Source organism: Acomys minous, assembly GCF_964271855.1.
Source record: "Acomys minous genome assembly, chromosome: 16".
Taxonomy (NCBI): domain Eukaryota; kingdom Metazoa; phylum Chordata; class Mammalia; order Rodentia; family Muridae; genus Acomys; species Acomys minous.
The window spans coordinates 58557809-58665361 of record NC_140498.1 but is presented as its reverse complement, the minus strand read 5'-3'; the positions used below and the strand labels follow the sequence as shown (position 1 = coordinate 58665361).

The following is a 107553-nucleotide window of genomic DNA, read 5'->3' as shown; positions in this document are numbered from 1 at the left end:
CATGTATTTTTCATGTACGTTTTATGTTCGGAACCAGCTGCCACAATGAGTTACACACGTGGGTGAGCGCTGCCAAGGCACACCTCGGATTCACTACACATTTGGTTTGTAATCAATTTTTGTTTACCATGTATTCAAAACCTGTTTACTGCTGTCAGAGTCTATGTGGCTGTCTCACAGTCAGTTTCCCCCGTACGGAGTGGTGACCCCCTAGTTTACAAGGCTGGGCTCTCGAGGATCATGAAAGTTTGAAGAGCCGTAATGCAACACGTCTCTAACTCAGCGATCCATGGTAACCCTTCGGCTGTTTAGTGTCAGCATAGAGTTCAGCATGGATCCCTGAAGATGCTCTACAGTGAATTCTCCGATAGGCTCTAGGGTAAGAAGAGACACACATTTGGCAGAGGCTTAAAAGTATGTGCACTGGGCAATGTTTAGGTGCAATTAATGACTTCAGAAGTAGCTAGAGGGATGAACATCTGAAAACACCCTGAAGTAGAAGCCTGTGCCCCAATCCATGATCACTCTGCCCACAACAGTGTTGAGAGGTAGTCGGGCCTGCTAAGAGGTACCTGGTTTACTTGGCTCCATCATCATAAAGGAATCGGTGCAGTGCACTGTGGGAATGTGCACCTGGCGCCTCCCCAGTCTCACGGTGCTCTTCCTGCTTCCTACCGTGAGCGGAAGCTCAGTCTGTACTCCCTCCAGGAGCCAACAGACGCAGTCGCCCAACCCTAACTTCCTGGACTCCAGAAAAGCAAACCTGCAACTTCCAGGACACGGCCAAGGCTATGCAGAGAAACTCTATCTCAAAAAGCAAAACAAACAACCCGCAGACCTTTTCTGCGCCAAGTGCCCTCTCTCAGATAAGCTGCTACAGAGGCAGGGAACAGGCTGAGAGCCTAGTCACTACAGGCTAGGCAGAGCAGCTGGCTGCCCAGGTTAGCACACTGTGCCAACAAAGAGGCTGGATTGGAAGAACTGCTGCGGATGGCATGTCCTGTTTAGCTAGCCTATCGCCAAATCCCTAAGATGAGGTGAGTTTGGGAACGGCCACAGTTGGTACCCAATAAAACACAGCGCAACATTCCTAGCAAACACCTTGTGAATAAGACTGTCATTGGTCCCCATGTTCGCCATCCTCTCTCTGCTATTGGTGCTCAGGCTGCAGTCTGGTCTCTCGCTCAAGCCAGGACCACCCAGGCTTATTACTTCCTCTGGGGACGGGCAGCTGAAGGTCAGGGTTCAAAGCTGGGGTAAATTTGTATTTGTGCGCAGCACGACTTCTCTGGAGAGCATATTGCTCCTGCCTCGCCGTAATGGTTGTGAGAGGAATGCGGGCACAGTACTTAGCACAATGCTTTAGTGTGTTGTGGCTGCTTTGGGACCTGAGAGTTCGGTTATGAAACTGCCTGTAGGGTCTAGATAATGACTCTAACATTTTTGTGATTCCGGAAGCAAGAGTTACCTGGATTCTGCACAGATACGCAGGGAAGTTACACAGCTCAGACGGAGCTCTACTCAAGAGTCACTGGCAGGGCCGTATGTCCTGGCATGGCTGAACTCAGGGCCAAGAGCAGTTTTAACCTGCCCTGAGAAACCTGGACATATGAATGGGGCGACACCCCTATGCAGGAGGGGGCACCAGTGCAAAACTAAGTGAACAGGAAGGCAGACAGAATCAGGGCCAGGGAACTCTGGGAAGGAGGCTGTGCACATGAGGCAAGACAGGAATGTGCTAGAACATTTTCAAGGAGGCTGAAGTAGTTGGTCTGGAGAAAGGAAACAAACTGGGCTGTTTGGGGACATATTAGGTAAGGATGATATTCTCAGGTGTGAAGAAAGGTCACTGAGTGATTAAAAACCAGAAGTGGCTCTTCTTCTTCTTTTTTTTTTTTTTTAAGATTTATTTATTTATTATTATGTCTACAGTGCTCGCCTGCATGTACATCTGCAGACTAGAGGAGGGCATCAGATCACATTATAGATGGTTGTGAGGCACCATGTGGGTGCTGGGAATTGAACTCAGGACCTCTGGAGGAGCAGTCAGTGCTCTTAATCGTTGAGCCATCTCTCCAGCCCGAGGCGGCCCTTCTTACTGATTTGGCTAGTGTCTGTTTTGAGTCAGGGTCTTGTTCCAGTCCTGGCCAGCCTGGAACTTTCTTCATAGACTGACTACTAACAGTGCAGCCTCTAACGTCAAGCCCTGGCATCACAGGTGTGTACCACCACACCTGCTCTTCTTCCTCTCTGAGGAACCATCACCAGGCAGAAGAAATGGCAAGGGTAAGAGGCAAAGATCTGAGTCAGAAAGGTACATGACATAGAGAGGTCAGTGACCAGGGAAGACATTTTTTGGTTGTTGCTTTGTGTGTGTGTGTGTGTGTGTGTGTTTTAAAAAAAATTTGTTTATCATGTATACAGTGCACATCAGATCACATTATAGATGGTTGTGAGCCACCATGTGGTTGCTGGGAATTGAACTCAGGAACTCTGGAAGAGCAGTCGGTGCTCTTCACCTCTGAGCCATCTCTCCAACCCTGTTGCTTTGTTTTTTGAGACAGGGTTTCTCTGTGTACGCCTGGTTGTTCTAGAACTCACTCTGTAGACCAGGCTGGTCTTGAACCGGCAGAGATCCGCCTGAATTCAAGGCACGCACCACCATGCACAGCCCAGGAAGGCAGATTTTAAAAGGTTATTTTATTTGGCAGGTTTGGGGGAAGCGGATGAAGAACGTTTCATGCCTGAAGATGCGTATTCTTTGGCTCCGTCTTGCCACCTATACCTGAGGAAGTCCCATGTCCCATGTGTAGCCACCTCCCCACCCTGCTGGTGTGTGTGTGTGTGTGTGTGTGTGTGTGTGTGTGTGTGTGTGTGTGTGTGTGTGTGTGTGTGTGTGTGTGTTGTGGTCTTTCCCCCAGTCAGGCTGTATATGATATAGGGTAGTGTTCACTCTGATTTCCCACTCCTCCTTTCACACCCACACACAGACCCGTCCTCCTCTGGCACACAAGCTCCCACTCCCGTGCCAGAGCATCCGTGCTGGATCTTCACACCTGCGCTTCCACCGACACATCAGACTTCAGGTGTTTCCTACTCTTCACATATTTTCACCTCTCGACTTAAACATCACTTTGGCATCTCTCGATGATCCTTCTTAAGGCCGGCTTCCGAGGACATTTTCCTTAGCTTTTCACAATGTCTCATTGCTACTTGTACCTTGCTTCTTCCTGTCACCTGTCTCCTGCGGCTTCTGCAGGAAACTGGTTCTCTGCCACAGTCCAATGCACTGGGCTGAGGTTATATAGTGTAGATATGTAAGAAACGGAATAAACACCTTAAGTCCTTTCTACAGATGGCAGACTTCCTCACGTCTGCTGATCATGGTGCTTGTGCTCTGAAACGTTAATTTCCGGTATAGAACTATCATCTTTACCTGGCTTCCAGGGGTACTGCCTGGGCTCTCACAGAGCATCCACACATTGGCCAGCCCTCTTTGTATGGACTGACTACATTAATTTGTATGGTGATTCAACAAAGCCAGCCGGGCTTAGCGCACTTGTGTTTTGGAAACTATGCCCTGAGGCACGGAATGATCTTTTCCATGTCCCAGCTGCCTCAGTAGATGCTCATTATTCAAATCTCTGGTCAGTTATGGGTGTTGCAAATGACCACAGCATCTTTCATTTACCCTTTCACCTGGCCTAGCAGCATGCCTTGCATTTTAAACTTCCTGTTCTTTTTGTTCAATGCTAAGTGAAATTGTGTGGGTTTTTTTTAAGTAGTATCTCCATGACATTACACTTAGTCCTTTCTAGAAAACTGGTAAGAGGGAATTCTTTGTGCAGCAACTGTAGTTTTGTAAACAAAGCTGTTTTATAAGCCACCACCTCACTTTTCTGCTGCCCAAACAGCAACTCTTCAACCCTGAGCGCACAACTGCCTTTGTGTTTCCCACAGCTAGTGAGAATCAGGAGTTTCATTTTGAATACTACATTTGTTTAAATACGGTGCTTCTCAAGGACTCAACTCGTGGAGTTCTGGGAGGCAGGAATACGGAATTCAGGTTCTGTAACTGAACCGATATTTTATGCTGAAACAAAAAGCAGACAATGTAAAATCCAGAGTCAGGAAAGCAAGTGGTAGCACTGAAGAGCGTGAGCGATGCCAAAGCCAGGCAGGGTCTTCCTAGATGGCCAGTGTGCTAGAAGACGGTCACTGTATTTGAGAGAGTATTCTGCTGAACAGCTTCAGTGGTGGGTGTCATTTGACACCCAGAACAAATGGTGTTTTTTTGTTTGTTTGCTTGTTTTTGGTTTTTCGAGACAGGGTCTCTCTATGTTAGCCTTGGCTGTCCTAGACTCACTTTGTAGACCAGGCTGGCCTCGAACTCACAGCGATCCGCCTGCCTCCCGAGTGCTGGGATTAAAGGCATGCGACACCACGCCCGGCCCAGAACAAATGTCCTCCCCTCCCCCTCCCAACCTGAAACAGGAAGGCTTTACTCGGTTCACTGTTTATGGATGCAGTCTCTCACAGTGGACAGGCATGATGGTGGGAGCAGCTCCTGGCTGTGCTCTCTCTCTCTCTCACAAGTGCGCAAGGTGGTCGACTGCATTGTGTCGGCAGTGGAGAACTCAGGCCTCAATGCTGCTCCCCAGCGACCCACGCCCTCCATCTCGGCCTCGCATGTTAAAGGTTCCATTAACACCACCAATGCAGTATCACCAGCTAGAAGTCAAGACTGAGGGTGGCGGACAAGAACAGGGCAGTGTAAAAGATGCACCAGGGCAATGCTTAAGCCCTAAGAATTGTAAGGTGCCGTGGGGCTGGAGTACCAGGAGAGATTCCACAGAAGGGGCCGGGATAGGCAGGTACTTGCTGGGTAGTCTTTGCTTTTACCAACATGTTTTGGAGGGATATGAGCACAGAGTGGACATGATCCAAGAGGAGACTGGGGGGGGGGGGGAGGAAGCTCCTGGGTCCGCCTGGCCCTCTAGCAGGGTAGGCAGCAACGCTGGGGCACAGTTGAGCTTGAAGGCGGTGGACAGTCGAGACTGCTCTGGGGGGTAGTTGCACTCTGTAGCAATGGGCGAGGCAGGACATGCAAATCTGCACAGAACGCCTTGGGATCACCAGCCCAACAGAGTCACAACCTGGATGACAGTGTTTAGGAGCGACGTAGGCACAGATCTAAGAGGTCCTACTCTCTGGAAGCCCCATTCTATGGGAGACAAACAGACGAGCCAGCCAGGGGATACATTCTACACGGCGAATGGAGCTGAGGAGCGGGACAGAGAAGGTGGCAGGCACGGTCTGTGTGATTGGCCTCTGTAACAGACACAATGCCATACAGAAAGCAAGAAGTCAGGAAGCATGCAGGCAGATATGTCGCTCAGGTCCACAAGGCTGGACAGGCTTACTCTGGATGGTAGTGAAACTCGGGAAATGTGAGGGGAACACAGCCTCTGTGCGCTCTGACATCTGTGTAGAGTTTGTTATAATGGGTTTTGGCTCTGGAACTCTGAGGAAAAGGAAATGGGCTGTCAGTACAGCTTAAGCCCCTCTGTCAACTCACTTAAGCCTGCTGGTTGCTAAATCTCTTGCTCATTGTGGAGGTAAGTGGCCTAGGAGCAGTCTTTGTTTTTAAAGGTTTATTTTTGAGTGTTTTCCCTGAGTGAATGTAACATGTGTGCAGTACCCACAGATGCCAGAAGGGGGCATCTCAGACTGTGGTGAGATGGCTGTGATCTGACATGGGTGCTAGGCACCCATGAGCAGCCCACAGAATGGTCGCTCCTAATCTATTTCTCAGACTGATGTCTCAGAACTAGGGTGGTTGCTAAAAAGGAGTCTCATTCTCACACCCAGTCAAGTCCTACTGAATCAGCCTCAGAAACTAGACGGCTCTCGTGTCCCGCGAGCTCCTAGGCCATTTAGTAAAGGAGAGAAGCCAGGAAGTGGAAGGGACATAGGACGCAAGGCGAGAGGTAAGGCGGACAGAAGCCGAGCCACAAGCACTTATGCTGTGTGAGTGAACTGAGAAGGCGGCAAAGCGCCACTCCTAGCAATGCCCGGCTCTTACAGCCAGGCCTGTCAGCGCTGGGACACCTCAGTTCCTGAAGTGCTCTAAGATATCTCTACAGGGGTGGATTCAGATTTTGAGGAAAGACCTCTTAGCTCTAAAAAGTCTCTCTTCTTGAGATAAGAACGAAGGGTAGTGGGCTGGAACAGGGTCACCTGCAGAGCTGCCTGTCCTGTCTCCCTGTATGAGCAGCCTAAACAGCCTGACCAGAGTCCACACCTCAGCCGAAGTCACCAGCCCACAACACAGCCAGGACACAAATGTCACCAAATAAATGACTGAAGAGAGTTAAGCAGAGACACCTTTTAAAATGACAATAAAAGTCCATTGGTAAGTTTGAAAAATATAGCTGACTCCATACATTGATTTATGAAAAATAAATTTATTACATAACACCTTGTTTTTAACAATGTTCAATTTTTTTTATTCAGAATACTTGTGTCATTCATGTAAAATAGTTTGATACAGTACGTTGTATGTTATAGCTTTTTATTTTCCCCTCAAAAACTCTAAGGCTTTCCTACTCCTTCTCCTTTGCTGAAGTAAGGGCACCCTAAAAAATGTGCGAACAACTTTTTAAAAAGAAAGTTAACTGAACAAAATTTTAATAGCACTACACTAACCAGCTTTAAAATGAGGACAAAAGAATGTGAACGGGTGCCGTGCCTTTTTAAGGAGGTTACCTCTCGTGCTTTTTTCATCTGAAAGCATGCTCACAAATCAGCAACACCAATGAGAAAAATAAAACACTGTCTGTGACAATCATTTTTAGTTTGTTTGCTGAACCAAACAGGTTTATATCAATGACAACATATTTAATTACTATCAAATAGCAGCTTTAAGACCAGTCAAGTCATAGGTTGAAAATAAAAACAAACCTCTAAGTTGGAAATTAATCTTTGGGAGTTCTGAGACCTGTCAGTAGAAACTACGTGGTTCTTTTGTACTTTCAAAACAATCCAAGCAGTACTCTTGGTCATAAAACACTGATTTATGCAGAAGATGAATCAACCCACTGGTAAGACACTAAAAAGAAAGATGTACCAAAATAACCTTTGAACCTCTGTTATTCTGTTAACATGATCTGTGTTTCAAGTACCAGTTAAACCTTGCGTCTGTGTGTACTATTGGTCAGATAACGCTGTTACACTCAGTCACCACACACGAGGACAATGCTCGCCCTAGCACATTTTCACAGCTTCAACTGCTACAGACTGTCACTGAAAACTATGCTTGGTCAGTCTGAACCATGTCAAGTAAACTATGGAAGTAGCAAGCCCACAACACAACTGTGCTAGCACTTTCAAGTCTAACTCCAAACTTAGGTACAACCTGGCAGCTACCACCCCAACTGTGACCACTGGTGGAACTCGGCTACTGGACGTTGTTGTGAAGATGTGGTTGTACAGTACATTCTCGTGGCCCACACCAGGTTCCCGCAGGGTGCCGCAGCCAGCCCTGCAGCATGAGCAACAGTGCACTGACAGACTCCACACAGCTCAGTACCGATGTGTCTGATGGGAGTACTGTGGAGGCTGCTGGGAGGTAGCTGAGTATCCCATGCTGCTCTGGGGCTGTGATGTGCTTGGTCCAGGGTTGGGATAAGCAGCATGTGGATTGGAACGCTGGAAAGAAGACGAGGGACAAACGTAATTTAGAAGCATCTGGAAGTAGCTTGGCTCCATGTCAGCAAGGCTGACAGGACTGAAGTGTTGTTCCAAAGAAGTAAAAGATGTAGAAGTTTCTGCAAGGTACTAGTTTTAGAATTAGATAATAAAAACAAACAGTAACAAACCCCACAACTGGCACATACAAAATAAAACAGACCCAGAGCAAACCAAGCCCCCAAGCCTTCCAACATTAGCTTCCCTTTAGGAAGGTCAGAAATGCGGCATAAAAGGCGCTATTTACATGCTGGGGAGACATTATCCTGTTTTCTGACATGAGCACAAGGACCTTAGTGTGGACATCCAGAATGCATGTAAAAGCTGCCCGGCCCGGTGGCTATCTGTAATGCCAGCACTTGGGAGAAGAGGTGGGCTCTCCAGGGGAAGCTGGCTGGCTAGACTAGCTAACATCTGCAAGCTCCAGGCTCAGTATGAGACAGTGCCTCAGCAAATAAAAGAAGAAATAATTCAAGGAAGACACCTAATATAAACTTAGGGTGCACATGCGCGCGCACGCGCACACATACATACACACACACATCCCTACCTATAAACACATATACAAATACATATAAGCACAAAAGCCAGGAAAGAGTTAAGTCCTTACTGAGCTGCACCGCACCACATAAGGGCATTTACTGCTCTGTCGAGGACACCAAGAATGTCAATGCTGATGACAACAAAACAGAAACACTCAACGCTGACTGTGTGGTGCTTCCACAGGAGGCACCATGCTCAGAGCAGTCGAGAGGAGACGGGATCTTTTTGTGTACTTTATACAGAAATGAGGTCTCTCACTTGAAGCCAGAGCTCAGTGACTTGATAGGGTCCTGTCTATGCCTTTGAAACGATTGGATCAGGAACAGATGGGTCACCAAGCCACCAAGCACTTACATGGGTGCTGGGGTCTGAATGCTCCTGTTGGGGCTTCGCAGGCGGCGTTGTGCTCCAGCTCCTGCAGATGCTGTTACGCGCCCCAGGTCTCAAGTTACTGGTGGCCAAGCTTGGACTTTACTCCAAATCAGTCCAGAAACCTGATCCCTCCCAACTCTTCCCTGGCTGTAACAGTCCAAGCCGCCACATCTTTCCAGGCCTACCACACTTTGCAGCAGACCCTTTAGAGCCCCAGAACAGCAGCTAAGCGTGCAAGCACAGCAGTACCTGATAGTCAGAGGTCATGATGAGTCCACCTGAGGTAGTGGTAGGAGGGACGACGCGCACTTTCTTCAAGGGGGGGCCCTGTGCGTGGCCACTGTCCTGGTTCCCAGGGTGGCCGGTTCCATTCGTGTGGTTATTGCCCTGCTGCTGCTGCTGGTTCTTCTCAATTGGTTAAACAGAAAGCACAGTTCAACTCAGAAGGAGATCAAGAGCCGCGTCCCCGAGAGCTGGCACCGGCCCTACCGACTGTTTCAATACTTACTTTGTCTCCTTTGTCATCAGGTTCTTCTTCTGTTAAAAATTCTCGTTTGGGGTAAGGGATCTGACAACCGGCAAAAACACTATTCACAAGAGAGAAGAAGAGAGAGGTCTCACATGCTGCCTGGAATTCCCAGTGCTCACTTAGGTGGCTCACTCTCACTCTCTAAGAAGACTGGGCTTTGTCTCCATAGTTGCAGAGATATGAGCTTCTTTCTGCAAGTCTAATGCAAAAACTCTTTCAACCAGTGACCCTGCAACAAGTGTCAGAGGCCTTCACTATGCAGCCATAACTCACCCTCACCCAATGGGCAGCTCTCACTGTGTAAACATAACCCACCCTCACCCAATGGGCAGCTCTCACTATGCAGCCATAACCCACCCTCACCCAATGGGCAGCTCTCACTATGCAGCCATAACTCACCCTCACCCAATGGGCAGCTCTCACTGTGCAAACATAACCCACCCTCACCCAATGGGCAGCTCTCACTGTGTAAACATAACCCACCCTCACCCAATGGGCAGCTCTCACTATGCAGCCATAACCCACCCTCACCCAATGGGCAGCTCTCACTGTGCAAACATAACCCACCCTCACCCAATGGGCAGCTCTCACTATGCAGCCATAACCCACCCTCACCCAATGGGCAGCTCTCACTGTGTAACCATAACCCACCCTCACCCAATGGGCAGCTCTCACTGTGCAAACATAACCCACCCTCACCCAATGGGCAGCTCTCACTGTGCAACTAAAGTATCTACCACTGTTCAGTGCTTTCTCTTTCCTTTGGCAGCTAGGATAAAGATGGTAAAGAGAACACAGTTATTCACGACTGCAGGAGCCGGGTGAGTAGAAGGAGCCAGAGCAGAGTGAACCTACACTGAGCCCTGGACTACTGCTGAAGTCAATCAGTCTCAGCAGTGCTTCTTAATCACACGATCCAGATGACACACTAAAGCAGCAGACATCAGTTTCTTGAGGTCCCTCAGGCACCTCTTGGTAGTGTGACAAGCGAGAGCAAGTGTATGTAAAGATGCCAATACTCAGGAAGCCAGCAAAGCCACCACTTACTCTGACGTGGGAAGTGGGTCTTCTAGGAAGTAGGGGTCCTGCATGGCCTGCTCTGAGGTAATTCGCTTTATTGGGTCCATAGTGAGCAACTTCTGAAGCTGAAATCACAAGTCACAGAACATCAGGGCATGCTCCCACAGAAACGTTAGCGCACTGTGCTTCTAAACCAACACTACAATGTGAATGGCATTCATTCTCCCAAATTAACAGCAACAAGCCCTGTTTAGTAATGCAGTAGCATACACGACACTGGTTTCAGTATCATCTTATGGTGGCTGCACTACGTCGCCTGGCCCTCCCCAGGGCCTATCCCTTTATTATCCACACAATGTAAAATGACTATACTTGCATTTTCTTTTATTTTTTTCTTCCCTCTCCGGCCCCACCCACCCACCCCCGTGTGTGTGTGTGTGTGTGTGTGTGTGTGTGTGTGTGTGTGTGTGTGTGTGTGTGTGCGCGCGCGCGCGCGCCCCCGTGTTTGAGACAGGGTTTCTCTGTGTAGCCTTGGCTGTCCTGGACTCACTTTGTAGACCAGGCTGGCCTCAAACTCACAGAGCTTCCTCTGCCTCTGCCTCTGCCTCCTGAGTGCTGGGATTAAGGGCATGAGTCACCACTGCCCCACAGGTATGATTGTTTCTAATGTGATGTAAGAGATCCCTGAACAACAGCCTTGGTGTAAAGCACAACTGTTGAAAGGCTGAGAGCTGAGCCCTGCTCCCACAATCTGACAGAAAGCTGATCCCTCTTCCCATAGCCTGACAGAGAGCTGAGCCCTCCTCCCAGAGCTGGACAGAGAGCTGAGCCCTGCTCCCATAGCCTGACAGGCAGGGAGCTGAGCCCTGCTCCCACAGCCTGACAGATGGATGTGAACAGAAATCTACGGACTGCTGTTTCCAACAAGTTCCCAGTTGGTGTCTGTGTTGCTGGACTGGGTTGGTTTGAAAAGTAATAAACTAATAAACACAGAAATTTGGGGGTGATGACTAATAGAGGATAAGAGTCCATACAAATATCTTTAAAATGCAGGAATAGTAAGTTTCATTTAATTTAATGACTTTTCATCATTTAAGAGGAAGTATCTTGGGGGAGGGGGGATTCTTGGATTTTCTCTTTAAGGTAACATTTTCAGTGGGATTAAATCTGAACTTCTAGATAAGAATGTCTGAAATTAGCAATAATTCAGACAGCTCACCCCAATACAATCAGATAGAGGTAAAGTACAGCCTGGAAGTAGAGCACACACAGGACACACATGAGGTCCTGTGGCTAAAGCCCAGAATTATAATAAACCATTTTTAAAAATCAACATAGAAGCTACAAGGATGGTCTCAGGTTCTGCTAGTCTGACTGCAAGGAAGGCCTGGGCCTGGGCAGGCATGGCAATCCCAATACTCCTTCTGCCAGTATTTTATTAGCACCACAAAGTCTTAGATCGTGGAGGATTCAACTTAATGTCCCAATTTGAATCCTGTTGCAAATGCATTTGAATAAATCATTATCATATATTCTCCAGGATGTGGGTACATGGAAGGCTAATCGAGCCTTGCAAACTACCATCCAACAGCAGAGGGTGACAGAGACGCAGACAGGAGAGAAGGCATGAGCAGGAGCTGAGCGCTCTGCCGGGGGCTCGGCTGCATGCAGGGAAGGGGCCTCTCCAGAGGAATTCCCCCGAGACTACACAGGAATACAGTCTAGAAGAGGTGTGGGCCAAGTGAAATGCGTGCTTCCCTAAACGCCCTTTTATATACTGTGAACTTCTGTGAAGACATACACTGAGCAGCATCTCCAGTCACAGTGTCGCCCTGCTGGTGCACTGGCTCTTCTCACGTCCCGCCTGTGTCTGTTTATAGACAACCATGCCATCCCTCCCAAAAGTAGAGGCACACTGTCAGCAACAAGCAGGAGTCACACCAACCATGTAAGTAGATGACAGTACAAGACCAGTGCTACTATTGTTCAGGGGTGTCTGGCATGAATAAGGCTTTGGGGTACATTCCCTGGAAGTGCACGACAGGACCTGACGGGTGGTTCTGGGATGGCAGAGAGCTCTCTTGGTGCTCTTGTGTGACTGTTGGAGAGTCGCCCGAGGGAGCTAGGTGCCTACTGTCTCAGGCTCACTTACCAAGTGGAATGCTTTACTATCAGGTTTAACTTTATGCTTCTCCATATACTTGATAAGGCTGCAGTTGGTGTACCTGAAAGAGAACCACCATGTAACACCCACATTAGAACAGAGCCGAGCAGCGTTCAGCTGGTTCTATACTTCATTCAGTGTCCACACTAGTCTTTGGATGCTGCTGTTTCCTGAGATAGGGTTTCCTGTAGCTCAAGCTGGAGAACTCTAAGTAGCATGACCTTGAACTGCTGACCCTCCTGCTTTCACTGAGTGCAGGGATCACAGGTATGCACCACCACGCCCAGCTAGAATAATGACTTCATTTTTTATTTTCTCTTGAGATAGGGTGTCATGTACCCCCGAGTTGGTCTCAAACTCCCTATGCAGTAGACAGGCACACCAAGCCCAGTGGGGGCTGTGCAAGGTGCTGGGGATCAAACCCAGGGCTTCATGCATGCTAAGTGAGCCACATTCCCAGGCACGCCAGTCACTCCTGAGCGGGCACTGATGATGGAACTCAAGACAATCTCATGAACACGTCCTGGAGAGTATCTTCCCCCATGAATTATTTTAAATAACATTTGTGCCAAAGTAAGGTTAACTCAGCCTTACCAGTAAGGTTCAAATTCACTTGCTCTGTGTGAAAGTACTGGTCTCTGCCTACTCCTGACCTTGTAGCTACGTGAAGTCAAACACTTACTTCTTTCTCATTAAAACTTGCTTTCAATTCTATATACTTTAAATGGGTAGGTAGGCAAGCAGCCAACAGCAAGATTTGTGTTTTTATTTCTTTGGCCGCGGTACCTCCCACTAATGTCTGGCTTCCAGAAAGTAGTAAATATGGAAAGAAATGAGTTGGTTTTCCCTCATCTCCAAATCAGCTGCTAATGAGAGCCACCTCTCTGTCAATGTATTATCTTACAAAATGAGAAAGAACATCCGACAGCATTTACAAGTGAGGAAGCTCTTCAGTGACCGTAGGCGAGTGCTGTGGCATGCTGGACGTTCGATTTTGTTATGACTATTCTGGAAAGGTTACACAACAAACGGTCCATTTTCTTTCCAACTTACGTATTTCTTCTGAAATCTTTCATTAATGTTGAATGTTCGGGCATCTTTTTTATATCTTCCCAATCTTTATCTGTGAAATACATTGATAAATGTTTATGTTGCCTAGGCTCCTAGTCTCACAAATGCTAACAAAGGTTACCTCACTCTGAGGGCTTTCTAAGAGCCTGGCTCAGCTGCAGCTACACCCTGAGCTGTGAGGACAACCCATGGCCTCCCAGCTGGCTCTACACCTACTCAAGTGTTGGCCTACACTTGCTGTTCTGTTCCACTATAACTTGTTCTATCTAAAAGGAAATAGATCACAAATAAATATTTGTAATTAAAGAGTCCTATTTCTACTAGTAAACCCACCTATTTTTCCTCATTCATTAAATGTCTTGGTTCTATCAGCAAGCAGTATCTTTAACTGAGAAATCTATGATCTTTTCTATTCTGGCTCGTTAAATTTCTCTGGACCACAGTCCTTCTTTGACGCTTAAAGCGGCTCCTCCTCCCATTATCAAGGCAAATGGTGGGACAAGGCACAGACACGGGTGTCTTGGCTACTCCTACAATTATTGTTCAGTCATGTGAGCTATGGTGACAGGAACAACAGCTCCAGTTAGTGCAGCAGAAGTGTTGTGGACATGCGCTAGCTAAGCTACTCTGTGAGGCTGTCAGTAGTGTCTGATGTGTGCACAGAGCTGCACCCGGCAGCTGAGGACACTGGCCACATACCTATCTTCCACAGCCATCGACCGGTGAAAACCGAGTGTGCATGTGAGTGTTAAAGCACACCTTTCTCCTCAGCTCCTTACTGTTCTGGTTTCTCTGTTTTGCCCATTTCTCAAGCTCAAAGTCTCAAGGTAAGCATTCAGGGCCTCCTCAGCTGCACGCCTCGGCCCACCCTTACTGTCTTCACAGTTGCGCTCCTGTTACGTGCAGCTGCCCCCTCACGTCAGCTAGCCTACTCTGCTGAAGCACAGACCCTGTCTATGACTCAAGTGTCTATTATGGAGTCTTGCTTCCACTGTTGGCTTTCTTGGTTCTCGTTAACTGAGCATCTGAACTATTAAACCCGTGCCAAGAGTCATCTGGCTGTGCTCCTCATAGCTCCCAGGCCCTGCCATGTCTCCTTCCCATGGGCCTCAGAAACAGTGAAGGAGCTTGGATGTAGGAAGGAAGAAGTAACCCTGTAACCACTCAAACCATGTCTACTTAAGAGGGCAAGTGTGTGTGTGTGTGTGTGTGTGTGTGTGTGTGTGTGTGTGTGTGTGTGTGTGTTTTGAGACAGGGTTTCTCTGTGTAGCCCTGGCTGTCCTAGACATGCTTTGTAGACCTGGCTGGCCTCGAACTCAAGAGATCCACCTGCTGCTGCCTCTGGCATGCTGAAATTAAAGGTGTGTGCCACCACCCCAGCTCCCTGAAAATGTATTTTACTCAAGACAGTAACTGGGTCACAGTAACACCCCAACATGTAATGAGTAAATGAGGTCTTCCCCAACAGCGGGTGCGTCTGTGTGGATGCTCTCCACTTGCCGGTGAGTGACAACCACACAAGGGAAGGTGGGATGCCAAGCCCCATCTACCTCTACCTGTCTAAGCTGTGGTGACCCAGGGAGCAGCCCTAACAGGACCTAACTTCAGTCACGTGCTTGACTGGCCAACAGCATCTGGGTGCTTCCCACACAGTGCCCTATTCTGGAGGCTGGTGAGCCACTGCTCTGTGGTGTAACTGGACCTGGGGTACAGCGGGAGAGATGTTAACTCCACAGAGGGGAACACCCAGACATTTTATCTCTGCTGTAAAGCCCATGGCTATGACTTCCCTCACATCCTGGCTGCTTCAGCAAGACATTAGAAAGTTCTGAGGGGAGAGCGGGAGCGGAGGTGCTGTGACTCCACAGTGTGTGGCTGTGCACAGCGCTCTACATAACCATAATCTTCCGCTCTGTATTCAAGCAGCAGCTATGAAATGTCTGCCACAAAAACCTACTGCTTGTTTTAGTTTACCCTGGCAGGAATCCAGGTAACCCGGCTACCGCAAAGGTCTTATTATCTCAAATACCAAACAACAAAACAAAACGGCAAACCAAAAGGAAACAAGCAAACAAAAGCCTCATCAAATTCGGAAAACTCCTATTTTAATGCTGATATTTGAATTCTGTAAGTTTTGCTGTTTCTGTGATTCTTTGAAAAATGCAAGTCATAAAAATTAAGAATCATGTAATACAGGCTTTCATGAGCCAAAACCACAACCTTTGCAGAGAAGATACCAAACAACAGTGATTGAGAACAAACAACAAAAGCAAGGGTGTACCTGCAGGGAATCCCATTACATTGAATATTCTGTCCAGCTGGTCATGGTGATAAGGATTACTAGTTTTGATGTCCTCTTGTCGACAGTGAAATATTGGTTCTGACGTTAGTAGTTCTGCAAATATACACCCTATAGCCCAAATATCTTTAAAAGAAAAAGAAAAGAAAAACAAAAACAAAAACAGAAGAGAAAACAAAAAGGGAAAAGGAAAGGAAAAAAGAAAAAGGAGGAAAATAAAGTGCTTCTTTCCAAAAGAAAATGCATTTTTACTTTAATGGGGAGTGTTCTTTTTCTGTTTCTCGCACATTAATAACAATCTGCTAAATACCACAGGACACTGTCAGGACGCCCCCACCCACCAGGCTTTCACGCCTATGAAATATCACCCACCCAGTGACTTCATAGAAGCCTTTGTGTATTTTCTGGATCTGGGTGAGTTTTAAATGCTTCAAACTTTAGCATAACTACAGTCTGCGTATGGAACATGGGAACCACAAACAAATGAAACTAAAACAAAACAAACAGAAAATCCATGTAACCCTTGAAACTGGGCATTTGCCAGAATACAGGCACATTTTTCATAATAAATTAATTTTATCTTGCTTATTTACTTGCAAATTTTCAAAGCCTCTTACTGCCACCTATTAACTGCTAATGCTAACCAGAAAGACACGTATTCAAGTTCAATGATTTCTGCTTCAGCAGCAGCATCACTTTTGCAGTTAACTAGAACACAGGAGGTTAAAAACAATCTTCAAAATGAAAGCTAAAAAAATCAGTAACAATTATTTACAGTAGACAAATTGCAAAGTAAATTTCTTTCATTCACAGGACATAGGATCATTTTCATCCATAGCAAGCTTGTACTCAATAGAACTGTTAGCAGAAGCAAGAGGGGCCACCTTTATAATTAGTACAGCACTGTGCACATAGCAGACACTCAACAAGTGGTTTCTGAATGACCTACGCAAAACCTGGGACAAACGTGGAAATCCACAGGACAAATTACAAAAACCATTCTTATAGAGATTACTACTCAGGTATCTGGGAAACTATGGCTTAAGCAGGGAATGTGAAAAAAAAAGTATTAATTATGAGAATTTCTAAACGTCAACACTGATATGTACTTATCACAATTATAATTTTTTATATATTCATACATAAAATTCTCATTGCCTATGTAAATTATCACATTTACTTTTAGAGTGACAAGTTAATCTATTTACATAGAGATTCATAATTTGACAAGACAATCATTTTTTAAACCACATAACTGTTTTCATATCAGAAAACCAAGATGGTCAATACTGTCCATTTTCTTTCTTTTTGTTTTTATTTTTCGAGACAGGGTTTCTCTGTGTAGCCCTGGCTGTCCTGGACTCACTCTGTAGACCAGGCTGGCCTGGAACTCAGAGATCCCCTTGACTTTGCCTCCCAGGTTCTGGGGTTACAGGCGTGCGCAGCCACCACCACCCACTCAGTCAACACTACTACATGGGGATACGTTTCCTCCAGAAACAGGTGAAGGGAGCTATTGTGCTTTAGTATCAGAGGGCGCACAGGAACCCACCATGAGTGAATGTAATCTCTGACCATCTTAACCGCTGCATGGGCAGGCAAGCCAAGGACTTAAACAAATGGGTATCCAAATGCATATTCAAAACTCAACTCACAGGAAACACCCAAGACACTGCAACGATTGTCAGGCTAGCTAAGAACCTGAAGACTGGAGTAGTTTCTCGGGACAGCACGGAAGGCGTTGTCTTTGGAAGGAAAAGCAGAGTGACTGACTGAGCCAGCCCTGGTCACTTACAACTTCCATCTGTCTCTTTGTGAGGACGAACTTTCCACCTTTCACTTTTTATCACAATCTTGATTTAGTCGCCAATCACAAACTCTAGTCAGATAGATGATTTGCTACTCATTCCCTAAAACTTCCTCATTCTTTCCAGAAAGGTCTCTCTTTTCCTTGCTCATATGTTTCAAAATATGTCAAACTCATGCGTGGCCCCTCCCTGCCTGCCTAACTCACTCCTTCCCTGGGGAAAGGCCCCCACGTACTCAGTAGCCGTGTGCAGCTAGCCAGAGGTACAGCTAAACGGGAGGGAAGGACTTGTTAGGCTCTTTGCTCAGCAGAGCTGGTTCTGACGGAAGGAGAAGAGTGTCCTCCTTCTCCCTGCTTTATATATGCCCGCCTCCGTCAGCGGAGGGCGTAAAGCTCTCACGATAGCTCGAGTCAGAGTTCCCTCTCCTTCAGCTTCCTCCCTGCCACCAAGCACTCAAATGTTGGTCTCCTAGATGACACGCTCACTCGGCCATCATTCTCTCTCTGATTTCGTGATTTGGCTTCCACTGCTGTGCAGCTGCACACTGGAATCTTCCTGCAGTGGAGTACGGGGACGGGCTGTTCGCCACCATCTACGCCACATGTTTTTCCTGTGCACCCTCCAGTGTGACACATCTGCCGAGTGTCCGCAGCGCAGCCCCTTCTGAGTGACACTGTGGAGATGGACAAGGTCCTAAGCGTCCAGGGCTGTGACGCTGAGCTCCAGGGCAGGGAAGCTGCTCACACACGGGACTCTCAGCAGGAGCCGGCAAACGCTGTGGGGAATCTGAGCTTTCCAGGCCTTGAAGGCTACCCACAGAGGTAAGGGGCAGCGATGAGACTGTGACGTAGAAACTACAACTGAAGGGTTCCTCTTACACTACCTCACCCATATTTAAAAATACGGAAAATGGCAAGAGCATGACCTCTCAGATCCAAACAAGAGCAAAGAAAACCTTAAGGCAACACGCTGATTGAAACAAAGTGCTTTCCAGAAGGAATGGTGGCCCATAAGGTGTTCACGGACAGGGACCACCACTGCTGAGGAAACGGCACTGGACTTGACTCCGATCATTTGTAACCAAGTCAGTACCCTTGGTGACTTTCTATAATGCCACAGAACGTTTAGGGTTAATGGTGATGTAAGCATATGACTCTGGCTAAATTCTCATTTTCAGAAAAGAACACTGAGGGACTAGGTGGCTTGTCTAACTGAATGTACTCTCCAGGTGTCGCATTATGACCACAGTTCCTGTGTGGGCGACTGCTACGTGCTTTGCTAAAAACTGATGAAGTCAATGTGCAGCTATCTCTATTTTCCTCTCACAGATTATAAACTCTTAGGGACAAAAGTCCAGAACTTGATTTCATATTGAAGTATACACTGTAGCAATCTGTTCGTGGACAGATGAGGCGGAAGAAGAGAGACATACAAGGTTAAAGCTGTGCTCTCCCAAGTCAGAGTGGCTGTAAGCCGGCTGGACTGCAGACTACGAGGAACGGATAGCCTCAGGGCTCAGTGCACAGGCTAAGCTTGGTAGTCGCTTCATTACCCGTATGGTCTGCTAAGACCTTAACAAAGGTAACAATGCTTTGAAATACTAAATCCTTTGATAAGAAGGGATGACTATCATATTAATTGAGAAAAATCACCTTCAATTTGTTTAAGAGTATTTTAAAAATATGTGAATGTGTTTAGGTAACTGTACATAGTCAAAAACAATTAACAGCCTAAATAATTTTTTCAAAAAATTTTTTTCTCCAAGGCCAGGTTTCATTGTGTAGCCCTGGCTGTACTGGAAGTCTCTCTGTACACAGCTGCCTTGAATTCAGAGATCCTCCTGCCTCTGCCTCCTGAGTTGTGCACCAGCACGAACTGGCTCTTCTTCTGATTTGTTTAAAAAGATTTATTTATTACTTATATAGTATTCTGCCCACACATATGCTGCAGGCCAGAAGAGGGCACCAAATCTCATTATAGATGGTTGTGAGCCACCATGTAGTTGCTGGGATTTGAACTTAGGACCTTTGGAAGAACACACAGTGTTCTTAACCTCTGAGCCATTTCTCCAACCCCCCTTCTTCTGATTTTTAAAAAGTTAACATTTTGGAATAATTTTAGATTTATCCAAGACTCAGAGAGAGATTTTTTTTTTTATATCTGACTTATTGCTTTTCTATGAAATAAAATGTGCTCTCAAAGAAGGTAAGAACATCAGTGAACATAAAGCTTCTGCCAAGAAGCAAGCCTTGGTGGATTCAAGATTAGCTCAGAATGACAGCGAGCATCTTCCCTTTTCCAGCAGGAGATATGAGCAAAGCCTTAGCAAATAGAAACACACAGCTTTAGACAGACAGGTTCACCTGTCAACAGAGACTAGGTGCTAGCCGGCTGTGGTGAGCAACAGTGAGTGAGTTCTGTCTGGAGGAGTCCAGATACCACTTGGGGCACTGCAGACAAGGTGAGGCTGTGATGGGAGTAAGGGAGAAGGTTACCACAGACTGCGTGACCCAGGAAGCTCTCAGTGAGGAGACAGTATTTTGACTAAAGTCTGAATGCAAAGGAGAGAGTGGTGATGTAAAGATGTGTTCTACACAGATTGCGGCAAACACTTCAGGTCCATGGAAGGCAGATGAAACAGTGCAAAAAAGACCTGTGTCTACAGATGGTGCCTGAGCAGCAGGATGCCCTGTAGCGCTGTGTGGAGGTGTCAACCTGGGAAGGCCTGCTGTTTCGACAGCTCGCTGGCCTTTCTCCTTGTGCCCACCAGTGCCTCAGCTGTCTGATATCCAGCAACCGGGCCAAAAGCCAGGCCTCAGAACAGATTCACTCATCCAGGCATCTGTCCTCCCTGGGGATGACAGTGAGAGAGTTTCAAAGTACATCACCAACCTACATACCCGACAGCCCCACACAGAGTTCCTAGATGGCTTGCCACCTAAGTAACTAAGGGGCACCTGCAACACAGGTGAGAAATGAAGACACAGTGCAAAACAGAGCCTAGAGGGAAAACGTAGGTTCTTTCCTCAGGCTGCCAGGGAGATGGCTGCCATTCAGTCTGAGCATGCTTACTAAGAGCAGCCCACAGACTGCTGGGAGAAACTGGCAAGAGGAAGCTCCCTTGCTACTACAAGAACACTTGCCTACGTGTCAAGATGCCCAAACGGCCACGGAGGGCACCTACAGACAAGAAAGGTCAGGGTGCCTAGGTCACACTCTCCACGGAGGGCACCTACACAGACAAGAAAGGTCAGGGTGCCTAGGTCACGCTCTCCACCCGAGGGTAGATCCTGTCACGGGTGCCTCAAGAACATGTCGGCACCTGCAGTCTGTCCCTCGTCTGTCCGTGAGCTCCCCCGAAATGGACATGCAGACAGGCAAGACAGTGAGCTGCAGGGTGTGCAAGGCTTCAGGGCTCCTGGCACTCAGGAGATGCTCTGGAAGCTCTGAAAGTAGCACTTGATACCGCAGAGGCCATGGCTGGACAAGAAGCTCCCGTGGAAGCCAGGAAAGTGCCAGAAACAGCAGCACATGGAGAACACCAAGAGGCCCAGCACCACTCAGAGGCCCAAGAGCACACTCAGGAAGACAGCAACAGGATACGTCAAGGGGAAGCCAAAGGACCACATACCTTAAGAATTGTGATGAGTGTCCAGAAAACCGTGTAAAATGTAGATGTGAGAAATGGCATTTGTTCTCAGAAAGGGACAGCCCTAGGTAGCCCACAGTAGCCTGAGAAGACTGGCCTGCGTCTGCACTAGCCACACTGCTACCTAAAGGCAGAGATGACTTACCAGAGCACAGCTTGACACCTACACTCTAAACCACCAAAAGAATAAGATCTTTTCCAGAAATACTACAAAGTAGACAAATCACCTCCAAGATGCTCTTCCAAAGAAAGCCACAGGAGGAGAAAATAAGAGATATAATCATGAGATGCAGAAAGCACAGCAGCCTAGAACAGTAAAAAAGGAAAATGACAGGGGGTGGGTGTGGATGTAGAGCAGGCCTGGGTTACACACATCACAGAAGTGGCTGCAAGCCGCCCGTAAACAGAGCAAGTCAAAGGTTGTCAGTATGAAAGGAGGGCAAAGCACACCAAGCAGAGAAGTGCTTTACAGCAGCACTCAGCCAGTGAGACAAGGCAGCCATGGGAAGGAGCAGGTAAGGGTAAGGGAGGTGGGGGGGTACGTGCGTGCGTGCGTGCGTGCGTGCGTGCGTGCGTGCGTGCCTGCGTTTGTGTGTGCTGGCAGCCGGCAGAGGACCTGAGAAGGATGTCCGTGCTGTGACCCTGCTGACAGGGCTGCCACTGGAACAGGAGGAAGCAAGACTACCTCACTCCTAACCCTGACAAAGCTCTGACTCCCTAACTCTAGAAGTCAGCATTTCTTTTGGTGGCAGCAAGAACATTTGTATGAAGTTCCAGAACTTAAAATTTTTAGTTTTCTCTTTTGATATGAAATTAATGTTTTTACTCTAAACATTCTGAAACTCTTTTGTAAAGAAACACGTGCAATTCCATGCTCTTGGGTGCTAATGTGTACATATGGGTGCTGGAATTCTGGGATTTTATTTTCATAATTTGCTCTATTACTTGATTTAAACATGTACAAAAATAAGTCCCTTTCATGGAAAGAGTTTTAAAGTTCTGTAACTTTAATCAGCCCTACTCACCAATTGCTTTGGTATAATGTCGTGCTCCGAGGAGTAATTCTGGAGCTCGGTACCAGAATGTTACAACCACTGGATCCAAATCTGCTAAAGGCTTCAAAGGTGAATTAAATAATCGGGCAAAGCCCATGTCCGCTGTAAAAACAACAACAGAAGCACGTAAGTGGACAGACAGGCCGGATTTACATGTCCCTCACTTGCCAGTGCTACTGATCAAGCGTGTGTGCAGGTGTGAGGCAGCGCGAACGCGGAGAAGCTGGAAGTCAGGCCTTCAGAAGAAACTGTCACTCATGATGGGCTGTGTCTCCAGGTCTCAGGGTGAGGTGCTCCTCTGGCTGACTTCTCTGGGGTCAGGATAGGTTTGGACACCACGCTAGACTTCAGCACTCAGGCACTGCAGGGTGGGGCTTCCCATAATCAGCATCCACAAGCCTGCTCACTGCTGCCATCAGAGCTAACCCCACAGACTTAATACTATCTTCCTTATTTATTTGGCCAGAGTTTCACTAACCTAAAAACTCATGGCACTTTATAAGTTGGAAAAGGCTATTTTCCAGTCTTGTGCTTCTTCACAAGACAGAGGTTAAAAAAAAAAAAAAAAAGAAGAAAAATCACAAACCCAAGACAGCACTGAAGAGACTGACACCATGCTATAAACTACTTGGGTGTGGACTTTGCCCTGCTACTCTGTATGGCATCACATGCAGGGTCACTACACACAAAGGATGACCCAAATCTACCACCCACTGGGAGGGGTCAGGATCCATGGCCATCTGGGTAAGTGTAGCTCTAGTCTAACATTTTTCATGAGGTAGATTCTCCTTTAATTGACTTAATTATAGAGGGGAAAAGCCCAAATTCTGTCAAAGAATAAAAACTTTGAATGAGATTATCAAGTCCTTCCTTGCAGTGTGAATGCCTGCGGTGTGGTACCACTGCACGGCTAGACACAAGTGCAGCTCTAAAGAGAGCAAGAGGTGCTGTGCAATTCTTCTTAACCACGACATACTTGAAAATGCTGTGGCTAGGCCTGGCCTCATCTGCATGCCCTGAGCTGGCATCTGAGTCTGACAAGATCCATTCAGAAGCTCACCTAAGCCTACAAGCATCCGGGAGCCCCAAGATGAGCACTGACAAGGTCCGACTCAAGGACAGCCAACGGCTCAGAGTTCAAAGTGCATTACATGATCTCTCAACTAAGACTTTGCAGCAGTCTGTGCAATGAAAGAGCACTTAAAATGCTTATAAAAATGGAAAGTAAGCTTTGGGGGACTCATAAAGGACAACTGGGGGAGAAGAAGAGTTTCCCTGGGCTGGTGAGGCGGCACACAGCCACAGGTGCCTGCGCTTCAGCGGCTCTCAAGCTGCGGGGTGCAAGCCCTTTCACAGCGTCACCTAAGACCACTGGAAAACACAGGTATTTACATTGCAATTCACAACAGTAGCAAAATTACAGTTATGAAGTAGCAATGAAAGTAATTTTATGCATGCAGGTCACCATAGCATGAGAAACTGTATTAAAGGGTCACAGGGTTAGGAAGGCTAAGAACCACTGCTCTACTTATTGTCAAACATTGCAAGAGCAACTATTGTTAAATATGTTCTGTGTTCTTACAATTCTGTATCTTAATTACACTAATTTATAAACTAGCTACATGTCTTCTAGTTCCATCCCAAACAAAGTAAATATAAGTGACAAACACTGCACTGCTTAGCAAAATGACAAGGAAAGAAGCAACCAGTTAGGATAAACGTAGGCGTCCTTACAGACCCTGGAAAGGCCTGATGCAGAGGCAGCCCCGCACACTGAGCCTCAGTGCCACGAGTGCCTTAGCCCTCAGGCCAGGCCAGGGACAGGCCTGCACCTCGGCGCCCCTGCAGGTCAGCTCCTTGGCTGTTCGGGGTTGGAGGAAGCCTGTGTGGCTGCCTGAGAGCTGGGAGAAGGTTCCCCTTTGATGTCCATGACTATGAGTCTGTGCATATTGATACAGCAAACAGTGATACGGTTGCCGACAGCAATTTAAGAAGTATACTGAACTGTGACTTATCAAAGATGCAACATACCAATTTTTACTCTTCCTCGCTCAGGACCTTCACCCATAACTAAAATATTAGCAGGTTTCTGTGGAAACAAAAAAGTTTTTTTCAATAGGCAGTAGTACTTTTCCTTTAAACAGACAAATCTGCTAATAGAACAGAAATCTACTTAAAAATATTTTTCTCAAAAATTAAAGCTAAATGCAAGAAGCCATGGAAGAAACTGCATTTTATACAAGCAAAGCCGCACACTGGCCCTGTGCAGGCAGACAGCGGAGGCTCCTAACAGCAGGTCCTCACTGTGGAGCACTGGCCACTTCCAGTGCTGAGGATCTCTTGAGGCTTTTTTTTTGTTTTGGTTTGGTTTTTTTGTTTTTTTGTTTTTTTGTTTTTCGAGACAGAGTTTCTCTGTGTAGCCCTGGCTGTCCTGGACTCACTTTGTAGACCAGGCTGGCCTTGAACTCACAGCGATCCGCCGGCCTCTGCCTCCCGAGTGCTGGGATTAAAGGCGTGCGCCACCACACCTGGCTTCTCTCTTGAGTTTTTAAAGACAGACTCTCAAGACGAAGGCCTGACTGGCTCGGAACTCACTATGTAGACTTGAACTCCCAGAGATCTGCTGGTCTGTCTTCCCCTTTTTGTTTTGTTTTGCATTTGAGGTCTCACTCTCGTCCTGGCTGGCCTAGAACTTGCCGTGTGCACAGGCTGGCTTTGAACCTGTGGTGACTCTCGCCATGCCCTCCTGAGTGCTGGAATTCTGGCAAGAGCCACCAGATCTGACATGTTTTCAATTGTATACAATATTCTAAGAGCAATGTCCACAGCTCATACAATACAAAGTAGCAAATTCACTACAGGCAAAAATTCACCTGGTACTCTTTTTTTGGAAGTCGTAAGATACACACTTATGTTTAATATAAAGAAATCTAATATGGTCTTTTTCTAAAGTTAGCCCAGTGACATTAATTTTTCATTAAGAGCATTTTCAAGTTCTTTTATTTTTAAATAAAAGGGAAGATAACTTTAACAGGAGATTTTGCCAAAGTGGAACTTCAGTGCTAAACTCTAAAAACCACACCAGGTTGTCACCTACACCCTGTTAAATGTGGCACACAATCTCTTGGAAGAGAGGAAGGAAGGAGCACTTGGCTTCTCCTCGAACCGTATCCTGCTGCCCTTCCACCTACTGACACGGCTTCAGTGGTACCAAGCCGGATGCTGAAGAGAAATGAGACTAGATTAGAGTGCCTCTCTCAAATGTTAGTCTAAACAACTTTAATAATCAAACTAGGGATTCTTATGAAGCTGTTTAAAGTGGTTAAAGCAAGCACTTCACAGGCTTTACAGCCACCACTGCAGATGTTCCAAGGCAGTTCCTGCAGCGGACTGTTCTATTAACATCTGAAGGTTGAAACTGGATTTTTAAGAAACAAAAACTAAAGAAAAACAAAAAGCAAAAAACCAAAGTAGACACTGCTGCTGAAATGGCCAGGCTACGACACCAGGGGTTTTAAATTCCTAGTGTCTAAGACGAGGCCGAAAGCAGATGGCCGGAGGCAGGTGCAGAGCAGACCGACTGCCAACGCTCCGGCCCTTCCTAACGGTGTTTTCAACAGTCTTTGGCGGAGCTCTGCAATCAGCGTGCCTTGCTGTCAACACTGTCACCATCTTTCTTGTTACCCAACAAAGAAATTCTGAGACTTTCTACACTACCACACTCTTGCCCTGGGCAGCTGGTGAAGTGAAGCCAACGACATTTCTTGTGAGTTGTGTGCTCGATGTTGCCCAGGGGCTGGGCCGCTTTCCCCCCTTGCAGCAATCGACCCACCCTGTGTAGGTCTGTGTGCAGCGAGGCAGTGGCTCCATTCAGTGAGGGAAGGCCATCTCTAGACCACTGCTAGGCGGCCTTTCTAGAAGACAGATATGATTGTCTCTCTGTTGCTGAGATCTTCTCTCGTAGCACAGACACAAGGTTAGGAGAAACAACACGTGATGCTGCAACTGTGACTGGAACCAGGTGTGACTTACTGGTTGTAGACAGGATCTCATGTATCCTGGGCTGTCCTCAAACTCACTGTATAGCGAGGATATTATAACCCTGCCTTCCACCACACCACGTGGGTACGGAACTCAGGACGCTGTGCAAGCCGGGCAAGCATGCTACAAACTGAGTTACATTCCAACCCCAGAACTAGGTTTTTAAAAGGTTTCTGTGAATAAAGATTAGGAGAACGAAAGTGTTAAAGTACCATGAATCATTTCCTCAAAAACTCTTAGATAATTCTGTATTATTGATATTATAACATTCCTGAAGTGGCTGGAGAGATGGCTCTGCAGTTAAGAGCACTAGCCTGCAAGTGGGAAAACTGGGTGTTCCATATACTTTAACTCCACCCCAAGAGGGACAGAGACAGGAGGGTCGCTGGGGCTGGCTGCCTTCTATCTTATCTATCCAGGAGCAAGGCTCAGATTCACCTACACACTCGGCCCCAAAAGGAGAATGACCGACACCTGTCGCCCTCTGTGGCCTCCCTTGAGACCTCATATTGATTCTCTCCTCCCTCCCCCTCTCCACCTCTTACTGCAACTTTCCTCAGCTCCTCCCTGCACAAGGCCTGCCCCTGCGATAGCATACATCACACCTGCGAGCAGGTTTCTCCTATGTGCAGCCTAACTGCCCCCAAGCCTACATGTCCTCTGTTTTCTGGGTAGACTGTGACCTCTCTAATTGCTGTGTCAATCCCTCCCCAAGGGACTTTTCCTGTGTATTATCTGACAAATTTGATATTTCCTTCTTTTGCCCATTGACAGAACTAACAACAAAATATTCTAAATGTAAACAATTCAAACTGTAACATGACAGTTTAAGCTTCCTTTATTGCTCTTCCATCCACAACAAATCCTAGTTTTTTCAAAGACACAAGCAGACTAACTGCTTTGCTTTGATGGAGTTAGAGCATGTCTCTGACCAACCCTGAACAACTGTGTCCCTGTCTTGCAAAAATCACAACTATGCTCCTGTGACTTAAGAGAAACGGAAGACTTCTCCTTAAACACTTTCTTACCCACGCGCACATCGTCAAAGCCACAGGAGGGGGCCCTGGCCCGGCATCAAGCAAAGGGGATGCCTCTTTGGCTTCACACTAAGCTTCCTTTTATTCCTTTTATAAAATAAGTTCTCTCTACTGTGTGGCCCTGGCTTCTTGGAACTTTGTAGACCATGCTGGCCTTGAACTCAAGATCCACCTGCCTCTGCCTCCTAAGTGCCTGGTTAGTTTCTTTTATTCTAAACTTACTGGACTGATCAAGTTTTGAACCCGAGTCTGAGGTCAGCTAGGAATAGTTTGTTTTTTTGGTTTTTTGTTTGTTTGTTTGTTTTTGGCCAAGGTCTGCCTTGGTATTTGTTTGTAGCCAAACTCCTAGAATTAATTTTTTTAAATTAAGATTTTAGTTGATGTGTATGCATTCTCTTGCCTGTATGTATGCACATATCTGGTGCCCATAGGGGTGAGAAGAGAACCTTGCAAACTGGAGTTACACAAGGTTGTGAGTCACTATGTGAGCACTAAGAACCAGCCCCTGGTTCTGTCCAAGAGCAGCAGTGCTCTAAACCACTGAGCCATCTCTCCAGCCCCTAGTATTACAATTTTCTTTACTAGTTTACTCTACCTGTGTGTAATCTGAATCTAATCTTAGGGCTACAGGCCCACTTAACCATCATTTTGGTTTTCCTCCCTTTAGTTAGTCTCCCTTTGTTGCCCAGGCTGACCTTGAACTCCTGACCTCACGGGATTCTTAAGCCTGGCCTTTCAAGTAAAGGTGTGCACCTTGCAGAGTCCGTTATTTTTAAGTGTTGCAGACTCCATTCCAACATGCTCTGTGTGCTGTATGTGTGTACGCAGAGAGGACAGCCGTGTGGTAGGACTAGTCCTGCCGACCCTTCAGGGCTATTAGTACTGAGAAAGCCTCCCGAAGATCTGACAGGTCATTTTACTCCATTACTCAGCGTCATCTTAAGATAACAACAAAGTCTCCAATAAAACTAGTTTCTTCCCTTCCTCTGTGTCGGTAGTAGAATCTAGGAGTTTAGTTCTAACTCCAGGAGCTTACCTCTCAGTCTGAGCAGTACTAGATGAAATCCTCTCTGTGATAAACAGTTTTTCATAGGGTGCTGCGGTCAGCTTGAAAGATGTAGAACTGAAGCTGAAGAGATGGCTCAGCAGTTAAGAGCACTGGCTCCTCCTCCAGAGGTCCTGAGTTCAATTCCCAGCAACCACATGGTGGCTCACAGCCATCCGTAATGTGATCTGATGCCCTCTTTTGGCACACAGGCATAGATGTAGATAGAGCACGCATAAACATAAATAAGTAAATCAAGGAAGGAAGGAAGGGATAAAGGGAAGGAGGGAGGGAGGAGGGGGGAGGGAGGAGGGAGGAAAATGGATGCCGAACTTTGTCGCTGACATTCTGAGGGGGTCCAGATGTCTAAGATGTCTAAGCTATTCCTACATCCTGTCAGCATCTCCCGGTACAGCTAGCTATGCTATCACAGAACTAGCATCACTGCTGGTGGATAATGACAACACTATCGATGGACTATTATTTGAAGCTACAGTACCTTTCTCTTGAAAACACTAAAAACTATTTTTAATGAGAAGAACATGATTTCATTTTATGACTACATGGCTTTTCTGGGTTTTGCTGTGTGCCTCACCTCCCAAGCCCAGACCAGTACTTCCAAGAGCAGACACTTGTGCTGTCAACACACCATGCTTTTCTCACCATCACCGTCCTTGTCCCTGCACCTACGGCACACCTCCAGATCAGAACGCTTTCTATGGATCGTTAGCACATGCCCGCACATGTGTGCGCATGCTCATGCCTGACTCCCTTGCAGGTGAGAAGACTCTAGCTCCCTGGGTGGTGAGTAAAGCTCAGTGGTGGAACATGTGCTTACCAGGTGCAAGGCCATGGGCTTGACCCTCAGCACGACAGCAAGTGAAACCAGACACCAAGAGTGTGGCTAATCCTTCCTAAGGCTACACAGGTAAAGAGGCTGAGCTGAGATTCAAACAAACCTCAAACTCATACAACTAGTGCTTTATTTTTTCCCTCTGGTGACAGGGGGAAAAAATCGGTATTTTCTAATGCATCCTTCTCCTGTTTTCCTTAACTTCTTTTCTATGTCCTTGGTCCCCAGCTTTTACCTAGCTCTTTTGTCTCAGGTTTCTCCTCCTTTTCGCACTGATTTTACACAGATCAAAGACAAGTACAAAGTGACATATATGTATATATATGCACAATTTATATAAAAGATGAGTCATATACCAGTGTCTATGTGTCGGAGAGAAAACCAGACACCAGCATATGTAAGCAGGTAGTATGGTCTCAAAAGGCGTCACCAGGAACTACCCGACCAGGCAAGGATGGGGATGCTTGTACAGAAGATACTTTTCACCCTGTAGGCCTACAGCTCTGTGAAGCTGGGTTTGAAAAAAATAGGCAGTCTTTATTTCAAATTATATGCTTCTATAAAGAAGAAGCAGACCCGAGACAAACTAGTCTATCTTCTACATCCTCTACTTTTGTTATATTAAACATGCATGCTAAATGGTATTGGTTCAAATTACAAGCTTATCTGTAATTTAGAAAGACTGGAAACTTGGTACTGAGCGCATAGAACTGGGCGGCCAGGCAGCAACACACGCCCGTTAGTGGTTTATTCAGTGTCCCTGGTTCTGCATCTCATTGCACCCGATACACTTGTAGTTTAAGTCTAAAATCAGGTATGAGCTAAGCAGCGGTTGGCCTTTAATCCTAGCACGTGGGAGGCAGAGACAGGTAGATCTCTGTGAGCCTGAGTCCAGCCTGGGCTACAGAATGAGTTCTATGACACAACAACTCCTGCATATTGACACAAATGACAATCACAAAATTTTTCAAGTTTATAACCTTTTTTTAAAAGGAATTTTGCAATGTGACCAGCCTCTTGAGCTTGCTTCTGTAGGAACACTCACCTTTGCCCTCTATTTGATTACTTCTCACTGACAAAGTGAAAAAGATCTAATCAAAGATGTGCGTGGTTCTGAGACTTAAAATAGATTCAGGAACAGCAACAATGTCAGGTTGTGTGTGAGGGAATTTTAGATTTATCACTGCTTTGTGTGTGTGTGTGTGTGTGTGTGTGTGTGTGTGTGTACATGCTCTTGTAGTGCAGGCACACTGTGTGAGGTGTATGCTTGAAGACAACCCCGGGTGTCCTTTTTCTGGCACTGTCCTCCCTAATGTTTAGGACAGGCTCTCTCACCAGCACAGAACTCACTAAGATGCGGGAGCCTTGGCAACCCACCACCTCCACCTCCCCAGGGTAACAGGTCTGCACCTCACTGTTGCCTTTTTTATTTGCATGCTGGGGGATGGAGCTCGGGTCTTCATACCCTAAGACAGGCATGTTACCCTAGCCTGAGAAGACTTTAAAAACTACAGTGTATCTTTCAAGATTAGGTTTCCTTTTGTATGTCTTTGGAAATCTGGACTACAGTAACAATCTAGGGCTGACAAGTGCTAAAAGGTATACTGGTAGTTTTATTCCTTATGCTTTCTTAATAGCACAACTGAGAACACTTTTGTATCGTTTTCAACAGGGCAATTCAGAAAATTTTAATGGTGTTTTGTCTATAAATATTGTATTTCTCTTTTGTAATAAGAAAAACCTAAAACTCAAAAGAAAAAAGCCTGGGCGCATGCTCACCACTGCAGCATACGAGGTGAGACAGTTTATGTCAGAGGTATCTGAGTCCCAACAAACGCTTGTGTCTAATGCCAAGAACTACAGGAAACCCACACACACTGGTCTTGCTTTCAGAAACACTGATGCTAATCTACTTTGCTCAAAAACGGAAGCACTCACCTGAATTATTTAATAATGGAGTCCCACAGGTCTTATGAAAAGTGGAGAAAAGATGTGGGACTTACACTCAAACATTCCTCTACTTCATCCCTCAACATCAAGTCTGCTTAAAGAAACATGCAAGTCACACAGCCTCTCCTGAGATGATCCACATGCACAGCCCCACTGCGTGCAGCTCTAACTTGAGGAGAACATTACAATGACAGAATCAGCTCACTATGTATGTTCAATGTCAGCGTCAGCTACATGTAAAGCACTGAGCTAGAAACCGAAGTGCTCTTCACAATCAATCTGCAGACACGAACAGGAGGAAAACCCTTACCTGGTCATTTAAGCAAATCCTGTTAGGACAGGCACAATACTCATAATGGTAACTACAACCAACGCAAACCTCATATTAAGTTTGCATTCACTGGCTGTTAACATGTCTGTTTTACTCCTGTCTAGAACAATATAGAAGAAATCATGTTTTACCTGCTGCCTAATTAAACAAAGTAGAAGTTCATAGAGTAAATCCATGGAGTCCCAAACAAATTCCAACTAAAGTCTATGCCTAACAATTTCAACGCCTCACTCTTCTAAAAAGTTGTTTCAGGGAAATGTGTGGTATACTCCTGATAACCTCATCTGTCATAAAGGTCCCCAAGACCCACCAGTACTTTACATACATCAAAGCCCTTCCACATGAAGGCTGAGTAATAGTCCACTGTTTGTACATGCTACATTATTTTTATGTGCTCATCCATCAATGGACATTCATGTTGTGTCACCTCTTTACTACTGTGTATAATGGTTCTCAAGATTAAGAATCCATGGGGCTGAGGAAATAGCTTAGTTATAAGGACAGTTCAAATCTCAGAACCCCCATGGAAAACTGAGCAGGTGGTAGTTACATGCCAGTAATCCCAGCTCTAAGGTGGAAACAGATCCTTGGGCTATCCCCAGGCCCAGGCCGAGCCTTGGCCTCCATGAGTACCTGCACGCAGAGACACGTGTGCACGTATGCACACACACACAAACTCATGCACAGACACAGAGACACACACAGATGCAGAGACATAAGAAACATGCAGACGAGAGAGAGAGAGAGAGAGAGAGAGAGAGAGAGAGAGAGAGAGAGAGAGAAAGAGAGAGAGGGAGGGAGAGCGCTTTAAAAAGGCATTTATTGACCTTCTGAGACCCTTGGTGAGTTCTTCTGGGCATATACCCAGAAGTGGATATCATAGTAACTCCACATTTAACTGTGTGAGGAGCGGTCACTCATCATTTTACAGCCCAGAAGTACAAAAGGATAGTCATCCCTATTGACATCTGCAGGAGAGGTTCCTACGAGATCCTTTTCACAAAGTCCTGTGTTAAGTCCCAACCCCACACTCCTGTCACAGACTGCCTTGTGACAGGAGAGAAACATGGAAGGAACTAGTCCTAGTTACTCTTTAGCTAGAGCCTCTGGGAATTTGTCTGTATTGGAAGATTAGCGATTCAGCTTGGCTGGGCCACAGTGCCCAGGTGTTTGAGTCAAGATACTCCTGTGAATGTATTTCTGGATGGCACTAACATTTAAATCAATAAACACAAGCAAAACAGACAGCGCTCCTGCTACAGTTGTGAAATTAAAAGGTCTACGTGCTGAAGTCTCAGAACCACTTCTGGGAGGTGGAGGAAGCATCAGGGCATGAGGCCCATGGGAATCCTTGTCATGGCTCACCAGATGCTCACCCTTCATGGGCTCGGGAGCCCAGCCTCACCTCGAACCCCTTTGCTTCCTTTGCTCCATCTCTCGTTCCTCATCACCCCCATCTAACAGCCGACCAGAGGCCCAAAGCAAGGAAGGAGGCCTGCCCATGATGAACCAGAGCCCCAACCCTGTAAGCCAAGACCTATCTTCCCTCTCGCTAAGTTGATCGCGTCAACTATTTCATGACAGTGCTGCAAAGCCAGCGCCTCTCCTTCCCGTGAGAGAGCATCTAACCAAATGAAGTCTCTAATAGCAGGAAGACTGGCTGTGAGCAGCCAAGGATGCACCAGCACACGGGCTTCCCGGTCCTATTTGTATTCTAAATCTTCCTGGCTTGCAGCAGATCCTGCAGATTTGGGACAACTAGGCCTCTACAATGCATGAACCAATTTCCTGAAATAAACCACTCTCTCCACATCCTATACCAACACCACGTGTGCTCTGCTGCTCTGAGAAAGCCTAACACGGACAGGAGCAGCACAGCCAGGATTGTAATTACTACAAACATCCTCACTGCCAAGAGACAGGCAGCAGCAAAGAGTGAGCGAGCACCCAGCACGGGAAGGGACAGGGCACAAGTACAAGCTCCTTTGCTTTAGTTTCTACTTTGGGGACTTTAATGTTCTAATATGAAAAGGGTTGGTTTAGGTCCATAAAGTACTACACAGAATAAATACTATGTATGCTTCCCTCCCCTATCAGACCGTCTTCCTCGGAGCACATCCCAGAGGGAGTGCAGTTTAATACTAGAGCGCTCTGGCACGTGTAAGGCCCTGGCTTCCATTCCCATCATATGACAGGACACTAAGGAAACACACCCATGCAGATGCCCTCACCTCACCAGGAGCCCACACAGGGCTCCACACAAAGGACTCGTATTTCCTACCCAACAAGTCTGAGCGACTGTCCTTGCTATGTGGTGACTCTGTAACCCAGTGGTGACACTGTAACCATTCACTCACGACACGAGTCCTGACTGGGAAAGCACAGCGCTCACCTCTACCTTCAGCAAGAGAAGGGCTCCACTTTTATTTTTGAGATCAAATGCAGCCAGGATGGCGTCAAAATTGTGACCCTCCTGCCTCTGCCCCTTGGACACTGGGACCATAAGCATGTTCAAAGCAGTATCTGTATTAATAATAACTCTGATTTAATCAAACAGGAAGTTCAGTAGATCCTTGGCTACCATCAGAAAGGTGTTTTCAGGGCATGTGCATCATCAGTTATCCATCTTCCCATGTTGCTTCTGTGGCACAGCGAACATTCCACCAAGTAAACTCCACAGATTTGTGTTTCAGGCATCACTACCACCTTCTATTCACCTTACTTCGAAGGCACAGAGACTGTAATGCACTGTATTGGTTCTGGTAAGTGTTTCGTCTGAGTGTAATGAAGCCAAAAGCTGTGTGGCTTCTGAACAGAGTCTGAGAGTAAATACCTTAAATATCTTATTACCACATTTATCAGCACTAAATGTAGTTACTTTGAAAAATTACAAATTCCAAATTAAAACCAAAATATAACTTTTAGCTGACAGCAAGTGCTTGCACTTTCAATGGAGTCTTTCATTCAGAAAGCAAGGTGTGAGAGGTTGGCACCTGAACAGTGACCAGCCTGAAGGCAGCCTGGCAAGCTAAGCAGACCACAGCTCTAAGACCTGTGCAGGAGACACAGGGTGGCTTGATGCTAAAAAGAGCACTGGCACAGCCAACAGAGAGCATCAGAGACATGTCACTCCAAGTAAGGAAGCCAAAGAGGACTTTGAAAGAGTCTGCCATATGTAGAACATTCTGGACAGTGTGATGTGTCTAGCGGGATGATGCAGTGACTGGAGAGGCTGCACCAACACTTCTGAGCACTGCCAGCACACAGTGACATCATCATTAACTTCTGGTATTCATTGTTATTATGTGGGCAGCATCTACAGGTGATGGATTTTTGTTGCCTGTATTCAGGGGCTCTGGTCTCCTCAGCCATACGCTGACCCTAGCAGAACCTTCTGACAGAGCTACTCTTCACCAGCCCAAGTCACAGAGTGTGTTTACATATCACAAGAGTGTCACCAAAAGATGAAGGAGCAACTGGACCTCCCACTACTTCATTACTGTTTTGCGTTCATTCTACTGCAAGCAGTCAAGTAAAAATGTATTAAGAAAGCCAGCCCAAATTTGCCAAACAAATACGTACTGTTTAAATGCAAATTATTAAAAAACAAACAAGAACTAAACAAAATGTATAACTATTCCAGCACAGTTGGTTCTTTGAGAAAAATGTCCTTCCTCTGAATTTTCATTCTTTTGTAAGTCATGATGAAAACTGGTGATACAAAACAGAGAGAAGCCAGGTGTGGTGATGTACGCCTTTAATCTCAGCACTCGGGAGGCAGAGGCAGGAGGATTGTTATGAGTTCGAGGCCAGCCTGGTCTACAAAGTGAGTACAGCCAAGGCTAACACAGAGAAACCCGGTCTCCAAAAACCAAAAACAAAAGCAACAACAAAAACCAATCAACCAAACAAACAAACCAAAAAACCAAACCAGACAGAAAAAACAGGAATGTTTTTGTTAACTAGACTACTTCTGGAGACTGAAATGTATCTTCAACTTCATTAAAAAAAAAAAGAGAAAGGTATCTTACTTTTGTTCTGTCAGCCCACTGTTTATAAGTACAATATTTCCATTCTACTGCACAAGGAAAAGAACTCAAGCAAGCTTGTTACTGGTTCTAAAGGCTCTGTAGGTGTGAACGCCAGGACAAAATGACTCCTGTTCAAAGCTCCTGACAGGGCTACTGCAGGCTGCAGGAAGGCAGAAGCTGACTGCAATCCCTCACCCAAGACTGGACATGCCAGCTGCCCTGTGCCTGCAGTGGTGTAAAACAAAAGTGCTGCTGTAAGGCTGACTTCAGTTACCCCCTTTACAAAGAAAAGAGCTTTAAAAAACAAAAAACAGGGCTGGAGACATGGCTCAGAGGTTAAGAGCACTGACTGCTCCTCCAGAGGTGCTGAGTTTAATTCCCAGCAGCCACCTATCATGAGATCTGGTGCCCTCTTCTGGCCTTCAGGTGTACATGCAGCCAGAGCACTGTATACATAATAAATAAATCTTTAAAAAAACAAAAACAAAACAAAACAAAAACAAACAAACAAAAGCACAGCCTACTTATGCAAAAAGAAAGCAATCCAAGTAATCACCACCCCCCAGGGTTTCTCTGTGTAGCCCTGGCTGTCCTGGCCTCAAACTCACAGAGATCCATCTGCCTCTGCCTCCCGAGGACTGGCATTAAAAGTGTGTGCCACCACGCCTGGCAAGCCAAGTAATTTAAACCTATAAAGACTTAGTGGATATACACTATACTAGAAGGCTGGGGGAACAGCTCCGTGGGTGAAGTCCTGCTGCACACATGAGGACCTGATGCCCAGTGCCCACTCAAAGCCAAGTGTGGCTGTAACTCCACTGCAGGGAATGGTGCAGCAGCAGGGCCCAGGGCCTCCCATGCAGTCTAGTGGAGACAGCCAGCAGGAACTCCAGTAAGCAGCACTGTCTAAGCTAACAGGGAAAAAAGCAACAGAGGAGCCAGCTCACTGCCACCTCCTGTAAGTGCGCCCTCACAGCAGAAATGCAGGGCGCACCCAATCAACGGCATGAGGGCAGTCCACACATGAGACTGGGGCAAGCTCACACCCCACCCCTCCCCACCCCACGAGCTGTGGGCCTGGTCTCCTCCAGCATGGCTTTCTACAGACAAAAGGAAAGGCACCCACGACTACCACAGTCCATGGTTGAGCCCTGCTGTGGATCACTCACCAAATCCCTGTGCAACACCCAGTTGGCGTGAAGATAGTGAATCCCATCCAAGATCTGGTACAGCAGCGACTTCACCATTCCCCGAGGTAACTGAACTGGCTTCTTATTGGCTTTTGAAGCTCTGTGAAACTTAATTATATGCTGGAAGAAAGAGATACCACAAGAGGCTTTACAAAGAAGAGGGGAAGGCAGTGTGAGGTGCCCAGGGCCCCGACAACCCCGCAGGACAGCAGACCCACCAACATGCACAGTAAGCATGTCCCTTATAACCAAGGGCAAGCGCCACTTTTTTCTTTTTTACTTATACATTTTATTATACATATATAAAATAAACTATGCAAAGCAACAATCAGGAATTATATTAATGTTACATTCATAGTGTTTATATTTGGCAACCTTGAAGAAAACACTTTCCTATCTTGGTGAGTCTAAATTCTGAGTCAGTAAATCAGTATCTCTCCTATCTCAACTCCATCAACTTAAAACACCTTTCTAAACCTAAAAACATCTCAAACCCTAAATAACTAAGCTTAATTGTGAAACTAACCTATTTGGCCCTCAACTCCATCAGAGACTTGAAAAGGAAGAAAATTAATTATCTGAGTAAACAGGAAGTACAAGTGATACTTTTAAGGCCTGTGATGGCATCTCAGAAAATGAAAAGAGAGGCAGGGACAACAGTGCTCCTCATTTTAAAACATAATTAAAGTTAACTATATCTGGGGTACTACAGATATGTTTAACTGGAAGGAATTTCTAAGGACAGAACAATTTTTTTTATTCTATAAAGATTAAATAAAGGGGGGGGAGGGGTAAAAACAAAATCCTGACAGGCAGACACAGCACAGGTGTAGTAACACTTTCTGACTCTTGTGGGTTATAAAGAACAATCAGGGATATGTTTCAGTAAAACACACCCAACATACAGAAACTAAAGCAAGGACAACAAGCTGGCGTCAGCTCAAGCTGCGTATACTTAAGGATTCAGATGAGGAAAAGCCTGCCTGGTACCCTGCAAAGCTTTCTCTGTACAAGTGACTACACAACCAGAGAGAAAAAAAGTACAACTTTATAAATTGAAACACTTAGCAAATAAATGTGCACGAAACAGTTCCTTCCTTTCTAGTGTCTCAGGCTCTCCATGAGCTTCTCTGCTTTCTGTAGAACACCCTCACACTGGAGGGAAACCTCGGGCAGCCATGTCTCCTACACCGAGACACTCATCTCTAGCACGCGTTGCACAGCTCTCCATCACTGAGTCTTGTGGTTAAAAACAACAAGGACGACGAGAGTACAAGTGTGATGCGAACACTCAGGTCAAGGTCTGATCTCTTAGCTGATGTTATACGGAGCAGCACACGGGGAGGGAGTAACTAGCAACCTGTGAGCCAGGGAGCTCTGCTTCCCAAGGGGGAACGCAGCGAGGCATCTGCAGTGAGAAGGCAGCAGACTCACAGATGGCAGCTATCTGTATCTGGCTACCTTAGGGCTCTTCCCCGGCTTTTACCTTAGGTATTACTTAGTAATTTAGAGTGTGTATCATCTATCCTAAAATGTGACAGCAATCAAGTCTGTGATACTAAGAAGAAAATCCACTGGCTCTTCCAATGTAATAAAAATAGGTTTAGGTAGACTGCATTAAAGAACTGAAAGCATCAAGCTTCCCAGAATAGAAACCAAGTAGAGGAGGTCAGATAATTAAAGGGTGTTGCTTTAGATCTTGCTCTAAATATTATTCTGGTTTTTTCTTAAAAAACAAAACAACAACAAAAACCAAACCAAAACCAAAAAACTAGTATTTTAAAACTAAAAATAAACAAATAAAACTCTGTGGCATGAACCCCACATATTTGTATTTCAAGGCTATCACCTTGGCAAATCAAATACACAATGCACAGGCTATAAAACTCACCAATGCTTAAGTGATTTTCAAAACAACTTTTTTTCGTTATACATGGTTGTGAGCTGAGAATTGAACTCAGGACCTCTGGAAGAGCAGCCAGTGCTCTTAACCTCTGAGCCACCTCTCCAGCCCCTTCCAAACAACCCTTAATTACAACTTTTGCTGCCTTCTGTCAGCCAATCCGCATATAATATTTCAATTAAAATAGGAAAAAGTAAAGTTTTAGGTTTTAGGGAACTAAACTGTCCTGTTTTTCAAGTCATATTAAAAATATTCAATTGCCTTCACTAAGAACAGTAAAATGATGATAAAGGCAATGATAAATTATTTATGCATATTATATGCAACACAGCTTATATGTAAAACTAAATATTATAAGCAGCCTGTTGGAGTCATACCAAATACACTACCTTGCACGTCATCAGACAGTGCCCTCCTGCACTGTGTGTGTGACCCACTGAATTCAACTAAGGTTAGCTGCATGCACAATGTTTTTCTTTTGTCTACTTAAGACAAGATGCATTTATGTCCTTATCAATGTAATATGTCTTTCACAGTATGGACTAACCCAGTAAATTATAATCACTCATTTGAGAAATCTTTTACTATAGAATTTGTGTCCCAATATGTAAAAGTGCCGTAAGGCAGACAAACCTAAAACCAAAGCCACAAGATACATTGCAGTCTATGTTGACATTCATCACGTTTTATAGCTGGGCTCTCATCAGCAGTGATCGTTTCCTAGGCAAAAATATGGCAATTCTAATAGTAAAACATTCTTGCCAGTGAGAAGGAAATACACTAAGCACCAACTGTGACTGACTAAGAAATCGTAGTCAGTGTCTCACTCTTAGCTCACACAACAGCTCAGAGCTTCAGGAGTATTAGGAGACTCCCCAACACAAAGGCCGGGGGAACAGTGACTGACCTGTCGACCCTTGTATAGCACGCTCACCCAGGAAGTGCTACTTCATTTTAAACCTTTATGGCAAAAAGAGATGACCGTTTAAAACAACAGTCTAGTCAGGAAAGAACCTTCTGGAGGTGTCCATGCTACTCCTACTTCTTTACCATCAAAGGTCAGAAGAAGTACAGCCAGGATCTCCCTAGTTCGAAACCCAAAATGCTTCAAAATCCAGAACTTTCTGAGAGCTGACAGGATTCCACACAGTGAAAGTGTTTCACATACGAGACTGTTAATAAACACTATAGGAAATCTCCTTCAGGCTGTATGTGTGAGGTAAACAGGAAACTAAAACCTAAGTCAATTTCAGGCTTAGATCTGAGGTCAGTCTCCAAGATGATCTCACTAAATATGTGCAAACAGGTGCCCCCATATCTGAAAAATCAAAACTCCGAAGCACTTGGCTTCCTAGCACTCTGGGAAGGTAACAAAGCAAAAGCGTCCATGTTGGCCACACAGCGACCACTACTCTGTGCGGTGATGTCTAGTGCGGTGGAAACTGTCAGTCACTCGCTGTCTCCCAGCAATGCACCTTACCCAGAGGTCATGTTCAGCATAGTCAAAGAGAAGCCATACTTTCCGATCAGCATGAGACAGAAACACCTTCTGAAGAGAGATGACGTTTGGGTGCTTAAGCTCTCGCAGTAACTACAAAACAAAGGAGATCCATTCAAAAATTAACACAAAAGTAATACGAACAAACAGCCAAAACAACTACAACAACAAACCCACCACCACCACCACCATCAAATTAGGTGCGGAAGCACACAGCATGTCCTGTTACCACCATGCAGGCATTTCTACCTGGCTGCTAGGAAGGTCTCAGGTTACAAATGCTGAAACAGAAAGATTGCTTGGGCAACAAAGCAGGGCTCCATCTCAGACATCACCCAACCACCCTCGCAAGCTGCAATGTGAAGCCAACACAAAGCCAATGCTACTGATAGGAGCATTCAGTAAATATCCACGTAACAATTGCTACACAGGTGCTTTATGACACCAAAACCTACAGGGAAAAAGGTTCTGAAAAGGGAGTCACAGTCAATCTTTCATTTGTTGCTCGAACGCTGATTTTAACTTTTTATCAAAATTATAATTTTAGCCATTTTAAAATCCACAAATTGGTGATATTAAATATAAAGTTGCAGAGCCACCACTATTTAAATTTTTTTCAACATTGCAGAACAATCCATCTATCAATGACTCAACTCTACCACCTATCCTTAAGACTCTCTGTGCTCTTCTCGTCTGTGTTGACAGGCATGGACCTGTAATCCCCGGGCTGAGGAGCTGGCTAGAAGAAGGACAGACAGCTTTGGGTACCACTCCTGAGAGGCCATCCACATGAAAGCACCTGTGTCTTTGTCTGCTACATGTGAAAGAAGTGGGTGCCAGGTCCCCTGGAGCTGGAGTTACAAGCCACCTGAGGTCAGGACCTCTAGAAGAGCAAGTGCTTAACCACTGACCATCTTCCCAGCCCTTTCCTTTCTTCTTTTTACTTCTCCCTCCCGCCCCCCCCCCACACCCTTCCTTCTTGAGGCAGGATCGCTCATTGGCCTGGAATTTGCACCCCTTCCCCCCCCCCCCCATACTGGGATTACAAGCACCAACATAGACCACCATGCCTAGCTTTTCTTGTAGGTTCTAGGGATCACACATGGGACCCTGTAAGTTCTTTATCTACCCAGCCTCACACTTACCCTTTCCTGCCTGGCACATTCACTCAGTTTTATCTTCAAGGTCCATCCCATGTTGTAGCATGTATTTTCCCCCTTTCTATAGGTGAAAGCATTCCACTGTGTAGCGATGTTCCTCATCTCACTATAGACTTACATGCTGACAAAGCCACCCTAAGTTAAAAGTGTCATCGTCAAGAACACACTTATTAAGGCAGCCATGGCAGGCACACCAGTGTTTCCAGAGCTGGTCAGAGGGGCAGCTGGATCCCAGGGACTGAACTGGCCTTTCGTGGACCTTAATTTTTTCATTTTTGAAGAACTAGTTAATCTTCACAAAATAAAGGGATGAATGTAGGCATACCAGCTTTCTTCATAGAAACCACTCATTTTTCCAATTTTACCAGTGGGGGAATTTTTTTTTAATTTCCTGAGTATATGTGTGAATATATATCATTCACCATAAACCTTGTTACATATCGTATTTAATTTAAAGTTGTACAGTACAAGAAAATAGTAATAATAGTTAAAAACATGCCATGTTAATATATGCTACTCAGTAGTGAGGAAGGAACTAGGTAAGAAAACTTTTAATGTTTCCACAATGACAGAGCTTTTTTTGTTTTGTTGTTTATTTTATTTTATTTTTGTTTTGTTTTTTGTTTTTCCAGGACAGGGTTTCTCTGTATAGCCTTGGCTGTCCTGGACTCACTCTGTAGACAAGGCTGGCCTTGAACTCACAGGATCCACCTGCCTCTGCCTCCCGAGTGCTGGGATTGGAAGTGTGCTACCATACCCCAACAATAGTGCTTTCTTAAAGAATTATAAATTTGTGAGTGCACATGCATGTGCATGTGGGGTACGTATGTGTGCACTAGCCAGAGGACAACCTCTAGCGCCATTCTTCGGTATGATGCCCATCTCTTCTGACACATGGTCTCTCACTGGCTTGAAGCTCACCAATCACGCTAAGCCGGACAGCAGACAGGGCCCAGGGAATATCCTGTCTTTACTTCCTGAGCGCTGGGAGGACAAGCATGCCCTGCTACGACCATGGCAGGTATTTCGACTTGGACCCCAAGGTCTGAACAAAGGTCTTCATGACTGCAAGGCAAGTGTGCTACCAACTAAAGCATCTCCCAAATCTGAGATTGTATCCACACATCAACGATTCCTAAAAGCAAAACCGAGTTCTAAATGCATACCTTAAGTATGGTGATAATTAAACTGAAGCATCTTTCATTAAGCCATGTTTTAGGCACTGAGGAAAACGGAGACACGGGACTGGAGCAGGGGTAGGGGGTGGGGTGGGTGGAAGGGTGGCGGGGGGGGGGGGGGTGCTGTGAAAGCAGCGCTCAGATGGCCCGGCCATCTCTCAGACACCTGGGACCACCGGCAGGCTCCATACCTGCTGCACAGGTGGCCGCAACACTAAGCCCAAGAGATTCCAGCCCATAGGAACATTTGGAAAGGAATGTGATAAAGAGCAAAATGAGAGGGAAATAAAGTCCTGGTTTTGAAAGAACCTCAAGGTGCCCTCCTCCCCGGCTATGGCTGCTTCCTGGGGAGCGCTGCGGCCCGTCGAGGCCACGCTGAGGTGCCACAGTGCAGCCCGGGCGGGGTGGCAGCAGATGAACATGAACAACAGGAATCCTCCAAGAATTTTTTTTTGTAATAAATATTATTAAAGAGCCAAACCGTGTAAGCAAGTTAAAAACAGGAGGAGTGAGAGAGAGCACTGGAGGGTTAGGGGAGGCAGCGGCCAGGGAACCAAGATGGGCTCCGTTTCCTTCCTAGCCTGTCACATGGCACCAGCACATCTTCTGCACTCAGGTCACTCCTCTCTCCACCTCTTCACTTATTTTTAATTAAATTCCAGATATTATAGCATTTCACCAAAAAGTATTTCAGTATGTACCTCTAAAAGTCTTTTTCTCTCAGGGAAATGAAAATAAATTGCAATCATCAACGATAACAAAGCCAGAAAAGCCTCATCAAGTAAGCTCATTTCTAAATAATTAATGGATTAAAAAATTAAACTGAAATATTTTGTACTATAATAAAATAAATAAAAAGAAACCCCACAAACTTTTGGCATGAAAGTAAAACACAGGCTGGAGAAATTTACAACTGTAAACACTTACAGTGGGCAAGGATAGCTTCCAAGCCGACGAACAAGGCTCCATTTAGCAAAATGGACAAGCACAAGCCCCAAGCAGAAGACTAGAGATAAGAGGAGACGGGAGGCAAGCGCTCATGGGGCAAAAGCAAGATGTGACCAGGAAAATACCAACTGTGTGCTGGTATCGAAAAAAACATTATTTTTATAATTAAAGTTATAGCAACATGACTGAAACACGTGGAAGAGAGGAAAGTCAGCACCCGTCAAACTCAGATGTAAAAATCCCGGATGACGTAGGTGTCTGTCAAACCCACTAACGTATCGAACACCAGCTATCTCAGGAAACTAATTCTAGGAAATTAATGTAATCTGTCAATTTAACAGAGGAAAACGACATGGTGACTTAGGTGTAGACAGAAGAAAGCTTGTGAAGAAACAGTGTGACAGTGAAGAACTCCTCTGGAAGGCTGTTTTCAGAGGACAGCAGCGATTAGAGCCCAGACCTGACATCACCAGCAAGGGAGAAACTGCAAACACCTCCCTCCAGATGGCTGAGAGGGGAAGGCCTGACTCCCGGCCTCGCGCAGCTCTGCGAGAGCCTGGCCTGCGCTTCAGGATGGCAAAGGGGAAGCAGGAAGCAAGAAGATGAAAGAAAGAAACTATCCTCCTACAAAGCCTCAAGGAGCCACCAAAAATCCCTCAGGATATACAACTTAAATATAATGAAGAATTCTATTTTAGAATATAGCAGAAAAGGCTATATTCTATATATAGAGAGAGACATTTGAAACAATTCCATTTTACTAGGCAGTGGTGCACACCTGTGATCCCAACACTTCAGGGAGGCAGAGGCAGGCAGATCTCTGAGTTCGAGGCCAGCCTGGTCTACAAAGTGAGTCCAGGGCAACAAGGCTACACAGAGAGATCCTGTCTTGAAAAAAACAAAACAAAAAGACACACTTAAAAACCTATTTCATGTTTTTAAAATTCATTCATAAAGGATGAAATTTACAGAGGTATGCTGTCTTTACACTAAAATCTGTAAAAATAAAATATTGAAAGAAAACTTACAATGTGCAAAGTATGCCTTTCTATTAACTTTAAAATCACAATTATTAGCCGGGCGTTGGTGGCGCACGCCTTTAATCCCAGCACTCGGGAGGCAGAGGCAGGCGGATCGCTGTGAGTTCGAGGTCAGCCTGGTCTACAAAGTGAGTCCAGGACAGCCAAGGCTACACAGAGAAACCCTGTCTCGAAAAACCAAAAAATAAATAAATAAATAAATAAAATAAAATAAAATCACAATTATTGACCAGGTGGTGGTGGCGCACACTTTAATCCCAGCACTCGGGAGGCAGAGGCAAGAGGATCTCTGTGACTTTGAGGCCAGCCTGGTCTACAAAGTGAGTCCAGGACAGCCAAGGCCACACAGAGAAACCCTGTCTCAGAAAAAAAAAATCATAATTATTAAAATAGAATTTTTTCAATCAATTTATGACTCATTGATCCAAATCCTAATTCTAGAAGGCATTCTTTTGAGACAGGGTTTCTCTGTGAAGCCTTGGCTTGGCTGTCCTTGAACTCACTCTGTAGACCAGGCTGGCCTTGAACTCATAGAGATCCACCTGCCTCTGCCTCCCAAGTGCTGGGATTAAAGGTGTGCCCCCCCACTCCCCTCCCCCACCCCCTCCCCCACCCCATGCAGCACTCTTTAAAAATTCAAATTGACTAGCTAACTAAAAAAATAAATAAATAAACAAAAGACACATAATACCACAAAGGGCCTTAAACAGCCGGAGGTCAAGCTAGTAGTGACTTTCCCATGCACGGCAGTAAGTCTGCAAATCTGGTAGGAGTGGCCGACTGAACTTCAGCGGTACAGACAGCAGACTATACCTACAGTCCTTGAGCCTGTGGGTGGATGAAGAGGTTACCCCAAACAGAGAAAACAGCCATGAACGGAAACAGTTGTAAATAGACAGCATTATAACTAAATCTTCCTGCTCAAGGTAAAAGTAGAATACCTTGATAGGTAAATTAAGTGAACACTTTGCTATTTCTTTATGTGTAAATGCATTTAAAGTTATTGAGATAGAGGTAAAGGTGAGTGATCACCTTTGATCCAAAATCCAGTCAAGTTTATCTATAAAAACATTTTGTAGTTAGGCATGGGGATATAAAGTCCTAACATTCGGGAGGCAGAATTTTGAGGTTAGCACTGTTTGGAGCTTGGATATGGTTCTTGCCATTTCTAGGTCCCTTGCTGGAGTGCTGAGGGCTGTCCCGGGGGTCTGTGGCCACTGGAGCCCCTTTGTGCTCTGTGGTGATGTGGCATCGTATGCTATTGGGAAAAGCCCTTTGGGCTGGTCTGCACCATCATTTACTGCCATCCACAGTGGCAGGATGTAGAGGGAAGGAGTAACCAAAACTAAGAATGTAAAAGTCACAGAGACACCTATTCATTTTTAGTTTTATTAAGGAATATAATTTAAAAGCAGGTGTGGTGGCGCACGCCTTTTATCCCAGCACTGGGGAGGCAGAGGCAGGCGACTGCTGTGAGTTCGAGGCCAGCCTGGTCTACAAAGCAACAAGGGGTGGGGGAGGAGGTATAATTTAAAGTCTTTAGCATTTGACTACATCCTTTGGACTCTGGATAGGCAATTAAAGGTCAAATTAAATAGTCCCAAACTAATCTTTTGAATAATTTGAAATGTTATGTTTATGACACTCAAGATGTATTTCTTAAAATATATAAGTGTGTGAAAATTAGATTGTTACTGTAATAAAATACTACTCACGGATATATATATATATTTATTTCTAAAAAGTCAATTTAATGGATCAACCACATTTGAGTGGATTAAGCTCCTCCCAGCGCCAGGCGTGGCAGCCCATCCAAAATCATTCAGGCTGTTGCCACTGTTCTAACTAAATGGCTAGGCCGGCAGCTGCAGGTAGTTCTCGCACGTCCTCCAGCCCTTGCCAGCTCCCAAGCACTCTGTCTGCTTTCCTTACCCTTCTATCATGATACCAGGCTCACTAACATGTACTGTTAAGGTTTATGACTCTCTTTCGCCAGCAGAATAAAATACTCAAATCTGAAGACCCAAATTTGTGAATCTTCACTTTTCCTACTTTAATGTCCTGTCAGCAAATGGCTGTCCTTTGAAGACACATTACCACGAGCCTGTTAGATGAGTATGGCTGTATGGATTGGTGCTTCTAAACTGTACACACCATATTTATATACAGACAGGAGGACTAAAGCAGCAACAGAGGCCGAGCCTGCGGTACACACCATGAAGGTCGGAGCACACCTAGTGCTGCTGCCAAGCCTGCGGTACACACCATGAAGGTCGGAGCACACCTAGTGCTGTTGCCGAGCCTGCGGTACACACCATGAAGGTCGGAGCACACCTGGTGCTGTTACCGAGCCTGCGGTACACACCATGAAGGTCGGAGCACACCTAGTGCTGCTGCCGAGCCTGCGGTACACACCATGAAGGTCGGAGCACACCTGGTGCTGTTACCGAGCCTGCGGTACACACCATGAAGGTCGGAGCACACCTATGGAAGTTGGTCTTCTCATTTCGCCACACAGGTTTGGGGACTGAACTCAGGTCTAGAGCCACCTCAACAGCTCAGAGCCACCGTTTATAAATGTAGAAACTCAAGGATGCAATGTTTAGACATGCATAATTATTAACAATGTATTAGCATAAGAATACTCCCTTAGAGTAAGGGGACTCTAGTTACAATATAGAAAGCTGTGCTTTCAAAAGAAAATGAACAGAATCTCATCTGTAAGTGGCATACATAAAGACACTAATAACTGATTGTCATTGACCAGAATGAAATAACAACATGAGATCCAAGAATTAGCGACATTTATCCCAAGTAAATAAATGTATACATTACAAGAACTACATGCCACCTTCACTCCTCCTTTTTTAAAAAAAGGCACTTTCTGTAAACACTTATAATGAGAAGGATTGATTGGCCTTCGGCGCCGGTGCTGACGCCCACAGCAGAGACCCGCACAGCCGGCACTCCTGAGTCAGCTGCTACGGCAGGAACAAGAACTTCACTTACTGCTATTTCTCTGCATGCCGACATGGAGATTCCAGTTCCTTCTATTTGTTTTAAAGCATAGTCTTTATCGTCCTTCCTGTAAAAACAAAGTCATTTTAGTATACAGGTATCTCTATGTTTGTATGCACTTAATAAAGTACTATATAAAAACAAAATTGAAGCTGGCCATGGTGGTGCACTTTTCATTCCAGTAGCAGGCGGATCGCTGTGAGTTCAAGGCCAGCCTGGTCTACAAAGTAAGTCCAGGGCTGCCAAGTCTACACAGAGAAGCTCTGTCTCGAAAAACCAAAAATAAATAAATAAAGCAAATGAGTGTGTTTAATACCAGTGTCAGACAGGAAAACCATCAAGTATAGGCAGGTCAAGGTGATTATCTGAGGAGGGTGTAACACCACTAGAATGTGCAGCCTTGTTCGGGACTCCACGCTCCTTTTTTTGGGGGGAGGGAGGGTTTGAGACAGGGTTTCTCTGTTGTCTTGGTTGTCCTGAACTTGCTTTGTAGACCAGACTGGCCTCGAACTCACAGTGATCCACCTGCTTCTGCCTCCCGAGTGCTGGGATTAAAAGTGTGCACCACCACCGCCCGGCAACTCCAAGTTCTTGTGGAGGACACTGAGTCCATGGTGCTCTGGACTGTAGGAACAAGCTTTCTTCTAACTATGAAATAAAGTTTGGTTTCTATGCTGGCTAGGCTTTACGTCAATTTGACACACAAACGAGTTATCTGAGCCGAGGGAACCTTAACTTCAAACATGCCTCCATAAGATCATGCTGTAAAGCATTTTCTTCATTAGTGACTGACGGAGGTGGGCCCGCCCATTGTGGGTCTTGGGTTCTATAAGAAAGCAGGCTGAGCAAATCATGGAGAGTGAGCGAGTAAGCAGCACCCTCCATGGCCTCTGCGTCACTCCTGCCTTCAGGTTCCTGCTCTGTTTTGAGTTCCTGTCCTGACTTCCATCGATGATGAACAGCAACATTAAGTATAAGCCAGATAAACCGTTTCTTCCCAGCTTGCTTGATGGTAATGGTGCTTTGTTCCAGGAATAGGAACCCGACTAAGGCAGTTTCTAAAACCAGTTCAGATGTCACTGCATCAGAGAAGGTGAGTCACTAGTGAACAAAATGATTGTAATTTAAAACACAAAACGCTATCATCATATTCTGATAATGAACTCAGGTCACACTCGGGTACCTTCCAGAGACATCCTCTTAGCACCTATTTCTACACACATGTATCAAGAACTACACTAAGAACTGGGGCTACACCAAGGGTTTCTCCTTCAGAGTTTCCACGTATCCACTCTTACGTAACTGGTGTACTGTAACACAATGCGAGTGCTACCACAGCTCAAGCATAAATCCGAGACGTACTTACTCCAGGGTTACTGAGAGGGGAATATCTTTGATGACTTTCATGATTTTTGTTAAACTGAAGGCAAGGTCACACCGTAACAGAAAATGCAGAGGGGAGCACAGTGAGGGGCTGACTGAGTCAATCAGCCCCTTGTAAAGCCAGTTAAGGTTGCTTAACGCTTTATTCTTTTAAGTTATGACTATTTCCCATGGGGACACTGCGACATGGTAACTTTACAATGGACTTCACAGTGAAAGCTGCACAGGTTCCATCGTGTAAAGAAGAGATTAAGGATAACTGTACTTTAACCCAAGTCCACCAGACACAATTATGGATATCAGGGTATCCACTGATTAAATGGTAAACACTACACTCTGCTCGGGCCAAGGCAGAAAGACTAACATTCCTGACTTGAGCCCTCCAAGGACGAACAGCACGGAAACACTAAACTCAGCCAAAGACTCGTTCGTTTACCTTGACATCTTGCTCTACCTTCACCTTGGCTGCGGTGACGAATTCCATGACCAATAGCAACTTACAGGGAAGAAGAGGTTTATTCCTGCTTCAAGGACACGGCAGAAACGCCAGCAGGGATTTGGAGCAGAGACCATGGAGAATCACGCGTGCTGCTCACTCACAGGCTCATGTTTAGCTGGCTTCTCTTTTCTATGTACGCGTGCATGTGTGAGAATGCGCACACATACACAGGTGCCCACGGAGGCCACAGGGTGCCATGAGTGCTGGGAACTGAACTCAGGTCCTCTGTTAGAGCAGCAGTGCTGAGCCTTGTCTTCAGAGCCTCTCTAGCCCTCCTCAGCCCAGGGCCACCTGTCAGGGAATGGCACCACCGTGCGGAGGGCTGGGCCCTCCTATGTGGCATTAGGACAGCCTTGCAGACTTGGCCATGTATCAAGCTCATCCAGGCGATCCCTCAACTGAGACTGCCTGAAACCGGATCTGACTTAGCAGCCATGGCTGGCCTGGGAACTCAAACTCAGAAATCCACCTGCCTCTGCCACCTGAGTGCTGAGATTAAAGGTGTATGCCAGCAAGCCCCACTATCCACGCTTTTTTAAAGTAAATGGTACACAGCAGAGTAAAAAGGTTTACTCACGGGTTTCAATACTGCTATGACGCAAGCAGTCAGGAAACGCTAGTATAGTGTTCTAAGTACAGCTCACCTTGAACAACATGGGTTTCAGCTCTTCAGGCCTATTAATATGCAAGTTTCTTAATATTTATAAAAATGTCAAAAATTGCAAATGAACTATGTAGCCTAGAAACATTACAAAAATTAAGAAAATGTTAGGTACACCACGAATGCATAAAAAATATGTACAAAATAGCCTGTCATTTACCACTATAAAATATGTATATATATATTACAAAAAAGGTAAAATTTATATAAGTCCTGGACTAATTCTAAACTGTGTGAGATCAAAAACTGAGGGCTTTCCTCAGATGTGGTCTAGACTGAAGTTCTGTGTAGCAATCTAGAGACCCATCAACTTCAAGGACACTAGGAACACTCCATGCACATGCATGCACCACTCCACACACAGCTCTCAACACCCTCTCCATCCTGAACAGGGCGGGCTGTTGCTTGACAGAGATACATGGAAAGAGGCTGGGACCAACCGTAGTACTCAGCCCCAGCTAGGAAGATACAGGAAGCATGTGATAAAGAAAGGTGACCTGACGATGATGACCTACATGTCCCTTAATGCTAATGCCTAAAGACTGAAACACCAAGGAACAACCTTGTAGAGACTGGATGACAACACTAGGAAACCACCAGTGGCCACCAACCAACTGCTTAGCGGCCCTGCTAACAGCCTCAGGACATGTCCACCACAATCCCCCACTTCCCCACCCTCCAGGACTTAACAGAGTGGCATCATCAAGTAGCTGGGTAATTTACTGTGGAAGGGAGATCCATGGTGCAAACCAAACCACCATGGGAAATGTCCCTCTAGTGTCCTCTCCATAAAGTCTCCCTATTCAGCAAGCAGACCACACCTAATTTGGACACTGTTTATGGATATGTCCTTATTTAAATCAAGTCTGACTTTCCGAACCCAACGGGAGCATGGAGGTAAAAGCACAACTCTCACCTCAAAAAAGGGAAGAGACAGTTTATTCTGGAGCCAAAGACAAGTGACTGTGTCCTGGGAACACATACTCACCTTACCTATGTGTTGGTCCAACTCCAAATCAGTTCCATGAAGTTTTATACGACAAAACAAAGTAAACCATACATCAAGGCACTTTAAAAATACATTATTGTTGCTGATGTAGTGGCACACTCCTTTAACCCCAGCACTCGCACTCGGGAGGCAGAGGCAGGTGGATCTCTGTGAGTTCAAGGCCAGCCTGGTCTACAAAGTGAGTCCAGGACAGCCAGGGCTACACAGAGAAACCCTGTCTCAAAAAACCATAAATAAAAAAATAAAGTTGGGAACATGACTGCAAAGCTGGGGAATCTATGCTGTCTCAAGACATTCTTAGGTTGGGAGAAGCGAGGATCTGTGAGGTGGACCATAAATAGCTGGGGGCAGAGGGCTAAAGGCAGCCTAAGATAACTTCTGCTTTTGTCTTGTAATGTTGCAGCCTCTCCATGCCATGAAGTTCCATTAAGTCAGTATTTGTAGTTACAGCTTCTTTTCTGCAACTCTGCCCCAAGGGAAGACGGTCTACTGACGATTGCAGATTTGTTAAGAGTGAATCCAAACACCTGCCCAGAGTTCTGGAAGCAGAAGCTCACAGGAAGATGACAGAGACAACGGGAAGGGGCAGAGCGGGGAGGCCGACTCACTCAGGATCTGGACTGCAAACAGATGCACCTCTGCCTCTGCAGCCCCGTTATCTTGCAGAGCCCAAGCCCAACACTTTTGTTTGTGTCTGTAGAGACAGGCTTCCTTGTTGTCCACACTGAACTAGAAGTGTTGGGCCCGGGCTGGCCTCAGTCTCAGAACACCTCTGGCCCTAGGCTGAGATCACAGGCTACAAGCCACCAACCTGAGCTGCACACGTTACCTCATCTGTACCACCTCCTGAAGGCTGAAGGCTGCATGCATTTCCTGATGCTCCTCTTTGATGAGCTCTCCCTTCAGGAAGGGAGCAGTTCCTTAGGGCAGCCCTGCCCCAAGCACCCTCCATGTTTTCAGTAAGCCCTGGAGCAGATCAATTCTCGTGGCACTACTCCAGTGGGTGGTACTGTCTGAAAATAGGAATAAGCAAGCCCTCACTCTACATTTTCCTACCTTAGCTCAGAGAAGACACAAGGCAACCTGAGGAGGCGTAAGCCCCAGTGCATGTAACTAAGAGGTAAGAGCAGAGAGTCACTGAGTAGCAGAGGCAGAAGCTTGCCGTCTCCCAGTCCCATAGTGGGTGAGTACTAAAGGGTTTAACTAAATCCTCCATACCCAAGCCTTTCCTGAGGACAGACTTCCAATTTAAAATGACGATTCAGCACCTTCCTTCTCTGAACTTACCTAATTATCATAAAACTTTCCAGCTACTCATACATGAGATCTGACCTTGGTAAAAGTTCTGGCGTTACTTCACGGGAATCAGAGACCAAAAGTCTCATGACACAGGGATCAATAACCACCACCCACTTCTGAGAAAGTCAGAATACACAGAGACTTCTATTGACTTGGTTTCGAGGTCTTATTCTGTTACATGTGTGTATACTCATACGCCACATGAGTGAGGTGCCAGCAGATAGATCCCATGGAGGTGGTTACAGGCAGCTCTGTCTGACGTGAGTTCTGGAAGCTGAACTCAGGTCCTCTGCAAGAACAGTAAACACTCTTAACCACTGAGGCATCTCTACAGTCTGGTTGAAAGGTTTCTAAACTCCAAGGTTATTTGCACTGTACAATATTTTTTACTCATTGAAGAAAACACACTCAGCAAGGAGCCTCCTTCATATAACAGCCTATAACTTTATCTCTCCTGTATTTCCATTAGTACTATAATGTGTCATAGGGCAGCAAAGGTGATGGTTGATTTTCACATCAAATCGCCACAATCAGCACGCTCTAAGGTGGAGCTGTCCTGCCTTAACTGATATGGAAAGACCCACCCCAGGTGTGGGCAGCACCTTCTGAGAACAGCACGCATAAAGAAGGGCCGTGGCAGAAGATAAAATGCCTTTTTTGAGCCTGGCCCTCCCTGTCATAGAGTTGATCTACACCGTTGCTGCTGCTGATACCTTTACTAATTTCAAAACTTTTCAGGCTTCTGTTCCGTGGCTCTCCAAGAACCCTTTGAGGCTAAGACCGGGACTACTCAGGTACCCTAGCTTTATGGCTTGGGCCAACTATTGGGCTGTCAGTGTTCCCAGTGAGAGACAGCTACTACAGGACAACTCTAACCACTGAGACACAAAGCCTCAAGGACCAACACAGTACTGGAGTCTTGGCATTGGCATCAGGTATGAGATAGCTGATGTTAGTATTGTAGCATAAGCTAATATAATAAAATCTGCATTTTTTTCACCCTATCAGTTTTGTTCCTCAACAGCAGTGGTTTTCAACCTTCCTAATGCTGAGACCCTTTAATAAAGTTACTCATGTTGTGGTGAACCCCCAACCATAAAGTTATTTCTGTTGCAATTTCATAACTAATTTCACTACTGATCTGAATCATAATGTAAATATCTGTGTTTTATGACGGCTGTGGACAGGCCAGTCAATGCCCCACGCCACCAGCCTCAAAGGTTGAGAAGTGCTGCTCCAGAGAATGAACGCTACTACAGCAAACTAGTGTTCAAGAACTAAATTCAGCCCGTGGTCCCTTAATATTCTGCCCACAAGCTATATGTTTTTATATATTTCAAACAACGGCTTAAAATATACCCATCTATCCTTCCCACATTCCACAGAAGAGAGACTGCCTGTTACCATCAGATCTAAACGTTTGCGCTCTGGCTTCCTTCAAGGGAAGTCTGTTGATCCATGCTAACTCGTCCACTTCCTAAAAAGGGAGAAACTAGTGCAGATAAGCTATGCCCTACATAGACACCAGGCACACGAGGACATTCTCACTGAGCTGGTTGCTGATGGGTCATAATTTAGTAAGAAGGCCAAGTCATTAGCTCAGTGGCAAAGCACTTGTCTAGGACACCAGAGTCTGGTCCCCAGCGTTACAGAGACAGCTTCTGGTGATCTCAGGATGGGTTCTCTGGTACCAGTGGTTTAGAAGTTGAATCTGGAAACGTGTGAAGATTACACACTCTGGTATGGAGACAGACAGACGACTCCATTTACAATACTACCAGGAAACTCTTCACTAAGTGTGCCGAACATGTGAAGGTCCAGGCCTCGGTTTTCACAAGCATAATCCATGATCAGGATCGTACAGGTCACTCTGACAAGGTCTGTTGCAAGGCTACCCAATGCTTTCATGTAACTATTTCCCCACTGCACTGCCACCCCACCCCCACCTGCCCTGTGTGTGCTTAGTGTGTTCTGGCTACTGCTTTTCTTTATTCTTTGGTTAGACTTGAGTTTTTCATTGCTGGAAATCTACAGCTCCAACCGGAAGTTGTAAAAAAACAAAATGAAGAACCCACTGGCCTACTGGCTGCTAGGGGGTGGGGCTGGGGTGGAAGAGCAGAGATAGAGGCTTTGGGACGGGCCTGTGGGACCTTGTCCACACGAAAAACTCAGGAAGGAGGAGTCCTTACTCAGCTCTGTGTTCCTAGCCTGAAAGGTGCTCCCACCCGGTCATTGCATACAGCACCGCCAATAGTCAGCAAAAGTGGAAAGAGTTAGTAAAGCCTGAAGAGGGCCGTGAACCCCTGCAGTATAAAGATCAAGACTTTCTGGGGCTCTGTCACACCCCAACAAAGAGTCAGGACAGAGCAGCCACCTGAGGAGTGTTGTCTGCATTTATAGACGCCATGCTGAACCAGAAGGCCTGGCCAAATTCTGTAGAGCAAGAATGCAAGCTGCTAGTCCAGTACTGTTATCACTGGCACTGCTCTGCTCTGTGTTCCACAGTAAAACACTGGGGCCTGGAGAGCCCGAGGAAGGGTAGCAGTTTATTTAATTCACACTTCATCTGGTCATAGCTTCTGGCTGCCAGTCTGAGGCAAAACAGAGCATTATGGGAAGGAAGCAGAAGTTGTCTTTGTGTTCTAATCTCTTCCCTGGTTTCATAAAGCCTCCTGTATTTTGTGGTGGGCATTTATCTCCAAGGTCCCAGTTCTTAAACATATTCAGGTGAGTTTCCACCTTTTTAAATTCACCACCATGACCTTGGGGATGATTTCAAAGAACATACAGGCCCTAGTGCACACATTTTCCCTTTAGGGGCTACCCAGCTGCTTTCGTAATACACCTGGTTTTCCATGGAGCTAAACTCAACTGTAAAGTGTTTTTATAAATGAGAAACCTGTTGGTCATAGAAATGTGACTCTTATCTTCACCAAGGTAGTATCTATGAATTCTTTGGGGCAGCTAGCTTTGTAACATACTACACAAACACAGCCCTCAGCTGAGGACTCAAGGGTAACGAGTGTATATTCAGAGGTAATTTAGTACTCTTTTGGGTTTTTCTGTTTTTCAAGACAGGGTTTCTCTTCTAGTCCTGGCTGCCCTGGACTCACTGTGTAGATCAGGCTGGCCTGGTACTCACAGAGACCCCAGCGATCCCCCAGCCTCTGCCTCTGAGTGCTGGGACTAAAGACGTGCGCCACCACGCCCGGCCTTCACACTCAGTACTGATACTGAAAAGCCTCAGCAGCTGCTCCTGCTACTCTACACGGCTCTGCCATGACGGTCTGCCACCTCAGTCTAAACACACCCAGTGGATCTTAGGAAAGCAACTAATACAATGTGTATCTGTTACCTTCATGCACTTATGTTCCTCTGTGTTAGAGAATATTTGATCCCACTGTGAACTCTAAGATTGTGAACTGTAAAACCCTGTTTCTTTCCCTCTCTCTTTCCTTCTTCCTTTCTTGGTTTTTCCAGACAGAGTTTCTCTGTGTAACAGCCCTGGCTATCCTGGAACTCACAGAGATCCACCTACCTCTACCTCCCAAGTGCTGAGATTAAAAGCGTGCGTCCTAGCACTGGGCTAAAATCCTGTTTCTTGTTTGGTGTGGTTGAGCCCTAGCAAACACCTTTAATCCAAGAGTTTTCTGTACAGGGATTTAATAGCTAGCCCTAGGTCAAGGGGTGGAGCAAGAAACGAGCTGACAGGGAGGGGTCAGAGTAAGAGGAACTTTGAGAGAAGGGTATTTAATACAGCGTGGATAAGAAGGGGGTTTTTGAGCTTTGAACTAGCAAGCTCTTTGGCTTTGAGGTTTTTTGTTTTTTGTTTTGTTTTGTTTGGCTTTTCCTCCTGGGCTATGAGTTGAGCTTGTGAGTTTTTTGGACTTTTTCCTTTGAGACCTGAGCTGAATAGGAAGGTCAGCTGGGTGCTTTCTCTGCCTCTCTGACCTAGCAGATTTTCACCCAAGAATCCGGCTCCCAAGTCTTTATTAGTAATACCGAACAATTTGGGATTTGTTTTCATTAAAGCATTATGTATATGATACCAAAGTGGGTTATAAAAACTCATATAAATTGAAATTGTTAAAGTAGCCCAAATTCCTTATAGATCATAGAGGAAGAGGGTGGGGGAGTCCTCAGCTCCCGCAGCCCTGCAGGCTGTGCTGACCACCTGTCCTAACACGCTAATTAAAACAAAGCAAAAGTCAAGTGATAGAGAGAAACAAAGGGAAGAGTTTTAATGAAAGCAGCTGCGCTGAGGGAGTGAGCAGACAGGTCAGACACCCCTGAGTCCATCTTATTATAAGGAGCCAGACTTTGGATTTGACTTAAAACTGGGACAGAAGGAGAGAGACAAACTCCCGAGCAGACTTAGCCAAGGTGTGGTCTCCCTTTACCATTCTCTCAGTTTTGGTCCACAGATGGTCCAAGCAAGTCCCCACTGCCTGAAGGGACAGACTGGCTCCTGCTGGAAGACTATTCCTGCAAGGGACTCTGCCCTCATGGGTAAATGCAAGTGGATGGATAAACAAATAAAGGAATAAATGTGGAACAGAATACATTACAGGTCTGGGCTCATCAATGTTCAAAGGCAAAACTTCTACCTAGAGATTTGGCAGAACGTCTTGTACTTATTCTGTATTTATAGCTCGCTAAGGCCAAATTGGTTCTAAATATAATGATGGTTCCTAACATCTTATTATAAAACTTTCTGAGTGGGTAGGACCACACACAAGTCACGCCCAGACATACAACAGACAAAAGAAAAGATAATTTAAAAGTTTTTTTTTAAATCCATATGTGAAGATGCGAAGGACTGTTGGGAAGCATTTCCTGCATCCCGCTGGCCACAAAGCGTTTAGCGTAATCACAGCTGTGAGACGCTGGCGTGGCAGGAGAGAAGAAGGGGAATACAGCTGAAGAGCTTTTCCTACAGCTCAGCTCCTTTGTCTTCTCAAGTGTTAGGTGTTGTCATGAGGAAGACTTGGCCCTTCCAGTGGACAGCGCGGGCTGCAGGTGGTGCCCTTCTCAGTGGCCCTCAGCGCATCGCACTGACCTGCTGAACATACTTGTCAGATGTGATAATGCTGAGATTCGGAATCTGGCTCAGATGAGCAGCGGACACCACGCAGCCCTGGTAGTTGTGTATAATCCACCGCCTCCATGATGCGCTCCACCATCAGGGACCCTCTCCTCTGTGACGTTTCTTCCCCCAGCACGGCACTGGGCCAGATGAGTTGCTGCTGTTGTTGGCTGTCTATGCTGGTCATGACCCACTTTAGACTCAAATAAGAAAATCAGTTGAAATTGTTTTTATCTAATGTCAGGTCCATCATATAAAAGAAATATAAGCACTGAATAATAAGCCATTAGCAAAAAAACAAAGAAACACATTCAAGGGATGTATAAGATAATCACATTTATTAAAAATGTATTCCAGAATCAAAGAACAAATTTAACAATACAAAATCTGCAATTAGTTTTGCACAAGCCAAATAAGTAAGCATACTGACTACCTTGGACTCAAGTCAGGAACTCAGACATCTAAACACCAAAGTCCACAGACAGAGGTAGCACTCACAAAAGCAGAGCAGAAACCCAATAATCCATCCACCAAAGAACAGGAGAGTGAGCAAAATGTAGCACACACTACCCTAAGAAGGGCCTCAAAAGCATCACACAGGCTTTACAGTACAAGAAGCAGTCAGTCAAGACACCACCGTGCACTGTTTATATGAAGTCGTCGAGAATAAGCAATTCCAAAAACGGAGAGTAGACTGGGGGTCACCTAGCTCTAGGACTGGGGCAAACAGGAGTAGCTCAGCCCACGGTTTCCTTTTTTGGAGTGGAGAGGAGCGGAAGAGGCAAAACAGTAAAGTTAGATCTTAGTGATGGCTGCAGTTTAATGACTGCATGAAAAGTCATCAAACCAGGTACCTTAGGGGGACTACTGAATGAAGTCTCAATAAAGCCCCAGTGAGGCCCCACGAGTAATATATCAATACATAGCTTCTTTGCAGGTGACATTTCGCCACGAAAGTAACTAGGATTTGGCTACTTAGTACTACATGACAAAATCAAAACTATGTTTTAGACACTTAATGGTAAACTAGCAGCCTAGGTTATGTTGCATTCCAAAGGGTGTCATCCATAATTGTAGCATATCTTTCATTAAAGAAAACTACAAGTGGTTGTGGTACACTCTACCGTGAGACTGGCAAGCAGTTCACTTGGGCTTCCTTAGGATGTGGTGGCGCTGATCCATGAAGCTTGTAAGAGCATCCAGCTGACGCTGTAGAACTGAAAGCCTCATCCAAAGGGCAGTATCAAGAGATAAGAGGTGAGGCTTAGATGTCCATCATCAAGCAAACAGGTAAACAAAGTCCACAGCAAAATGTTGTCAGTTGTAGGAATGAATTTATGACATCTGCAGTAAAATGGGTGGATGCAACTAGAGACTGAACGAGTCAGATTCAGAAAGACAAATGCCCAAGCATCTGCTGCCTCCTATGTAGGAAGTACTGAGGGGACAAGGGGGGCCCGTGAGGGAAGAGGTCTAAAGGGAGAGGACAGGGGAACAGGAAAGTAATGCAATATATGCCGTGAAAGTAGAAGGCAGGCCTCTCTGCAGAGAACTGTGAGGGGACTCGCCAGGAGAGGAGGCACCAGAGAGGACATCAGTAGAGCCAAATAGGTACAAATGATAATTACATATGTATCAAGAGGTTATAGCAAAACCCATTACTGTTTGTTAACCAAAAGCTTAATAAAAACCATCAGAAGTACCTTAGAAACCTCACAGTCGCTGCCTATCAATCAGCAATGATAGCTTCTGCATTAGAAGGGGCTCCGGTCCCCATTCTCCGGAGGCCAGAAAGGCCAGCGCCAAACACAACTACAGAAGGCAAGAAAGACGAAGCTACGAGCAATATGAACCAGAAAGGTCAAGCCAAATGGAGAGACCAAGGGAGAGCATGAGCAGGGAGGTAACCATGGACACAGATCGAGAGCAGGGCCACAGCCCAGCAACAGGAGCCAGGAAACTAAGACCAGCACTAAATAGAGTGGATAGAGGAGGAGCACTGAGGAGGAGCAACAGGATGACGTCAGAATCAGAAGTGAGGAAAGCAAATACAAACTAAGATGTGAAAATAATATCAACATGGTTCCTCCCACCCCACCCCCCTTTTCTGACACAGGGTTTCTCTGTGTAGCCTTGGCTGTCCTGGACTCACTTTGTAGACCAGGCTGGCCACGAACTCAGAGAGATCCACCTGCCTCTGCCTCGTGAGTGCTGGGATTAAAGGCATGCGCCACCATGCCAGGCTTCAACATGGTTCTTTATCTCAAATATAAACTAAAACATACAGATCCACACTCGTGTGGTGATGTGAAACCAGTACAAAATCCGCACAAGAATCACTGCAACACTTCTGACTTCACAACTTAACAATGTGGTCATAACACAAAAAGTATTCTGCACACATCCACTTTCTGAAGTGCTTATGTTTGGGGTTCTGATGTGACTGCAACTGTGCCAAGTTTCCAGAGGACACAGACTGCACCTCTACGGCCGGAGTGCTTGCCTGGCATGCACTAAATCCCGGTTCCATCACCAGTAATACAGACCTTGTCATGGTGACAATTCCAACAATAGTCAGGGTGTTTAGAGGACTAGAAGTTCAAGGTCACCAGACTCTGCAGAAGTGTAGACTAAGGTAAGAGAAGTCTAACTTTGTGGATATAAACAAGAGACATGTTTTCTTGATGGATGTAATCTCTATAGCCTGCCAAAAATATCACCCATGACAACAACCTTCCGGGCTGCTCTGGAGACCTGCAGAGTCCCACCTCTACATCCAAGTGAGCTATGTGCAGAGAGAGGTGAGGAGATACACTCAGTACTGTTTTCAGAGCTAAAAAAAAAATGAAACCTCAAATGCTCCAGGATGAGTCCCGTACATTAACATTATATCTGTGAAACAGAATGAGCTGGTGATGTGTGTTCCACAGGCTCACAGACATTTAAGCCCATCTATCAACAAGCCAAGCCAAGCCATGCAATACCATTACACAAATGCATGCACTACCTGTCTAAAAAGAAGAAAATATTAAACTTTCAGGTCTACCACTGCATATATGCTCCTATATGCAAGCACACAAGGAGCTACAGGGAATGGTGAGAGTAAAATTGGAGTGAAAACCGAAGACAGAGGGAATAGGGGCTGCTAGATTTCCCTGGGTATCTTTCTGTGTGTTTAAGTATTTTATTAAAGGAATACATTTTAAAAATCCAATTGTATTCAATAATAAAAAACACTATTCAAGGTATATAGCCTTTGATCTGAAATCCCACCTCAACAATTTGACACTGTAATGGGTAATTGACACCAACTGGCAACTGAAAAAGTTAAATTCTGAAGACCACTTAAATGTCTATCATCAGAGAAAAAGTTAACTAGACATATGTTTAAATGCATACATAGCAATATTCTGCAATAATAAAATGATTGAGAATATACACTATGGAAATAAATGATTTTTAAAGATTTACCCCTTTATTTACATTATGTATGAATTTGTGTTGTATGTTCTGAGTGCACATGCATGTCCCAGCATGTGCAAGGAGCTCAGGGGGTAAACAGGAGTCAGTTCTCTTTACCAGCTGAGCCACCTCATCAGCTCAAGGAAATAATTTTAATGTGTAGATTTTACTAATCTACACACACACACACACACACACACACACACACACGGGTGGGGGAGAGGAGAATGTTAGTTAGCTAATATGGAAAGAGAACCAAAATTAACTGTTCAATGGCAGAATTATGAATTTGGTTTCTTTCTGTATTTCTGGGCATTATCCGTCTTAGAAATGGGGGAGGGGGAAAAAGGTTATTTTATTTGAAAAATGAGGTTGATTTTAAACCGTATGTAATAAATATACATAAGTAAATGGAACCTACATGTTTAGCCTTAGTAATAGAACCCCAACTGGAAGTAGTTATGCTTTTCATTGCTTGGCTCTGGATTCTATGACTTTTCCTAGGAAATTCTATTCACCACAGATCATACAGAAAGGGCAACAACTGACAAAAGGCACAACCCCACCCAAGTCCAGTGCAGCAAACCAGTGAGTTTAACTGGGGTTACCACAGGGGCACAGGCAACTTACATTCTGGAGTGTTAGTCTGCTTTGAGAAAGGGTCTAAGTCCTGAACTGACTACGTACACTAGGCTGGCCTCTGCCTCCTGAATGGATGGAATTAAAGGCATGTGCCCACAGCAATTTTAATTTATAGTTCCTCAGGGAGGGGAGGGTCTCATGAGTTCCCTAGCCTAGTCCACAAGGGAAAGGTCTTGTGTAGGCTCTGATTAAGGCTGCAATGGGAGACCTCAGGCCTGGAAGGAACAGTTCTACAGTTGCTGTGTTTTTTCTGTTCTGCACAATGTCCCCTGGGCCTTGGAAAGGTGACACAGATGCATCACAACCTTCTACTATTAGGGCTGTATGTTGGGCCGCTATGCCATACTAACAGTCACTTATTCTTGGCACTCTGACCTCTGGCCACTTTACCTCTCTCCACACTGGATGGGTTCATGCTACATGGCCTGGCCCACAACCAAGGAGAAATGGGGACATGCTCTCAGCCGCTGTACCTGCCTCTAGAGCCAGCTCCCTGGCACAGTACCCAACACCCCAACACCTCTCCACGACCACACCCGGCTGCTGATCTAGGAAGACATTTCCACTCCTAGCACAGTTCCTGAAGGCAGAAAATGTTCACAGCACACTCCACCCTGCCCATCCTTAGAAGAACAATCTCCCCTGCACACTGCTCTAGCTCCGTATCCATCTACTAGCACACCAAATGCTCCTGGGCCACTCAAAACCAAGGAGACCAATTAAATGCTGTGACTGAATAGTGCCCAAACCTTGGCCCATGCCACCGAGGGAATGGGTGGGGCAGTCCCCAAGCCAGCAGATCTTCCACCTCAGCAGCAGAGTGGAGATCATACACGTCTTCCCTTTGGTGAACTTCCCAAAGCCCCAAGCACAGCACTGGGCTGGCTGTTCATTTTCCCTATGAACTCCAGCTACTCACAAGTCTTGTGTGATCCAAGCAGGACCTTTTGCCTCCTTTCTTTTGCTCCTCTCTGCTGGACAGCTTTAGCAGTTACTGAGCCAATGCACATGCCAGGCTGAGTCACTCAACTTCTCCAGAGCCTCACCTACCTTGTAAAGATCATGACCCACCATGGGTCGCACCAAAGTCTCAAAAGCCCCCTTATGTGTACCAAGGTCCCTGCTCAATTAGCTTCCTTCTTAACTCTCGGGTGAATAGGGTCTTCTTACTGGGCACTACATACTGCCTCTCTCACGCTCGGTTCCACACTACCATTTTACCTCATTTCTTTCTCTTCACTGTTTAAATATTCCCAATGAGGCAAGAGAGAAACACAGAGGACTTACAACATCATGAGGGGAAGAACCCTGTCATCCCAGAGTCGGATTAAAGGCTCTTGCCAGCAAGACAGCAAATATTCCAGCACAAATTGAGATTGCTTTCATATGTAGATATTTTTTGTTAAAACAGCAGTGAGCCAGGCTAAGTGTATGTGAGCACGGGTAAGTCTTGTCCCTTTCCCCAGATACTGCTGTAACTATAAAGCTATGCCTCTTCCCGGCCCCCGGGGGCTAGATTTTTACCTTGTTGACTGGCATTGTATCAGGTGTCCCTCAGGAACGACTCAGTAAAGACAGTGCCTTTAAGCACCACCATGATCCTATACATGATCATTGTAAAAAGAATGAGCTGCACCCCCCACCCCCCGAGAAAAGCCCTATCCACATCTGAGTATGCTCACCTCACTTTCCTCAACACCCTTTTCTCCTAATCCTCTTTCCTAAACCCATATGAAATAGCTTTAAGACAATATCCAACCTTTCCTCATGCTGGCTAACCAGGCCCACCCTACTTATGCTAAGCACTTCCGTAGACTTCATGTACTTAGCCATCTAGGATATCCCCATGCTCATCAAGAGGCCTGACACAGAGGCAAACAACTGCACCACCCAGATATCCCCAATTCTCCATCTTCACATGCATGTCTTAACACTCACAACAGAAGCCAGTCCTGCAGGAAGAAGGGACATCACTCCATTCCACATGGAGAAGGGACACCATTCTATACCACGTGGAGAAGGAACGCCATTCTATACCACGTGGAGAAGGGACATCATATACCACGTAGAGAAGGGACACCATTCTATATCACGTGGAGAAGGGACACCATTCTACACCACGTGGAGAAGGGACATCATATACCACGTGGAGAAGGGACACCATATACCACGTAGAGAAGGGACACCATTCTATATCACGTGGAGAAGGGACACCATTCTACACCATGTGGAGAAGGGACATCATATACCACGTGGAGAAGGGACACGACATACCACGTAGAGAAGGGACACCATTCTATATCACGTGGAGAAGGGACACCATTCTACACCATGTGGAGAAGGGACATCATATACCACGTGGAGAAGGGACACCATTCTACACCACGTGGAGAAAGGACATCATATACCACGTGGAGAAGGGACACCATATACCACGTAGAGAAGGGACACCATTCTACACCACGTGGAGAAGGGACACCATTCTATACCATGTGGAGAAGGGACATCATATACCACGTGGAGAAGGGACACCACATACCACGTAGAGAAGGGACGCCATTCTATACCACGTAGAGAAGGGACGCCATTCTATACCACGTAGAGAAGGGACGCCATTCTATACCACGTAGAGAAGGGACGCCATTCTATACCACAGAGAAAGGATGCCATTCTATATCACGTGGAGAAGGGACATCATATACCACATGGAGAAAGGACGCCATTCTACACCACATAGAGAAAGGATGCCATTCTACATCACGTGGAGAAGGGACACTATATTCCATGTGGAAAAGGGACGCCATTCTACACCACATAGAGAAAGGATGCCATTCTACACCCCTCAGATGCTCAGTCCTCACACATCTTAGCATTGGTTGCATGTCTCATCTCAGAAAGCAGAAAAGCAGTGTCCCTTCCAATTTCACCTTGCTTTCTACCCAGGCCCCCGGAAGCCCAAGTATTGCATGGCTTCTCCTGAGAAGTCTAACTCCGCTTACTCCAGACAGAAAGCAACAACAAATCAAAGCAATTATCCTACCCAAGTCTAGTTTGGTAAACGAATAGGTTTAATTCGGGTCACTTTCAGGCACACAGAGCAATTTCCCTGTGGTGTAGCACTCAAGAGTCCACCCCAGGGAGAAGAGAGGCTCCTGGGCCTTCAGAGTCCTCCCCACCCCACCCCATCCAGTGGGACCTCCAGAGCCCCATGTCATCAGAACCCCCAGATTTTAAGCAAGTCGTGTCCAGAGGACACCACCATAAAGGTATCAAGACATCCTTGACAATAAGATGTAGGGTACTATTTAAACTTCCCTGTCACTTTAGGAGAGCCTTTAATTTGTTTAAAATACCTTAGCCCAGACAACTCGTTCTCCCCTTGCCCTCTAGTTAAAAAGGGTTCTGATCCGAGTGTACCTGTCACTCCTGAACACACGCTCACTCTGAGAACTGTGACTCTACAATGTCTTCTATGTACAGTCAATAAGCTGTCTGCCTCACAACTCCTACTATGCAATCCAGAGTCCTTGGATACTTTGTTCTTTAGACTCAGTTTCTTGGCCTCAAGGGTAGACATTTTCTTCTCAACAGTTCTTGGTGAGTGCAGTTTGGCTCTTTTTCCTAAGCAATTCCACTATCACTCAAGACTACTACCTCAAGTATTTGGTAATTCCAAAGTCCATGTCCAGATCCCTTTTGAGGCACTAAATGCATCTGTCTAACAGACATTTCCTCTTGGATGTTTGACAGGCACGTAAACTGAACATACTAAGATTCCCTCATTACCGTTCCCCACAAGCTTGATGCTTTTTCTGTTTTCGCTCTCCATGTCCATGGCAATTACCCACAACCTTGTCCTTGACTCACCCCAATCTCCCCCCCCCCCCGCCCTTTTTTGGGTTTTTTGAGACAAGGCCTCTCTGTGTAGCCTTGGCTGTCCTGGACTCGCTTTGTAGACCAGGCTGGCCTCGAACTCACAGTGATCCACCTGCCTCTGCCTCCCGAGCGCTGGGATTAAAGGCGTGCGCCACTACCGCATGGGGACTCATCCCAATCTTTCCACCACAGCTAATAAGTCAACTAGCGCTACTAGTTCTCCTCCCCACTCCCTAACCCGTGCCACCATCTCCCCACACCTGGATTGTTACAATTTCTTAAGCACAGCTCCCTACAGTCGTCTTGATTGTGTTGCCAAACCATCTATGTCTGTACCCTGGCGATCACTCTCTGCCCTCAAATGGTCCCCATTGCCCCAAAAGAAAGTACAAAGTTCAGAACACAATTTTCAAAATACACTTATGTCGTCAACAACAAAAATAACAATTCATTTATTTTTATTTTATGTGCACTGGCATTTGGCCTGCAAGTATGTCTGGGGCGGGGGGTGGGGGGGCAGAGTTGGATCCACGGGAACTTGAGTTACAGAGTGCTGGGTACTGAACCAGGGTCCTCTGGCCCTGGTTTCCAGCCCCTCCAAGTTTTTTTTTTTTATGCCCATCTTCCCATCTCTCACTCCTGTGTATGATCTGTTGTGAACCTATCCGCTACTTCACCTCACCAAGCCTTTCCCTCATACTTCCGCACATGCTACTCAGTAGCTGCAAAGGTGGGAGCGTTAGCCTTCTCATAACTCATGAGATCCCAAAGCTACCTCAAAGAACCATGTACAACTTGATTAGCTAGCACACACTGCTGTGCTCCCTTTGAACTAGACTGCAACTCCTCCCATGTAAACAAGTTCTGGGGCACACACCTACAACCCCAGCACTTGGGGCACCCGGCTGGATGACTGGGAGGCTCTGGACAATTGAAAAGGCAGCCTGAGCTGTGTGGCGAGACCTTATCAAAAAGCAAAGAGGCGGCCAGGCAGCGGTGGCACACACCTTTAATCTGGAACTCATGAAGCAAAGGCAGGCAGCCTGGCCTACGGAGTGAGTTCTAGGGCAGCCAGGGAGGTTACATGGAGAAACTGTCTTTAAAAACTAAAAAGAGCTGGGTATGGTGACACACACCTTTAATCTCAGCACTTGGGAGGCAGAGGCAGGCAGATCGCTGTGAGTTCGAGGCCAGCCTGGTCTACAAAGAGTCCAGGACAGTCAAAGCTACACAGAGAGACCTTGTCTTGAAAAGTAAACAAACAAACAAACAACAAAAAAGAGGGGGAGATGGAGGAGGGACACAGACAGAGGAGAGGAGAGGGAGGGGAGAGGAGAGGAGAGGAAGAGGGAGAGGAGAGGAGAGCAGAGAATGTTGTTAGCTAGAAAGGAACTGGAAGAAAAGGAAGGAGTGAGGGAAATAATTTTGGGGCCACAACTGGTGCCACCCAGCTAGCTATGCTGTAATTTTCCAGTTGATGCCACCTGCCCACTCCACGCTAGCCACTGACGATACACTAGCATAACTGCTAATTACCGCCCTAGTCACACCTGGATGCCGTCCTCACGCCCTCAGAGCAGACAGCGTTCCTCCATGGCAACCTGGGAGATTACTTTTTTGCAGCCTTGTGCTACTGTACGTGCCTGCACTCCTCCCAAGCCTGTGCATTTCCTAAAGAACTAATTCACCTGTCTCCGACACATGACTAGAACCTAGTGAATAATCACTACCAAAAACATCACAGGAGCCAACTTTACAGAAAGACCCACAGCTAAAGAGAAACTACAATGAAATGCCAAATAATTAACTGATGTGATTTCACACTTAAATTAACGGTCAGTGAGGAAAAGAAGCTCTGTGCTTCATTAGCTAGCTTGTACTCAGGTAGACATTCAATTTTTGGAAACCGAGTCATCCATTAGGACACTAGGTCAAGCCACTGCAGTGGAAACAAGCACTAGCAAATGTATCCCTCCTGCGGCTTGAAATCTCCACGATTCCCTGGCTTTTCTCGGAGCAGAAGCCTTCAACCGTAAAGACGCTCCACTCACTACTCCCTATGCTCCTTCAACATTCACACAGCCTATGAATTCAGGTGTATGTGCAACAGCTGGTGGGGGCCGCAGAGTTCCTCTTTATAATAGTTAACTCAAGGGCTATATTGAACTCACAGACTTTAGGGAAATGGGTAACTGGTTACTAGTTAACCTAAATCAATCATACAAAGGAAAATAACCCACAAACTCAATACCAACATGGGTTCAGAAATCAATTCTCTCCCCCTTAATTTCTTAAGTATGGCTCAATTCTCATGGAAGCAGACTCATTTGTAAAGTGTATTTCAAAAAGCACTTAAGTTCCCAGTAGTCCGCTTCAAAGAACTTGAACAACCCACCTGGATTCTAAAGCTTGTCTTTGTTTTTGCTTTTTTCCAGCTCTGTTCAGGGTGGTGATACAGCCAGCCCAGCAACCTTTGCTTCTCATGTTATTTTTAAAAGGCACTGTATTTCTACTCTCCTATAATATACCTCAAGAACTTAACTGCAGTAACATTCCACAACTGCTAAGTATGAGTTTCAGGTGTGTACACACACACACACACACACACACACACACACACACACACACGGAAGTACTCACTGGATACCCCAAAGGACGCACCAGCACTCAATGCAGTTATACACTGAAGCAGCTATGTAATAAGCTAACGCAGGACAACTGTATCTTCTTGGGCAATGAGTGAGAGATGCTGGAGTTTCACATAAAGACAGAATAGGATGTCTAAGGCTACATGTTAGAGCCATTTCAGCCACGAGGGTGAAGTTCTGGCCTGAGAACTCATGATCTGAACTGAGAAACGCTTCTGTGACAGACGGTGGTGTGAACACTGCCCTAGACAAACCTAATGCAGCCTTGCAGACAAAACAGAAGACACCAGTCCTAAACAAGTTAATACAGACATGACAGACCGTGGTGTGAACACTGCCCTAGACAAACCAAATGCAGCCTTGCAGACAAAAATATAAGACACCAGCCCTAAACAAGTTAATACAGACACTTAAAGCCAGTGTGGAGCTGCTTTGGATGACTCAGAAATTCCAATGCCAGGTTTATGCAGAAGAGAACTGAAAACACATCCAGAAGCTCATACATGAGTTTATAATAGCATTATTCATAACAGCCCCAAAGTAGAAACAATTCAAATGTCCAAATGATGGATGCGATCTGCTTGGCGAGCACTCACCTGCTCAACCATCCCACCGACCAGTTTGCGACTCCTGCTAACTAACTGCCTTCAAGAATCCTGAGAACCACTGACACCAAGATGGATTCAAATATTAAGGTCAAAACAGCAGGCTGTGGGCCAGAGGGATGAGCCGGTTCCGCGGCCAGGAGCGCATACTTCTGCAGGAGTCAGCGCATTCCCAGCATACGGTGGCTCACAACCACCTGTAACTCCAGATGCTCTCCTGACCTCCATGGCACAGCACTCACGTCCACACACCCACTCATTCACATCATTTTAAAAACAGTAAGATTAAGTGACAATAAGTAAATGCCATCAGTTAGACATATCAGACACTTCTTGGGGTGACAAAACAGTAACTTCTAAGTAACAAGGAGACGGCCAACACCTATCTCGGATGGAACGAAGGAAAGGACTATAGTATATTTAATTCCTAGCAAGAGCTAAGGACAGAGAAAAAGCAAAGCAATAACTAGAGTTGGAGTCAATAATAAAAGGGCACCCACTCCCCATCGAGAAATTCCACGACTTCCTAAACCTTTGACTGGAAAAAGAATCTCTCTCACTCCCCTGCCCCCAACCTGCAGTCACTGCTGTTTCCACAAAAATTTAGATCCAACCCGCTGTGGAGGCAAAGCCAAAGCGGAACAAGCTGTTACCAGAGAGAGCCACAGGCAAAGCTGGGCTCTCGCTGTGTGTCAGCTCGGCGTGGAGGGCAAATTCCTGAATCAGACACCTGCATCAGACACTGCCTAGAGCGCATGGCCAACAGTACTCCAACAGACCTGCGACAAACACAGATGAGCTGCTTGGAACATGCGAGAACTACACCCCCACTGACGTCACAGCCAGTGGGAGAAAAGAACATCGGTCGGGCCTGAACTACTCCACACACAGCAAGAGCACACAAGAAAGTAAGTCAGAAAAGCGTGGCACGGAAAAGCCCACACCTGCAGGGCGCTGCAGGAAACAATAAAGGGCACGCTTTTCCTATTCCCCTCAAAATGACCTTCTGACGAGCCCTTCTCATCTTCCAAGAGTCAGTCAAGTACTGCTGACTGGGAGAGTTTCCCCATAAAATGCCAAAGTCATTCGGAGCCTCCTCCCCTGCATTACAGTAACATCATGGTGCCTATTAAATTGCTGCAATTTTGACAAGTTTCTTTTCCCAGTAGACACTTCCTCAGACAGTGGCACACAGAAAGGCCCCAGACACCTGCTGACTGGGTCAGTGACTCAAAGTAAAGCTCACATGAGCAAGTGTCAACCCTACAACTAAGAAGTAAACAAATGAGAGGAAAATAAAAGAAGAACATGGATTCTAAGCATCAAACTTGAGAATGACCTAAAGCGGAAACTGAAAATGTCGCTCAATGCCACATCGTAAGACATTCTCCGTAAATACCATGCTTCTCCCCTCTAGACACATTTTCAGAGTTTATAAGGAACACTCATTAACAAACATCCAAACTATCCAAACAACCAAAATGCAATAAGCATTGAATCCGGAGATCCTTGTGCTGCTGTTCTCTCTTGGGAACTGCCCAATTTTTCTTTTGACAGTTGATGAAAACCAATTTTTTTTATAAAAGATTTATTTGTTTATTAAGTATACAGTGTTTTGCCTGCATGTGCATGGGCACAGCAGAAGAGGGCATTAGAGTTCATTATAATGGTTGTGAGCCACCATGTGGCTGCTGGGAATGGAACTCAGGACCTCTGTAAGAGCAGTCAGTGCTCTTAACTGCTGAGCCATCTCTCCAGCCCAAAATTGCAAGAGATTCTTTTCTTTCTTTCTTTCTTTTTCTTTTTCCTTTTTTTTTTTTTTTTTGGAGGCAGGGTTTCTCTATGTAGCCTTGGCTGTCCTGGACTCACTTTGTAGACCAGGCTGGCCTCGAACTAACAGAGATCCGCCTACCTCTGCCTCCCGAGTGCTGGGATTATAGGCGTGCGCCACCATGCTGGGCTCCAATGTTAAAGCCTAAATAGGCTGATGAGATGGTTCAGTGTTTAAGGGTGCTTGTTGCTCTAGCAGAGAACCTGGGTTTGATTCCCAGTACTCACAATCAAGCACAGAAGGCTCAAGTAGGAGGATTGCTTAAGTTTGAGACCAGCCTGAGCTATAGGGTGAGTTCCAAGTCAGCTTGTGCCACACGAACCAGCAGACCCAACGGTATCTGAGGTGTCAGCGGCAGACAGGTAAGGATGCTGTCTGGAGGCTTCATGTTAGTCACAGGAACATAGGTTAAGGGCTCCAGAGTATACATATGGTGAGGACACTCGTAGGTCCTAAATGACAGTGGCTACGCTTAGCCACGTCTTCACAGGACAAATCTGCATAATGTTCAATAGCTTTTTTAGTTTTCTCAACAGTTAACTGAACGGAATAGGATTGTTCTTATAAAATTAAACAGATACATATAGAGTGCTCCAGCCAGAACCTAGGGCTTAATTATCCAACAATTTAGCGACTATCATTGCCTTATCAGTTAATTCCTGAGGTTTGCACAGAAATGACTCAAAGTTTACTGCTTCTGTTTCTCCCTCCCTCCTGCTCTCTCCCTCTTATTTCTTTCGCTTACTGAACATGACCGTAAGAGATGAAGAACACTTCTGTGGGACCAGGCATGATGCCCAAGTCCCAGCACAAGAAGCAGAGGCAAGCGGAGCTCTATGAATTCAAGGCTAGCCTGGTCTATGATCTACAGTCCTATAAACTGAAACTGTCTTTAAAAAAAAAGAAAGAAAGAAAGAAAGAAAGAAAATCGAAAAGAAAAAGGAAAGAATACTTTTGTGGGGTTTTCCCCAGAAAACTCTTACTCCAAGCTTATTTTTCTAATTTATGTGAGCATGGGTGCATAGCTCAGGGTATTGCTAACCTAAAACTGTTGACTTTCCCGCTCTAGCCAGCACTTCAGGCATGCAGCACCACTTCAGACAAATTAACTTTTTTAACACAAATGTCCAGTGACTATATTGAGAATTAAAATCTTAAAAACAAATTCTATGTCTTACATTTTTTCCCCATCTTTTCAAACTTATGTTTGGTTGTCTTACTCTTTAAAAAGAAATCCAACAGACTTAGAAAATGCCCCCCACACTCACCCTTCCTCCCAGGCCGTCCCACACCCTCTGCCTCCTACAGAGTAGTCTTTTAATGTTCAAAGAACATTTAAGAATAAACTAAAGTCGCTGGTAGTGGTAGCACACGCCTTTAATCCTAGCAGTTGGGAGGCAGAAGCAGGCTAATCTCTCATGAGTTCGAGGGCAGTCTGGTCTACTGGTCTACAGAATGAGTCCAGGACAGCCAGGGCTACAGAGTGAAACTCTGTCTTGAAAAACCAAAAAGAATTAATTCCAAGGTGTACTATGTGCACTTAAACTCTATTAATAAAAACCTGAAATTAGCACGGTTATAAAAGGCCCTTTATCTTTGTATAGTCATGCTTAAAAACTGAGTATTTCACCATCTCCTGCATTCCTTACAGTGCTAATTTTTTTTAATCTGGCATGTGCTATAGAAAAGTAGTGTTACTAATTCATTATGCCCAAATATCATGCTATTTCCTAAATTTTAACAATTTAGCAAGTCAATTCCTCTAGTATTAAATTATTTTCCCTCATATTCTGTTTACTGGACAGCTGAAAGAAACCTTTTCATGTATTCATTTTAACAGCCAAATATGTCCAAGCAAAGGTATCTCCATTATTTGATTTTATTGTAGGGCTTAGGATTCTCTCTAAGTGTTGCTACCTGTGTAAGTTCCTTGAGGACTATGGCATCTCAGTGGCAGAATATACAATTTAATTTGAAAGTAAATCAATACCAAAAGCAACTGACTTGATCATCTTGTTATAAAAGATTAAAATAGCCACAAATTGTATTATACCAAGTCTAAAAACCGGTAAAATTATGCTTCACTGACAGAAGATCAAAGAACCTCATAAATACAATGTAGCACTTTACTAGCCTGGCCTTATAAACAAGCCAAACTGAAAAATAGTCCCTGTGGAAAACAAAACCATCCCAATTCTAAAACTCTCTTGACATTTGATTCACTACAAACAATAATTTAAAGTTCATCACAATAAACAGAACCATTAAATGTTGCTGGAAAGCAAACCCAAAGGATTACAGCCTAAAACACAATGCGCCCCTAAATGCAAATGTCCACCGGCAACGCCGGAACAGCTAAGGAATGAACCCTCACTGACAGCAGCTATTTTAAGCCCGGCCACCAAGCAGTAAGAGGTGTTCACAGTACCTTCCTCCATACACATTACATACTTAAAAACAAACGAAGAAAAAACATGATCAAACACATTTCCATATTTCATCAGCTTAAACTGGCAACTTGTGAAGCCAGAATGGGGTTATTTAAATCACCTGCACTTTTAAAAATAAACCACACTCCGGTGAAATGTGTCTTGGGAGTGAAAATTTTATGACCACATCCCAAACTAGGTAATACTGAGGGCTGGAAGATGCTTTAACCCTTTTGATAATTATTAAGCAGCAAATTGATTCAGATTTATTTAAATGATTCATTAATAAAATGTTGATGATACAAACCTAGTTAGACAAGATTTAAGGAGGGCTCTGGATGTCACTGCTTTACACACTCTGCTAAGCAGTGCTTTTAAACCCACATGGCTCCCAGAGCCTCCAGTTTCCCGTCCCCACCTTCTGCCCATAGGTGCACGCTTTCACTGTCGCACAAAAGCACTGGAATACACTATGAACTAGAAAGGTATTCCAGTAAAGTGAAGTGTTTGATAAACAGATACTTCCTTCTCCATTATCCAGACTATGAGAAGTATTTATAAATTAAGTTCCCTCGAAAAGAACTCACTGCAGCTTTAGTGGTTTCACTTTGTAGAGCTAATGCAGTTCTGAATATGCACTCCTGTGAATACAAAAAAAAAAAAAGTCATTTTCTGAACCGCCAAGTAGCAACCAGCCAAACAAGGGCTGCTCCAGGAAAGCTGTTTCTAATAACCCCCTGCCAAAAAAAACCTGTATAATGAGATGTGACAATCTTTCCGATAATTTCCTACTGTCAAAGGCAGAGATAATATCTACTTGTACAATAGGAAAACGAGAAATTAATAAATATTTTCTCCCAAACTAAGAATTACTTGTCCTTTTGTCAATATTACAATGCAGTCATCTACTGACAAAGGAAAAAAATGAGTGCCTTCACTTTACTGTTAAGAAGCAAAATTGGGAGCATTTCCAGTCATGGGTTTAATTTGTTTCTATGAGAGAATGTTTAAAGCTGAAAGAATAAAGTTCACTGACAGCTGATGAACGCTGGTTTAAGAGATAGCCCCCATGTGTCACTTCTTTTTTTTCCCCATACCATCCACTCTGCACCAAATCCCCATTGTTCCGCATAAAAAGTCACAGTTAACGATACCTGAACAACAGCTGCTACATTTACGCTACATACAGATGATCCTCCAAGGCACTCTCCATAACCGCCTTTACTCGCTGCCTCCTTTCTCCCAATCAAAACCAAATTTGGTCATCAACTGATCACAATTGATAAGGGAAACAAGATCACAATTTCTCTTCCAGACTGATGGGTATCACTCCAGGGGCGGAGGAGCTAGTCCCCTCAAAAGGTTACCGTGATAAATCGACCAAAGAAAAATCATACATATTTAAGCAGGCATTTTATAATGATGGAGGAAAAAAAAAAAAACCCAGCCTGAACTATCCTGAAATCCACACACACACACACACAAAAAGGTACACGACTTCTCCCTCTTGCACGCAGGCTTTCTTGTGGGTCTGGATTCCCGGGACACCACTTCCTCCCCCCGAGCAGGCTGGCCAGGACGGAGGAGGCAGTCTCGGAGGAAGTGTGGACCCCGGCCGGCCACCTGCCTCCCCAGCCAGCCTCGAGGACACCCACACTCACCCATCTTTCCTCTTCGCCTTGTAGACGTGCCCGTAAGTGCCTCGACCAACTTTGCAGCCCTCGTATTCAAACAGGTCCTCGACCCGCTCCCGCTCGCTGCTCAGCTTCACTTTAAAGTCATAGTCCATTGTCACAGCCTCCCGGGTCGGGGTGCCGGGGCGCGGGGCCGAGGCCCGCCGTGGGCACCGGGCCGCGCGGCAGCAGCCGCAGCAGCCCCCGAGCTACAGCTGCCGGCCGCAGCACCGGCCCGCCTCACGCGGCGACGGCAGGGGGGCCCCGCGCGGGCGCCCGGGACATCCAGGGGAGCGCCGGGCGGTCCCCGCGGGCGCGCGGCTGCAGGGACGCGCTGGCGGGGGTGGGGAGGGAGGGGGGGGCGGGGAGCGGCGTCCGCCCTTGTCCCCGCGCTCCCGGGGCGCCGGCTCGGGATGGCCGCGCGCGTGCCGCTGCGGGTGCGGCGCGGGGCGGCCACGGCCGGCTCCGCTGCTCGCCCACGCGCGTCCGCGCCTCGCCGTCGTCCACACGCGCTCACGCGCACTCAGGCTGCCATCTGCCCGACACCCCAGCGACGCCACACACACAACAGCCGGCAGCTCCTCCGAGCGAGGAGGAGGAGGAGGAGGAGGAGGAGGAGGAGGAGGACGAGGAGGAGGGGGAAGGAGGAGGAGAGTGGGGGGGGTGAGGGCGCGGAACACGGCAGCCGCTGTCGTAAAAGCGTCGCGAAGCCTCGCGCTGCCCCCGCCCCCACCTGTGAGCGGCTGGGGAGGTGGCAGCCGCCTCTCCTGACGCCGGCACGCTAGAGCGCCTCGCTCAGCCGCCGCGCGAGCTTGCTGACAGACTCACCACGTGGACCAACCCGGTCGGCGGCGCGGCCAGAAACGACAAGGCTCATTTGCACCGGTGGCTGCAGTGCCGCCTCCACCGCGAGTGCAGAGCGTTGCATGATGGGATTGGTAGTCCATCACGCAACGAGTTTCGGCTGCGTGGAGATTATTTTCCCCCAAAGCCATATCTCTGCAGGCTGACTTAGCCCATATAAGCTTAGCATTAAACACTCGTAACTGAGAGGCTTGTTTTGGAGTCAAATTACTGTTCCCTCCACCCCTAAGCCCTCAGGTTTTTTTTTCTATTATAGCCTCTACCTATCTCTAAATACCACAATAAACTACGTAGTTGTATTTATGGTTTCTCTTCTTTCATCTGACTGCATATTTCATGAAGTTCTCGGGGCTTGCAGGTGCCGGGCAAGTAGCATTATACTTCCAGCCATTTTTCCAAGTTATTTTCGCATCAGTGAATACTGAGCTCCGCTGACACAAAAAATACAATTATCACCTTGAAGAGAATAAGATTTTACTCTAGAGCCAAATATGGGTGATCACGGCTAAGAGACACAGATTTTAAGTTACCACGAATTCCAACTCGATAACAATTTAATTACGTTTTTATACCAAGAGAACAAACTTAGTGAAGGAGGCTGAGGAGCCGGCTAGACTGATAAAAACGCTTGCCACATGGCATAGTTTGATTTCTGTTGCTGTGATAAAACGCCATGTCCACATACAACATGAGGAGGAAAGGGGTTCTATAAACTTCCAGGTAACTGTCATCAAGAAGCCAAGTCACCTTTGCTTTGAAAAAAATGTCTGTAAGTCATACACGTTTATGTGTGCCTGTAATACTAAAGCTAGGGAGCAGCAAAATGACCAGTTAGTTTTGCTGATGTGATTTGCTCAAAGTTCCATGAAAGACATCAACCTCTAACCTCCAGACACAGGCATTCATACATACGTGCATACACAAGAATGCTTACACACACACACAAAGAGAGAGAGACAGACAGACAGACAGACAGACAGAGACAGAGACAGGCAGATACATCGGTGGAAACATCACATAGGCTGATGGTAGAAGAAGCAAGCCCGTGCCGGCTATGGGCCTTAAATGCGCTATAATGGCAACTCTTAGCTTTTGGGTTAGTGGGATAATGGTCTGTTTATGTGCTCTTGGGAAATTTAACTATTAAGTAGCTGTTAGGTCACAAACATAGCCTCTTAGGTGGCTGAAATAGGCCAAGATCATTTGTCTTCCACTCTGTAGCGTCCCAGCTTTCTACAGTTGTGGAAGTGTTTTGTTTTTCTTTTCATTTGTTTTTATGTACATTGGTGTCTTGTCTGCATGTGTGTCTGTGTGAGGGTGAGCTGCCATGTAGGTGCTTCTGGGGTTTGAACCCAGGGGTCCTCAAGAAGAGCAGTCAGTGCTCTTAACCTCTGAGCCATGTCTCCAGCTTTCCCTAGTCGTGGAAAGTCGAGACAGGCTTTCTCCGTGTAGCCCTGGCTGCCTTAGACTCGCTTCGTAGACCAGGCTGGCCTCGAACTCACAATGATATGCCTGCCTCTGCCTCCCCAGTGCTGGGATGAAGGGCTTGAGCCACCACACCGCCCAGTTTAATCAATCTCTCCAGTAAAATGTTTTGAAGTGCAGATTTATTTTCTGGGAACTTCAGTTTACAGCTCCCTCTATTGGCCAAGCATCAGATCTTTGTGACTATGGAGGTCAAATGTGTGATGTGGCGCACTGTGAGGGAGGCTCCTCCCTGAGACGGTAAAAATGAGAATGAGTAGGCAAGCCAGGGCTCAGAAACAGAAGCAGTCGGTAAAGCCCGTTAAGGAAAAGCAAAAAGACCTGAGTCCAATCAAAGCACATCTGTGAGTTATAAGGATCCAGGCTTGATTTCTTCCTCTTCCCCCACCCACTCCCTGCCCCCATCCCCACATCTGACACAACACGTGAACTACAATAGGGGCGTTATATGTACAACTGAAACAAGCCAGAAGGGCACCAGTGAGATGGCTCAGTGGTTAGTGGCATTTACTGCTCTTACACAGCACCCAGGTTTAGTTCCCAGCACCCACATGATATGTCACAACTGCTTACACCCTTCTGGCTTCTATGTGCACAGACAAACACTGTATACTTATATATGTGCAGGCAAAGCACTCACATAAAAAATGAAAAAAAAAATTTTTTTTGGTTTGTTTTTTTGTTTTTGTTTTTGTTTTTGTTTTTAAGACAGGGTTTCTCTGTATAGTCTTGGCCGTCCTGGACTCACTTTGTAGACCAGGTTGGCCTTGAACTCAGAGATTTGCCTGCCTCTGCCAGTACTAAAGGTGTGTGCCACCTCGCCCAGTGGAAAAAAAATCTTTTTAAACAATAATCAAGACTACAGTATGGCTCAAAGAAGTAAATGTGACAGAGAGGAAATGAGGCATTTTCACCAGCCACAACTCATAATTTTAAACTAGATGGAGTTTACAGCAATTTTCACTCCATGAAATGTTTCGTTTGAGGTTTAGAATTTTTTTTAAAAGTATTATCTTGTTTTGTTTTGTTTAGTTTTTCAAGATAGTGTTTCTCTGTGTAGCCTTGGCAGTCCTGGACTCACTTCGTAGACCAGGCTGGCCTCGAACCCACAACAATCCGCCTGCCTCTGCCTCCAGAGTACTGGGATTAAAGGCATGTGCCACCATGCCTGGCTTAAATTATTTTTAATTGACAAAGTCGCTCTAATTGTTCTTTTCCTGGGACCTCACTGAGGGAAGGCTCTGTAGCTAATTATGACTCGCCAGTGATCGTGTTTACATGCTCCCTGTAATTAGTGTATGGCTCACACCAGTGGAGAAGGCTGACACAAATCTTACTTAACTTTCAGAGGATGCTTCATTCGTAAGGAGGCCATAGATGTTTTCCAAAAGATAGATCCCAAGTTTACACGCATCAGGGTGTCTCAGGCAAAGAAAGTAGACGTTTTAGAAACTACAGACCAAAGACCAGAGGCCCAGCGAGAATTTGGTACACCCGGTCATATTTAATGCACAGTTGTATTTGTCTATTCAAGTGAGTTTTACAATTGTTCTGTAAGTTAGTGTGAATGCCCCATTATTTTCAGAGGCTATTTCCTACTTCTAAGGCAATAGCTAGCCAACTCGTGAAGGGCTTCTGCCCTTGGGGAAACATGCAGACAGCATTTGGATAAGATCTAAACTGGTTCGGTGGCTCTTTCAGCAAAAAAATAAAAGAACACATAAAAATATTGCTCTCTAAGTCAGCTTTTCTGTAAGTGTTACTAGGAATTGATCAATGTTTTTAAGAAAACCTTGTTGTAATTAGAGAACCAGGAACCAGTTTTATATCAGGATACTCAATTTTGACCTTTAAAAAAAATTTTTTTTCCCAAGATACGATCTCACTATTTTATGTTTTATGGGTGTTTTGCCTGCTTGTATGTCTGTGTGCCGCATGCGTGCCTGGTGCCCATTGAGGCCAGATGAGAGCATCTGATCCCCCCCCAAAAACTGGAGTTACAGATGGGGGTGAGTCACCATGTGGGTGCTGGGAATTGAGCGTGGGCTCTCTGGAAAGGCAGCCTGAGTCCTCACATGCTGAGCCATCTCTCCAGACCTAGGCAGTACTTTTTAGTGGAACAGAGACAAAAGTTGGTACCTTTATACCTTCCAGGTATAGTAAAGGCCTAGACAAAGGGATAGGAATAAAGGGAAAACTTGTTAGGTAGGAATACGTGGATGTGGGTGATAGTTACCTGTGGCTGTTAACTTGTCATTGTCTATAATGCAATATTCTAGGCTTTAGAGTCACCGAGGAGACAAGCCTGTCTGTGGGAGATGGTCCAAGTGAGGTTACCTGAGGAGCAAAGACCCCTCCTACATGTGGGAAGCACATTCCATAAGGTGGAACCTGGGACGGCACGAGAAGGAGAAACCTGGGTGAGTATAACCTTTTATCTCCCTCTTCTTTGCTTTCTCCTTTCAATGAGGTCTCCTTATATAGTCCTGGCTGGCCTGGGAACCCATGATATAGACCAGGTTGGCCTTGAACTCACCGAGACTTCCCTGCCTCTACCTTTGGGAGAGCTGGGGTTAAAGGTGTGAGCCACCATACATAGCTCCTTCTCCTTCTGACTGCAGACTAATGTGACCAGCTACCTCAAGCTCCGGCCACCACAACTTTCCCACCTTGCTAGACTGTACCCAGGTGCTGTGAATTGAACTAAAGCATCAAGGTGTCTGATTCCAACAGACCAATAACTGCTGCAGGAGACTGGTACCTCACATGGAGGTGGTGGTGTGACCGTGCAGCTTCCTAGGCCTTTACCACTGGTTGGCAGAAGGAGTGTGGGAGAGTTTGGGGCTGTGGGCTAGAAGAGACCTGGAATATGGAATCAGAGTTAAAAAGGTCATCCTGCTGGAAATGTGGAAGGCATGAGCTCCAGCCTGTGAGGCATCAGAGGGGAACAGGAGCTGTCGGGAACTGGGACAGGGATCGGCCACTGACATTGCAGCTAAGGATCTGGCTGCATTCTGTCAGTGCCCTGGGAACATGAGTGACGCTGAAGCCAGAGGTGTATACACACACACGCACATACACACACACACACATACACACACACACATACACACACACATACACACACACACACATACACACACACACACATACACACACACATACACACACACATACACACACACACACACACATACACACACACACATACACACATACACACACACACACACACACACGCACATACACACACACACGCACATACACACACACACATACACACACACACACACATACACACATACACACACACATACACACGCACATACACACACACACATACACACACATACACATACACACACATACACACACACACACACACACGAGAGAGAGAGAGAGAGAGAGAGAGAGAGAGAGAGAGAGAGAGAGTTATTCAGTAGAGACTAGTCTTTAGAAACACCTTCTTCTTCTTCTTCTTCTTCTTCTTCTTCTTCTTCTTCTTCTTCTTCTTTTTCTTCTTCTTCTTCTTCCAGTTTTTAAAGACAGGATCTCCCTGTATAATAGCCCTGGCTCTCCTGGACTCACTCTGTAGACCAGGCTGGCCTTGAACTCATGAAGAGCCACCTGCCTCTGTCTCCCCCAGTGCTGGGATTACAGGTGTGAACCCCCTAGTGAAATTTCCTGTTGATTTTTTTTTGGGGGGGGGTGTTCTCTGTGTAGCCCTAGCTGTCCTGGACTCACTTTGTAGACCAGGCTGGCCTTGAACTCACAGAGACCCGCCTGCCTCTGCCTCCCAAGTGCTAGAATTAAAGGTGTGTGCCACCACTGCCCAGCTCCTATTGCTATTTAATAACTCCTTTTAACTTCAATGTAGTGAATTCATCATTTGTTAAATACCAAGTTCTTCATCACTTTTCTTTCTTTCTTTTCTTTTCTTCTTCTTCTTCTTCTTCTTTTTTTTTTTTTTCCAATGTATACAATGTTCTGCCTGCAGGCCAAAAGAGGGAAACAGATCTCATTATAGATGGCTGTGAGCCAACATGTGGTTTCTAGGAATTGAACTCAGGACCTTTGGCAGAGCAGCCAGTGTTCGTACCCTCTGAGCCATCTCTCCAGCCCCTCATCACTTCTTTCCTACAGATTTTTTTAAACTTATATCAAAGTAGGCTGCCTATTCATGATTTTCAAGTTCTCTTGTCTAGCGTCCTCTTGTTCTCTCTCTCTCTCTCTCTCTCTCTCTCTCTCTCTCTCGTCTCTGTCTCCCCAGTGTACACACAAACAATTTACGATCAAATGTTTTCCGTGAAGAGAAGCATAAAGCCAAGTTATCTTTAGATTTCCCCATTCTCCAAATACATATAAGTTAAACTAACACAATTATCAAACAAAAAACCAGCTGGAGCACCACATGGCAGCTTTTCTCCAAGCATTTCCTCCTTCCGTGAATCAGACATGGGAGCCGTGGCAGAAAGCAAACGAACGAACCAAATGTCCTGAAAGCAAACAAACTGAGCAGCCAGATGACTTAAAACAAACAAAATGCTCCCTAAGCAAACTAAGAAAATAATAAAGTAGCCAACCAAATATGATCTTTACAACCAGCTCAGAATAAACCAAACCAAAGGAGCCCCAAGCCCCAGAGACAACTCACTAGCATTCAGCTGAGAAGTCAGCACCAGACAGTTGGCACAAGTGGCCCATCCTGGCACCCACCCAGTGACTCCTCCAATGAAAGTGGATGATCCTGGGGGCTCCACACTCAGCCACCAAAACTCCTTAATGCAAAAAAAAAAAAAAAAAAAAAAAAAAACAGCTCTTGCCTCAGAAAAAAATAAGAGATCGTTTTGTCCCGGAGGCAAGCATGAGTGATCACAGCTTGGAAGACAAATATAAGGTTACTCCAAATACCATGCTCCATGACGGTAACAGAATCATGATGTCTTTATAGTAACAGAACAAATAAAATCAAGATACTTTAAAAAATACCTTGGTGGATAACCCGGGCATGGTGGTGCATGTCTTTAATCTCAGCACTTGGGAGGCAGAGACAGGTGGATCCCTGAGTTTGAGGCCAGCCTGGTCTATAAAGCCAGTTCCAGGACAGCCAGGGCTGTGACACAGAGAAACCCTGCCTGTAGAGGACGTAAGTTCCTTGGTGGAAACAGGCAGGTAGATTACAGAAAACCAGGGAGGTGTCTGCTGCGGGGCACAGATGTTGTCTGCACACACTATTCAGCTGTGAGTTGGTGGACGCTAGGGTACTTTCTGTACATTCCAAACGACCTGACCTCCTAGTCACAAAAGTCACAACGATTTTAGGTCACAACACAAAAAACGGCAACAAGCGGCTGCTGGAGATCAGGGGAGATATCCCAGTAGCACAATCATGGAAGTTTTAATCAGTCAGTCTGCCTTGTAGAATGTTTACCACAGGTGCAGCCCCTCCCCCCCACCCCCCACCCCCCACCCCCCACCCCCTGCCCAGTGGGCGGAACTTCAGTTCACAAGACCTATTTCCAGTATTAGAAAGAAATGACGGGGACTTCAATGTAAGACGGAAGACTACAGAATTGGCTTTATGTGTGCCTGTGAAGGACAAACTCAGAATAAGGAAAAAAAAATGACTATATCCTAAATTGAAATATATAAGGAAAGCTTTAGAAATGTAGGATGCCAAAGGATCCTGAAAAAGACAAAACAGCAACGGGCTACACAGAGACGTGAGCCTATCACTGCCTCAGCCGTGTAGCTCCCTAATGAAGTTGGGGGTGGGACTCCAAAGCTGCTCCAAGAAGGTAAGAGCCAAGTCAGTCAGTCTGCTCCTCGAAACAATGACAGAAAAGGGAAAAATAAGCTGGGCAGTGGTGGCGCATGACTTTAATCCCAGCACTTGGGAGGCAGAGGCACGCGGATCGCTGTGAGTTCGAGGCCAGCCTGGTCTACAAAGTGAGTCCAGGACAGCCAAGGCTACACAGAGAAACCTTGTCTTGAAAAACCAAGAAAAAAGAAAGGTAAAGGAGGGGGGGATAGACCCTTTTGGATCAATATTAAAAGGGAGGGAAATAAATCACCATGCAGGGGACCCTAAAACCAAATAAAAACTCAACGCACTTTAAAGCTGGTGGTCTCCCCAATTGGGAGTACTTTTCTACAGGAGAAAGAACTCTTCAACACTTGCCAATAAACCTCCCTTTAATTTTTGCCTTTCTCCCTCTTTTAATTATTTAACTGATGGAGAAAAAGAACCTACCTGGTAGCCAGTACCACCTTCTACACTAGCAAACATTAAGGCAATCGCCCCCAGACATGGTAGCATATTCTTGGGCAAAGGCAGGAAGCTCATCAGCTAAAGGCCTGCCTGGGCTATATGAGACCACGTCTCAAAACGCAACAAATTCATGCAACAACGAAAGAAAGGAGGCAATAACGAAAAGAGAGGAAGCTGGGCGTGGTGGCGCACGCCTTTAATTCCAGTACTCGGGAGGCAGAGGCAGGCGGATCGCTGTGAGTTCGAGGCCAGCCTAGTCTACAAAGCGAGTCCAGGACAGCCAAGGCTACACAGAGAAACCCTGTCTCAAAAACCAAAAAAACAAAACAAAAAACAAACAAAAAAAAAAACAAAAAACTAAAAAAAAACTAAAAAAAACCAAAAGCAAAACAAAACAAAAAGAAGAGAGGAAAGAATTACGCGTCATAGGAGTAACGCTCGTATTAATCCGTGATTAAGCCATTTGGCTGATGGGGGTGTCAGGAAAGGGCCCTACCAGGACCACAAGGTTAGGTAAGTTTGGTGTCACGTAACGAAAATAAGGAAACAGAGAGGGCAGAGGTGACAACAATGGTTAATAATGGGATTTTGAAATGCTTTCCCATTACAAGCACATTTCGTTTCCTTGTTCCAGTGAACTAACACAAGTGAAATGCTCAAACTGGGTAGTTACACCGGGCGGTGAAGAGCGAAGAACAGTTTGGGCAGGTCTGCTTTCCGCCAGACTTCGTCAAAGGGGCTCTGAGTAGGAAAAGAGGAGCGGGCATTTCCAAAGCTTGGAGTGGGAGCCACCGAGGGCGCTGTGAGCTTAGCCTGCAGCCCGAGGCAGCTGACCCTGCGCACTGCAGCAGCGGAACTCCGGCGCCTCGGCTCCGGCTTCCGGCGGGCGCCGTTTACAGACGCACCGGCGAGCCTCCGCGCGACGGTGGCGTGCCTTAGTTCTCCTATGCCCGTGAGATAAGGCCCGACACCGGACGGTCTTCTCTCCTGGGTTTCTCTCCGGCGGGTCGGCCCCAAGCAGCGGCAGAGATTCTGAGCTTCACGCCTCAGCGGAAGATTAGAGGGCGTAGCGGCCCTGGAAGGCTCGGTGGCAGAGCCTTCCGCCTCCTCACCTCCAGGGAGAGGACAACCGCGGGTCACCCCGCTGGAGGTGGGGGTCGTGGGGGGGGGGCGCAGGGGAGGGGACGCTGTTTGGTAAACGGGGAAGGGTCATCTCGTTGGTCTCGGTAGTACTTCCGGGAGACTCCTCGGAAAGCAGGACGTGCTAGGGGGGTGGCGGGGTGGGGGGTGGGGGTGAAGGGGCGAGCTTACCTTTATCCGATTGGATAACTGCTTTGAGCTTTTCCAGTTGCTCATTGGCCCAAAAGCCAATCTAGGTCGCAGGGGCAGCGGCACTTGAGGCTAGATTGAAGGGAGATTGGTTGGGTTCCTGAGTCCAGTTTGTATACCGGAGTGGGGCTTCCTCCTTCCCCCACCCCGGGACCTCCATTACCACGGTAAGGAAAAGAACCCGTTGCGGGATGGTGGGGGGGTGGGGGTGGGGGGCGGTGGACAAGAAAGTGAAGGTTTAGAAGTGAACTAATTTCCTCCCCTAACCCAGCTACGCCCTGATGGGAACGTGATAGGAAGGCCTTTGAGAAAGGAGGAGGCGCAGTCCTTGGAGCAGTGACACTGTAGGAGGAGAGGCCTTCTGGGAGGTTTTTGTTATCTGATTGTATAGGAGGCTCGAATTTCCTAGATAAGCTTATACTACTAGAAGCTTCTGGAGAATTTAGCTTGAGCTTTGCAGAGGAGGAGTTGGGAGCCCAGCAGCAGCTGTTCCTGGGCTTTCAGAGAGGCTGTTTACTGAATAATTCAATTTTTCTTTTTATTAATTCAGATGAGCAGCTCTCAAAAAAAGGCACAAACAACAGAAGAATGGACACAGTCTCATATGTTAAAACAATGTTAAAAGGAAAATAAGGTATTCATTTTGAATAATTTCTAAGAAGCTTGGCTAGTTTTTTTTTTTTTTTTGTCAGATTTATGCTCTTTTTTCCCTTTGAGACAGGGTTTCTCTGTGTAGCCTTAACAGTCCTAGACTCACTTTATAGACCAGGCTGGCCTCGAACTCACAGAGATCCGCCTGCCTTTGCCTCCCGAGTGCTGGGATTTAAGGGCATGCACCACCACACTGGCCAATTTCTACTTTTCAAAACATGTATTTTTAAAAAAATCATGTTATAACGGGGTGTGGTGGCGCACGCCTTTAATCCCAGCATTTAGGAGGCAGAGGCAGGCAGATCTCTGAGTTTGAGGCCAGCCTGGTCTACAAAAGCTTGTCCAGGATAGCCAAGGCGTCACAGAGAAACCCTGTCTCAAAAAACCTAAAGAAAAACAAAAGCAAAAACAAACCTGTTAGGCTGTGGCCGCTACATATGCTTCTTGCCAATTGTGGTCCTGATTACTTGTAAGTGGAAAACCTTTCATTTTTGATGCTATTAATTTTTTCTTTCTTTTGTGTCTTTTTGTTTTTGTTTTCGAGACAAGGTGTGTGTCTGTGTGTCTGCAGTCCTGGCTGTCCTAGAACTCACTCTGTCTGTAGACCAGGCTGGACTGGTCTTTCTTCTGAGTGCTGGGAATGAAGGCATGTGCTGTCACACCTAGCTAGCTTTGCATTGTAAAATTAGTTTGTTGTTTTGATTTTTTAGTTTTACATTGGGTTTTTTTTGTTTGTTTGTTTTATTTGGGTCTTTTCGAGACAGGGTTTCTTTGTAGACCAGGCTGGCCTTGAACTCATTATTCCCCTGCTTCTGGGTCCTGGGCCACCACCTGCCTGGGCTAGTTTATTTATTTACATTTTAAAGGTCAGATACATACCTGTCAGATTTTACAGTGAAGACCTCAGACATGAACAGCTAATAGGACAAGGCTGCTACTTTACCTAATGCTTAAGAAGTCATCACTGAGCCAGGCACAGTTCACACAGCTGTCGTATCTGAGTATCAAATTGGTGATCTTTTAAAATTTTTTCTATGTCTCTCAAAAGGCCTTCATCTTGTTAAAATTTTCGGCTTGAATTTTGCATGTTCTTTACTTCCTATCCAACGGGCTCCTGTTCCAACCAGGGCAGTTAGCACGTTTGGAGATGATGCTGTACTGAACTCCTCCCAGGACGGATCGTTACTATATATGACCACTGTCATCTCACTGCCCTTCTTAATTTTGACCACTGTGTCTGTTGAAGACTCAGAGTTGATCTCTCTAAGACTGTGAAAACCAACAGGAGACAATACGCCATGCATGGCTCTGAGGCTTGAGAGAGCGCAGGAGAGCTCCGACTGTCTGTATCAGGCCCTGTTCTTCAGCCTGCAGTGCTCAGTCCCAGGAGTTTCTGACTGGGGGGTCTACAGTAAGTGCTGGCCTCGAGAGTAGATTTCCTACCTTGATCACTCTATCAGGGAAGGCAACACTGCTTCCTAAGTCTTAGAGTATCAGTTCAGTAAGTCTATAAAGGCACTTACGAATCATAATTGAAGAGATTCTTAGTGGCCTACATAGTGAGTTCCAGGCCAGACGGGGCTTCATAGTAGGAGCTTATCTCAGTAAACAAAAAGCCGACTGTGTTGGCACACACCTTTAATCCCAGCACTCGGGAGGATCTCTCTGAGTTACTGGCCAGCCTGGTCTACAGAGAGAGTTCCAGGACAGCCAGGGCTACACAGAGAAACTCTGTCTCACAAAACAAAAATGAAAAACGGCTCAGCTATGCTAGTCCATGACTACTGCATTGAGTTTGTATGTGTTTTTTTAAGTCTCAGCATGAATCCGTCTAGACCTACGTTGGGTGGTAGTGGAGAAGAAGTCTCATTTCAAGAGAATGAGAGAAGATGGCAGCAAGAGCGGCTCCACAGAGAAGAAGCCTATTATCAGTTTATTAACGAGCTCAATGATGAAGATTACCGGCTAATGAGAGACCATAATCTTTTAGGCACCCCTGGTAAGAAATAGACACAGAGGGTTGGTTTGTTTTTCTTCTGTTATTGAAAGGGGGGATTTCAAAGAAAAGAGACTATCTTATCTCCCTTTGTGAGTCTAAGAATTAGTCAGTATAACAAGATCACTGCCTTCTGTGTTTCACAAATACGTGCGAACACTAGATATGTGGCCATACACAGAGGCCTACCTTAAAAAGCTAATGTAGGGGCTGGAGAGATGGCTCAGAGCTTGAGGGCACTGGCTGTTCTTCCAAGGGTCCTGAGTTCGATTCCCAGCAACCACATAGTGGCTCACAACCATCTGTGGTGAGATTTGGTGCCCTCTTCTGCCAGACAGAACATTGTGTACATAATAAATAAATAAATCTTAAAAAGAAAAAAAAAAGCTACCGTATATATGCATTAAATGTTCACATGTACAGTTCTCACCACCCTCCACTGCCATGGCCATGGGCTTTGAACCTAGGGATGTTTTGTGCGTGCTAGGCAAGCGTTCTGCTGCACTCTAGCTCTACTTCTCCTTCATGACATTTGTACAAATAAAATGTTATTTTGAAACTTAATTCTTAACTTAGTAAGGTGTAACATTCAGTGAGATAATGACCACCAAAAGTCCAGTGTAGTCTATACATTCATTTCCATGTGTGCATGCGCAAATATGTGTGTGTGTGTGTGCGCGCGCGTCTGTATATTTCCATGTTGGTGGCTCATATAATAAAATATTGGGGCACAAGCACTAAGATTTGAACATTTCCTAAAATTACTTTCTTTCTGATTTTCTTTTTGACTCTTTTTTTCTAATGCACATAAAGCTTATCCTTTTCTTGTTGTTGTTTTTAAATTTCCTTATATTTTTCTGTGTGTCTGTGGGCATGTGTGTGGAGGAGGAGATGTGTATGTGAGCACACGTGTCTGAGGAGGCCAGAAGAGGCTGACAAAACCCAGCAGGCCCTTGGGTCTTCTGGAGCTGGCATTGAGAGTGGTTGTGAGCTACTCCATGTGGATGCCGGGAACTGCTGAGCTGTCTTTCCAGCCCTAGCTTATAGGTTCTTACTGAGAGGTTTGTCTGTTTGTTTTTTGTTTAGTTTTTTTTTTTAAACCAAAATATTCTAGTTTCAATCTCAATTTTAATGAAATATTAATAAATGAGCTATAACCACATTGATGTGTATTTGTATCAAATATTATTAACTTCAGTTTATAGAGTGTGAAAATAACCGGGATTGTCTTCTGTGGGTTAAGATTTTTCAAAATGACTATTTACCACGCGCGTGCATGCACGTGTGTGTGTAAGTGTGTGTAAAGGTGAGTGTGTAGATGCTAGAGATCAACCATTAGGAATCTTTCTCTACTTCCACTATGTAAGTCAAGTTGGCAGTAAGTAAGTGGTTTACCCACTGAGCTATCTCACTGGCCCCCAGTTGCTAAAGTTTTGTATTTCATAATTTCTGGGAAAACTTGGTAATTTAAATTTTTTCAATGAGTGCTCTTTGATTGTTTCAGGAGAAATGACATCAGAGGAACTGCAGCAGCGCTTAGATAGAGCGAAGGAACAACTGGCGTCCCCGCCTGGCTCGGAGGGTGGGACAAGTGATGGAGGTACTGTGGCCTGACTCTGAGCGGCAGGCTTGCTCCTGCAGTAGAAGTGAACAGTCTTCTCTGTTGGCCGCGCTCTGCCAGTTGAATGGGACCTTCATTTGGATAACGAGTGCTGCTAAGAGCAGTCTGGTTAGGGACTAACGGGCAGAAGAATATACTGAGAAATGTTTCTCATACATAGTTTGTCTTCAGGAAGTTTATGTGAACAAAATATACATTGGCCCTTCCTCCAGCCTCCCTGAGACAGACCAGGGCCTGTGTGTGCTTGATAAGTGTTCTGCGTTGAGCTCCCTCCCCCAGCCAGATAGCATTCTTTTTAACCTTAGCACATACATACTACGTCTTTTTCTATTGATGTGACTTAAGAGACTGACCGTTAGGAAACTGGTTGCTGTTTTGTTGGCTTGCTTGTTACTTTATCAAGCAAACATGAAATCATATCTTGCAATAAGCAAGGTACTAATGAAAACCAATTCCAACTAAAGGAATTACAGACTTGAAGGCAAGCCCAACTTCCGGGCCCCTGTTTTGCTTCTACCTCTTCCCCCGGAGACATCCCTTAGTAATTTTGTTAGCCGTCAGCTGCCTGGGCTTCTTTTGCTTTACCTCCATAGGGACTGTGGTCGTTTCCAGCTTCACACAGATGCAGCTAACTTAAATTCAGAAAGTGAGATTTTGTAAGAAGTCACCTCCCCAAGCCTTCTGTCCCTTGTGTTCACCCCTCTGCTTACATTTTACCTCCTTTAGGCTCTTTCTCTCCTCTCCCTCCCAACTGCTCCTTTCCTGTCGCTTGGCTCTTAGGAACGAGAGGAAGTGTGGATCTACATCAGAGAGATCGGAGGCTCGGGAGTATGATTTACCTAGTTCTCTGGATAAATAGATTTTTTACTTCCTTCAAGTTTAGGACAGAGGCTTTCATTTCTTTTTTTATTTTGGTGTTTTGTTTTTGAGACGGGGTTTCTCTTATAGCCCTGGCTGTCCTGGACTTGCTTTGTAGACCAGGTTGTCATAGAAACTCATAGCAATCTGCCTGCCTCTGCCTCCCAAGTGCTGAGATTACAGATGTGCGCCACTGCCACCTGCCTATGAAGAAGGTTTATAAATTCTGTGTTTAGAACTGAGTGAGCCTAAGACCCCTGAGTTCATAAAATAAAAGCAGGAGGAGAAGTAAGAGAAATGGTGGGAAGCTGGATTATCCCTTCAGTTACAAACACGCTCGGCCATTAAGGCAGCTCGGGGGTTTCGGATGTAGGAAAGCTTTCAAGAATTCAGATGTATAGCGAACCCATGACAAATAACACCTTGGCTGGCCATGGTGCTTGCACGCCTGTCATCCCAGCACTCGGGAGGCAGAGGCAGGTAGATCTGTGAGATTGACGCCAGCCTGGTCTATAAAAGCGAGTCCAGGACAGCCAGGGCTACACAGAGAAACCCTGTCTTGAAAAGCCAAAATAAAAAAGAGTAGCAGTTACAATGTAAGGTTAGTAAAATATGGTTCCTTCAGGCTCCTGGCATGTCAGTCAGGTCTGAGGAAGGAGAAAACCTTTGGCCTCTGCCATGACTATTCTGTGTTCCCACTTACTGTTCCGTGTTCAGATGAAGACATTTTAGGAAAAAAAAATGTGTTGCTGCTTTCCTACCTTCATCAAATTTGGGTGGTGCTGTTAGAGTGGCTCCCTCCATGGTGGTTAGTGTCCCACTGGAAATACTCAGCAGCTGGGAAGTTGACAACGGCCTGAGGCGCGCATCCCTTCAACCTGCTGTGCAGGTCCAAAGGGACCAGATTGCCTTAGAGCAGAACATAACCATCGTCAGTACTGTTTGTGTCTTAGCTCTCCTTTTGTGTGTCTTGCTTTGCTGTCAGAACAAACCTGGCTTCATGAGGAGGGCTTGGGAGTCTCAGTTCCTCTCTGCCCGTGGAGCACGCTGACTAGAACTGGCCTTAGTTCTCCTTCAAAGGTCTAGTAGAATCTGTATTGCGTTCCCCTGGCCCTGGGTGTATGGGTTGGTTTGTTGGTTTCGTTTTAAATTTTGTTTAATTTTAGTTGACTTTTAATTACTACTTCCAGCTTATTTCTAGTTATACATCAGTTCAAATTATTTGTTTTATCTTGGTTTCTTTGTGACCCGTTCATTGCTCAGCATTGTGTTTAGTCTCCGTGAGTTTTGTGCTTTGTGCATTTTTCTTTCTCTTAGTATCTGGCTTTATGTTGTGCTGATTCAGAGCATGGCCTGTTACTTCAGCGTCTCCACAGTCACTAGGCTTGCTCTGTGTCCTCCTATGGGCTCTACGTACAGAGTACCACAATACACTGAGAGGAGAATGTGTCCTTTAAGGCTTGGTGGAATGTTCCATAGACGCCTGTTGGGTCCATTTGGTTTACGTTGTTAGCTCCAGTGTCTGTCTGTCCTGTCTGGACGACCTGCTTGTAGATAGCAGCGCATTATTGAGGCTCCCCGTTATTACCGCCTTGGGTTAATCTGCACCTTTACACTTAGCAGTCTGTTTTATGAGGTTGGGTACATGAGTGTTTGGTGTGTGTGTTTGTAGTTAGGTGGTAGATGAAAGAGTGTGGTATGACCCTTGTTCTCTCACCTGCCTAGTTTGGGTTTGAAATCTATTTGGCCAAGTCTTAAACTAGCTGCACACCTGCTTTTTCCTTCTTCAACTGCTTGCAGTCCTTTCCCACCCTTTCTCCCTAAGGGCATGTCTAGTTCTCGGGGTTAGGCATGGTTCTTGGAGGCAGCGTAAAGGTGGATCTTGTTTCCTATCCTAGTCTAGTCTCATTGGTGACCTGAGATCCATCCAGCTTTATTACTGGGAGATTATGTTAATTTTTGTCCTCTGGTGAATTTTGATGTTAAACATCTTTTGATTAATTATCCTGGTGTCATTTATTTATCTCTTGTGTCCTGTGCAATGTGTGTGTCCTTCTCTTCAAACTGAAATATTCCTTCCAGTGTCCTGTGCAGCCCTGGCTTAGTGGCCACAAATTGGTTTACTTTTTTTATTATGGGACATTTTTCTTCATTTATAGAAGAGTTTTTGCTGGGTATAATATTCTGGCATGTATGGCCTTTCAAAACATGGGTAATGCCTTCCCAAGACCTACTGGCTTGAGTGGTGTCTACCCAGTAGCCGGCTGTTACTGTGATGGCCCTGATCTTTTGCAGCGCCAATACCCTGTTCTCTGCTGTGTCACTTCTCTTCTGGCCTGGTCCTTTAAGGATATCTCTCATGATTTGGGAAATTTTTTCCTGTGATTTTATTGAAAATGTTTTCTATTCTTTTGATTTGGAATTTTCTTTCTTTATGCCCTAAACTAAAGATTCAGTTTTTTTTCATGGTGTCTAAAGATCGTACATGTTCTGTCCACTCTTCTTCTCCTCCTCCTCCTCTTCTTCTTCTTCTTCTTCTTCTTCTTCTTCCTTTTCTCATTTTCTTGGAGTGACCCAATTCCTCTACCCTGCCTTCAAGTCCTGATGTTGCTGTCTTTTCCAGGTGATCTATTCTGCTTGTGAGGCTTTGCACTGAGCTTTTCATTTCCAGCTTCATTCAGATGAGATTTTTCTGCATTTTTCAGGTTCTGTTTTCATGGTGTCTTTGTTTCATTTAGTTATGTGTGTGTGTCTTTTGGGGGCTTTTCCTTTATTCCTGCTCTCATCAAGTTCATTCTGTGTCCTTGCCCTCTTTAGATTCTTCTCTTTTCTTTTTCTTTTTGGTTTTTCGAGACAGGGTTTCTCTGTGTAGCCTTGGCTATCCTAGACTCACTTTGTAGACCAGCCTGGCCTCGAACTCACAGAGATCCATCTGTCTCTGCCTCCCGAGTGCTGGGGTTATAGGCGTGTGCCACCACGCCCGGCTCCTCTTCAGATTCTTTGAGCTCTTAGATTGTGTTTAATTCCTCTTTTGACTTCTGTGCCTGAGATTTTGTCTTAAGTGGTCCTCCTTGGGACCATTTCGCTGATGGAATTGCTAGGGTTTTTTGGAACAGACATAGTCTTGGTTTTTCTTACACAGTTTGCTTTTGCAGTGAGCGCTGGACATCTGGCGTTAGGTTGTTAGATGTGTCTTTCGCTGTGTGTTTTCAGTACCCAAGGCCGGAATCCCATGTAGGTCTGAGTACCCAGGGGAGATCTGAGGTAGTGGAGCAGAAGGGCAGAGGCTCCTCAGTTAATCTACCCTGGGCCAGCACCATGGATGGCGGTGGCTAGTGAGGCTCTCAGAGCAGGAGAGGTGGTAGAGCCAGGTTGAGGGGAGAAGTTGCCTTATCCAGTTGGGGCTACAGAATAGGATAGCTGACCAAGGGGAGAGGTTGCTTTATGGAGTTCCCCACAAGTCTGGGCTGGACCTGTGGACAAGGTCAGCTGGTAAAGGCTACTGAGTCTAGAAAGTAGACTTTTTCTTTAAATGTGTGTGTGTGTGTGTGTGCACACGCACGCGCACACATGCGCACCCGATTTGTGAAAGGCAGTTCTTTCACCATGTGGGTCCTGGGGACATCATTTACGCTTGGCAGCATGTGCCCTTACCCACTGAGCCAAAGCATATACCCAGTATTTTAATTTCTGTAGTGTGTATATATTTCTAGAAAGTTTTTTTTTCATTTTTCATTCATTAAGGTAATGTAGATACTGTTTAATTCATCACCACTGTCTCTGCAGTGCTTTAATAAAGTTCTCAAGTCTTAGCATTATAGAAATTTACCTTAAGTTAATTTGACTTATTTTCCAGACTCTGCAAACCTTAGGGAAAATCCAGATGAAGATTCTCTGCTACGATGGCTGAACACTTTTCGGCGCACTGGAAATGTGACTCGAAGTGGACAGAACGGGAACCAAAGTTGGAGGGCTGTGAGTCGAACAAACCCAGATAGTGGAGAGTTTGGGTTTAGCCTGGAGATCCACATAAATCCTGACAACAGAGGATCTGAAACTCACGGGGAGGGTCAGACGGACATTCCTTTGTCGGGTGTCAGCAGAGCTCATAGGCAGCAAAGGTCACCTAGCCCTGTGGCTAGGCGAACGAGAAGCCAAACCTCCGTGAGTCCCAATGGCAGTGTCTCCCGCGGTCCAAGGGGTAGGCGTGGTGCAAGGGGGCAGGGCTCTGCACAAGGCCGGTTCTCAGAACTGGGAAGGTTGAGAAATGGAGTCGGAGCATCACTTGGCATTCCCAGAGTTAGTGCCCCTCGCACTGGTGCCATCAACACCCGTATAAACCAGTCAGATGGAAATAACCTCAGGCAGAGCACACGGCAGCGGTTTGGAGCGGCACACATTTGGGAAAACGGGGCTAGAAGTAATGTTACAGTGAGGAACACAAACCAAAGACTAGAGCCAATAAGATTACGTCCGGCTTTAAGCGGTAGAAGCCGGTCCCCAGTTCAGAGACAGAATGCTACTGTTCATCATAATCCCCAAAGGCAGAGTAGACCGCTACAGCAAGCTGGTAGAAGCAGGTCTGGTAGGCAGAGAGGGGTAACTCGGGTCATCTTAGAACAAGGTCCAGAGCGCAGAGGTACTGACTATGCCCCACTGTCTAACTCGAGGCTTGTGTCAAGAATAACCGTAGAAGAAGGAGACGCCAGCAGGTCCTCAGCGGCCACCCAGCGCCATCCGGCAATCACACTAGACCTGCAAGTCAGGAGGATCCGTCCTGGAGAAACTAGAGACAGGGATAGCATTGCAAATAGAACCCGATCCAGGGCAGGGCTGGTGGAGAGTACAGTTGAAAGCAACAGTGGGGGCTTTCACAGAACTATATCTCACTTAGAGCGGTCAGGTGTCCGCACCTATGTGAGTACCATAACAGTTCCTCTTCGGAGGATTTCTGAGAATGAGGTGGTTGAGCCATCCTCTGTGGCCCTTCGGTCAATTTTAAGGCAGATCATGACTGGGTTTGGAGAGCTGAGTTCTCTAATGGAGGGGGAGCCTGAGTCAGAGAACCAGAGACGTGGTCAGCGTTTACCAGAGCTCTACCTAGAGCTGGACAACGTAGCTGCAGCTAATGACAGCGGTCAGCAGGGTAGCGGTTCCTCACAAGCCAGGCGGGCCCGAGAAGACACTGCTGAAACGCGGGGTGGCCGTGAGCCTGCCGCAGCCCAGGCCCGCAACAGTAGCAGCAGAAGCAGAAGGCAGTTAGGAAGGGCAGACAACGTGGTGGAGGCTGGGACGTTACCCATTCTGCGCCTTGCTCATTTCTTCTTACTGAATGAAGGTGATGATGATCCAATTCGTGGTTTAACCAAAGAGCAGATTGACAATCTTTCTACACGGAGCTATGAGCAAAGTGGAGTTGACAGTGAGTTAGGTAAAGTGTGTAGTGTATGCATCAGTGACTATGTGGCTGGGAACAAGCTCCGGCAGCTGCCGTGTCTGCACGAGTTTCACATTCACTGTATTGACCGCTGGCTGTCAGAGAACTGCACCTGTCCTGTCTGTCGGCGGCCAGTCTTAGAATTTGGGGCTGTAAACAATGGCTGAAATGCTGAGCTCTGGTCAGTGCTGTCTGTATGTTACTGGAGCCTCATAGTCAAACACGTTTCTTGAGTTACTTGTGATGAGGTAACCAAGATGAAAAACCTATCAGATTATAGTTTGCACTATTTTTTGTGTGCTTTTTTAAAAACTTGTTACAAAGAGGTTGTTTATATAAAATTTAAAACGCAGATGTTAAATTATCCAAAAGTAAAGAATAGTTAATATTGCTAGAACCAAATAACCGTTAAAATGTTTTTATTTTGGTAATTTTGTCATGCTAAGCACTTTTGTACCTGCACAACTGAGTATGTTAGGAATCTTGACTGTTTCTCTGAATACTGCAGTAGGCTTTGCTGGGATTTTTCAGTTTCAGCTCAGTGCTGTGTTTAGGCGCTACAGTCTAAGTCTTTGGTGACAGGCTGAACGTCTGCTAGATAGACTTACTTGAAATGGTAACTCGTAGCACACTGTATGTGTGGGTGCAGGTATGTAACTATGGTGAACATATCCAGGCTAAAAACTACAAGTTTGAGACTTCAACTTCGGGGCTTAGACGGCATACTGGCACAGTGTCAGCACTGGCTAGACCATCTCGAAGAGGAAGTGAATTACGAGACAGTTGTAAGTGGAGGCTGTTTACTGAAGCGTGTCTGACAATCTGACTTACTAGAACGAGCGATATATAATAATGAACTCGGTATTTCCTTATTCATAAGTGGAATGTGGGAAATTTTATGACAGATAGTTTAAGTTTGTCTTTCTGTGACTTTTTTTAGAAGTACAAACACTTCTTGGGGTTAGGTAGGGTTTACAGCATGCTTGATTTCTCAAATTTAGTTTTAAAATATAAAATACTTTAAAGTCTATTAAGTAGTGAAATGCATAGAAAGTATGTTAGTTTGGATGCCAAAAAGCTCCAAATAAAATGAAAGCCTTTAAAGAACACAGAGTTTATATAAGCATAAAGTGTGCATTAAAGTCTATTTCTACCTGGAAACGTTAAAGACTGTGTGAACTCATTTCCCTCTGCTGTTCCTCTGTGGCTTACTCACCTCCAGATACTTAGTCCATGCTAGGTGGCAGGTGCGGTGGCAGAGTTCGCTAGGTGACAAGCAGACCAACTCCCTGTCTTCATGGAAAAGACATTTGCTCGTAGAAGGAACACATCAGTTTTTACTCGATGTTTACTTATGAATATATGACACAGGTTTCATTGTGTGTGTGGTGTACCACTTGGGCAAACCGCAAGAAAATGCGTCCTGGGAGGTTTAGAAATGCCTCCATGTTCAGCTTTTCTCCTTAGTCAGTGGTTATGTCCACTGCAGACGGTTAGTTGTATGCCCAACAATAAATAACAGGGCACACTCACCAAAGGGAAAGATCCCCGTAGAAGTTAGGACTTTGGGTTAAATAACTTCTGCAGGCTCGTGGGCATGGGTCCAGGAGGGTTGATCTGGACCTGGTTTGAAGGCCTTTATGTATCACACTAATGAAGGAATTTTCATTTCATTGTGTAGCTGCTAGATGACATTAGCCCTTGATTTTAATGACAAGTGTCAGAGTAACAGAATGGAGAGACATGGAGCCAAAGAAACCAGAAAGCCAGCACTATTTGGGCTGTGGAGATATCAGTAAAGCACTCTCAAGGAGGCCATGAGGGCCAGAGTGGAGTCCCTAGCACCCGTAAAAAAAGCTGGGCGTGGTGGTGCGTGCCTTTGTACTCCTAGGGCTGTGGGGACAGAGACAGACAGATGTCAGGGAGAGATCCTACCTCAAAGTAAAGCAGAGAGCAGCTAAGGAATATACTTACTAAGTTGACCTCTGGCCTCCACATCATGGGCATGAATGACACACAGAACCATAAAATCCAAACCAAAATACCATCATTTTGTCAGTTTTCTGGCTGATGACAGTACAACTAGGAAGAAAGCATTTCTTCTTTTCCAGAAAGACATTATTTGGTGTCTGAGGTGAGAACCAGTCACCAGCTGAGTGGAGGAAGGAGCGCTGCCACACCAGATACAGGGATGCCAGTTTAGATGCCTCCGTGGACAGCCTCAGCGTTCACTCATACAGTCAGTGTGTCCTTTCTGTGGGCAGAATCCAACATCTGCAGCTTATACGGAATGTTGCAAGTTTTACCTCCTCTATCCCAATTATTTTTGGAAAATTAGAAGAACAAACAGGGAGAGTAGTGGTAAAAAGAAAGAAGTTGGGCATGGTGGCGCACGCCTCTAATCCCAGCACTCGGGAGGCAGAGGCAGGCGGATCTCTGAGTTCAAGGCCAGCCTGGTCTGCAGAGTCCAGGACAGCCAAGGCTACACAGAAATGCAGTCTTGGAAAAAAACATACGTACATACACACATACATACATACACACACATACATACATACATACATACATACATACATACAGTGGCAGGCACTTACAGAAACAAAACAACAAAAACCCTGGTATTTTGTTGGGCATAATTTTTGAAACAAGATCTCCCTGTGGATTTGTCTTCACAATCCACCTATATCAGCTTCCCAAGTGCCGGAACTGCTGGTATATACCCTCCCCCCCCCCACCCCCCACCCCCCACCCCCCCAGTCACCAACTCGACTTGAGTCAGTTTCAGGATGTGATGATTTTAACAGCATAGGCACTTGAAAGCACATCAGGATCACACCAAGGGGAAGTGATCAAAAAGCAGGCAACAGAGTCCATGGCAGAGACAGCCCCTGCTCCTCTTACTAATTGGAAACCTGAGCTGCCCATCAGCTGCATAGGTCCAGTCCATGCATGGTCCTTGTTTGGTGCTTCAGAGTACACAAGCCCCTCTGGGCCCTGGTTTGTTGACTTTGTTGGTCTTGTGGACAGACTCCACACACCCCTCCCCCGCACAGGGTCTCTCTATGTAGTCTTGGCTGTCCTGGACTTGCTTTGTAGGTCAAGTAGATGAGATTGGCCTTGAACTTGCTCACCTGCCTGTCTCCCCTGGTGCTGAGATTACAGCATTGCCACTGTGCCTGGCATAGACTTTGTATATGCCCTTAGTAGAAACAAAGGATACAGTTGATGTTTACAAGATAAACAGAGTACACAGGATTGATGTCTAAGCCTAATTGTTAAGCCAAGCTTCTATGTGCTTGGCTGATTTTTGGGATGCAGATACTCGGGTGTCCTGCGAGCTTCGCTGCCTGAGGGAGTGCCTTTGTGTCTCTGAACCGAAAGGCCCACAGTGCCCCAGGAGCCATGGACTCTGACCTGAAAAACCCTTGACAAATGGCTCTGAAGGTACTAGACCAAGCCAACTTCATGACTTTCTGCGCACACTAAGACAAATATTTAACATGAATCCATAATCCAAACATCCAAAGCTTCCATTTCCTTTTAAAGATATTTAATTTTTTATTTTTGTGTATATGAGTGTTTTGCCTGTGTGTGTGTGTGTGTATGTGTGTGTGTGTGTACCTGGTGTTCATGGAGGCCAGAGGAGGGCACTGGACTCCCTAGAACTGGAGTAACAGTCATAAGGGGCACATGACCAAAAAGGCCTCCACCCTCAGGAAGAGTGTCAGTCGAAACTAGTTGATCTAAGTCTTTGGACTCTAGACTCGTTCTCATAGAGAAAGAAAATTAATAGTAGTGGTGGTGGTAGTAAAAAATTAAATAAATAATAATAAAAACATCTTTTCTATTTTGATTAGGAATACAACCATGAGAAAATAATACTTAACATCTGTAAGTGATTTTTGTTTGTTTGTTTGTTTGTTTGTTCATTTGTTTGGTGTGGCAGGGTATTCTTGTCCTAGAACTCAGTATGTAGACAAGGCTAGCCTCATACTCACAGAGATCCACCTGCCTCTGCCTTTCAAGTGCTGGAATTAAAGGGACATACCACCCACACCCAGCTGATTTGGGCTTCATAAGTAACATAAGAACCTGCTTAAAGATAAATGTCTAGAGAGCAGATGACGTCGTTGGGTGGGTTACCAACTGCAGTGAATGTTGGCCTATGCAACATCTAGAAACAGGAGAGAGAGGACAAGCATCCTGTGTCCTAAGAGACATTGCCTGAACCGTTAGAGAGAGCACTCTCTCTGCATCACATCTGAAGAGAATTGTATTAGTCAGGGTTCTCTAGGGTGACAGGACTTACAGAATGAACATCTCTCTGTATGTGTGTGTGCCTATATATTCATTATACATATATAATAGATTCATAAAATTTAGATTTGTAAAACCTTATTAGGTTTAATAAAGGTTTATTAAAGGTAACTTAAAGGCTGTGGCTCAGCTAATCCAACAGTGGCTGCCTGTGAACAGAAAGTCCAAAACCTAGTACTTGCTCAGTCTACAAGGTTGGACAGCTCAGCTGGTCTCCAGTAGACACTAGGATCCCAAAGAAGCAGGCTCTAATGACAGTGGAGGAGTGGACTTGCCAGCAAGGCCAGCACAAGCAGACAGCAAAGGCTTTCGTCTTCGATGGCTTCCAGCAGAAGGTGTCTCTAGAGCCAGAGTAAAGGCAGGCCTTTTCCCAGCCCAGAAGATCTGAATTAACGGTGTGTTTCTCTCCCTCAAAGACCTGAATTAGAAGTGGATCTTCCTACTTGAAATTAAGCAGAAATATCTCACAGGTGTGCCCTCCATTTTTAGATCTTAGTTAATGCAAGATGTAGTGGAGCTGGCAACCAAGAACAGCCATCACAGTAGTAACGGTGGTAAGTGCTGAGTTTATTTGTTGACAAATTTTCAAGGAAGGGTGCTGGCAGTGTGTTTCTTTCCTATTGGACAATGGGAAACTTCTCTCATATTGACTCATGCAGCTTCTACCTGATACCCTCCCTGAAACGTAAATTCTCCTCTACCTCAAGCCCAACCTTCTATGTTTCGAGTAGCAAAACGCAGAGAACAGGGCACAAATGACATGTCACAGCATGATACATGATCACACCTTTACCTTCAGATTTGTATCTAGGTGGTGTTGACTTCACGTCTTACACATTTGTGGGAAAAGTCCATTACTCAATTTGGAAAAAAATAGAGATACTTAGCATCTAATATACTGGAGTAAGGAATGGAAATAGAAGAGAAAGTGTAATGAAAATCTTCACTGTCTTACTCACTTATTAGAAATCAAATACAAGGTCAGCTAAGCTCCAGGATCCACTGGTGTTTATTTCTGTTCAACTCAAAGTGATGTTAACAAATAATTATTTTTTCTAATACACCAGAATGTAAAACAATCATGATACGGGCTGGAGATCTGGAAGGCACAGCCTCACACTCATGGCGCTGTGCTACCGAATGTCCTCCAGGGACATCATGAAACAACAACACAAAGTTTTGAATGGGAGCCTGCCATGAACTCCTGACAAGAAAATAAAATGCTCCATCCATCAAAGAAAACACTGCTCAATAAATCAAACACAGAATTCCTGTATAACTCACTAATTCCACTCCAAGTGCCTTCCCAGAAAACATGAAAACAAGTGTTCAGCCATACTTTCAGATGCCATTGTCCACGACAGCATCACTAACAACATCCCAAATCTGGAAATAACTTCGAATGACTACCAGATGGTATGGGATATGGTTTGTCTACAGAACATGGGATTGGCATCAAATGGCTCTGATGAATGTATAGTGTTAGACGGAAGAAGCTAGTCACTAAATTTTACATATTCTGTGTATGGCATGTTATATGTTTATGGTACACCTAGATTAATAGGCAGATCTACATGGACAGACAGTGATTTGGTATTTCTTACAGCAAGGCGGAAGGAGAGGCAAGAATGAAAAAGTGCTGTTTTTGTTGGTTGATAAAATGAAATTTGGCAGATGGATGTGTGTCATTTTGCAGAATTTGGAATACTAAGGTACATACATTATACAATCGATACCCATTCAGGTTTTCAATCAGCAACTGCCTTAAGTCTTAAAAGGGCTGATTGTGTAATTACCCATTTATTAGAAAGAATGACAAGCATGGGAATGCCTGCACAAATTAAGAGTGGCAATGTTCCTGCGTATGTGTCCCTTAAGATGAAAAAATTCCACTCAGGAGGCAGAGGCAGGTGGATTGCTGTGAGTTCAAGGCCAGCCTGATCTACAAAGCGAGTCCTGGACAGCCAAGGCTACACAGAGAAACCTTGTCTCAAAAAACAAAACAAAACAAACAAAAAAGATGAAAAATTCTTTATATATTATAATATGAAGACCATTACTGATATACTTCACAATCCTACAGGGTAAGCAATTATAGAAAGAGCTAATTGAACCTTAAAAGAAATGCTTATAAAACAAAAGGGAAGGGTAAAGAGCCCTCAGGGACAGATTAAATAATGCTTTGTTGACTTTAAATTTTCTTAATGTTGGTGATGAAAGGACAACATCTGAGAGACACTGGGTTATAGAAAAAAACTGAGGAACTAGGACAATCAATATCCTATAAAGATCTATCAACAATAAACTGGACACCTGCAATAGTTATGAGATGGGGACGTGGTTATGTTTATGTTTCTACAGGGAGTGAAAAAATATGGTTACCGACAAAACTTACAAAGATTAGATCTGACCAGGAAAGACCTCTTAGTACCTAAAACATGAGTGTGTTCTTATAGCAAGGTAATCTTAAAAGCTACCTGGTCCTTATAGCATGACATTCTTTTATGCAGCTTGGAGATCTAATGCCCTCTTCTGGCCTGCCGGTGTACATGCAGGCAGAGCACTGTATACTTTGTACACCTTGCATGTTCTGTATATATGTACAAATATACCTATACTAATAATTTAAAAAATTTGCTTATTTTCATAACAAAAAAAATAGAGTAATAATGAAGTCAGAGCAAGTAGCCTGGGTGACTCAACCTCGAAGACTGCCTCTGGAGCAGTGAGCAGGGTGCCTCAGCTACTGTTTCCTCAAGAAACTGCATGCATATCAACCTTAAAGGGGCTAGACTGAAGGATTTATCCCAAAAAGACTGGACAGAAACAGATACAGCTACCTTTTCCAGTGCTTGGCCAATATCTTTGTTTTTTTTCAAAGGGTACCAAAAAGATGCATATACCCCCAGACAGCAAAAAGTAATTTTGAGAGCAGGGCACCCCCATTCCCAGTGTGTGGGGTGGGTGTTTTTGGTTGCCTAGTGGGGTTAGTTGTAAGTTAATAAAAGTTTCATTTAGGGATCTTTCTTTGATCCTTCTTTCTCTCTTATCTTTCTATCCCATCTAACATTAGGGAAAAGGGGGGATGTGTGGAAGGAATGTGGCCTTTCCCTAGACTGAGCCCTAGGTGAAAGCAGTCGTGGGTGACTTGACCCCATTGAGACCCCACTGAGATAAACACCTGTGATGACTGAGATAAGCCATAAGGGCCCAGGATGGAAGCCGGGGACCCAGCTATTGTATTGCAAAATGATATCAATGGGAGGAGGGAACCAGAGCCTGACAGCACTGGGCAGTGGTGATGGGGATGTTGCAGGATTCAGGAGCTAGTGGCCAGCACAGGGAGGAGGCTGTAGGTTCTGGCCATGCACGTTGCACATTCTTCCATCGAGTAGAGGACCTGCGAGATTCCCGGAGAATTACGCCATCGGATCCGCCAAGAGATTCGCCCCGCAGAACTGATTCCCAGGAGGTTTCATTCTTGTTCTCCTTAATCTCCTTTCCCTCCTACTTAGGATAGCTGGGTTGTAAGGGAGGTGCATTTCTTTAATAAATTCATAATAAAGTTTAATGTTTAAGGAACCAGAGCCAATAGTCTCCTTTTCCTTGTCAGAGCTGCCAGCTCTAGCTGAGAGGAAATGGTAGTTGTAAAAAGGGATGTCAGTCCCTTTCTTTCTTTGAAGCTAATTCTTTAAGGCAATTCACTACAAGCCAGGAATTTTTTTTTAAAAGATTTTATTTACTTATTTTATATGAAAACTCTATTTGCGTGTATGCCTGTACATCAGAAGAGGATATTAGATCACATTATAGATGGTTGTAAGCCACCATGTGGTTGCTGGGAATTGAACTCAGGACCTCTTAACCACTGAGCCATCTCTCCAACCCTCAAGCCAGGAATTTGATTAACAGAGCAGAGAAGAAACTTGGCCAGTTTTTCTTTACGTATAGGGTCCTGTAGAGCATACCCAGTCTTTACAGCTGGGATCAACACAGCATATCCTTTCTCTCAGAAGTTCCCACAAACAAATTAATTGCCTGGGGCTGGGAAACTAGGCTCAAATAGCTGGTAGAGGCTTGGGGCAGGTTAACCCTTTGTGAACCAAAAAGAAAAGGAGAAAAATGAGGTCTCTCTCACACACATTCACTCAAAAACAGAAGAACAAGAAGTTTCAACCAATGAATTCCTTCAAGCTTACATATGATGATAGAGTTGATTTCAGCTAGCATCTCCTCTATAGAGACTACAGTAAATCCAGGCTGCCCTTGGAGAAACCTCATTCCTGACTAGCTGCTGTGGCCAATGTTGTGCCCAGGTCACGAGACCCCCCAAAGACCACCAGGACCCGATACCAATGCAATACACATAGAGCCCTTTAATTTTCTACTCGAGCTGGACTCTGACCATCACCAATGCAGTGATATCCAGAAAGAGCATCGAACTCTGAGCTGAGGGTAAATTTATAGGTTCCTTTCCCTCCCAGTGTGCCTGAAGCAAGGGAGTTCCAGCCAGGCTAGTGCCAATTGGTTGAGATATGAAAGGGTTATTATGCTTTAATATAATTGGTTGTTTGTGAGAGGGCGCCAAAATCACAAAGGGTTCTGTTTTTCTTTGCTCTCTGTCTGTCTCTGTCTCTCTCTCTGTTTCTCTGTCTCTCTCTGTCTCTGACTGTCTCTCTGTGTCTCTGTGTCTGTCTCTGTCTCTTTCTCTCTCTCTCTGGGCCAGTTTCCTAGCAACCTTATCTCCTGTGGGTGGAAAGAATTCAACAAGACTGGTTGCTGGTTCCTCCCTGCAGCTGGCTAGATTATCTCCTGTAGGCCCATTTCTTAACCTTTGTCCTGGTAACCCTGAAATACAATTTTAGTTCTTCTAGTATCCCAGCTGTTTCAATCGCACCAGTCTGTACATTCACATAAACAAACAATCAGACACACAGACTTATATACATATTTACAGCTCATGGATGAAGCAAATTCTAGCGAGCCTCAATGTTTATGTATTCAGTTCTATGTATACCCCCTTTAGTATGGAGTCCTTACTCAGCATTTAGCATAATGGATTACATGGTATTCTAAACAAGATGCATTCCAATAAATTCATGGTAGGTACAGAGCAATAATAATTGATATCATGTGTTAACAAAGTCCATAGTTAAGGGCATATGGCAAGACAACTGTTTATAGGTCTTCCCATTAAGAATTTCTTTAACTGTCTCTGGTTCTACCAGTTCATGAAAAGTTCAAACCAATAATTTCTAGATGCCCTACTGCACACCAAGACACACTGACTTAAAGGAAAGTTTACCTTTTGGACAATAAATCTGTCTCAGGTCTAACTTTTCTCTCGTGTGATTTATGTACCTGGCATCTTGGTATCCACAGAGGTTTTTTATTGCAGCTTTAGGCTTTCTATCAACAATCTAGCGTCTTAACTTCTAAAAAAAATTTTTGGATCAGATTAGGAATTCTATAAAATTATGAAATCATTAACTCATCTGAACAGCAGTACATCTTCATAAAGATTCGTAGGTGACCTGTTCAGCCACAGTGGGTAAATGCTCAATAAGTACCCCTTTCACATTATGCCAGATTTTTGAGAGATACGGGATAAAAAAAAAAGGGGGTGTCAGCAGAAGGAAGCAATTCTGGGACACAGTCTCTGAGTGACTCAGACCTATCTCTAGTGCAGAGCTTGCAAGAAACACTAAGTTGCCTTCCAGGAAGCCCACATGCCTAGTGATCCCCACCCCCTCTCATATAGCCATTGACACTAGGGAGCAACAGACTAGGATTAAGGCCACCTGAGTTAACGGAGTTTCTTAGATCTTGTCTCAGAAACATTTCCCTACAAGGCTGGAGGTGGAGCTGTTCTAGAATGAACATTCCATCCTAGGGATAAATCACTCCACACCTAAGAGGTGAATAAATGAAAATCTCTTTAATGACAGCATAACTCAGCTCCAGCTAATGATGAGAGGTGCAAGCTTAGCACAGATTTTGCATTCCATATATGCTGCCATCCCTAAGTCTATTCTAGGTTTAGGCCCCAGGTTATACTTGGAACATCTTAAATATGGACAGAAGACGGCAAGCCCAGCCTCTAAGGCACACGGAGATTTACAGAGCAAAACTATCTTCTAAATCATATATTATGATCTAAAAGATAAATTTAAAAGATTTTTTTCAGTGCCACAATTCTCATACACAAAAAGGTATAAAAAACCCACAAATACATAAAATATCAAGTAAAAATCATCTATCAGCACTGTGGTCGCAGTTATTAGAAAAAGGCTGCCTTGGCCTCAGAGCAGGCTATTTCAAGTGAAGGCCACAGCTGCTTCTATGCATTACCAGTAGTTAATTTTGACTAACTTTGACTGCTGTCTGTATCATGGCTATGACATTACTATAGAGAATTCCATTTTTAAGCTTTATTTTTATTTCAAGTATATGCATGTGTCTGTGTGCAGGACCTTCAGAGGCTAGAAGGGAGGATCAGATCCCTTGTCCCTGGAGTTACAGGAGCTAGTCAGCTACCAGGAGGCTTCTGAAATGGAACCTGTGCCTTCAGTTATTTTACCTGTTGCGCTGTCTCTCCAGACACTTAAAAAATTATTTTATACATGTTAATTAAAATATATTACATCATTTTATCCTGTCCTTGTTTTTTCTCCATTTCTTTTCAAATTCTTCCCTTCCAATTTCTTCCTTTTATGTATATGTAATATATGAATAAAACTTGCTGAGTAATTTCTGTATAGTTTCATGGACGAACACTTTGCATTGGATATGCAATTAGGGACCTCATTTCTGCCTGAGGCTAATTCTCCCAGTTGCAAGGGAGAGTTGCACCTGCCTCTACCTCTGTCTCCCAAGTGCCAGGAAGTCATTTGGTTCAAGTGACTTCATGGGCCCTTATTTGTGTTTAAACACTATTTATGCATGTGCTGGTATGTGAGTGTGCACATGCCACAGTCCAAGTAGAGAAATCAGATGAACATTTGTAGGAGTAATATGGGTCTCCCAGACATTGAAATCAGGTCAACAGGCTTAGCAGCAACCAATTTACTCACTGAGACAATTCTCTGGCATCCAGCTGTGTTTCTGAGAAAGTGTTACAAAAAATGTGTTTAGTCTTAAGTATAAACTAACACAATCAAAAAAGGTAGCAGTACATCATTTTCATTTGGAAATTAAATTTATTATTTCAAATTTTCCTGATTTCCTCCATCTTGGGGTGACAATATATTTACAATCTGAAAAGAAGACAATATTTTACTGATGTAATGATTCAACTAGTATTATTTGAGCATCACTGAGATGACTCAGTGGAAAATGTCTGTGGTGTTCAAGCTGGAACTGACCTTGATCATCATATAAAAATGGCCAAATAATGCCAGGCATGGTGGCACACACCTTCAGGAGGCGGAGACAGGCAGATCACTGTGAGTTTGAGGACAGCCTGGTCTACAATGTGAGTCCAGGACAGCCAAGGCTACACAGCGAAACTCTGTCTCAAACACCCCCCCCCCAAAAAGGCCAAATAGACCCCACAAATTGCCACATATCTGTCATGGCCTGACACCCCATAATAACATTACACATACACACATTTTTTGCTGTTACAGTATTGTTCATAATGAGGTAAATCTCATTGCTGTTATAGTATCTAGCATCTATAGGTAAGTACCTTAGAAAGCAATACTTCAAGACAAAGTACCAAATGGGAACATGAAGAGGCATGGAACGTCAAATGATATATGCATATCCACAACAACCACCCTACGTTGTGAGATATGCAGTTGATTGCTTATCATCTTATTTCATTACATCTCTATCAGAGAGATGAAAATGCTGGTTTGGATACACACATGAGGTAGTTAATGTTTTTTATATTCCCTTCTATTAAGCATTTTAACATCAACATTATTAAGACATGTTGACAAAACAGGACACACTGGGGCACATCTTCTACCATTGGACGTGAACTCAGGAAGCTGACACATGAGAATCAAGAGTTAAAATGCAGCCTTGACCAATGACTGACACCCAAGGATTGCTGGATAACAAACATCCTCATCTCAAGGAAATCTGCGAAAATCTGAAAAATAAAACCAGGAACAACTAACCACCTACTGC

At 45.3% G+C, this 107553-nt stretch overlaps 2 protein-coding genes and 1 long non-coding RNA gene across 14 annotated transcripts; 2 read left to right on the top strand and 1 right to left on the bottom strand.

Moving 5' to 3' along the window:
- Window positions 1-6447: 6447 nt before the first annotated feature.
- On the bottom strand, window positions 6448-75226 carry CDK8 (cyclin dependent kinase 8). Of its 8 annotated transcripts, none has more exons than XM_084761796.1 (13): window positions 74574-75226; window positions 47474-47549; window positions 40121-40231; window positions 36717-36857; window positions 24291-24348; window positions 22230-22361; window positions 15730-15858; window positions 13431-13500; window positions 12366-12438; window positions 10241-10338; window positions 9173-9251; window positions 8914-9072; window positions 6448-7710 (listed from the first exon to the last, which is right to left on the bottom strand). In XM_084761796.1, exons 1-13 carry the CDS (start codon window positions 74699-74701, stop codon window positions 7585-7587), a joined length of 1380 nt encoding a protein of 459 aa, XP_084617922.1. In that variant the 5' UTR covers window positions 74702-75226; the 3' UTR covers window positions 6448-7584. The 8 variants fall into 8 exon arrangements, with proteins under 8 accessions (XP_084617922.1, XP_084617923.1, XP_084617921.1 ...); XM_084761797.1 differs by having other exon boundaries at window positions 15730-15843; XM_084761795.1 differs by having other exon boundaries at window positions 8914-9069; window positions 15730-15873; window positions 74574-75224.
- Window positions 15880-20980, top strand: LOC311586042. The gene is made up of 2 exons (XR_014775448.1): window positions 15880-20764; window positions 20819-20980. It is a non-coding gene; the product is annotated as an uncharacterized lncRNA (long non-coding RNA).
- An 8847-nt stretch (window positions 75227-84073) lies between the features above and the next one.
- Window positions 84074-96258, top strand: RNF6 (ring finger protein 6). 5 transcript variants are annotated; one of them, XM_084761751.1, is made up of 6 exons: window positions 84074-84355; window positions 85085-85168; window positions 86052-86596; window positions 87000-87184; window positions 88686-88781; window positions 93517-96258. In XM_084761751.1, exons 4-6 carry the CDS (start codon window positions 87007-87009, stop codon window positions 95262-95264), a joined length of 2022 nt encoding a protein of 673 aa, XP_084617877.1. In that variant the 5' UTR covers window positions 84074-84355; window positions 85085-85168; window positions 86052-86596; window positions 87000-87006; the 3' UTR covers window positions 95265-96258. The 5 variants fall into 5 exon arrangements, with proteins under 5 accessions (XP_084617877.1, XP_084617879.1, XP_084617875.1 ...); XM_084761752.1 differs by lacking the exon at window positions 84074-84355 and adding an exon at window positions 84506-84701; XM_084761749.1 differs by lacking the exon at window positions 86052-86596 and having other exon boundaries at window positions 84075-84355.
- Window positions 96259-107553: the final 11295 nt, after the last annotated feature.

Excerpts from the sequence above, each read along its gene's own strand:
- CDK8 (XM_084761794.1), bottom strand. The coding sequence starts at position 74,701 with ATGGACTATGACTTTAAAGTGAAGCTGAGCAGCGAGCGGGAGCGGGTC. Across the intron at positions 15,874-22,229 it reads ACATTATACCAAAGCAATTG|ATATTTGGGCTATAGGGTGT; the intron begins GTGAGTAGGGCT and ends TTTCTTTTAAAG. Across the intron at positions 13,501-15,729 it reads TGTAATGGGATTCCCTGCAG|ATAAAGATTGGGAAGATATA; the intron begins GTACACCCTTGC and ends TGTATTTCACAG.
- RNF6 (XM_084761753.1), top strand. The coding sequence starts at position 87,007 with ATGAATCCGTCTAGACCTACGTTGGGTGGTAGTGGAGAAGAAGTCTCA. Across the intron at positions 87,185-88,685 it reads TAATCTTTTAGGCACCCCTG|GAGAAATGACATCAGAGGAA; the intron begins GTAAGAAATAGA and ends TGATTGTTTCAG. Across the intron at positions 88,782-93,516 it reads GGGTGGGACAAGTGATGGAG|ACTCTGCAAACCTTAGGGAA; the intron begins GTACTGTGGCCT and ends CTTATTTTCCAG.